Below are 113,915 nucleotides of genomic sequence, written 5' to 3' on the forward strand. Positions count from 1 at the left end.
TCAGGTAACTGATGCAAGCAGTAGAATCAGATTTGGTAAAAATACACCTGGAACAGTGGGGACTGTGTGAAGAGACACACATACACAAAGGTACAGACACATGCATACGCACACAAGCGCTAGCACACAAACTCTACACACACGTACATTGTAATATTGTTATATGGTGGTATTACAGTCCCTCCAGAATTTCTTTTTTTTGTGATTTCTGCGGCCAAAAATGCTTGATTGTGGTAGCTTTTCTGAAAATCTGCAATACATTTTGCGATTTTTTTTCTCACAAAGCAATGTCATATGTGCTTAGTTTTAAGATGATTTGAAACCTAATACAAAAACAAATAGAAACATCTAAAGTGCTCAATTTTGTTTATTTTCCTGAACAAACAGGTCTGTCATAATCCACACACACACACCTCTCCATCAGACTTGGGGCTTGCTATCAACATGAGATGCACCTCCCATTCCTATTCACTCTCTTTCTCACTCCCTCTCTAAAAAACAACAAATAGATTCAAAGCTGATCAATCGCTTTCAATTTGAGGATCGATATTTCTTTCTAATAAGTTGTCTTCAAAATACTTGATTGTGATTTATTTTCTGAAAAGGTCGTAAGGGAGATAAAGAACAGAAAACGTAAAAATAGAGTTGTGGTTGACATGTACTATTCCATTTCTAAAAAATCCTGAAAGATTGTGCTTTGAAATCAAATTTTATTTGTCACGTGCCGATTACAAAAGGTGTAGAGCTTACAGTGAATTGCTTACTTATGAGGCACTAACCAACAGTGCAGTTTCATAAAATACGAATAAGAGAAAAGTAACAAGTAATTAAAGAGCAGCAGTAAAAAATTATATATACAGGGGGGTGCCGGTTAGTTGAGGTAGTATGTACATGTAGGTAGAGTTATTAAAGTGACTATGCATAGATGACACCAGAGAGTGGCAGTAGTGGGTGGGTGGTGGGGCAATGCAAATAGTCTGGGTAGCCATTTGACTAGATGTTCAGGAGTCTTATGGCTTGGGGGTAGAAGCTGTTTAGAAGCCTCTTGGACCTAGACTTGGTGCTCCGGTACCGCTTGCCACGCGGTAGCAGAGAGAACAGTCTATGACTAGGGTGGCTGGAGTCTTTGACAATTTTTAAGTCCTTCCTCTGACACCGCCTGGTATAGAGGTCCTGGATGGCAGGAAGCTTGGCCCCAGTGATGTACTGGGCCGTTTGCACTACCCTCTGAAGTGCCTTGCCGTCAGAGCAGTTGCCATACCAGGCAGTGATGCAACCAGTCAGGATGCTCTCGATGGTGCAGCTGTAGAACCTTTTGAGGATCTGAGGACCATGCCATGCCAAATCTTTTCATTCTCCCGAGGGGGAATAGGCATTTTCGTGCCCTCTTCACAACTGTCTTGGTGTGCTTGGACCATGATAGTTTGTTGGTGATGTGGACACCAAGGAACTTGAAGCTCTCAACCTGTTCCACTGCTGCCCCGTCAATGAGAATGGGGGCGTGCTCAGTCCTCTCTTTCCTGTAGTTCACAATCATCTCCTTTGTCTTGATCACGTTGAGGGAGAGGTTGTTGTCCTGGCACCACACGGCCAGGTCTCTGACCTCCTCCCTATAGGCTGTCTCGTTGTTGTTGGTGACCAGGCCTACCACTGTTGTGTCATCGGCAAATGTAATGATGGCGTTGGAGTCATGCCTGGCCATGCAGTCATGAGTGAACAGGGAGTACAGGAGGGGGCTGAGCACACGCCCCTGTGTTGAGGATCAGCGTGACAGATGTGCTGTTACCTACCCTTAGCACCTGGGGGCAGCCCGTCAGGAAGTCCAGGATCCAGTTGCAGAGGGCAGTGTTCAGACCCAGGGCCCGAGCTTAAGGAGGTTGGAGGGTACTATGGTGTTGAATGCTGAGCTGTAGTCAATGAACAGCATTCTTACATAGGTATTCCTCTTGTCCACATGGGATAGGGCAGTGTGTATTGCGATGGCATGGTCTGTAGATCTATTGGGGCGGTGTGCAAATTGAGGTAGGTTTAGAGTGTCAGTTAAGGTGGAGGTGATTATGATCCTTAACTAGCCTCTCAAAGCACTTCATGATGACAGAAGTGAGTGCTACTGTGCGATAGTCATTTAGTTCAGTTACCTTTGCTTTCTTAAATACAGGAACAATGGTGGACATCTTGAAGGAAGTGGGGACAGCAGACTGGGATATGGAGAGATTGAAAATGTCCGTAAACACTCCAGCCAGCTGGTCTGTGCATGCTCTGAGGATGTGGCTAGTGATGCCGTCTGGGCCGGCAGCCTTGCGAGGGTTAACTCGCTTAAATGTCTTACTCACGTCAGCTACGGAGAACGAGAGCCCACAGTCCTCGGGAGCGGGCCGCGTCGGTGGCACAGTGTTATCCTCAAAGCGGGCAAAGAATGTGTTTCGCTTGTCCGCGAGCAAGACATTGGTGTCCGCGACGTGGCTGGTTTTCCCTTTGTAATCCGTGATTGTCTGGAGTCCCTGCCACATACGTCTCGTGTCTGAGCCGTTGAATTGCGACTCCACTTTGTCTCTGTACTGACATTTTGCCTGTTTGATTGCCTTACAATCAGTGCAGTTATGCCTTCCGTATTTGACCATTTTCTCAGTCACCTTGCTGTGGTTAAATGCCGTGGTTCGCACTTTCAATTTTGTGTGAATGCTGCCATCTATCCACGGTTTTTGGTTTGAGTAGGTTTTAATAGTCACAGCGGGAACAACATCCCCTATACACTTCCTGATGAACTCAGTCAGCGTGACAGTGTATACATTAATGTTATTCTCAGAGACAGCCCAGAACATATCCCAGTCCACGTGATCAAAACAATCTTGAATCTTGATCAAAACAATCTTGGTCAGACCAGCGTTGAATAGACCTTAGCACAGGTGCTTCCTGTTTGAGTTTGCCTATAGGAAGGGAGGAGCAGAATGACGTTGTTATCTGATTTGCCGGGGGAGGGCCTTGTAGCCATCCCGGAAGGGAGAGTAATAATGGTCGAGTTTTTAAAGCGCGAGTACTACAGGCAATGTTAGAACTTCAGTAGTGTTTTCCTCATTTGCTTTGTTAAAGTCCCCAGCGACAATAAATGCGGCCTCAGGATATGTGGCTTCCAGTTTGCACAAAGTCCAGTGTAGTTCCTTGAGGGCCGTTGTGGTATCGGCTTCAGAGGGAATATACACGGTTGTGACTATAACCGAAGAGAATTATCTTGGGAGGTAATACGGTCTGCATTTGATTGTGAGGCATTTTAGGTCGGGTGAACAAAAGTACTTGAGTTCCTGTATGTTCACAATCACACCATGAGTAGTTAATCATGAAACATACACCTCCACCTTTCTTCACGGGGAGGTCTTTATTCCTGTCTGCGTGATGTACTGAGAACCCTGCTGGCTGTATGGACGGGGACAGTATATCTGGAGAGAGCCATGATTCTATGAAACAGAGTATGTTACAGTCCCTGATGTCTCTCTGGAAGGAGATCCTTGTCCTGAGCTCATCTACTTTATTATCCCGGGACTGAACATTAGCGAGTAATATACTCGGAAGAGGTGGATGGTGTGCATGCCTCCTGAGTCGGGCTAGAAGTCCACTCCGAATACCTCTACTCCGCCGGCGGCATCTTAGAGCAGCTTCTGGGATAAGTTAAATTGCAGCCTCTGGGATTCAATTGCCATGGGGGTACGAACAAAGGATCAGATCCGGGGAAGAGGGAACAGTTCTTTCCGGCTGTATGTAGTAACATTCTGGGCAAATTTAAGAAATAATAAAAAATACTGCAATTTGCTTAGGAGATAGAAGCAGAGCTGCCATGTCTGTCGGCGCCATCATACTGATGGTTGTATAGTAATCTCAAATATAACTGTGAAGGACCTCGGTGTCACTCTGGACCCTGTTCTCTTTCTCTTGATTAACATATTATTAATATTTCAAGGGCAGCTTCTTTCCATCTTCGCAACATTGCAAAAATCTGAAACTTTTTGTCCAAACATTATGCAGAAAAGCTTATCTCTGATTTGATCCTGCCGTAAAAACCTACACGTATGCTACAGTCACAAGATGCAGGCCTCATTATTCTCCCTAGAATTTCTAAGCAAACTCCTGGAGACAGGGCTTTCTCCTATAGAGCGCCAAGTCTTTACTGAAGACTCATCTCTTCAGTAGGTCCTATGATTGAGTGTAGTCTGGCACGGGTGCGAAGGTGAACGGCAAGGCAATGGAGTGACGAACCATCCTTGCTGTCTCTGCCTCTGACCCTATTATGCGGGCTGAGTCACTGGCCTACTAGTGCATGCCGTCCCTAGGAGGGGTGCGTCACGTTGTGCCATGCTTTTTTCCCACTATATTTCACTTGAGTGGGTTGAGTCACAAACATGATATTCCTGTTTGGTTTTTCACCCCCTCTGGCTCGGGAGGTGGAGGATATCTTCGTGGGCTGTACTCATTCTTGTCTCAGGGTAGTAAGTTGGTGGTCTGATATCCCTCCAATGGTGTGGGGGCTGTGCTTTGGCAAAGTGGGTGTGGTTATATTGCCCCCCCTGTTCATCAGATGTGCTACCTTGTCCCGACCTGCTGTTTTTGACCCTCTCCCTCTCCATCGCACCTGCTGTCTCTACCTCTGAATGCTCGGCTATGAAAAGCCAACTGACATTTACTCCTGAGGTGCTGACCTGTTGCACCCTCTACAACCCCTGTGATTATTATTTGACCCTGCTGGACATCTAAGAACATTTGAACGATCTGGCCTTAATGGCCATGTACTCTTATCTCCACCCGGCACAGCCAGAATAGGACTGGCCTCCCCACAGAGCTTGGTCCCTTTCCAGGTCTCTTCCTAGGTTCCTGCCTTTCTAGGGAGTTTTTCCTAGCCACTGTGCTTCTACATCCGCATTGCTTGCTTTCAAAATACAGAAATCATCAGATGATATCTGTATTTTGAAAGTAACATATCTTGACAACTTGATTGCTGAAAAGCCAAACATTATTTTTTGTCAACAATAGACTAATAGTTTTTGGGTGGAGTTTTCCTTTAAGGGGGTGGCTCTCCCATAGGCACTAATGCTATAGCAGCTGGTCTGGTCTACTTATTGACTAACATTGAAACAGAAAAACGAGTGAGTGGGATGTTCCTCTTCTATGATCTAAATTCAAGTATCCCTTTTTTTTTTTTTGAGATGGTGGGACAACCGTGACGTCTGCGAAATTTCTACGCTTTCATTGTCAGGATTTGTTTACGCTTCAAGGATATCCATACAAGATGCGTCTTCGACTACCTCCGGAGGTGGTCAGGAAGAGCTAATCACAATCAGATCACAATGCTTCTTTCGATCATCCACACCTGTCGAAATGTGGGCACAACAGAATGTGTACCAGCTCAGGACAACGGATGCATGTTTGAACCAGGTATAAATGGGGCTAGTGATGCCACCTATCAATAACCCCATTTTATAAGCTACCTGGTGCTAACATGCAGCCTCCGGAGGTAGTCAGGTACCCATTTTGTGTCTGGATATCTTACAAGTGTAGACGGATCTGGATGGTCAAACCATTTTAAATCATTATAACGGCCTCTAAAATCATTGACAGGTAGCACCATTGACTTATGGCATTAATATTGTCTTTATATAAATAAATTAATAGATAGCGAATGGCTCATATTGAGCAAATCACGAAACCTACATGTTAGCGCAAGGTGTAAACGAGGCTAATGATTTTAGAGGGCGGGATCATGATTTAAATGTTTTACTGTCCAGATCGGTCTACGCTTGGAAGATATCCAGACTCAATGCATGCCTGACTACCTCCGAAGGTGGGCAGGATGCATCTTTTAATTGTCTGAAAATGTGGGCACCATTAGAATGTGGACAAGATCAGGACAAAGGAAGCAAGTTAGCACCAGGCATAGAGGGACTTTAGCCCTTTTCTAAACTTGGCAATAATGCGTCCCATGATTACATTGTGGTTCCAGCCAGTGACATTGGTCATGAAATTTGGCTTTGATTATGACCAGATAAGACTGTACTAGTCATCATCTAAAACAAATTGTGTCAGTGTTGTGCAGTCCAAATAAACTTGTTGAATACAAATATAAAAATCCACAATGTGGATGCATTTTAAGGAAACATCCCCCAAAATTTGTCACAGGACACATTTTTATACCAGGTGTGGACGCACTGATCGCTATTGGAGTACATGTGGATAATTAGTGATTGGATTTTAAATATTATTTTACCAGGTATGCATGGGATCTGACACTGTAGTGGTCTGACATTAAGGTATTGGGGAAGGGCAGAGCTATAAGACCACATAGCATGAAGACCGTGAGATCACTTCGAGCCAACCTAAGGAGTCACCCACCAAGCCCTCCTCCAGAACAATAGGTACACTCCCCAGACCAGAGCTTCCCCAGTGTCAGATGGCAGCAGGGGAGTGGATGACATGCGCGTCATGATCTCATTCACCAACTGGTAATGACGGAAGACAATTGCACACAAGAAGGCTTATTTTCACTTTCTTTTATTGACATGTCTGTGTTAATAGCGCATGGTGATATTGTTAAATAAAAGATTTTATCTAATCTGTTAAATAAAATGAGTTTTTTAAAATAAAGCTTCAATATCTTTAGACATTAACTAAACCTATTTCATTTAAGCATCTTATTGAAAATGGTAATCGATTTTGTGCAAATTCTAAGCTTTGAGAAAGACAAATACAAAATCTTAAAAAGCTTAGAGCTGTCTGTATATTTACATGAACTGATACACTACATGACCAAAAGTATGTGGACACCTGCTCATCAAACATCTCATTCCAAAATCATGGACATTAATATGGAGTTGGTCCCCCTTTTGCTGCTATAACAGCCTCCACTCTTCTGAGAAGGCTTTCCACTAGATGTTGGAACATTGCTGCGGGAACTTGCTTCCATTCAGCCACGAGCATTAGTGAGGTCGGGTACTGCTGTTGGGATTAGGCCTGGCTCACAGTCAGCGTTCCAATTCATCCCAAAGGTGTTTTATCGGGTTAAGGATAGGCTCTGTGCAGGCCAGTCAAGTTCTTCCACACCAATCTCGACAAACCATTTCTGTATGGAACTCGTTAGTGAGTGTTGCAACTGAGGACAAACTATTTTTACACGCTTCAGCACTCGACGGCACCTTTCTGAGCTTGTGTGGCTTCCTATGACGGTGCCATGTTGAAAGTCACTGAGCTCTTCAGTAAGGCCATTCTACTGCCAGTGTTTGTCTATGGAGATTGCATGACGGTGTGCTCGATTTTATACCCGTCACCAACAGGTATGGCTGAAATAGCCGAATCCAATAATTTGAAGGGGTGTCCACATACTTGTGTGTATTTGATTGTAAATTACATAAGATTCCACCACAAAATATTGCAATTTACCAAGTTGTTTTAACAAATTAATTAATTGACAAAGTAATCAAAGCGTATGTACAGAAAATGTTATAAGAAACACCACTGAATTCATTTTCTCTTAAAGCTGTATCTGATAAAATCTCCCTTGATCAGTAGTATCCAAAGAATTTCAATGTCATAGTTTTAAACATCTGGACCTTTGATTTAACCTCATTATTATTTTATGAAAAAGAACATTAGAAACAAAAGGCAACAACAGGCAAGTGAAAGGCAACTCACTGTTGTCTAAAGCCACCAGCATCTCCTTAAATAACAGAGGCAAACTGAAGAGGACTCGTCGCCCCCCTAGAAGAGTAGAAACCGTTACAATGAATAAGAGAGAAAGAAAAGTGGAAAGGCATGGGGCACCTTAGAATAAAAATTGTCTTCATGTGTTCAATAAACAATTGAAAGTGAAGGTCATTATAATGAATCTCAAGTACCCCTACATCTTCTCAAACACAACCATGCCCGATACATATGTTGTGGTTTATTAGTACTCTTTTGGACATGTCAGATCGGATTTTACGTTTCAGTAAATATATATACATTACACAGTTTTGCCTTGACTACTCTGTAGGTACACTCAATCATTGTGATGAAATCAATGAACAAATTAAATTTACATTGGAACAATTGCATGTAACCTCCAATATGATATGTCCTTTTTGTAGCGTGAAGTATATGGTGAATGAGATTTATTTAGCTCCCCCTTCAGAATAGGATTTAACAACATGATAACCATGCAGATTGAAAATGGCTTTGCCTGGAAAATGTTCATCTAATGAACAATGCCTGGCTAATACCCTGTATCTTTCCCATTCATCTGCCATCATCTTTAGCTGAGATGTGAGTTGAGTAATACCAAGAACATGGTCTTATAAGATAAGCATGATGGTACTCATAGGTTTCCTACTCATATGAGCATGTTCCAAATACATTGAGTGGTTGTTTTAATGGGTTATTTTGTCAGAATCATATTTTTTGTAATCTGCATTAAATACTCAATCGTCAATTGATCCAGTAGCTATCAGTTAAGACGTTGGTATCAGATCCCGCCCATAACACCAGCTAATAAACCTTGTTTGGTTGGATACTTCACTCCATACAATGTTTGCCTATAAAGACATACAGGGCTTAAGTTAGAAGTTATGTTCTGACGGTGAGGGAGAAATTGAACATCACTATTTCGCTATTCCTTTTGTGGCTCTCTGTAGCCTGAAAATAGATGCATAAAGCCACTCCAAAAATATTCCCAAAAGTCTGCCCAATGAGTTTTCTAGAGATCGTGAAATGGAGTTATTAAAATATGGGCAAACACACTAAGTCTGCTCTGATTCAGTGCCATGTCTCTGCCACTCGCTAAACTGCTCAAAATGAAAACAGAAAATGACAGAATAAGAAAAGATAATAGAGCGAAGAAAATCCTTGAACGGAGTGCATTTTCGTAGTGTGAGAAATATTGGCGGAAAATACACCTTTGAAAACAAGTTATACAAAAAACATATAAATGTTAAGTCTGATGTTATCCTTGAAAGAAACCTTAGAGGTATATGTTCGTCAACTAAAAAAGCACATTAATTGAGCGTGCCACTGCAAAGTTTGACAAGGCACAACTTCCAGAAGTACCAGCAGAGGCTATTAAGGCAGACTCTGACACGGTCAGACATATACACTATTTCAGTTAAGATCTCATGGTGGAGATTATTTTGGAAGACCTAGAGCAGATTAGGGATGTAGAAATAAAGTAGGGTAGCCTACAGTAAATTACATATTTTCAAGTTGCAGATTTCTCACAAAACAAAAATATCTTTGCCTACTGGAGATTTTAAGTCCTCCAAGACGGAGCCAAAGACCAGACTGGAAGGGCTGTTGTGCATCTTAGTACATATTGCTCACACATTCAGTGCAACACAGAACTAGAGAGCTCTTGAATAGGAGCATAAAGGATACAGAGAGGGGGTCAATGGTGGCAGAGCTGAATAGATAGTATAGACCCATTCTCAGAGACCTTGGGGATGTTACACAAAAGCCACATAACTGATGCTTTTGTTCAGCTGATGGTTTTGCTGATGAATGATTGGGAATGGGATATGCTTTGAAATGGATGATGGAAGGAGAGAAAGTGATTTGGCACTTTGTCAACGCAGCCATATCTGCAGTATATAAGCTCTCCCCAACTTAGTTACAAATAAAACCATATATGTAATTGCTTTGTTAGTAGTACTACATTATGACAAGGAGTGAGCAGTGTTATAGAAGTAACATCAGTGTGCACATCTGAGATAAAAAAATGTGGATAATGAGAAAATATTTGTAAAATCTATGCAGTTACTTTCAATGTCATTTCATAGTACATGATATCAGAATTCTGATAAGGATTCCAGTGGCTGCGAAAACCCATAAGGCAAACATGTAAAAACAAAAGAGAAAGTAATCTTCCAGAAAACTGTCAGATTTTCAAATTTTCACCATAATAAGTCCACTTCAGATAGCTTTATACAAAACATCAGGCCATTTAACTATTCAACTCCACTTATCAACAATAATTGTGTAATATCCAAATGTTTACATGGCGTTTGAGTCTCTCTCTGTGTGTGTGTGTGAGAGACGGGGAGAGAGGGACACAAAACTGAGAAGAATCTCGCAGGAGTTACCATGACGTAGCAACATCGCAGATAAACTAAGAAAAGTACTTCATAGGCATGAAAAAAAAACATGTAAAATTATTAGGAAAAGGAGGGCCTCCCGGTCGCGGCTGGCTACGACAGAGCCTGGGCGCGAACCCAGAGTCTCTGGTGGCGCAGCTAGCGCTGCGATGCAGTGCCCTAGACCACTGCGCCACCAGATACTCTGGGTTCGCGCCCAGGCTCTGTCGCAGCCGGCCGCGACCGGGAGGTCCGTGGGGCGACGCACAATTGGCCTAGCGTCGTCCGGGTTAGGGAGGGTTTGGCCGGTAGGGATATCCTTGTCTCATCGCGCACCAGCGACTCCAGTGGCGGGCCGGGCGCAGTACGCGCTAACCAAGGGAGCCAGGTGCACGGTGTTTCCTCCGACACATTGGTGCGGCTGGCTTCCGGGTTGGAGGCGTGCTGTGTTAAGAAGCAGTGCGGCTTGGTTGGGTTGTGTTTCGGAGGACGCATGGCTTTCGACCTTCGTCTCTCCCGAGCCCGTACGGGAGTTGTAGCGATGAGACAAGATAGTAATTACTAGCAATTGGATACCACGAAAATTGGGGATAAAAGGGGGTAAAAATTTAAATAAAATAAAAATGTAAAAAAATATTAAGAAAAGAACATTAACAGCTTAAATATACTATACTTAAGATTGTAACAACACTTTGCCAGTGATTATCACACTATAAAGACCCATTAGAAGTGGAAGTCCCACTCTGGTTGCAGGTAGCCTAGCAGTTAGAGAGGCGAGCCAGCAACAGGAGGGTTGACATTTGGAATCTTGGGTCCGATGGAAAAAATCTGTTGTGAAGTGTGCAGGGAACCGGAGGGTTGCTGGTATCAAATCCTAGATGCCATTGGCTCATGTCCTTATGCAAGGCACTTAATCCCTCACAACAACAGCTCCCTGGGCCCCCAGTGTGGCAGCCCCACCGCACCTCTCCAAAACCTTTATGTGTGTCTTTTGGTTGGGTTGGGGTAAGTCAAATTCTGGTTGGACATTGTGTGCAATTGACCAATAAAGTGATCTTAATCTCTTAATAAGATATCTTAATCTTGTAGCCTGTCAAGGTATCCCATTCTACAGCCCATATGTTTTTTGCATTTGCAAATATAAGGAATACTGTATGTTAAAAGGAAAGTCTAGATTTGGTCATTTTGTCATTGCCATACGTTATCAAGTACACTGAACAAAAATACAAATGCAACATGTAAAGTGTTGGTCCCTTGTTTCATGAGCTGAAATAAAAGCGCACAGACATTTTCCATACTCACAAATAGCTTATTTCTCTCATTGTGTGCACAAATTTGTTTACATCCATATTAGTGAGCATTTCTTCTTTGCCAAGATAATCCATCCACCTGACAGGTGTGGCATATCAAGAAGCCGATTAATGCATGATCATTACACAGGTGCACCTTGTGCCGGTGACAAATGGCCACTCTAAAATGCAATTGTCACACAACACAATGCCACATATGTCTCAAGTTTTGAGGGAGTGTGCAATTGGCATGCTGACTGCAGGAATGTCCACCAGAGCTGTTGCCAGAGAATTGAATGTGCTTCTCTATTATAAGCCTGTAGAGAAATGTTTTAGAGAATTTGGCAGTATGTCCAACCAGCCTCACAACCGCAGACCACGTGTATGGCGTTGTGTGGACGAGCGGTTTGCTGATATCAATGTTGTGAACAGAATGGTGGGGCTATGGTATTGTGGTAAAAAAGGGGGCCGAGTGATAAATGGCGGATATTTGAGGGTAGAACTAATAAACGGGCTCTGCCCTCTCACTAATGGGTGGCCAGATGGTGAACTACAAAGCACAAAATGGACGACCGCAGAAGCAAGGGGAAGGCTCGCAAGGTTGGGCCGACCAACATATATAAGGGGTAAAGCCACGCCAGGAAGAGGGGATGAGCAAGGAGCTGTGAACCATTGAAAAGAGAGAGTGATAATATATCGGCTGGATTTACCGTGTATGATCTGGACTGTTTGGACTTACCTGTTGGCTGTTTGGACCCTAATCTACTGAGAAGCCAATTTCTGTACCGAACCCTGCTATCCTCGATCATGCCTGCGGCCTGGTCGGTCCAGGCCGGAGAAACAAACATTGATTTTGTGTCGGTCTCACGCTTAATTTGTGTACAAACACTCCTAACCTTGAAGAGGATTGTCACAGTATGGGCAGGCATAAGTTACGGACAACAAACACATTAAAAAAAATTCTATGGCAATTTGAACGCACAGAGATACCATGACGAGATCCTGAGGCCCATTGTGGTGTCATTCATCCGCTGCCATCACCTCATGTTTCAGCATGATAATGCATGGCCCCATGTCGCAAGGATCTGTACACAATTCCTGGAAACTGAAAATGTCCCAGTTCTTCCATGGCCTGCCAATAACTTTGCACAGCTATTGAAGAGGAGTGGGACAACATTCCACAGGCCACAATCAACAGCCTGATCAACTCTATGCGAAGGACATGTGTCGCGATGCTTGAGGCAAATGGTGGTCACACCAAATACTTACTGGTTTTCTGATCCACGCCCCTATCTAGTGTATTCCCAGTCATATGACATCCATAGATTAGGGCCTAATTTGTTCATTTCAATTGACTGATTTCCTTATATGAACTGTAACTCAGTAAAATCTTTGAAATTGTTCCATGTTGCGTTTATCTTTTTGTTCAGTATAAATGAGACAAGTCACGTCATGTTTCATCATTTAAATAAGCAAAACCTTTTAACAACAGCGAACAATTTGACAGATTGTCAATGCAATGACAAAATGTCAAAATCAAGTCTCCTTTCAACAGATTCCTCATATTTGTGATTGCAAAAAATGTATATTCATTTTTAGGCTAGCTCGATAGGATACATACAACCAGAGTGGGATATTCGCTAATAATAATACATAATTTCAACAGCAAATAAAGCAAATAAAAAACTTTTAAAAGTCAATAAAAAATCTAAAGACTACATGTTTGATGTGTGGTACCAAACCCCATTGGGGTCAGAATTAAGTCAGAAAATACAGTATCAAGGACTACACAGATCTTAATCTTGGATCTTAATTTGAGACAGTTTGCTACAGCAGGAAAATAATCCTGCAGCAATGGGAAATATTAATTATGTGGATTATAATTAATGGATATTTTTGTAGATGTTTCTGGAAATTACAAACTTTAGAGGCCTTTTTAAAACCTCAAATAAACTAAGTTTGCATTTCCTACTGTACAGGAAAATTCTCTGCAACAAAAGATCAGATTAAGATCCTACAGCTGTATCTGGTTTCAGTCTTGGCAACTGCATTGACATTATTATCTGGGTGAGATGAATACATGATAATTCTCTACTGTAGCAAAAGCAGTGAATAGAAATACAGGGAAATTAATGGAACGTATGAAATAACTTTGCTTTTATCATGGGTCATCTGTGTATTTGTTTTTATCAGGGTAAGAAACAGCTGAACTCAGGAAATCCTGCCCTGCCCTACAGAGATAGACAAAGTATGGTAATTACCCCAGTGTACCCAATGCACCCCAGTGCAGAAAGACTCTACCTGGATCTTTCTTTTAAACATCACTTTCCCATTGAACATCTTTCCTATTGAAAGCGAGGTTAAAAACAAAACTGTAAATTAGATCATGAGGACAGCATTTCAATGAAATGTAGGGTGTTAGATACAGTGCTCTCCGTAATGATTGGGACAGTGAAGCATTACATTTTTTTTTGTCTCTATACTCCAAAAGTTTGGATTTGAAATCAAACAATGACTATGAGGTTAAAGTGCAGACTGTCATCTTTAATTTGAGGGTATGAATCGTGAATAATGAAAAGTGAGAAAGTTACAGATATACAAATATCATACCCCCCAAGACATGCTAACCTCTCACCATTAGAATAACAGGGGGTTAGCATTTTTTTAGGGAGTGTATGATATTTGTGCGTTGTAACTTTCTAGAAACATATTCTATTCTTATTTACAATAAAACTAACTCCAAAATGACACAATAGAGTATTTACCATTTATTTCTATTGGGCACAAAATAATCTGAAACACAACCAAAAGAAACAGCAAATGCATCTAACAAATGTGTAGAGTCACAAGCCATTGCAGTGTTATGAATATGGGACCAAATACTTAACTTTTTACTACTTTAATACACATGAATTTGTCCCAATACTTTTGGTGCCCTAAAATGGGGGGAATACGTACAAAAAGTGCTGTAAGTTCTTAAGCGTTCACCTGATATGATTGAAAATACCCTCAAATTAAAGCGGTCAGTCTGCACTTTAACCTCAGTCATTGTTTGATTTCAAATCCAAACTTTTGGAGTATAGAGACAAAAATTTAAAAAATGCTTCACTGTCCCAATCATAACGGAGGGCACTGTATATAAAGAGAGAGCGACACAGTTGGAGGAAGAGAGAAAGTGAGAGCAGCACTGCAACAGCAGTTCATTGTGCCTAGTCAATGTTGGTCTGACGTGCTTAGCCTATTGAAACGGGCATAGGTTTGGGGCATGTAAAAAAGAAAAGAAAAACTAAGTATAATTCTAAGAAAGATAACTGTGACCAATGTCTTTAAATGCTAACTCGCTCTCCCCTACGCCCCTTGGTCCAGACAGAGGAGCAGGGAGTCTGTGCTGGGGGATGTTGGTATAGCGGTGGTCCTTCAACAGACATACTTGTAGTCTCAGTCCTCTAGCTTAGGTGAGTCCATCGCTAGAGGCAGAGGTCTGGGTATGAAGACATTTATCATTTGCGATGTACAAAGTTTCTTCTCTTGATAACTCAAAGCTCTCTAACAGAAAAGATTAAATGATCCACAGAAATCCTTGGTATTCTTTTCTATGGCCTTTCTAATACATTTTTTGTTCAAGTTTAAATTTTTTCTTTAAATATCTTGTTTGACTTGATAATACTTGAAGTTCATGTACAAGTTGATACTGGACTCAAACAGATTACTGGTACCTGGCTATGTGAGGGTAGGCTCCTCCTCTCTCTCCCCCTGAGGAAAAAGTGTATGGGAGTCCCATCGAGGTAAAGTATGTGTGACAACCCCCACTGAAACAGCCAGATAAGAATGGACAACAGATAGACGAGGCGCAAAAGGCAGAGCAATCGGATTTGCTGTGCTCTGTCCTTACCCTCAAAGCCTCCCGGCGTCCTATGCATCTCCTCATGCTAATATTCAACATACTCAATTTTGGCGATGTTCATCTAGAGGTCCTTGACAGGGGATGAAAGGGAGTAACTTAATCCCCCTCCTTCCCTTCTCGCAAAGGGTTTGTGCAAGACAGGCACTGGTCACATGGTGCTCAGAGTTTTTGTAGCCCTCTCAGCGCAGTTTCGTATCATAAGCGGCGGCGCGCTGCCTAAGCCTGTCATACCCACTCCTGGACAGGATGTTTGTAGTAGGTGACGTTCTGTTGCACCGCTTTGTTTTTGAACTGGAAGATGGTGTAGACCAGGACCAGGATGCACAGCGACAGGATGCAGGGAATCACCACAGCGATGGCGTTGACAGTGCTGTGCACGTCATTGATGGTCACCATGATGTCCACATCATCGTGGGGAAGCTGCCGGTCCTTGTTCTTCTCCATGTCTGATTGGTGGCAGCCCATCCAGTCATTGACAATAGACTTGGGGTAGCCGGGCTCAACGGTCAGCTTCTGGTTGTCAAACTTCCAGTAGTCCTTCCCTTTGTAGAAATAGGTATAAACTAAAGAGGGGAAAAGAGAGCAAAAGTACAAATTCATTTGTATCTAACAGATTGACTTGTACAGTTTGCAAATCTAACACCTCAAACATTTTGCCTGACAACTCATCCTGAATTTAACTCTGCTGCTCTATCACTCACGCCATACATTCTCCACACATTCCATTGTGGAGAAGAAACGCTAGTGGGCGTGGCGTTTGGCCAGGAGCGATGTGGATTGGTAATCAGGCTACTCAAACATTCCCCTGTCCAAATAAATACTGTACCTGATTATCTACCATTTGTCATATCATAACGGTATGCTATCAAAGCTCTACAACCGAAAATGCAGTCTCCAAACCAAAACTTTCTAAATGCCCTGTTTGTTTTGGAGGGGTAGTTCTCTGTACTATGCAATGTCTGGGAGAAAAGGCACACTGATTGAGAATGTGTGGCAATCAGAGGATGACAGAAACTCTGGAGGCTACTGATTGATGAAGTACTCCCTTCTGCTGCCGTCCAAAACAGCACCTCCAGATCCCTTAAGAAAATGGCTGAGCTACAGGCTAGTGGACGGACTAGCCAAATGGACCATGCCACCCCCTCTGATTTCCACCTCTCATGTTCTCAAGTCCTCTGTGGAATGTGTTTCAGGAGGTTGTGACATGACTCGCAAAAAGTGATGATAGTTCCTTCCAGAGGAAGTCTCCCGGGAGGTGCCGAGGCAGTGCAGCGTTTTTTCGCTAGAGCAGCACAAATGAGTGGCGGGGCTGAGGCCCCTGGCTGGGTTATCCCTCTGACCCTGACACCGCCAATTCCACTACACTCATGGCACAAACAGTCCTCGGACACAGACGGCCAACAGTTCAGCGACAGCCCTCTGGCCAGAAGGACCACTTATCTGATGTTGACATGGCTCTCACTGATGGGTTAATATTAGCCGACAGCATCTCAGAGAACGGTGAGCAATTCTGACTCACACAAGCTGCTGAGACTTCATAAATACACACTAAAAACAAATGGCTCTATAAAGTTCAAAATAAGGGTGCTTTGGCTTGAAACCATAGGGGAACCCTTTTCGGTGCTACAGTGGGGCAAAAAAGTATTTAGTCAGCCACCAATTGTGCAAGATCTCCCACTTAAAAAAATGAGAGAGGCCTGTAATTTTCATCATAGGTACACTTCAACTATGACAGACAAAATGAGAAAAAAAAATCCAGAAAATCACATTGTAGGATTTCTAATGAATTTATTTGCAAATTATGGTGGAAAATAAGTATTTGGTCAATAACAAAAGTTTATCTCAATACTTTGTTATATACCCTTTGTTGGCAATGACAAACGTTTTCTGTAAGTCTTCACAAGGTTTTCACACACTGTTGCTGGTATTTTGGCCCATTCCTCCATGCAGATCTCCTCTAGAGCAGTGATGTTTTGGGGCTGTTGCTGGGCAACACGGACTTTCAACTCCCTCCAAAGATGTTCTATGGGGTTGAGATCTGGAGACTGGCTAGGCCACTCCAGGACCATGAAATGCTTCTTACGAAGCCACTCCTTCGTTGCCCGGGCGGTGTGTTTGGGATCATTGTCATGCTGAAAGACCCAGCCACGTTTCATCTTCAATGCCCTTGCTGATGGAAGGAGGTTTTCACTCAAAATCTCACGATACATGGCCCCATTCATTCTTTCCTTTACACGGATCAGTCGTCCTGGTCCCTTTGCAGAAAATCAGCCCCAAAGCATGATGTTTCCACCCCCATGCTTCACTGTAGGTATGGTGTTCTTTGGATGCAACTCAGCATTCTTTGTCCTCCAAACACGACGAGTTGAGTTTTTACCAAAAAGTTCTATTTTGGTTTCATCTGACCATATGACATTCTCCCAATCTTCTTCTGGATCATCCAAATGCTCTCTAGCAAACTTCAGACGGGCCTGGAATGTACTGACTTAAGCAGGGGGACACGTCTGGCACTGCAGGATTTGAGTCCCTGGCGGCGTAGTGTGTTACTGATGGTAGGCTTTGTTACTTTGGTCCCAGCTCTCTGCAGGTCATTCACTAGGTCCCCCCGTGTGGTTCTGGGATTTTTGCTCACCGTTCTTGTGATCATTTTGACCCCACGGGGTGAGATCTTGCGTGGCGCCCCAGATCGAGGGAGATTATCAGTGGTCTTGTATGTCTTCCATTTCCTAATAATTGCTCCCACAGTTGATTTCTTCAAACCAAGTTGCTTACCTATTGCAGATTCAGTCTTCCCAGCCTGGTACAGGTCTACAATTTTGTTTCTGGTGTCCTTTGACAGCTCTTTGGTCTTTGCCATAGTGGAGTTTGGAGTGTGACTGTTTGAGGTTGTGGACAGGTGTCTTTTATACTGATAACAAGTTCAAACAGGTGCCATTAATACAGGTAACGAGTGGAGGACAGAGGAGCCTCTTAAAGAAAAAGTTACAGGTCTGTGAGAGCCAGAAATCTTGCTTGTTTGTAGGTGACCAAATACTTATTTTCCACCATAATTTGCAAATAAATTCATTAAAAATCCCACAATGTGATTTTCTGGATTTTCTTTTCTAATTTTGTATGTCATAGTTGAAGTGTACCTATGATGAAAATTACAGGCCTCTCTCATCTTTTTAAGTGGGAGAACTTGCACAATTGGTGGCTGACTAAATACTTTTTTGCCCCACTGTATATGGAGCCTTTTTTGAAGGTTCTATAAAGAACCATGCTCATAAGGTTCTAAATGGAACATGTATGTTGCTATAAAAGAACCCTTTCATTAATTTCTATAAAGCACCATTAAAAAAAGGTTCTATATAGCACCAAAAAAGGGTTCCGCTATGGTTACAACCCTTTTTGGGGCTATATAGAACCCTTTTGATGGTTCCTTATAAAACCTTTATGGAGAATGGTTCTATAACCTTTCTCAATCTCAAAGGTTCTTTGTAGAACCAAACATGTTTTTATTTTGGTTTAATAGCCAAATTATATTGTTAAAATACCATTGCTTTTATTATTGTGCTTATTAACAAGTTGAATCAGGTGTGCTAGCTCTGGAACAGCCAGGGATCCCCGAGGAGAGAATTGAAAACTACTGAGTCAACAGTTCTCAATTGACACAAGGACATACATGAGTCTTTCACAAGACACTGTCACTGGCCATAGTTATAACATGTACTAGCGTAACACAACAGATTAAATAAACTGTAATGACACTCACTCACGGTAGCACAAAAAGAGCTGTGAACAAACCATGCCCCAAAATATTCTAATGAGCTGCCACCCCTACATTTTAATTATCACTAAAAGAGGAAAGATTCCTTTGTTTCAGTAAGGTTCCACATAGAACCATCACCCTTCCCAAAGAGCCCTTGAGGAACTCTAATGTTTTAGTGTGTACATGATGAACTTCAGCTATTTTCTGCTGTGTTACGAATGTGTTGTCAACACATTTTAAGCTCGATCTCGTATAATATTTACCTCGTGCTTGATGAATATTCTGTATACATATTTAGTAGGCTGACTATACATTGGTACTTTACTCCAGAGGTAGTCAGGGACCCAGATCTCGATTGTCAAACCATTAAAATCATCATTATACCAGCCTCTAAAATCATTGACAGGCATCAATAATTGTCTTAAAATAAATGCATTCATATTATTTTGAAAACATATCTGTTAAATAATATGCATAAAGGGAGGCACCGGGATATCTGGTCAACAGGAAAACAATGTGGACAGATATTTTAATACCATGTGTAAACACGGAAACCTTTGATCACAAAACCCACATGTTCGCGCAAGTTGTAAATGGGGCCTTCTGATAAGACTAAAATAAAAGTGCAATGTTGGTATTGTAAGACTTCAGTTATTGTTTCAATGTGCAATTACAGTTTATGCACATCACTACGATAACAGTCCAAGTGCTTTGTTACTGTAATAGCAATTACAGTACCAAATGTAGTTAATTCATAAAGTAAACAGAAATTCCAATTCCCCAATGAAAATAATTGGAATTTCAAATTACTTCCCGAATTGACGTTATTGAGATGGAATTAACCCAAACCCCTGTCCCTCTGCATGCTTCCAGGCAGTAGCCACATGGTCTGTGGATAATTATACTCACAGCCCTCCCTGCTGACGAAGGCTCCCTGCGGCGCCTCGGGGATGCCCTTCCACACAGTGATGGGTTTGGGGTAGCCCGGGTCGGCCATGCGTTTCTCCTCGTTGTAGCGCCAGTACTGGTCCTCTTTGAAGAAGTAGGTTTTGCCCACGGGCTCCCAGCGCAGTGCTGTGTCAATGCCGTCCTTAGGGAGACAGTTACCCAGCTCCACCAGACTCTGGGGGTACCCGGGCTCAGCAGTCACCTCTTTGAATACCCAGTACTTGTCACCTGTGGGGTAAACAACAACAGGGTCATGTTCATTAGGCACTAAACAGAGGAAAACCGACTGAAACGGGGAGATTATCTCAAACTATTTTCATTTTCCACTGTAAAACCTTTTTTAACCTTTTATTGAAGTGAGCTAGATCAGGGTCTCAGTGTTTCTTGGTAGTTTTAAACAAATCTACTTTGAAACAAAAGTATACACCTCACACACATGGTTATGGGCTTAAAAATAAGAAGACACCTGTGCCATGTAAGATATAGGGCTCTATTTTCGCCTGGCGTTAAGTCGGCACAAGTGTCACGCATGTTAGTTTGCAATTTCAGCATGTAAAAACTGGCGCACTGGCATGTTCCAGCCTTAACACCAGGTTTAGCAATTTACCTGTCTAACATCAGCATGCTTGTGCTCAGATGGAAGGGGTGGAAATATTTGAGGCACGTCCTTAATGATCCAAAGTGCTAATTTCAGGCAGCGCTGGTAGGGATATTTAAGACCAACCAAATCTGGTTTTAGCGGTAACGCAGTTGGTTATGACATTAGTTGTGACAGCGGAAACGCAGCCTATCTAGCCCTGACACGCACAGCCCATATGCTCATGGAACAAGATGTGATTTGGTGCCTGTATACTTCATATTTATGTATACCCATTTTATTTTATTAAAAACAAAGCATAGCGCCCCCCCCTCTCAAATAAGTCTGTTTTCTTTTTGTCCTGCCCAATGTAGTCAAGTAGGCTAGTCAAAACCGTCAATAAAGTGTTTGGCTCGTGAGACTGCTTGGAAATAAATCTTAAATCACTAAAGAATTATTAAAATACAAAGTTTGAGAGGAGCAAAACAGTGAGCTGACGTTACATTATTTTAGCTATGCTTTGGATGTGCGTAAAATCCCCTCCATGATGTAGGCTAAATGTGTTCATGCTCATCATGAAAGGAGAGATGAGAACCTCAGTGAATACCGATGAACCTCATATTTAGAAGTTATTTTCCTGTAACAATTGTTTGTTTTTTGTTTCATATTTTTGAAACCCAAGCCCACCGTTGGCTACCCTTACCCTAGGCCTTCTATAACAAAGGCTGGTGCAAATGCAATGCATTGTCTTTTTTTTATGATGGCGATTTTCTGATATCATTACATTTTACATGTACTGTATTTATTGTAGTTGAAAAAATTAACAGATTACTTGTTTTTCATTGAATTTTATTCAACCCAAACCTATTAGAATTATTCACTGTCCTGGTTTTATGGTGGAATGTCCGTGGCACGCATGGAATGCAACTTCTGGAGAAGTGTGAATGCAATCTGTAAGAAGTTTTCAATTCGTACAGTACTAGTCAAAAGTTTGGACAAGTTATTTTTACTATTTTCTACATTGTATAAAAATAGTGAGACATCAACACTACGAAATAACACATGTAGTAACCAAAAAACAAATCAAAACATATTTTACATTTGAGATTCTTCAAATAGCCACCCTTTGCCTTGATGACAGCTTTGAACACTCTTGGCATTCTCTCAACCAGCTTCATGAGGTAGTCACCTGGAATGCATTTCAGTTAACAGGTGTGCCTTGTTAAAAGTTAATTTGTGTAATTTCTTTCGTTCTTAATGCGTTTGAGCCAATCAGCCAATCAATGTAGGGGTGGTATACAGAAGAAAGCCCGATTTGGTAAAATACCAAGTCCATATTATGGCAAGAACAGCTCAAATAAGCAAAGAGAAATGACAGTCCATGATTACTTTAAGACATGAAGGTCAGTCAAGACGAATAATTTCAAAAAATGTGAAAGTTTCTTCAAGTGCAGTCGCAAAAACCATCAAGTGCTATGATGAAACTGGCTCTCATGAGGACTGCCACAGGAAAGGAAGACCCAGAGGAAGACCCAGAGTTCACTGCACCTTAGATTGCAGCCCAAATAATCTTCACAGAGTTCAAGTAACAGACACATCTTAACATCAACTGTTCAGAGGAGACTGTGTAAATCAGGCCTTCATGGTCGAATTGCTACAAAGAAACCACTACCAAAGGACACCAATAATAAGAAGAGACTTGCTTGGGCCAAGAAATACGAGAAATGGACATTAGAACGGTGGAAATCTGTCCTTTAAAAAAAATGTTGGTTCCAACCGCTGTGTCTTTGTGAGACGCAGAGTGGGTGAACGGATGATCTCTGCATGTGTGGATCCCACCGTGAAGCATGGAGGAGGAGGTGTGATGTGTGGGGGTGCTTTGCTGGTCACACTGTTTGTGATTTATTTAGAATTCAAGGCACACTTAACCAGCATGGCTACCAGAGCATTCTGCAGCGATACGCCATCCCATCTGGTTTGGACTTAGTGGGACTATCATTTGTTTTTCAACAGGACAATGACCCAACATACCTCCAGGCTGTGTAAGAGCTATTTGACCAAGAAGGAGAGTGATGGAGTGCTGCATCAGATGACCTGGCCTCCACAATCACCCGACCTCAACCCAATTGAGATGGTTTGGGATGAGTCGGACCGCAGAGTGAAGGAAAAGCAACCAAAAAGTGCTCAGCATATGTGGGAAGTCCTTCAATACTGTTGGAAAAGCATTCCAGGTGAAGCTGGTTGAGAGAATGCCAAGAGTGTGCAAAGCTGTCATCAAGGCAAAGGGTGGCTACTTTGAAGAATCTCAAATATAAAATATGTTTTGATTTGTTTAACACTTTTTTGGTTACTATATCATTCCGTATGTGTTATTTCATAGTTTTGATGTCTTCACTATTATTCTACAATGTAGAAAATAGTAAAAATAAAGAAAAACCCTTGAATGAGTAGGTGTGTCCAAACTTTTGACTGGTACTGTATGTAAAACATCAGTATAACGGTGAGTGGACATTCTCTATTTCTCTTTATATTGGATCTTTGTCCAGCTACTGTGAAATGTTTGGATGTACGTAAAACCCTCTGTAGTCTGCATTATTTTAATATTGTATGCCCACAGGAAGCAATTATGTTGTCTGTAAGTGTATTTACATATAGCCTATTTAAAGCAAGTTGTTGTTTCATTTTGTTTAGAATTTGAATAGAATTATTCCCTCTTTTTAGGCCTTATCAATAATGAATTTAATCTTGCTTATTGACAGTATCAGTGTGAATGCAATGTATATATTTCCACATTGAAACCATGCAATTACTTAGAGCAATTTGGACTGCAAACAGGTTGAGGTGAACATATTTAGCAAAGATAGATCAACATTTTGTTATTTTGTTTCTGTAAGCTGTTAAACAAACTATAATGGACTATCATTGGTATTGGAGTTGATTCCAAGGCAATACATAAAACACTGTAAATACACAACTTGAAGCCATGGAGCACGTTCTGATTGGCCAGTGGGGGGCTAAGCCTAGACACACCCACAACTTGTTTATTCATCAAAACCCAGCCCTTTCGCACCAATGCCAGTAACTGCGCTGATAATTGTGGTTGTGAAAATAGCTACAATAGCTCGAACCTATAGCACTATTGCCAGAGCTTAGATTGACCATTGCGTTAGGTTTGTTAAAATAGAGTTTAAATGTTTTTGTTTGCACCCAAATATGACACTTTATATACATCCCAGAAGACTGAAATATAATTGTTTGACATAGAAACACCGGATTTTTGGCGTAATTTTTTAAATAATGCTTAGTAATTATGAAATTATGAGGAATAATAACATTCCACCCATGAGGGCACTAGGTCATTTGACTACAGGAAAGGGCTACATGTTTCCTGTCGCGTGCCCTAATGAACATGACCTAGGTCAAAGTGGTATTGTGAATGCTCAACTATTGGGCATCCGCATGTTCAGGGCTTGGAAATTTAACTAATGTACAAGGACAGTGTTAGAGATTGGGGTTTTATAGTTGGTACTGTATGTCTCTGTAATCCAAGTTTATTCACCTAAAGCGAACATGACTTAGCTAACAATAACACTGAGCAGTGCAAAAAGGGCTATATCACATTTGAAAAGGAGAAGGGAGTTAAAATACCCTTAAAGAATACAAATTTGCCGTCCGATCTCTCGTAGGCGGCGTCGATACGGGGCGGTAGACCTTTCCAGAACTGCTCAATCTGCATCGGGTAGCCCTCCTGCACCTCGTTGTTCCGCAGTCGCCAGAACCATCGGTCCTAAAGAGAATAAAAAGAGAGGAAAGAGCTCACATCAATCACAGCTCATTATCATTTGGCTCCAGTAAATCTAGGGCACGGCTGAGCAAACTCCCCACTGACTGCTACCCACATGCAAATACCCACACTTACCCCTCAAACAGCCACAAATGATTCGCATAGCAGAGGCCTTATTGCAGGGTAACTACAGTGCTTTCGGAAAGTATTCAGACCCCTTGACTTTTTCTACATTTTGTTACATTACAGCCTTATTCTAAAATGGATTTAAAAAAATACAAAAATCCTCAGCAATCTACACACAATACCCCATAATGACAAAGTGAAAACCCTTTTTTTAAACATTTTGGCAAATTTATTTACAGAAATGCCTTATTTGCATAAGTATTTAGATCTTTTGCTATGAGACCCGAAACTGAGGTCAGGTGCATCCTGTTTCCATTGATCATCCTTGAGATGTTTCTACAACTTGATTGGAGTCTACTTGTGTTAAATTAAATTGATTGGACATGATTTGGAAAAGCATTCACCTGTCTATATAAGGTCCCACAGTTGACAGTGCACGTCAGAGCAAAAACCAAGCCATGAGGTTGAAGGAATTGTCCGTAGAGCTCCGAGACAGGATTGTGTCGAGGCACAGATCTGGGGAAAGGTACTAAAACATTTCTGCACCATTGAAGATCCCCAAGAACATAGCGGCCTCCATCATTCTTAAATGGAAGAAGTTTGGAACCACCAAGACTCTTCCTATGGCAAGACATGAAAATGGTTGTCTAGCAAACATCAACAACCAATTTGACAGAGTTGGAAATAATAATGGGCAAATTTAAATGTTGCACAATCCAGACTCTTAGCGACTTACCCAGACAGACTCTGTAATCGCTGCCAAAGGTGATTCTGACATGTATTGACTCAGGGGGTTGAATTCTTATCTAATCAAAATATATTAGTGTTTTATTTTTCATATATATATATATATATATATATATATGAGTGGGCAAGACAAATGATTGAATTGATGAGTTTCAGAAGAAAGGTATTTGTTTCTGGCCATTTTGAGCCTGTAATCGAACCCACAAATGCTGATGCTCCAGATAATCAACTAGTCTAAAGAAGGCCAGTTGTATTGCTTTTTTAACCAGAAGAACAGTTTTCAGCTGTGCTCACATAATTGCAAAAGGTTTTTGTATTGATCAATTGCCCTTTTAAAATGATGAACTTGTATTAGCTAACACAAAGTGCCATTGGAACACAGGAGTGATGGTTGCTGATAATTCATCAGATAGCGGAGGAGTGACCTTTTAAGACATTTAGGCAAAGATCAAATACATCAAACAGGGTTTGTCTACTCTACGCACTGCTCAGTATGAAATAAAAAAAGACAAGTACCAATGCAAGTTTACCTTCATTAAAGCACATTATCTGGTGACTAACTTGGTGATGGAGAAAAGGCCAATTGAGTGCGACACCAGCTACAGATAAGCTTATTACTGTAAAAAGTGATCTGAAGAGGGATGTTCTACACCCGATCATGAGAGAAATACTAGAATACAAACTCATACTACTGTATATGTAATAACCAGAGAACCAATACTTTGGAACGTTGTTGGTGCCCTTACAAAACCTAAGAGCTCCCTACAGTGTGAGAAGCTCTTCAGCATTGCTGAAACCCTTAAGTCAAATATCAATATGGTTTTGATTCAATAAGGTGTTGTTGTCATCTTATGTGAGTCCGGTAAAAGAAAACACTATATTACCACTACCAACCAAGGCACGTGAACTGAAGAACAAATTGAATGTGCTGGAGATATTTAACCACTCTTGGAGGAAAATGGCACTGACACATTTTTGAGTTGGGAACAAGGCAAAAGGAAAGCAACTCCTATTGTGTTAAATTCAATACTCCAAAAGTGTTTATTGTGGGAAAGGGAAAACGTAGTCAGTTTCACAACGGAATGCATTCAAACGAAATGTGTCTTCTGCATTTAACCCAACCCCTCTGAATCCGAGATGCCTTAATCGACATCATCGGCGCCCAGGGAGCAGTTGTTGTTGGGGTTAACTGCCTTGCTCAAGGGAAGAACGGCAGATATTGCTACTTTGCCGGCTCAAACAATCAACCTTTGCTTACTATCCCAACGCTCTAACTGCTAGGCTACCTGCTGCCTCAAATTATAAAAGGATTGTCCTACACTACACAGACTTAATGTTACACTTTGTTACACTCTCACCCAATGATTTATATATACACTACATGACAGGGGGCGCTGTTTTGAAGTCACCGCGCCTCCATCTTAGCACTCCCCCGGCAGTGTAAAAAATATTTTTAAAGCTATAGAAATGCAGTTAAAAATGTCTACATTTGTTTTTGCCACGTTTATTTTATTACAGACACCTTAAAGCATACTTTTAAATGAGCTAAACATCAAAATGAAAAATGAAAAAATATATACACATTTTTGTCCTTGAAACATTTAAATGAAATACATTAATTTCTATGGATGACTGCTTTTATGAGGAGTGCCAATATGGCCGACCGGTGGATTCAAAGTCTCTCATTGGCCAACACATGGCATCATCAATCAAGGGTTTATATACATCGTTGGTCTCACCTTGAAGACAAACATCTCGCGTCTGAAGAAGGCCACGGTGTTGAAGTTGCCATCACAGATGTTGGGTTTGCCATTGGGGAAATAGGGCCTGTCACCGGAGGGCGGACGTGGCGGGCGGGACTGACGGTCGTGTTTCCTCTCTGAGGTGGGGTGGGTTCGGCGAGCGGGCAAGGTGGGCAGTGGCCGTGTAGGCTCCAGCATGGCTGTAGGGACACCTGCACACAGAGGCACACTCATAAGAACAGGCTTTCAAAAAGCTCTCGTCATTCCTAGATCTCTCTATCCTCTAATTTAGTCTAGTTCCTGCTGTAATAACAGTATATTAACACCAATTTGTATCCTCCACAATGAAATCGGAGGGGGGACTATAGATCTGTCTCAGTCTGTTTGTACGTACGTTAGTCACACACGATATTACATGTCGGCTCTCTTGCCATAGAAAGCCGGCATGTACAAAATTACATTGATTAGCCCAAGGGGGGACGCTATAGCAATCAACTGAAAATCCAGACTTTGAAAAAGCTTATCTCCTGTCCCGTTTGAGCTTGAATTTTTGTGCATCATTTGTGGGGGAAGTTTTTAATGTTGCGATGTTTTATGTTTACATGTAATTTATATCTAAATGACTTTGTTGTATTCATATTTTTTTTGTGTCCATGTTGTTCATGTGTTTCTAGTAAATAGACTTATGGTTTAGGAGAAAATAGCCCCAAATAGCCTATAATCGACAAGGACTCATAAAAACAAACATCTACACACAAAGGCGCCTTAGTACAGGTAGGCATAGTGGAGCTCTGTGGGGTGTGACTGAATGGACAGCGTCTCTGTCTAGTAGCCAGCTAGAATTAGGCTATTCAGTTTGTGGGAAGTGGGAAGTTAGCCATTTTCTGGGCACAGTTGAGTAGCCTACAATGCCTATATGAAATTCATAACTGGCACACAGATCTTTAGAAATTGTAGGATCAATTGTAAATTGTCACTCCTATGAAAGGAGGGACTGGTGCACTTCACAAAATAGATGGCATCATGAGGCAGGAAAATTTGGTGGATATATTGGAGTACCATCTCAAGACAACAGTCAGGAATTTAAAGCTTGGTTGCAAATGGGTCTTCCAAATGGACAATGACCCCAAAGCATACTTCCAAAGTTGTGGCAAAATGGCTAATTAAGGACAACAAAGCCAAGGTATTAGAGTGGCCATGACAAATCCCTGACCTCAGTCCTATAGAAAATGTGTGGGCAGAACTGAAAAAGTGTGTGCGAGCAAGGAGGCCTACAAACCTGACTCAGTTTCACCAGCTTTGTCAGGAGGAATGGGCCAAAATTCACTTTATTGTGGGAAGCTTGTAGAAGGCTACCCGAGACTTTTGACCCAAGTTAAACAATTTAAAGGCAATGCTACCAAATACTAATTGAGTGTATGCAAACTTCTGACCCACTGGGAATGTGATGAAAGAAATAAAAGCTGAAATAAATCATTCTCTCTCCTATTATTCTGACATTTCACATTCTTAAAATAAACTGACCTAAGACAGGGAATTTTTACTCTGATTAAATGTCAGGAATTGTGAATTTAAAAAAATGAGTTTAAATGTATTTGGCTAAGGTGTATGTAAACTTTCGACTTCAAATGTACTGTATATATTTTTTTATTCATATTTTTCAGGGGGTGCTGCAGCACCCTCAGCACCCCTACTTCCTGTGGCTATGGGCCTGGATATTTTCTTTTAACATTGAACGGTTTAACAATGTTCCAGTGACTGGTGGATGAGTAACCAGGCCAGCCCAGTACAGCTCGGCTTAGCTTGGCTAAGTAGTGTAAAAAATATATAAGTGACAAAGTACCGTATATTTTCTGGATACCCTGGAGGTCATCGAGGGGCAGTTTGAAGTTGTGTGTCTCCATGTACTGGTAGAAGGGAGCCATTATGGCACTGGGGTCATTCGAATGCTCCAGTCCCAGGGCGTGCCCAAGCTCATGTACCGCCACCAAGAAAAGGTCATTACCTGGAGAAAAAACATTGCATTGGACCATATGAACAAGTAAGGGGGATACTGTAGGCCCGTCATTCAAAATAACAGTGGTAAATGTATCAGTGAAGGGAAAGGGAAAGGAAAGGGGGATGCCTAGTCAGTTGTACAACTGAATGCCTTCAACTGAAATGTGTCTTCCGCATTTAACCCAACCCCTCTGAATCAGTGAAACCATGCTGCAAAAGTTTTACCACGTGAATTAGACTAAATGTGTTTTTTTTATTTATCTGTGAGAGTCTAAAAAGTGTGTAAGAAAATGTCAGCTTCACAGAGATACCGTGGTAATTTGTTCGTTAGACATCTCCCCTTGTAAATAGATCCGAATTATAATTTAAAACACTTAATAATATCTCAACTTCTGAGTGGGAGCTGGTATTAATTTTTTTCATCACCGTTATAATTGATTTGACTATTTGACATAAGTGTCCTTTATTTCATTGGGCAGTCCCGTTGAGATTGAAATGAAGATGAAAAGGTATTCAACATCTCTTGCACAACGGACATTTGCTTGAAATAAAGGATGCATTGGTTTAAAGAATAAAATACAGCTTTTTCAAGCAAACGTGCATTGGGCTACCAAGAGTTGCTGAAAGTCTTTTCATTTTCAGCTTCATGCACTGGATTCTGTCAGTGGGTGTAATCCTTCCATTCCCATGCCTTAATATTTTATATAGGCCTACTTGTTCATTCAATCATTGGGGGTCAATTCGTACTTCCTATGTATTTTTGCAGCATTGTTTCACTGATACATTTTGGACACTGCTATTTTGAATAATGAGCCTGGAGTATCCCCCTTACTTTTTCATATTGTCCAGTGCTATGTCACTCAGATGGCACACACACACACTTATCAAGAGCTCACTGGTATTCAACTATTGATCATTGATCATTGAATCATTCAGCAATGACCATCAGCCAATGAAAGAGGTTTCTTCATCCTGGTATGCACTATTCTTTGGCAGCTTTTGAGTAGGCCAACACTTGTTAACCAACAACCTGAACAAAAATATAAATGCAACATGCAACAATTTTACAGAGTTACAGTTCATATATGGAAATCAGTCAATTGAAATAAATGCATTAGACCCTAATCTATGGATTTCACATGACTGGGAACACAGATATGCATCTGTTGGTTACAGATACCTTAAAAAAGGTAGGGGGGTGAATCAGAAAACCAGTCAGTAGCTGTTGTGACCACCATTGGACGTACTGCCAAGTTCTCTAAAACGATGATGGAGGCAGCTTATGGTAGAGAAATTGACATTAAATTATCTGGCAACAGCTCTGGTGTACATTCCTGCAGTCATCATGCCAATTGCACTCTCTCTCAAAACATGAGACATCTATAGCATTGTGTTGTGTGACAAAACTGTACATTTTAGAGTGGACTTTAAGTGTCCCCAGCACAAGGTGCACCTGTGTAATCATCATGCTGTTTAATCAGTTTCTTCATATGCCACATCTGTAAGGTGGATGGATAATCTTGCAAAGGAGAAATGCTCACTAACAGGGCATTCATAAATTAATTTATGCACAACATTTGAGAGAAATAAGCTTTTTGAGCGTATGGAAAATGTCTGGGATCTTTTATTTTTGCTCATGAAACACGGGACCAACACTTTACATGTTGCATTTATATTTTCGTTCAGTGTATATAGAATCAGTAGCACTTTGAAAAAAAGAGTTACGGTGGCATAAACCAGTTTGTAAAACCCATTCTACATTTAATAATCCATTCAAATACAAGAGTTCAACACTACACCTGAACAAACTAAAGTAGTCAGTATTACTTACCATCATGATTAGCGTTGCCTAGTGTCCAGGGCTCGTCCGAATCAAAGTGAGTGTCCCCTCCGATCCCAGGGCCCGGGAAGTAGGCATGGGCCAGGAACCCCCCCTCCCCGTCAAAGGGAGAGCTATCACCATGGAAACCAGAGGCGAAAAAGATCATGATGTCGGCCTCCTTCCCCTCGTTCTTGATCTCGGAGTAGGCCACCTCCTGGAAAGTCAGTGGGGTCACCATCTGCCACACGTCAAAGGCCTGCCGTATGGCTCTCTGCGTGTCTTTCTCCCCCACTTTAGGGGTAAAGTTGTGTATGCTACAGTAAGGAAGAATGGGAAAAGGGGAAGCATGGTAATAAAGGAGTATAGAGTACTGTATACAGTATGATAGTAAGAAAGAAAGAAAAAGAGAAAGAAGACTAAGTGCACTCAAAAACATTATGGGTTAAAAACAACTCAAATTGGGTTATTTGGTAAGCCAGCACTGGGTAAAAATTGCTGGGTTATTTTGACACAGCCAGTTGGGTTGTGTGAATAATCCAACTTGTTGGGTTTACTCAAACGTGGGTTAATTTAACCATCAGTTGGGTCTTTATTCACTTTCATGCTGGATTGACCCAGCAGCTGAGAAGGCTGTAATTGCAGAACACAGTTAATTCTTATGGGCAGGTGGGACGGTAGAGTTCCACCTGGCCAACATCCGAGGAAATTGCAGTGCGCAAAATTCAAAATACAGAAATACTCATAATAAACATTCATAAAATATACAAGTGTTATACATCGGCTTAAAGATGAATTTCTTGTTAATCCAGCCGCTGTGTCAGATTTCAAAAAGCATACAAACATTTTACAACCAAGTAAGGAATTACAAAAGTCAGAAATAGCGATAGAATTAATCACTTACCTTTGATCTTCCTATGTTTGCAGTCACAAGAGTCCATGTTACACAATAAATGTTGATTTTGTTCGATAAAGTCCCTCTTTATGTCCCAAAAACTCTGTAATTGCAAACTAAGGTTTCTGTACCAAATATTCAGTTCTGCTTTTCTGATGTATCAAATACTTATGTCATGCAATAAAATGCAAATTAATTACTTAAAAATCATACAATGTGATTTTCTGGATTTTTGTTTTAGATTCCGTCTCTCACAGTTGAAGTGTACCTATGATAAAAATGACAGACCTCTACATGCTTTGTAAGTAGGAAAACCTGCAAAATCGGCAGTGTATCAAATACTTGTTCTCCCCACTGTATATATATATATATATATATATATATATATATATATATATAGATAGATAGATAGATAGATAGATAGATAGATAGATATAGTATAATGTGTTTATTTATGTTGTATATAAAGGGCACATTTGTAAAAGAGACCTAGGTCTCAATATGTCTTCCCTGTTAAAATAAAGGTAAAAAAATGAATACAAATTTGGAGTTTCCTGATATCAGGGAACACCCACATCAAGAATAGCCTCAAATTGCAGTCTGCAATTACACCATATTCCAGCAGCTGCTTATTTTTTTATGTAATCCTTAGGTTATTTTGAGGTGTGTCTTATTAGGGCAGTAGCTTTCAGATTAGTTATTTTTGGCCAACCGTGAGAGTAAATGTCATCTCTGTTCATCATCTTAAATTTGAACAATGCAACAACAAAATAATCTCACTTTAATATTTTTTTACATTATCTAATGTTCCTAACCATTATTATTTACATATTGTAACAAAGTGGTAACTACAAAGTGGTAACTATGCCAACTTTGGATTAGTACAGGCTTTTAAAAAACACTTGTGCAAGCCTCATTAAAGCTACACAATAGCCAGTGTTCAACCATACCATGTGATAACAATACAATAGAACAAATCAATTGGAATGATATTTACTCTCACGGGTAGCCAAAAATAACTATATGAAAGCCACACATCTGCTAAGCCACACCTCCAGTCATCTGATCTGACCCACTGGGTCATATCTCAATGAGCAAGCATCAACAACCCAACCTTGCCTTCTTTAAAGTAAGCAACCCAACTAAGTGACCCAATACCTGCAACCCAGCATTTGGGTCATCCAAACAACCCAACATTTTTTTGAGTATGGTATGCTGCCATACACAAAAATGCTGGATTGTTTGGTTGACCCAACGGCTGGGTTGCTGCCGTTGGGTCACTTATTTTGGGTTGTTTTCTTTAAAAACTGCGGGGTTACTGATTCTTGGTTATTCAGATATGAAGACTAGAGGCGTGGCTTAGTAGGGGCGTGGTTTTCAGATAGATATTTTTGGCCTCCCATGATAGTAAATGTAATTCTGGTTCATCTGATTTGTTGTAAATGTTAAATGCATTTCCCAATGTTGGGATTACTTAAAAAATACCCAGCTGCTGGGCCAACCAAAAAAACAACAACTGATGGTTAAATTAACCCATGTTTGCGTCCTCCAAACAACCCAACATATTGCGTTATTCAGGCAAATCAACTGGCTGGGTCATAATAAGCCAGCGTGTGTTCTGTCCAATACTTACCCAGAACTGGGTTACCAAATAAGCTAATTTGGGGTTCAGGAGTGAATGAATATCACAATATGAATATTTCAAAGAAGGATACTAGAGAGAATTTAAATGAGCATCAAGTTAGCAAACATACACAAATCACAAGCTTATTCCAGCAACTGTAACACAGCTGATTGTGTGCTCTGTAATGAACTAGTTAAGAGTGACAATTTGCTTCATTTTATAAAGTATAACCAAGTTTAAGATGATTGAGAGCAGATTGCTGGATCTGTAACCTAATGGAAGTTTATTTTACTGATGCTATTAAGACAAATGCAGTAACCAAATGACTTATTTTTGCATACAAAACACATACAATGAATAAAAAATATGCACATTATATGAACACATGATGCCTCATCTGCTGTGTAATAGTTTATCTTCATAAATGATCTGAAATATGTGAAGAATACAGATGCAGCCAATTTAGCTATGACAGTGGTAAGCAGATGGGCCCTTTTGTAATACATTGTGGTTAGCAACCAAGAGAATATCCGCTTCAAACTATGCAACATTGGATGACGTGAGTGATTCTAGTCTGTAATCTGTATTCATGAGAGCAATGGGAGGATATGACCAAAAAACTCATTAACACTAGAACCGGCAAGATGGTCAATCTGATAGTTTTAAATTTTGTAATTTTAATAACTTTATTCAAATAAAAACCTTGAACCCACCTGTCCCTGACTTCTTCTAAATACACTATATATACAAAAGTATGTGGACACACCTTCAAATTAGTGGATTTTACTATTTCAGCCACACCCATTGCTGACAGGTGTATAAAATCGAGCACACAGACATGCAATCTCCATAGACAAACATTAACAGTAGAATGGCCTTACTGAAGAGCTCAGTGACTTTCAACCGTCATACGATGCCACCTTTCCAACAAGTCAGTTTGTCAAATTTCTACCCTACTAGAGCTTCCCCGGTCAACTGTAAGTGCTGTTATTGTGAAGTGGAAACGTCTAGGAGCTACAACGGCTCAGCCGTGAAGTAGTAGGCCACACAAGCACACAAAACAGTGCACGTAAAAATAATCTGTCCTCGGCTGCAAAACTCACTACCAAGTTCCAAAGTGCCTCTGGAAGCAACGTCAGCACAATAACTGTTCGTCGGAACCTTCATGAAATGGGTTTCCATGGCCAAGCAGCCGCACACAAGCCTAAGATCACCATACGCAATGCCAAGCGTCTGCTGGATTGGCTTAAAGCTCGCCACCATTGCACTCTGGAGCAGTGGAAATCCATTCTCTGGAGTGATTTATCACGTCCGACGGACGATTCTAGGTTTGGCGGATGCCAGGAGAATGCTACCTGCCCTAATGCATAGTGCCAACTGTACATTTAGATCTGGGGCTGTTTTTCATGGTTCGGGCTTGGCCCCTTAGTTCCAGTGAAGGGAAATCTTAATGCTACAGCATACAATGACATTGTAGACAATTCTGTGCTTCCAACTTTGTGGCAACAGTTTGTGGAAGGCCCTTTCCTGTTTCAGGAGTAAAAAGCGAGGTCCATACACAAATGGTTTGTCGATATCGGTGTGGAACAACTTGACTGGCCTGCACAGAGCGCTGACCTCAACCCCATCAAACACTTTGGGATGAACTGGAACACTGACTAAGAGCCAGGCCTAATCACCCAACATCAGTCCCCAACCTCACTAATGCTCTTGTGGCTGAATGGAAGCAAGTCCCAGCAGCAATTTTCCAACATCTAGTGGAAAGCCTTCACAGAAGAGTGGAGGCTGTTATAGCAGCAAATGGGGGGACCAACTCCCTATTAAATATACATTATTGTGGAATGAGATGTTCAACGAGCAGGTGTCTACATACCAGTGGAGGCTCCTCAGAGGATGAAGGGGAGGACCATCCTTCTCAGCGAAATTTCATGAAATGAACATAGTGAAACATTAAACAAGTTATCCTTTTTAGATAAAACTCTATTTAATATATTCATGTCACCAAATAATTGATTATTTGGACGACAGCTAGCTTCCGTCCTCCACTGGCTACAATGACTTCAATACAAAACCTAGGATGCTTGTAGGCCTCACCCCTTTCATAGGCATACATGGTAATTATGACCACTTCTGGAAGACATCCTCCAACTAATCAAAACCTTTGCAGTATGAACTGACTTGTTGTCCATCCAATCATAGAATTAGGATAATAGAATGAAACTACTGTTTCATTTTGTTGAAGAACCCCTTTCATTCTCTGGGGTACACGGTGCTAATTAAGTGAGGGTTGACCTCTGCCTGAGATCAGTTTCATGAAGAAGAATGAAAAAGTGAGGGCGTTCAATACCAATTGGTATCAAAAGATAGCTGGATAACAAGGAGCCTTTCATCAAGCCGCCTGCATTGCTGGCCTTGCCTGCTTTTTGGAAAGTCTGAGCCTTGGGCGAAAGAGGGGTACAGTGACCTGAAGAACATTGATCGTTCAGCAGGCAGCATATAAATGCCCACATCAGATTCAAAATTCTGGGAAAAAGCTGCCTCATGACGAAGGTCTGAGTATTCAAACTACATGATACAACGAGAACGTTAGAAGAAACAGGGATGTTCTCAAGCGGTTTATCAACACCACTGCATTTTTGGGCATGCACAAATTGGCTTTTAGAGGACACAACGAAAGGGAAAGTTCCGCCTACAAGGGAAAGTACAATGAGCTTGCATAGGTAATTAAAGTAACAATGCTTTACTTGCTGAACATATCGAACTTCGACTGTCTTTTCTGGGATGTCGAAATCAATTCCGAATGATTTGATATCTTCCATCGCATCATCCATTAGATAAAAGAGAGAGCTTGACGCAGCACATTTTCTTTGCGTCTCCTCAAGTAGGCTTTCCACTTTCCTCAGGTATTTATTTAGCAAAGTTGAAAACACATAATCACTCCGGACAAATACAATAAAAAAATCATGATATACAGTTGAAGTCGGAAGTTTACATACATCTTAGCCAAATACATTTAAACTCAGTTATTCACAATTCCTGACATTAAATCCTAGTAAAAAGTCCCTGTTTTAGGTCAGTTAGGATCCCCACTTTATTTTAAGAATGTGGAATGTCAGAATAATAGTGGAGAGAAGGATTTATTTCAGCTTTAATGTTTTTCATCACATTCCCAGTGGGTCAGAAGTTTGCATACACTCAATTAGTATTTGGTAGCATTGCCTTTAAATTGTTTAACTTGGGTCAAACCTTTTGGGTAGCCTTCTACAAGCTTCCCACAATAAGTTGGGTGAATTTTGGCCCATTCCTCCTGACAGAGCTGGTGTAACTGAGTCAGGTTTGTAGGCCTCCTTGCTCGCACACGCTTTTTCAGTTCTGCTCACAAATTTTCTATAGGATTGAGGTCAGGGCTTTGTCATGGCCACTCCAATACCTTGACTTTGTTGTCCTTAAGCCATTTTGCCACAACTTTGGAAGTATGCTTGGGGTCATTGTCCATTTGGAAGACCCATTTGCGACCAAGCTTTAACTTCCTGACTGATTTATTGAGACGTCGCTTCAATATATCCACATAATTTTCCTTTCTCATGACGCCATCTATTTTGTGAAGTGCACCAGTCCCTCCTTCAGCAAAGCACCCCCACAACATGATGCTGCCACCCCCGTGCTTCACGGTTGGGATGGTGTTCTTCAAATTGCAAGCCTCCCCCTCCCCCTTTTTCCTCCAAACACAACGATGGTCATTATGGCCAAACAGTTCTATTTTTGTTTCATCAGACCAGAGGACATTTCTCAAAAAAGTACAATCTTTGTCCCCATGTGCAGTTACAAAATGTAGTCTGGCTTTTTTGTGGCAGATTTGGAGCAGTGGCTTCTGCCTTGCTGAGCAGCCTTTCAGGTTATGTCGATATAGGACTCGTTTTACTGTGGATATAGATACTTTTGTACCTGTTTCCTCCAGCATCTTCACAAGGTCCTTTGCTGTTGTGCTGAGATTGATTTGCACTTTTCACACCAAAGTACGTTAATCTCTAGGAGACAGAACGTGTCTCCTTCCTGAGCGGTATGACGGCTGTGTGGTCCCATGATGTTTATACTTGCGTACTATTGTTTGTACAGATGAACGTGGTACCTTCAGGTGTTTGGAAATTGCTCCCAAGGATGAACCAGACTTGTGGAGGTCTACTGATCTACTGATCTAGGTCTTGGCTGATTTATTTTGATTTTCCTATGATGTCAAGCAAAGAGCTACTGAGTTTGAAGGTAGGCCTTGAAATACATCCACAGGTACACCTCCAGTTGACTCAAATGTTGTCAATTAGCTTATCAGAAGCTTCTAAAGCCATGACATCATTTTCTGGAATTGTCCAAGCTGTTTAAAGGCACAGTGAAATTATCTGTCTGTGAACAATTGTTGGAAAAATTACTTGGTTCATGCACAAAGTAGATGTTCTAACCAACTTGCCATAACTATAGTTTGTTTAAGAAGAAATTTGTGGAGTGGTTGAATAACAAGTTTAAATGACTCCGACCTAAGTGTATGTAAACTTCCAACTTCAACTGTAAATGTTACAGCAGCCTAGGCTACACCTAAACATTAGAGATCTGACATGCTGTATGGGATGAAAACGAGACAATTTTTCAGTTTGATCAACTTTAGGCTACTAATAAGAGCAGCTGCATAGAGCCTATGTGCGCTGTACATTTAGTCAGGGTAAACTAATTGGTAACGTTATGTATTTATAGTCCATTTGTGTGTCAGGAGAAAATGTGATCAAATTTGGTTTATATTCAACATTGGGCTGGCTAGGCTAGCTTTATGTTTTCAATCCAAAATTATTAACATAATAGTGATGACAGATGTGAGTGAATTTCTTATAAGGCCTACAGTTGCATAGAACTGCATGATGCAAACCTGCATAAAGCAAGCTCAGCCCTGTGAGTTCTATTGTCTATCAGTTGTTGTCTCTGTGTCTGGGTAGAGGAAATGCCCTTCCTAATCTAGTCTAAATATAATTAATATGAACAAGTATAAGGTTGCTGCAGTTTGACAGGGTTTTCACCTCTGTCCGCTCATCCACTGGCACATTGAATGTTTCCTCTCCAAGCACTGAGTAGCTCTATCAATTTTCTCTCATTACTCTATGGAGAGTCAATCACATAGACAAACACAATTACATTATTACACATAAATGATTTTACTTGCTTGGACTAACTCATTCTTAGCTCTTTGGTCTAACTGTGCAGTGTGTTGTGTTATTGTTTTTTGTCTTCCCAGACAAATCCTGTCCTGCACTGAAATCAAGCCTCTGAACACCTCAACTCATGCCTCATTCCCTCATTCAGTCATTGCTGTGATCCCTTCCAAACACTGTGTAATTAGCCCTCTCATTCCCATTCCCCATAATAGTGTACTATACATTTCTTTATTAAATGCTTTAGGTAAAAATAATTACTCTTTGACGATTTTTGAAACACTTTGACATCTCTGTGTGTTCAGCGCCTATAACGTGGGTCTCACATTCTCCTCAATTTTCGAAACCCCAGCCTCCACTGCCACATACTATTGGTCATGTGGTGTATGTAACTATATGGTGACAACGATTAAGGCTGTGTGTAGCGGTTAGCAGTCATGATATGAAGGTTTGGCTTGGAAAGTTGTTTTTGCCTAGTCACAGACAGGTGATGTGTTGTGCACTTAAGTCCACAAGTGAAGGGAAAAGGTGACAGGATAGATAGTTCCGAGAAGGAATTATGCTGAACAGAAATATAAACACAACATGTAAAGTGTTGGTACCATTTTTCATGAGCTGAAATAAAATATCCAGAAATGTTCCATATGCACAAAATGCTTATTACTCTCAAATGTTGTGCACAAATTAGTTTACATCCCAGTTAGTGAATATTTCTCCTTCGCAAAGATAATCTATCCACCTGACAGGCGTGTCATATCAAGAAGCTGATTAAGCATCATGATCATAGGCTAGGGCTGATTTCAAGGTTTTACTGCTAACCTAGAATTTCTAAGCAAACAGCTGGAGGCAGGGCTTTCTCCTATAGAGATAATTACTTTTCATTGGCAAGATAAACAAACTTTGGGCATCCCGAGTGGTGCAGTGGTCTAAGTAGCTGTAGAGATTCTGGTGAGATTCCACTAGAGTCCAGGCTCTGTTGCAGCCGACTGGGAGACCCATGATGTGGTGCACAGTTGGCCCAGCGTTGTCCGGGTTAGGGGAGTATTTGGCCGGCAGGGATGTCCTTGTCCCATCGCGCACTAGCGACTCCTGTGGCGGGCCTGGCACAGTGCACGCTGACACGGTCGCCAGGTGTACGGCGTTTCCTCCGACACATTGGTGCATCTGGCTTCAGGGTTAAGTGGGCATTGTGTCAAGAAGCAGTGCGGCTTGGTTGGGTTGTGTTTCGGAGGATGCACGGCTCTCGACCGTCGCCTCTCTTGAATCCGTACGGGAGTTGCAGCGATGAGACAAGACTGTAACTACCGATTGGATACCACAAAATTGTGGAGAAAAAAACAAAAACGTAGGGATGACCTGCCAGCATTAAACGCTGACACTACACATCCAAATATATCTGACCAAATTATGAAAGACAATAATTTTTGAATTCCGTAAAGTCAGTGTGGAAGAAGTGAAAAATTATTGTTGTCTGTCAACAATGACAAGTCTTCGGGTTCCGACAATATGAATGGAAAATTACTGAGGATAATTGCGGACAATATTGCCACTCTTATTTGCCACATCTTCAATTTAAGCCTAGAAAGTGTGTGCCCTCAGGCCTGGAGGGAAGCTAAAGTCATTCCGCTACCCAAGGATAGTAAAAACCCCTATACTGGCTCAAAAAGCCGACCAATCAGTCTGTCTTAGTAAACTACCGGGGAAAATGGTGTTTGACCAGATACAATGCTATTTCACGGTAAACAAATTGACAACAGACTTTCAGCACGCATATCGGGAAGGACACTCAACAAGCACGGCACTTACACAAGTTACTGATGATTGGTTGAGAGAAATTGATGATACAATTATTGTGGGGGCTGTCTTGTTAGACTTCAATGCAGCTTTTGACATTATCGATCATAGTCTGCTGCTGGAAAAATATATGTGTTATGACTTTGTCTAACAGAACAAAGAGGGTGTTCTGTAATGGAAGCCTCTCCAACATAATCCAGTTAGAAGCTGGAATTCCCCAGGGTAGCTGTTTAGGCCCCTTGCTTTTTTCAATCTTTACTAATGACATGCCACTTTGAATAAGGCCAGTGTGTCTATGTATGCAGATGACTCAACACTATATATGTCAGCTACTTCAGCAACTGAAATGACTGAAACACTTAACAAAGAGCTGCAGTTAGTTTCAGAATGGGTAGCAAGGAATAAGTTAGTCCTAAATATTTCCAAAACTAATAGCATTGTATTTGGGACAAATCATTCACTAAACCCTAAATCTCAACTACATGTCATAATGAATAATGTGGAACTAAATTGTGGACTAAACTGCTTGGAGTAACCCTGGATTGGAAACTGTCATGGTCAAAACATATTGATATAACAGTAGCTAAGATGGGGAGAAGTCTGTCCATAATAAAGCACTGCTCTGCCTTCTTAACAACACTATCAACAAGGCAGGTCCTACAGGCCCTGGCTTTGTCGCACCTGGACTACTGTTCAGTCATGTGGTCAGGTGCCACAAAGAGGGACTTGGGAAAATTGCAGTTGGCTCAGAACAGGGCAGCACGGCTGGCCCATAAAAGTACACGGAGAGCTAACATTAATGACATGCATGTCAATCTCTCATGACTCAAAGTGGAAGAGAGATTGACCTCCTCATTACTTGTTTTTGTAAGAGGTGTTAACACGTTGAATGTACCAAGCTGTCTGTTTAAAATACTAGCACACAGCTCGGACACCCATGCATACCCCACAAGACATGTCACCAGAGGTCTCTTCACAGTCCCCAAGTACAGAACAGACTATGGGAGGCGCGCATTACTACATAGAGCCATGACTACATGGAACTCTATTCCACATCAGGTAACTGATGCAAGCAGTAGAATCAGATTTAAAAAGCAGGTAGAAATACACCTTACTTCACAGCGGGGACTGTGAAGTAACACACATAGGCATAGACACATGCAGACAAACATTGTCTGCATGTGCATTATACACACACGCATTATACACACAAGTACACATGGATTTTGCATTGTAGATATGGTGTAGTGGAGTATGGGCCTGAGGGCACACACTTAGTGTGTTGTGAATTCTGTAGTGAATGTATTGTAATGTTTTTCAAATTGTTTAATTTTGCCGGACCCCAGGAAGAGTAGCTACTACCTTGGCAGCAGCTAATGGGGATCCATAATAAATACACATTACACAGGTGCACCTTGTGCTGGGGACAATAAAAGGCCACTCTAAAATGTGCAGTTTTGTCACACAACACAAAACCACAAATGTGTCAAGTTGAGGGAGTGTGCAATTGGCATGCTGACTGCAGGAATGTTCAACAGAGCCGTTGCCAGAGAATTGAATGTTCATTTCTCTACCCTCAGCCGCCTCCAACATCATTTTAGAGAATTTGGCAGTAGATCTAACCGGCCTCACATTTCGTACATTATTAGCCCAGAACGTTATTTGTGTTATTACATAATGACGGAAAGAACTTTTGGATATCAGAGCGGCCGTAACTCACCAGCATTCCAACCAGATATACATCTTTCCCGAATTGTATCCTTTGTTCGTTCCCCCCAAGGCAATTTAACTTATCCCAGAAGCTGCTCTAAGATGCCGCCGGCGGAGTAGAGGTATTCGGAGTGGACTTCTAACCCGACTCAGGAGGCATGCACACCATCCACCGCTTCCCAGTATATTACTCGCTAATGTTCAGTCCCTGGACAATAAAGTAGACAAGCTCAGGGCGAGGATCTCCTTCCAGAGAGACATCAGGGACTGTAACATACTCTGTTTCATAGAATCATGGCTCTCTCCGGATATACTGTCCCCGTCCATACAGCCAGCTGGAATAATGAATTCTCCGGGAAGAAGAAAGACAGTGGTGTATGTTTTACGATTAACTACTCATGGTGTGATTGTGATAGCGTACAGGAATTCAAGTACTTTTGTTCACCCAACCTAAAATACCTCACATTCAAATGTCGACCGTATTACCTCCCAAGAGAATTCTCTTCGGTTATAGTCACAGCCCTGTATATTCCCCCTCAAGCTGATACCACGCCTGCCCTCAAGGAACTACACTGGACCTTTTGCAAACTGGAAACCACATATCCCGAGACGGCATTTATTGTAGCTGGGGACTTTAACAAAGCAAATATGAGGAAAACTCTACCGAAGTTCTAACAACACACTTCAAAAAGTGCCATTGCTATCCCTTACGGACCCCCTCTCTTCGGCAAATCAGATCACGACTCCATTCTGCTCTTCCGTGTCGAAGTAACAAAAGTTTATTCCTAGAAAAGGGGGCAGGCAAAACGACAGGGCAGGGCAGGCAGAGGTCAATAATCCAGTGTGGTGAGGCAAGGTACAGGACGGCAGGCAGGCTCAGGGTCAGGGCAGGTAGAATGGTCAAAACCGGGAAAACTAGAAAACAGGAACTATAGACAATACAGGAAAACGGGGGAAATGCTGGTAGGCTTGACGAACAAAACGAAGGAGCAAGGGGAAAAACGCTGGTAGGCTTGACGAACAAAACGAACTGGCAACAGACAAACAGAGAACACAGGTATAAATACACTGGGGATAATGAGGGGAGATGAGAGACACCTGGTGGGGAGTGGAGACAAGTATATAGACTGGTGAAACAGATCAGGGTGTGACAGGGATGCTGAACCACATCAGGGACTGCACCGTGGCTGAGGCACACAGAGTAAAGGAGGACAGTTCGTGGGACATGTCTGTTGTCGAACTAAAAGCCTTCATTTCGATTTTGTATATCTGTGGTGCACAAGGCGCAAAGAGTTTGGCATTGGAGAGCTTCTGGTCGGCTGACTATGGCTATGCATTCTTCAAAGGACCATATCCCAGAATCGATTCAGGGAGATCATGAGATTCCTGCATTTTGACAAGAGAGAAACTCGAGGCAGATGTCTCCAAGAAGACAAATTTGCACGGGTTTCAGAGGTGTGGGTGAAATTTGTTCAGAACAGCTACAAGCACGGTACTGACATCACTGTGGATGAGCAACTGTTCCCCACAAAAGCACGCCGTCGCTTTACTCAATACAATGGAAACAAACCAGAAAAGTTTGGTATAAAGTTTTGGCTGGCTGCAGATGTGAAGAGCAAGTACATGTTGAACGGCGCGTCATACCTGAGAAAGCATGAGACGCGGAGACCTGGTCAAAGATGGTGCTGAAGATGGTTGATCCTTACCTGGGGAAGGGAAGAAACATCACTACGGACAACTTCTTCACCTTACTTGACCTCGCCAAAGCACTGCTCCAAAAAAAAAAACTGCCTGGTGCGCACAGTAAACAAGGCAAGACAGGACCTGCCCCCCTCTGCTCAGAAGCAGATGGAGCTGTTCAGCACACAGGTGCTGAAATGTGAGAATGCCACATTGACCATTTACCAGGGTAAACAATGAAAGAACGTCTGCCTCATCAGCACGATGCACCCAACTGTTGCCAAAAGGAGAAGCATGAGACGGTTACCCACTACAATGCAATGAAGGTATATCTTTTTTTCTTGCTGTGTTTACATTGATTCTTTGTGTTTACACTGGCACTGTTTTGTGTAGCCTATAGAATTTGCAAGTAAGAATTTGATTGTAGCATATGGTGTACTGTATTGTATTCCAGTGCATACCACTAATAAACTTGTATTTCATTTGAAGGTGGGCGTGGATGTGCTGGACCAAATGGCGTGTGTCCAAGGCAGTACTCGAAGATGGCCAGTGGCAGTGTTCTACAACATCTTTGACCTGGCTGGCATAAACGGCTGCAGCATCAGGAGGATACGCGACCAGAGCAGAAGCGGAGGCAGTTCTAAGTGCGCAGGCACTGCAAAAAGAACAAAACTTGTAACACTTGCCAGAGAGTAGTGTGTGAGAAATGCATATGAATGCAGTGAAGAATACTTGTGTTAACTGTGAGTAGGTTATAGAGACTAAACGGTATGAGCCAGGGCACAAAGTTTGGCCAATAATTATTTTTATTTTTTTTACATTTAACTTTTTTATGATAGGGGGCAGCATGTTCACTTTTGGATGAATTGCGTGCCCATAGTGAACTGCCTCCTACTCTGTCCCAGATGCTAATATATGCATATTATTATTACTATTGGATATAAAACACTCTGACGTTTCTAAAACTGTGTGAATGATGTCTGTGAGTATAACAGAACTCATATGGCAGGCAAAAACCTGAGAAACAATCCAAACAGGAAGTGAGAATTCTGAGACTGGTCAATGTTCAATTCATCGCCTATTCAATTCCCTGTAAGATATGGATATGTTTGCACTTCCTACGCCTTCCACTAGATATCAACAGTCTGTAGAACGTGGAATGAAGCCTCTAGTGTGATGTGGGGCCAGATGGGAGGTGTTTCAGTCATTGGTCTGGCAGAATGCCAGTTCCTGGTCACGCGTGTTCCAAACGATATCGTCTTGCTTTCCATAACTTCTAGAGACACAAAGGAATTCTCCGGTTGGAACGTTATTGGATAGTTATGATAACAACATCCTGAAGATTGATTCTCTACTTAGTTTGACCAGTTTATTCGACCTGTTAAATAACTTTTTGAAGAGTTCGCCTGCATCTGCGCGAGCGTTTGGACATGTGCACTAAACATGCTAGAAAAAGTAGCTACTTAGACATAAGTAATGGACATTATCGAACAAAACAACGATTTATTGTGGAACTAGGATTCCTGGGAGTGCATTCTGATGAAGATGATCAAAGGTAAGGGAATATTTATGATGTAATTTCGTATTTCTGTTGACTCCAACATGGCGGAGAAATGTTGTTATTTTTGAGCGCCGTCTCAGATTATTGCATGGTGTGCTTTTTACGTAAAGTTTTTTTGAAATCTGACACAGCGGTGTATCTTTAATTCTATGTAAAACATGTATCTTTCATCAAAGTTTATGATGAGTATTTCTGTTATTTGACGTGGCTCTCTGCAATTTCTCCGGATATTTTGGAGGCATTTCTGAACATGGCGCCAATGTAAACCGAGATTTGTGGATATAAATATGCACATTATCGAACAAAACATAAATGTATTGTGTAACATGATGTCCTATGAGTGTCATCTGATGAAGATCATCAAAGGTTAGTGATTCATTTTATCTCTATTTCTGCTTTTTGTGACTACTATCTTTTGCTGGGAAAATGGCTGTGTTTTTCTGTGGCTATGTACTGAGCTAACATAATCGTTTGGTGTGCTTTCGCCGTAAATCCTTTTTGAAACAGACATGTTGGCTGGATTCACAACATGTGTAGCTTTAATTTGGTGTCTTTCATGTGTGATTTCATGAAAGATTGATTTTTATAGTAATATATTTGAATTTGGCGCGCTACATTCTTTCTGGCTTTTGGCCAAGTGGGACGCTACCGTCCCACATATCCCAGAGAAGTTAACCAAGTTAAATTCTTATTTACAATGACGGCCTAGCGGGGGACAGTGGGCTAACTGCCTTGTTCAGGAGCAGAACGACAGATTTTTACCTTGTAAGCTCGGGGATTTGATCCAGCAACTTTTTGGTTAATGGCGCAACACTCTAACCACTAGGCTACCGGCTATTAGCCATCCAGTTCAAATGTTTATGAGCCCAACATATGATTAAAAAATATATATATATATAAATAAAAAAGGATGTTAATTTTGTTCTACTGAGTTGTATTGCTATGATTGCTTCATATATCAGCTAATTTGTAGCATTTTAATGAATTATATTCTTGTCCCTGGTGACGGTCAGATTGACCGCTATGTAAATTATCCATGTATATTACACCTGTTGTTACAATGACATGAAACCATTTTTTCCATGTTTCATCTTTGTATTTTTAAAGCTTTAAAACAACATAACAAAATAACATGAATTTTGAATCAAATTTTGTCGTACAGTCAGAAAATACAGTATTGTCTTATTTGAGTATTTACAGTATATGTGCATCTGGATCAATCAATAGATTGTCTGACTCATTACAATTTACATTTGGTTTCCTAAGGTTTCTTATGACATATTTTAACATTACAAATGCATGAATTCATTAATTTTAAGTGCCATGTACAGTATATAAAATGTGTGTAGAATGTACATGTAACAACAAAAGAAAAAGCAGAAAAAAAAGACTAATAACAGTGAAATAACAGTGGAGACGCTGGAAGAATGGCAGTGAGCCTGGCCTTCTTACTATCCCTCACTCTGATGCTGGGTGACAGTCCTCAAAGATCCAATCAGATTCACTTGCCCAGACAGACTAAATATAGAGCGCAGCCAGTCAAGAAAACACATTTAAAGGTGCAGTAAAAATGTCTTTCCCCTCTCTCCTGTTCTACTTCACAAGACAATATTTGTTTATATCCCTGCCTTGAGGAAGAATTTCAGAAAGTGTTGCTGGATTGCATAAGTTGCACTGAAAACATAGCAAAAAAAATGTGTCGGTCGGAATGTTGATATGGAAAAACAACAGAAGATAGATGAATAAATAGATGAGTATAAATGTACAGTAATGGTGGGTCCGCTAAATGGGATGTCTGGGTGTCTCAGCGGCAGCATCTTCCTTATGGAGCAGATATGTTTAATATTCTTGACAGATTTAATCAGAAACACAGGAGCAGGTCCTGTCTAGGATGAAAAATAAGGTAGCATAGGCTTATAGTAAAAAATACATGTATTCCATAAACTAACCATAAACTTGTCAAGACAGGAGGCCAGCAAACCCAGATCTCAGTCTTAGAGCCCATCACCCAGGGACAACAAATGGATCACGGGCATGAAAGCTACCTTTGGTCCAAAAACTGACCATGACCCTTACCATATGTACAGTATATATATACAGTGGGGCAAAAAAGTATTTAGTCAGCCACCAATTGTGCAAGTTCTCCCACTTAAAAAGATGAGAGAGGCCTGTAATTTTCATCATAGGTACACTTCAACTATGACAGACAAAATGAGAAAAAAAATCCAGAAAATCACATTGTAGGATTTTTAATGAATTTATTAGCAAATTATGGTGGAAAATAAGTATTTGGTCAATAACAAAAGTTTATCTCAATACTTTGTTATATACCCTTTGTTGGCAATGACAGAGGTCAAACGTTTTCTGTAAGTCTTCACAAGGTTTTCACACACTATTGATGGTATTTTGGCCCATTCCTCCACGCAGATCTCCTCTAGAGCAGTGATGTTTTGGGGCTGTTGCTGGGCAACACGGACTTTCAACTCCCTCCAAAGATTTTCTATTGGGTTCAGGTCTGGAGACTGGCTAGGCCACTCCAGGACCTTGAGATGCTTCTTACGGAGCCACTCCTTAGTTGCCCTGGCTGTGTGTTTCGGGTCGTTGTCATGCTGGAAGACCCAGCCACGACCCATCTTCAATGCTCTTACTGAGGGAAGGAGGTTGTTGGCCAAGATCTCGCGATACATGGCCCCATCCATCCTTCCCTCAATCCGGTGCAGTCGTCCTGTCCCCTTTGCAGAAAAGCATCCCCAAAGAATGATGTTTCCACCTCCATGCTTCACGGTTGGGATGGTGTTCTTGGGGTTGTACTCATCCTTCTTCTTCCTCCAAACACGGCGAGTGGAGTTTAGACCAAAAAGCTCTATTTTTGTCTCAACAGACCACATGACCTTCTCCCATTCCTCCTCTGGATCATCCATATGGTCATTGGCAAACTTCAGACGGGCCTGGACATGCGCTGGCTTGAGCAGGGGGACCTTGCGTGCGCTGCAGGATTTTAATCCATGACGGCGTAGTGTGTTACTAATGGTTTTCTTTGAGACTGTGGTCCCAGCTCTCTTCAGGTCATTGACCAGGTCCTGCCGTGTAGTTCTGGGCTGATCCCTCACCTTCCTCATGATCATTGATGCCCCACGAGGTGATATCTTGCATGGAGCCCCAGACCGAGGGTGATTGACCGTCATCTTGAACTTCTTCCATTTTCTAATAATTGCGCCAACAGTTGTTGCCTTCTCACCAAGCTGCTTGCCTATTGTCCCGTAGCCCATCCCAGCCTTGTGCAGGTCTACAATTTTATCCCTGATGTCCTTACACAGCTCTCTGGTCTTGGCCATTGTGGAGAGGTTGGAGTCTGTTTGATTGAGCGTGTGGACAGGTGTCTTTTATACAGGTAACGAGTTCAAACAGGTGCAGTTAATACAGGTAATGAGTGGAGAACAGGAGGGCTTCTTAAAGAAAAACTAACAGGTCTGTGAGAGCCGGAATTCTTACTGGTTGGTAGGTGATCAAATACTTATGTCATGCAATAAAATGCAAATTAATTACTTAAAAATCATACAATGTGATTTTCTGGATTTTTGTTTTAGATTCCGTCTCTCACAGTTGAAGTGTACCTATGATAAAAATTACAGACCTCTACATGCTTTGTAAGTAGGAAAACCTGCAAAATCGGCAGTGTATCAAATACTTGTTCTCCCCACTGTATATACAAAAGTATGTGAACACCACCTCAAATTAGTGGATTGTCACAACCTGATCTGTTTCACCTGTCTTTGTGCTTGTCTCCTCCCCCCTCCAGGTGTTGCCTATCTTCCCCATTATCCCCAGTGTACTTATACCTCTGTTCTCTGTTTGTCTGTTGCCAGTTCGTTTTGTTTCGTCAAGTCTACCAGCGGTTTCCCCGTGCACCTGTCTTTCTCTAGTTCCTGTTTTCTAGCTTTCCCAGTTTTGACCATCCTGCCTGCCCTGACCCTGAGCCTTCCTGCCGTTCTGTACCTTTCGGACTCTGCTCTGGACTACTGACCTCTGCCTGCCCTTGACCTGTCGTTTGCCTGTCCTCTGTTTCTGTAATAAACTTTTCTTACTTCGAAACTGTCTGCATCTGAGTCTTCTCCTGAGCCTTGATATAGTCGGGCATTTTAGCCACACCCGTTTCTGACAAGTGTATAAAAATCGAGCATACAACCATGCAATCTCCATAGACAAACATTGGCAGTACTGAAGAGCTCAGTGACTTTCAACGTGGCACCGTCATGGGATGCCTCATAGGATGTCAGTTTGTCATATTCCTGGCCTGCTAGAGCTTCCCCGGTCAACTGTAAGTGCCGTTATTGTGAAGTGGAAACGTCTAGGAGCAACATCGGATCAGCCGCAAAGTGGTAGGCCACACAAGCTCACAGAACAGGTGCTGAAGCGCGTAGTGTGTAAAAATGGTCAGTCCTCGGTTGCAACACTCATTAACATCAGCAACATCAGCACAACAACTGTTAGTCGAGAGCTTCATGAAATGGGTTTCCATGGCTGAGCAGCAGCGGAAAAGCGTTCTCTGGAGTGATGAATCACGCTTCACCATCTGGAAGTCCGACGGACAAATCTGGGTTTGGCAGATGCCAGGAGAATGCTACCTGCCCCAATGCATCGTGCCAAGTGTAAAGTTTGGTGGAAGAGGAATAATGGTCTGTGGCTGTTTTTCATGGTTTCGGGCTATTCCCCTTAGTTCTAGTAAATGGAAATCTTAACGCTACAGCATACAATGACATTCTAGACGATTCTGCACTTCCAACTTTATGGCAACAGTTTGGGCAAGGTCCATTCCTGCTTCAGTATGACAATGCCCCTGTGCACAAAGCGAGGTCCATAAAAAAATGGTTTGTTGAGATCGGTGTGGAACAACTTGACTGGCCTGCAGAGAGCCCTGGCCTTTACCCCGTCGAACACCTTTGGGATGAATTGGAATGCCGACTGCGAGCCAGGCCTAATCTCCCAACATCAGTCACCGACCTCACTAATGCTCTTGTGGCTGAATGGAAGAAAGTCCCCACAACAATGTTCCAACATCTAGTGTAAAGCCTTCCCAGAAGAGTGGAGGCTGTTATAGCAGCAAATGGTGCACCAACTCCACATTAACGCCCATGATTTTGGAATGAGATGTTCGACGAGCAGGTGTCCACATACTTTTGGTCATTTAGTGTATGTTGACTATGAGGTGACAACGATGTAGGCTTTGTGTAGCTGTTAGCAGTTATGATAGTATATATATATATACTGAACAAAAATACAAACGCAACATGAAAAGTGTTGGTTCCATGTTTCATGAGTTGAAATAAAAGATCCCCGAAATGTTCCATACGCACAAAAAGCTTATTTCTCTAAAATGTTGTGCACAAATTTGTTAACATCCCTGTTAGTGAGCATTTCTCCTTTATCAAGATAATCCATCCACCTGACAGGTGTGGCATATCAAGAAGCTGATTAAACAGCATTATCATTACACAGGTGCATCTTGTGCTGGGGACAATAAAAGGCCACTCTGAAATGTTCAGTTTTGTCACACAACAAAATGCAACAGATGTCTCAAGTTTTGAAGGAGCGTTGAAATTGTTGAAATTGTTGCGTTTATATTTTCGTTCACTATAACAGAACCCCCCCTCATAAAAATAATTCCTAATTAGTAGCACATTGTTGAGGTCAGAACTGCAATTTACAGATACTCCACATGTGTAGTATCTCTTTAAAGTAATACTGTATGTCTTTGGTAGGTTTTTATCTATGAATACCTCTGCGGAAACACAGCTGTTCTTAGAGTGAATCACCTCTCAGGGGGAGTTAAACCCTTAATTTGACTTGTCAAGAAAACAACAGAGCAGTAACTGCACAGACAAAAGAAGAACCATGGAAAGGTTTGAACACAATCAACCCAAGCCTTTTCAAAGCCATTCACACTGAAATGTCCCGAAGCAAAGATCTAAAAATGAACTGTACCTGTAAGAGATCTTTCTGTCTCTCCATTTCTGTCCCGTCAGGGCGTAGCGTTTATTCCGCCTCCGTCGGCTGATGTGGGGGTGGTCAGGAACGCCACATCGAGGTTTCCTCATCCATCTTTAGAGAATGGGACACAACCCCAAATACATAATTACAGATGGAACCACACCTAAAGTATAACGTGCCTTCGGAAAGTATTCAGACCCCTTGACCTTTACCACATTTTGTTAAGTTACAGCCTTATTCAAAATTGATTAAATATTTGTTTTCCCTCAGCAACCTACACACAATACCCCATAATGACAAAACAAAAACAGGTTTTTTTAAATGTTGGCAAATGTATCAAAAATAAAAAACAGAAATACCTTATTTACATAAGTATTCAGACCCTTTGCTATGAGACTCGAAATTGAGCTCCGGTGCATCCTGTTTCCATTGATGATCCTTGAGATGTTTCTGCAACTTGATTGGAGTCCACCTGTGGTAAATTCAATTGATTGTACATGATTTGGAAAGGCACACACCTGTCAATATAAGGTCCCACAGTTGACAGTGCATGTCAGAGCAAAAACCAACCGAAGAGGTTGAAGGAATTGTCCGTAGAGCTCCGAGACAGGATTGTGTCGAGGCACAGATCTGGGGAAGGGTTACAAAAAATGTCTGCAGCATTGCAGCTCCCCCATGAACACAGTGGCCTCCATCATTCTTAAATGGAGAAGTTTGGAACCACCAAGACTCTTCCTAGAGCTGGCCGCCAGGCCAAACTGAGCCATCGAGGTGAAGGATCTTGGTCAGGGAGGTCACCAAGAACCCGATGGTCACTGACAGAGCTCTAGGTGCCTGTGGAGATGGGAGAACCTTCCAGAAGGACAACCATCTCTGCAGCACTCCACCAATCAAGCCTTTATGGTAGAGTGGCCAGACGTAAACCACTCCTCAGTAAAAGGCTCATGACAGCCTGCTTTGAAATTGCCAAAAGGCACCTAAAGGACTCTCAGACCATGAGAAACAAGATTCTCTGGTCTGATGAAACCAAGATTGAACTCCTTGGCCTAAATGCTAAGCATCACATCTGGAGGAAATCTGGCACCATCCCTATGGTGAAGCGTGGTGGTGGCTGCATCATGCTGTGGGGATGTTTTTCAGCGTCAGGGACTGGTAGATTAGTCAGGATCGAGGCAACGATGAACAGTGCAAAGTACAGAGAGATCCTTGATAAAATCCTGCTACAGAATACTCAGGACCTCAGACTGGAGTGAAGGTTCATCTTCCAACAGGACAACGACCCTAAGCACACAGCCAAGACAACGCAGGAGTGGATTTGGGACAAGTCTCTGAATGTCGTTGAGTGGCCCAGCCAGAGCCTGGACTTGAACCCAATCTAACATCTCTGAAGAGAAGCTCCCCATCCAACCTGACAGAGCTTGAGAGGGTTTACAGAGAAGAATGGGAGGAACTCCCCAAATACAGGTATGTCAGGCTTGTAGTGTCATACCCAAGAAGACTCAAGGCTGTAATCGCTGCCAAAGGTGCTTCAACAAAGTACTGAGTAAAGGGTCTGAATACTCTTGTAAATGTGATATTTAAGTTCTTTATTTTTAATACATTCGCCAAAATTTAACAACCTGTTTTTGCTTTGTCATTATGAGGTATTGTGCGTAGATTAATGAGGAAAAAATACAATTTAATCAATTTTAGAATAAGGCTGTAACGTAACAATTTTTTATTTTATTTAACTAGGCAAGTCAGAACAAATTCTCTACAATTACGGCCTACCCCAGCCAAACCCTAACCCGGACGACGCTGGGCCAATTGTGCGCCGCCCTATGGGACTCCTAATTACGGCCGGTTATGATACCGCCTGGAATCGAACCAGGGTCTGTAGTGACGCCTCTAGCACTGAGGTGCTGTGCCTTGGACCGCTACACCACTCGGGAGCCCCTCCGAATACACTGTAGGGAACATGTTATTTAAAGCCTGCAGATGTAATGCTTTATAAGTTGTTATAAGCATTTATGAGCTTTGTAACATCTTAAAATAATGTTATGTGTCTCTATGCATCAATATTTCAACTGACTCAAAATGGCTAGTATTTAATCAGAATCATTATGAGATGATTATAAGACATAAGGGGGTCATACTAACTGGATGACTCACACTAAACTGCAGTGTTGGATCTAGGAACACAAGCATTTCGCTACACCCGCAATAACATCTGCTAAATATGTGTATGTGACCAATAAAATTTTATTTGAAATTATTCCAATGCTCTGTCGTTCGCAAAATACTTTAGTCTGAGACTTCCATCACTGAAGTCGTTTGTGGTGTTGTACAAAACAAAGTCATCAGCGATTGGATTGTCTCTAACCAATCAGAGTATCAATGCCAATGACACATTTTCAAACCGCCACTTTACCCATGTGTATTCTGGCTCTGGCCCAACCCATCGGTTTCTGGACCAATCAGACGGCCCTGAATGTGTTTGCGTTCGGTGAAAAGTCGGGGAGGTACTCAGATCCAGACTCGTTACAGAGGAGAAACTAACGTCCGTGGGCTGACGTAGCGTTTGTCAGAGCGAGGAGTCTGGGTAGCCATGCAAGGGTCCTACATATTTAGTACGAATTTCCTAATATTTGAGTCATAAAATGAAGCCAGCATCTATATTAGATCTCGTTCTCATTACACACTTGTATTATTAACCTTTATTTAACTAGGCAAGTCAGTTAAGAACAAATTCTTATTTACAATGACGGCCTACCGGGGAACAACTGCCTTGTTCAGAACAACAGATCTTTACCTTGTCAGCTCGGGGATTCAATCCAGCAACCTTTCGGTTTCTGGCCCAACGCTCTAACCACTAGGCTACCTGCCGCCCCACTTTATTGATCCAAACCGTGAAATTGGTTTATCGCCATGGTCCTGTACTGAATAGGTCCAAAATACAGACAGCATGGCAAGTCAGTAAGTATTTCAAAAAGTGTAGTAGGACAATGCATAATAGTCAATGCAAACAAAAACATCACGTCTCGTTTGTATAGGAGGATCTGATTTTTATGTAAATTACCCCTTTAAAGCCAATGAGAAAGTGACAACGACACTCACTCTATGGTGGTCTGATCCAGGATTCCAGTCACTGGGATGCCATAGAATCGCTGCATGGCAGCGACTGCCGATTGCATGGCTTTCTCTGACCGCAGGTCCGACGTTCGGATGTCATGGGGGAGCAGGTAGCCATAGTTCTTCAGCCATGTCTGTGGAGGAGAAAGAACAAGAGAGACAGGTGACTGCGTAACCTTCCACAAAATCACTGCACTTAAACTGACAGCCCTCTCGGGTCTCCCTCTTTAATCTCTTTCATGGCGGTTGGGGAGAGCAGATGCGGAAGTAGGGTCCCCTTTAACTGCGTGCCACAGTATAAAAGGCCCTTTAAAAGGCCCTCCTCAATTGAGCTCATTTTGGTCATGACTATTTTAACGGAGGGGGGTTTCACAGGCTGTCTGTCCTTTCTGTAGGGGATCCAGCACCAATAATAACACTACAAGGTAGCTGATATATAGAAGACAACACAAGGGAGTCAAGCCTTCGAGGCTAAACATTAACTAGGCTTAGCACCCCTATGATTTGTAATTCATTTGCATTTACATACGCTGAATTTAGTTTGTTATCAAATTGTTTTGTTTGCATCCAGCTCCATTCATTTAAATGGGGTCCCCTTTTGACCTTTGCACCCTTGACAGCTATCAATCTTTGGTAAATATCCGGTCAAGTGAGAAGAAAGGTGCTGGGTGTCTAGATTTTGAGGGTGTTTTTCTTTTTTTAAGACACTTTATTAGTGATTTATACACAATCCTATCTGTTTACTGTAAATTATAAAACTGAAGGTATTGTCTGGTAACACACAAGATCAATTACATCATCAACAATGAAAAACTTAATAGGATTTCATTTGAATTGGTATGTATTGCACTGAGGAACAAAACCTTGCTTTTATCTTGGGTTTCATTCAGCCAGTCCAGAGCAAATGTACTACAACCTCCCTCTGATAATGGAGTCTCAAAGCCTCCGAATACTCTGTGTGTGTGTGTGTGTGTGTGTGTGTGTGTGTGTGTGTGTGTGTGTGTGTGTGTGTGTGTGTGTGTGTGTGTGTGTGTGTGTGTGTGTGTGTGTGTGTGTGTGTGTGTGTGTGTGTGTGTGTGTGTGTGAGATGCATGCGTGCGTGCCTGTGTATATGTGCATGTAGAACACTTTCAACTGAAGCTCAGGGGAAATGACTCAAATTAAATAATTCACCAGTACTATTATACAACAATTACTACAGCATCATTAAAGCTCAACACACAGGCAATGTCAGTAGCATGAAGCCACCACAAACCAAGACAATGGGTTCCTTATCCCCCATACCAGGCAAAACAGACAGCAAGTAATTTGGACAGGCTTCAGTGGGCTTATTGTTTCCACAGTAAAAAATAAAAATAGCCACATGCTTCACTCGCTTAACAATTTAAAAATGTTGGCTGAATATGAGCAGGTAGTAAGACAGGCCACTTCATACTGTATTTCTGCAATATCGTGTGAAAAATAGAGGAAAATATGGGATAGTAGGTGTAGTAGCGGATTAATGAATAACATTATTGAATATTTGCTCAAGAGGGTTGTCATTTTATTTGTATTGAAAATGAAAGAGTTGGCATACCGGTATGCAGTATTTGCTCATTCTTTGCAGAAAGAATTCCCTTATCAACAATTAATGCAAATGTAGATTTGTACATTAGATTGAGGGTAATGACATTGCAGTCTTTGAAACATAACTACAATTCCTTCTCAATTTGATTATAAGTAGCCCTGAAGAAAATAAACAATAACTCAAGAAACAGCCACTGATGTGATCAAATTATAGGCCATGAACTAGGATTTAACTCCCTCACAATCCTTATCCAGAGTTGCTACACCCCAGTTGACATTTCCTGCTCCCCAAAGTCAACAGCTAGGTTACTTCCCCAGGAACACTATAGCCCATCCTTCCTTCCTTCCTTCCTCCCTCCTTTTCAGTGATAATAGATCTGAATTGGTTTGATTGGTGAAAGTAATAGGTTGTTAACCACTGATCTGTGATTATCTCAAGGAAATAATTATGCATTTCTGAGGTATTCGAAAAAGGCCAGTAACAACACAAAGAAAGTAAAGACTATTCTCTCCAACATGGTGGTCGTTTTTGGGCTGTTTGATCCCTGACCCAGTAGAATAGGCTGTGACTCTTTGCCTTCCTCTCGTCTAATTACGTTCACAGCAGATCCTCTCTCCTCCACATTTCTACTCAGCTTCATTCAGACTACAAAAAACGACCAATCATTTCAGGTCCAGTATCATGTGATTCAGCAGACTGCTGGCATTACACATCTGGCTAAAAGACTACTGTAGCGATGCTGGAGTCACTTTTATTGATAACTTTGACAACTTCTGGAAACAGAAGATACTCTACAAGAATGACGGAGTCCATCCAAATCATCTTGGCTCTTGGAATCTGTCCATGCATTTCAAGGCTGCGTTGAAACAATGACTGGTAAATGATCCAAGTTAATCTCAGTTAATCCCTACCATTGTGACAATGAGTCGTCATAATGCTGCATCAAATGTACATGATCTTAGGGGCATTGGCAAACACAATGTAAGTAATTAAATTTATGTACCCCTAATTGCACCGAATACATCTGTTTATCCTACAGCTATTGTAAGCAGTAATCATGAGCATATAAACCAGAGTTACACTGTCAGCACTGAGGCGGTGTGCAATGGTAGGAAGACCACTTTATGCAGCTCACCCTGCACTATCAGCTCCAATGTAAATAACATGAGTAAGTCTACGTCTGATAAGCTTCACAATATAATAGCCATATTTAGGAAAACCAAAGTTCCAAAGGCTGGGCCTAATATAGTGTAGAAGTATTGTAGTGATTCATATGATAATGATGTAAAGAATATTTGCTGGTCTGTGGTGTGTAATGAGGAGCAACCAGACGCTGCACTTGACGCACTTATGAAACTACTTATTCCAGTTACTAATAAGCACGCACCCATTAAGAGAATGACTGTAAAAACTGTTAAATCCCCTTGGATTGATGAGGAATTGAAAAATTGTATGGTTGAGAGGGATGAGACAAAAGTATGGCAAATAAGTCTGGCAGCCCAACTGATGGCCAAACGTACTGCAAATTAAGAAATCATGTGACTAAACTAAAGAAAAAGAAACTACACTATGAAACAAAGATAAATTATATAAAGAATGATAGTAAAAAGCTTTGGGGCACCTTAAATGAAATTTTGGGAAAAAAAGCCAACTCGGCTCCTTTATTTATTGAATCAAATGTCTCATTCATCACAAAGCCCACTGATATTGCAAACTACTTTAATGACTTTTTCATTGGAAAGATAAGCAAACCTAGGGATGACATGCCAGCAACAAACACTGACACTACACATCCAAGTATATCCGACCAAATTATGAAAGACAAGAATTGTACTTTTGAATTCCATAAAGTCAGTGTGGAAGAGGTTAAAGAATTATTGTTGTCTATCAACAATGACAAGCCGCCAGTGTCTGACAATCTAGATGGAAAATTACTGAGGCTAATAGCAAACGATATTGACACCTCAATTTAAGCCTACTAGAGAGCGTGTGCCCTCAGGCCTGAAGTCATTCCGCTACCCAAGAATAGTAAAGCCCCCTTTACTGGCTCAAATTGCCGACCAATCAGCCTGTTACCAACCCTAAGTAAACTTCTGGAAAAAGATTGACCAGATACAATGCTATTTTACAGTAAATAAATTGACAACAGAATTTCAGCATGCTTCTAGGGAAGGACATTCAACAAGCACGGCACTTACACAAATGACTGATGATTGGCTGATAAAATGATTGTGGGGCTGTCTTGTTAGACTTCAGTGCAGCTTTTGATATTATCGATCATAGTCTGCTGCTGGAAAAACGTATGTGTTATGGCTTTACACCCCCTGCTATAATGTGGATAAAGAGTTACCTGTCTAACAGAACACAGAGGGTGTCCTTTAATGGAAGCCTATCAAATATAATCCAGTTAGAATCAGGAATTCCCCAGGGTAGCTGTTTAGGCCCCTTGCTTTTTAAAGTTTTTACTAGCGACATGCCACTGACTTTGAGTAAAGCCAGAGTTTCTATGTATGCAGATGACTCAACACTATACACGTCAGCTACTACAGCAACTGAAATGACTGCAACACTCAACAAAGAGCTGCAGTTAGAGTGGGTGGCAAGGAGTAAGTTAGCCCTAAATATTTCTAAAACTGGAACAAAACACTCACTAAACCCTAAACCTCAACTAAATCTTGTAATAAATAATGTGGAAATTGAACAAATTGAGATGACTAAACTGCTTGGAGTAACACTAGATTGTAAACTGTCATGGTCAAAGCATATTGATGAAGTAGTAGCTAAGATGGGGAGAAGTCTGTCTATAATAAAGTGATGCTCTGCCTTCTTAACAACACTATCAACAATGCAGGTCCTAAAGGCCCTAGTTTTGTCGCACCTTGACTACTGTTCAGTCGTGTGGTCAGGGGCCACAAAAAAGGACTTAGGAAAATTGCAATTGGCTCAGAACAGCTGGTCCTTGGATGTACACAGAGAGCTAATATTAATAATATGCATGTCCATCTCTCCTGGCTGAAAGTGGAGGAGAGATTGAATTCCTCACTACTTTTATTTATGAGAGGTTGAATGCACCGAGCTGTCTGTCTAAACTACTGGCACACAGCTCAGACACCCATGCATACCCCACAAGACATGCCACAAGTAGTCTCTTCACATTCACCAAGTCCAGAACAGACTATGGGAGGCACACAGTAGTACATAGAGGCATGACTACATGGAACTCTATTCCACATCAAGGAATTGACGCAGTAAAATTAGATTTAAAAAACAGATAAGAAAACACCTTATGGAACAGCGGGGACTGTGAAGCAACACAAACATTGGCACAGACACATGCATACACACACAGACATATGATAACATATTTACTATACATACACATGGATTTAGTACTGTAGATATGTGGTAGTGGTGGAGTCGTGGCCTGAGGGCACACAGTGTGTTGTGAAATCTGTGAATGTATTGTAATGTTTTAAAATGGTATAAAATGCCTTAATGTTGCTGGACCCCAGGAAGAGTAGCTGCTGCTTTGGCAGCAGCTAATGGGGATCCATAATAAATACAAAATACCGGGGTCACCGTAATAACAGTTCGACAGCATTTTTTTTTAATAAAGACACATTTTCTCCTCTACAACGCTCCTGACTGCATGTGCTGCGATATAAATAGAATGAATAGAATAGGTGTCCCCATTCATGTCAATGATGGCATAATAGGTGGACTGGTGGCCAGTGCAAGGAACAAAGCAGGAAGTGAAAGAAGGAAGTGTACCCACCAATATGTGCTGTGTTGATTGTTGATTCAACTCAACTGACATTTCAAAAAACACATTCCATTGCATGATCCACATCAGTTAACATCATTCGAATGAACATTCTACATTACTATAGAAATTATTGCATCACAATACCAGGCAGCCTTTGCAAGTGTTAAAACGGTCAGCTGATTCTAGCCGTCCTTTATGGTTAGCTCTAGTCGGGCAGTTTAGTCTCCTATTCAGAGGACCATTACTTTTGTTAGTGTGTTATTGATCAAAGTCCCGCCAAATACTTATCATCACATCTCGTTCAGCCTATCAGCAGCCTTAATTCCCGGGACTTCAGTTTCAGTTGGTCTATGACCCCAGCACGCTGTGTGGTCAGAAACGTGCTTTCCCCATCCTGATGAGCACTTCCACAGTTTTCCCTCCTGTTGAACTTTTCCTCCTGTGGACTAAATCCCTGTATGTCTGATGTTTAATTAACCACAGTTAATGTCAGTTCTCAAAGGACATGATTCTCGGTTATCTGAACCATGAGTGATCAGATGTGTGTGTGATGTGTGAATGTGGACATCTTCTTCCATTAGACTCCCCCGAACCTGGACATCCGCTTCATCCTTGTTCTGACCGGACATTTTGTAGTGGTTGCTACAGGCCTTAAGCCAGCACCTAAGATTTTTTATTACATTCATGGTCCTTCGATTCTCTACAACCCTACCCCTATTTTACAGCAAGTGTACCCATGAGTTTACCTGTCAAATTGCCAGGGTTAGAGGTTCCAAGCCTGTGCTATTCATTCTGTTTGTTATATGCATGTGTGCTGCTGCTGCTGCAGGGAGGGGGGCGCAACGAAGGCAACCGTCAGCAAGGAGAAACAAAGTCTCATCACGTTAAAAGTCAATGTTACCGTAGAAATGGACTCAACCGCATGAATGCCCGGCCGTCCCGTCTTAAGTCAGCTGTTCGTCCCCCCAAAAAATATATATCATAATAATATACACACTGAAAAAAAATACAAACGCAACATGGAAAGTGTTGGTCCCATGTTTCATGAGCTGAAATAAAAGTTCCTGAAATGTTCCATATGCACAAAAAAAGCTTATTTCTCAAAAATGTTGTGCACAAATTAGTTTCCAACCCTGTTAGTGAGCATTTCTCCTCCTCCAATTAAAGGCCACTTTAAACAGTTCTGTCACACAACGCAATGCCACAGATGCCTCAAGTTGAGAGAGTGTGCAATTGGCATGCTGACTACAGGGATGTCCACCAGAGCTGTTGCCAGATAATTTAATGTTAATTTCTCTACCATAAGCCGCCTTCAATGTCATTTTAGGGAATTTGGTAGTACGTCCAACCGGCCTCACAACAGCAGACCACGTGTAACCACGCCAACCCAGGACCTCCACATCCGACTTCTTCAACTGCAGGATCGTCTGTGACAAGCCACCTGGACAGCTGATGAAACTATTGGTTCTCACAACCGAAGATTTTCTGCACAAACTGTCAGAAACCATCTCAGGGAAGCTCATCTGTGTGCTTGTCGTCCTCAGCAGGGTCTTGACCTCGTGGCTGACTTCAGGGGCATCGTGGCTGACTTCAGGGGGCAAATGTTCACCTTCGATAGCCACTGGCACGCTGGAGACGTGTGCTCTTTACGGATGAATCCCGTTTTTAACGGTACTGGGCAGATGGTGACCGGTTTGCTGATGTTAACATTGTTAACAGAGTACCCCATGTTCCCCATAATCCCGGTGAGGTTATGGTATGGGCAGGCAGGCATAAGCTACGAACACAACTGCATTTTATCAATGGCAATTTGAATAAACAGTGATACTGTGACGAGATCCTGAGGCCCATTGTTGTGCAATACATCAACCGCCGTCACCTCATGTTTCAGCATGATAATGCACAGCCCCATGTCTCAAAGATCTGTACAACATTCCTGGAAGCTGAAAAAGGCCCGGTTCTTCCATGGCCTGCATACTCACCAGAGATGTCACTGATTGAGCATGTTTGGATGCTCTGGATCAATGTGTACAACAGCGTGTTCGAGTTCCCGCTAATATCCAGCAACAACCCACATTACACACACCTGGCAACCATCATTACGCACACTCAATCAATCACATTTATTTATACAGCCTTTTTTACATCAACCGATGTCACAAAGTGCTATACAGAAACCCAGCCTAAAACCCCAAACAGCAAGCAATACAGATGTAGAAGCACGGTGGCTAGGAAAAACTCCCTAGAAAGGAAGGAACCCAGAAATAAACCTAGAGAGGAACCAGGCTCTGAGGGGTGGCCAGCCCTCTTCTGGCTGTGTCGGGTTGAGGTTAGTACATAGCCAAGATGTTCAAACTAGAGGTCGACCGATTAATCGGAATGGCCGATTAATTAGGGCCGATTTCAAGTTTTCATAACAATCGGAAATCTGTATTTTTGGACACCGATTTGGCACCGATTTTTTTTTTTACACCTTTATTTAACTAGGCAAGTCAGTTAACTTCTCTAGGATAGAGGGCAGCATTTTCCCGTTTGGATAAAAAGCATACCCATATTCAACTGCCAGCTACTCATCATCAGAAGATAAGATATGCATATTGTTAGTAGATTTGGATAGAAAACACTCTGAAGTTTCTAAAACTGTTTGAATCATGTCTGTGAGTATAACAGAACTTATTTAGCAGGCGAAACCCCGAGGACAAACCATTCAGATTTTCTTTTTGGAGGTCACTCTCTTTTCAATGGATTTTCATTGGGAATACAGATTTCTAATTGACCTTCTTGCAGTTCCTACCGCTTCCACTGGATGTCAACAGTCTTCAGAAATGAGTTGAGGGTTTTTCCTTTGTGTAATGAAGAAGTACTGTTAGATAGAGGCGCATGACCAGAAAGCATGCTACAGATTGTTTTAATCCTGTATTGAACACAGATCATCCCGTCTTCAATTTTATCGATTATTTACGTAAAAAAATACCTAAAGTTATATTACAAAAGTAGTTTGAAATGTTTTGGCAAAGTTTACAGGTAACTTTTGAGATATTTTGTAGTCATATTTCACGAGTTGGAACCGGTGTTTTTCTGGATCAAACGTGCCAAATAAATTGACATTTTGGATATATATCGACGGAATTAATCGAACAAAGGGACCATTTGTGATGTTTATGGGACATATTGGAGTGCCAACAACAGAAGCTCATCAAAGGTAAGGCATGAATTATATTTTTATTTCTGCTTTTTGTGTCGCGCCTGCAGGGTTGAAATATGCTTATCTCTCTTTGTTTACAATGGTGCTAACTCAGATAATAGCATCGTTTGCTTTCGCCGAAAAGCCTATTTGAATTCTGACATGTTGGCTGGATTCACAACCAGTGTAGCTTTAATTTGGTGTCTTTCATGTGTGATTTAATGAAAGTTAGATTTTTATAGTAATTTTTATAGTAATTAATTTGAATTTGGCGCTCTGCATTTTCTCTGGCTTTTTGCCAAGTGAGACAGTAGCGTCCCGCCTAAACTCAGATTTTTGGATATAAATATGAACTTTACAGAACAAAACATACATGTATTGTGTAACATGAAGTCCTATGAGTGTCATCTGATGAAGATCATCAAAGGTTAGTGATTAATTTTATCTCTATTTCTGCTTTTTTTTACTCCTCTCTTTGGCTGGAAAAATGGCTGTGTTTTTCTGTGGCTATGTACTGACCTAACATAATCGTTTGGTGTGCTTTCGCCGTAAATCCTTTTTGAAATCAGACATGTTGGCTGGATTCACAACAAGTGTAGCTTTAATTTGGTGTCTTTCATGTGTGATTTAATGAAAGTTAGATTTTTATAGTAATTTTTATAGTAATATATTTGAATTTGGAGCTCTGCATTTTTACTGGCTTTTGGCCAAGTGGGACTTTAGCGTCCCACATATCCTAGAGAAGTTAAGAACACATTCTTATTTTCAATGACGGCCTAGGAACGGTGGATTAACTGCCTTGTTCAGGGGCAGAACGACAGATTTTTACCTTGTCAGCTCGGGGATTCAATCTTGCAACCTTACGGTTATCTAGTCCAACGTTCTAACCACCTGCCTCTCATTGCACTCCACGAGGAGCCTGCCTGTTACGCAAATGCAGTAAGAAGCCAAGGTAAGTTGCTAGCTAGCATTAAACTTATCTTATAAAAAATAATCAATCAATCATAATCACTAGTTAACTGCACATGGTTGATGTTATTACTAGTTTATCTAGCGTGTCCTGCGTTGCATATAATCGATGCGGTGCGCATTCGCGAAAAAGGTACCTAACCATAAACATCAATGCCTTTCTTAAAATCAATACACAGAAGTATATATTTTTAAACCTGCATATTTAGCTAAAAGAAATCCAGGTTAGCAGGCAATATTAACCAGGTGAAATTCTGTCACTTCTCTTGCGTTTTTTGGGGTATATGCAACAGTTTGTGCCGCCTGGCTCGTTGCGAACTCATTTGCCAGATTTTTACGTAATTATGACATAACATTGAAGGTTATGCAATGTAACAGGAATATTTAGACTTATGGTTGCCACCCATTAGATGAAATACGGAACGGTTCCGTATTTCACTAAAAGAATAAACGTTTTGTTTTCGAGATGATAGTTTCCGGATTCGACCAAATTAATGACCTAAGGCTCGTATTTATGTGTGTTATTATGTTATAATTAAGTCTATGATTTGATAGAGCAGTCTGACTGAGCGATGGTAGGCACCAGCAGGCTCGTAAGCATTCATTCAAACAGCACTTTCGTGCGTTTTGTCAGCAGCTCTGCTGTTTATGACTTCAAGCCTATCAACTCCCGAGATTAGGCTGGTGTAACCAATGTGAAATGGTTAGCGGGGTGCGCGCTAATAGCGTTTCAAATGTCACTCGCTCTGAGACTTGGAGTAGTTGTTCCCCTTGCTCTGCATGGGTAACGCTGCTTCGAGGGTGGCTGTTGTCGATGTGTTCCTCGTTCGAGCCCAGGTAGGAGCGAGGAGAGGGATGGAAGCTATACTGTTACTCTGGCATCCTATAGTGCCTATAAGAACATCCAATAGTCAAAGGTATATGAAATACAAATGGTAGAGAGAAATAGTCCTATAATTCCTATAATAACTACAACCTAAAACTTCTTACCTGGGAATATTGAAGACTCATGTTAAAAGGAACCACCAGCATTCATATGTTCTCATGTTCTGAGCAAGGAACTTAAACGTTAGCTTTCTTACATGGCACATATTGCACTTTTACTTTCTTCTCCAACACTTTGTTTTTGCATTATTTAAACCAAATTGAACATGTTTCATTATTTATTTGAGGTTAAATTGATTTTATTGATGTATTATATTAAGTTAAAATAAGTGTTCATTCAGTATTGTTGTAATTGTCATTATTACAAATACATTTTAAAAAATCGATTAATCGGTATTGGCTTTTTTTGGTCCTCCAATAATCGGTATCGGTATTGAAAAATCATAATAGGTCGACCTCTAGTTCAAACGTTCTTAGATGACCAGCAGGGTCAAATAATAATAATCACAGTGATTTTAGAGGATGCAACAGGTCAGCACCTCAAGAGTAAATGTCAGTTGACTTTTCATAGCCGATCATTAAGAGTATCTCTACCGCTCCTGCTGTCTCTAGAGAGTTGAAAACAGCAGGTCTGGGACAGGTAGCACGTCCGGTGAACAGGTCAGGGTTCCATAGCCGCAGGCAGAACAGTTGAAACTGGAGCAGCAGCACGGCCAGGTGGATTGGGGACAGCAAGGAATCATCAGGCCCAGGTAATCCTGAGCCATGGTCCTAGGGCTCAGGTCCTCCGAGAGAGAGAAAGAAAGAGAGAAAGAGAGAATTAGAGAGAGAGTTAGAGGGAGCATACTTAAATTCACACAGGACACCAGATAAGACCGGAGAAATACCCCAGATATAACAGACTGACCCTAGTCCCCCGACACATAAACTATTGCAGCCTAAATACTGGAGGCTAAGACAGGAGGGGTCGGGAGACACTGTGGCCCCGTCCGACGATACCCCCGGACAGGGTCAACCAAGCAGGATATAACCCCACCCACTTTGCCAAAGTACAGCCCCCACACTACTAGAGGGATATAGTCAACCACCAACTTACTACTCTGAGACAAGGCCGAGTATAGCCCACAAAGATCTCCCCCACGGCACGAACCCAAGGGGAGCGCCAACCCGGACAGGAAGATCACGTCAGTGACTCAACCCACTCAAGTGACGCACCGCTCCTAGGGACGGCATGGAAGAGCACCAGTAAATCAGTGACTCAACCCCCGTAGTAGGATTAGAGGCAGAGAATCCCAGTGGAGAGAGGGGAACCGGCCAGGCAGAGACAGCAAGGGCGGTTCGTCGCTCCAGTGCCTTTCCATTCACCTTCACACCCCTGGGTCAGACTACACTCAACCATAGGATCTACTGAAGAGATGAGTCTTCAATATAGACTTAAAGGTCGAGACCGTGTCTGCGTCTCTCACATGGATAGGCAGACCATTCCATAAAAATGGAGCTCTATAGGAGAAAGCCTTGCCTCCAGCTGTTTGCTTAGAAATTCTAGGGAGAATAAGGAGGCCTGCGTCTTGTGACCGTAGCGTACGTGTAGGTATGTACGGCAGGACCAAATCGGAAAGATAGGTAGGAGCAAGCCCATGTAATGCTTTGTAGGTTAGCAGTAAAACCTTGAAATCAGCCTTAGCCTTAAAAGGAAGCCAGTGTAGAGAGGCTAGCACTGGAGTAATATGATTAAATGTTTTGGTTCTAGTCAAGATTCTAGCAGCCGTGTTTAGCACTAACTGAAGTTTATTTAGTGCTTTATCCAGGTAGCCGGAAAGTAGAGCATTGCAGTAGTCTAATCTAGAAGTGACAAAAGCATGGATTCATGTTTCTGCATTATTCTTGGACATAAAGTTTCAGATTTTTGCAATGTTACGGAGATGGAAAAAAGCTGTCCTTGAAACAGCCTTGATATGTTTGTTAAAAGAGAGATCAGGGTCTATAGAGTTACGCCGAGGTCCTTCACAGTTTTATTTGAGACAACTGTACAACCATCAAGATTAATTGTCAGATCCAACAGAAGATCTCTTTGTTCCTTGGGACCTAGAACTAGCATCTCTGTTTTGTTCGAGTTTAAAAGTAAAAAATATTCCGCCATCCACTTCCTTATGTCTGAAACACAGGCTTCCAGTGAGGGAAATTTTGGGGCTTCACCATGTTTCATCGAAATGTACAGCTGTGTACCATCCGCATAGCAGTGAAAGTTAACATTATGTTTCCGAATGACATCACCAAGAGGTAAGATATATAGTGAAAACAATAGTGGTCCTAAAACGGAACCTCGAGGAACACCGGAATTTACAGTTGAGAGGAAAAACCTTCCACAGAGATAAACTGATATCTTTCCGACAGATAAGATCTAAACCAGGCCAGAACTTGTTCGTGTAGACCAATTTGGGTTTCTAATCTCTCCGAAAGAATGTGGTGATCGATGGTATCAAAAGTATCACTAAGGTCTAGGATCACGAGGACAGATGCCGAGCCTTGATCTGACGCATTTAAAAGGTAATTTACCACCCTCACGAGTGCAGTCTCAGTGCTATGATGGGATCTAAAACCAGACTGAAGAGTTTCATATACATTGTCTGTCTTCAGGAAGGCAGTGAGTTGCTGTGCAACAGCTTTTTAAAAATGTTTTGGGGAGGAATGGGAGATTCGATATAGGCCGATCGTTTTTTATATTTTCTGGGTCAAGGTTTGGCTTTTTCAAGAGAGGCTTTATTACTGCCACTTTTAGTGAGATTGGTACACATACGGTGGATAGGGAGCCGTTTATTATGTTCAACATAGGAGGGCCAAGCACAGGAAGCAGCTCTTTCAGTTGTTTAGTTGGAATAGGGTCCAGTATGCAGCTTGAAGGTTTAGACCATGACTATTTTCATCAATGTGTCAAGAGATATAGTATTAAAAAACTTGAGTGTTCCCCTTGATCCTAGGTCCTGGCAGGGTTGTGCAGACTCAGGGCACGCACCTGCTCCACATCGTAATCCACACCTGGACTTCATCATGACCTTGATTACTTCACCTTTATTTAGCCCTCAGTAGCCTCAGTCTTCAGGCTGTATTGGTTTGTCTTAATGTTTCTTATTATTGAATGCATTCTGTCGGGCTATATCAACGCCTGGTATGGCAACTGCACTGCCCGCAACCGCAAGGCTCTCCAGAGGGTGGTGTGGTCAGCCCAGCGCATCACCGGGGGCAAACTACCCGCCCTCCAGGAAACCTAGAGCACCCGATGTCACAGGAAGGCCAAAAAGATCATCAAGGACATCAACCACCCGAGCCACTGCCTGGCGAGGTCAGTACAGGTGCATAAAAGCTGAGACCGAGAGACTGAAAAACAGCTTCTATCTCAAGGCCATTACACTGTTAAACAGCCATCACTAGCACATTTAAGGCTGCTGCATATAGGCATAGACTAGAAATCAGTGGCCACTTTAACCTCTTGAAGCTAGGGGGCAGAATTTTTATGTTTGGAAAAATAACGTTCCCATTGTAAGCTGCCTATTTCTCAGGTCCAGATGCTAGAATATGCATATAATTGACAGAGTAGGATAGAAAACACTCTAAAGTTTCCAAAACTGTCAAAATATTGTCTGTGAGTATAACATAATTAATTTTTCAGGAATCCAACCAGGAAATCCAACCAGGAAGTGACTCTTATTTTGAAAAATCACTATTCCATTGCCTGCCTTTCGTCCATTTTAAAGGGATATCAACCAGATTCCTTTTCCTGTGGCTTCCTCAGGGTGTGAACAGTCTTTAGACTTTCCCTCCAGTATTGAATAGTTTACAGTCTGGTTGAAATATTATCGATTATTGATGTTAAAAACAACCTGAGGATTGATTATTAGAAACGTTTGACATGTTTCTACGAACTTTACGGATACTATTCGTCAAGCCTTGATGACCTGCCTAAGGCTGTGGAATACTGAACATAGCGCGCCAAACAAATTTAGTTTTTTTTATATAAAAATAATCTGTATCGAACAAAAGGAACATTTATTGTGTAACTGGGAGTCTCGTGAGTGCAAACATCTGAAGATCATCAAAGGTAAGCGATTCATTTTATTGCTTTTCTGGCTTTCGTGACCAATCTACATGGCTGCTAGGTGTTCTTAATGTTTTGTCTAGTGATTGATAAACCCACACAAACGCTTGGATTGCTTTCGCTGTAAAGCATATTTTCAAAATCTGACACGACAGGTGGATTAACAACAAGCTAAGCTGTGTTTTTCTATATTGCACTTGTGATTTCATGATTATAAATATTTTGTGCAATTTTTTTAGTATTTGGCGCTCTACAATTCAACGGTTGTTGGTGAAAATGATCCCGCTAAAGGGATCTGTGCGTCAAGAATGGAATGGAACACTAGTCACTTTAATAATGGTTACATATCTGGCATTGCTCTTCTCATATGTATATACTGTTTCTATACTATTCTACTGTATCTCATTCACTTAATAATGTTTACATATCTTGCATTACTCATCTCATATATATGTACTGTATTCTATACTATTCTACTGTATCTTAGTCCATTCCGCTCTGACATCGCTCGTCCATATGCATATAGTCTTAATTCATTCCTACATAGATTTGTGTGTATTGGGTATGTGTTGTGTAATTTGTTAGATACTACTTGTTAGATATTACTGCACTGACTGAGCTAGAAGCACAAGCATTTCGCTACACCCGCAATAACATCTGCTAATCACGTGTATGTGATCAATAACATTTGATTTGATTTTAATTCCCTGTTTAACGCACGCACGCACGCACGCACGCACGCACGCACGCACGCACACACACACACACACACACACACACACACACACACACACACACACACACACACACACACACACACACACACACACACACACACACACACACACACAAGCAGCAGAGCAGTGATGAGGGATGGAAAACGAGAGCAAACCATCCAAGAGGGAGCGGGAGAGTAAGAGTGAGAGAGAGATGAGATGAGAGGGAAGGAGAGTGAAGATGATGGGGGAGGGGAGTGCAGTCTGCCAGAGCTGAAGGAGAAAAATCACATGGTACAGCAAACAAAGGAAGCCAGCTACAGTTAAGGGGCGAGACCAATGCTCAACAGCAGCAACAATAACAACATCACTAACTCATCATTAGTGGGTAGAGGGTTAGAGGAGATGAGAAATAAGTACGACTCTCACTCACAATTAAAAGCTGATACGTTATCCAAACCTGACCTGACCATATGAAGTGATGAAAGTAATTTCAATTGTTCTTCATTATCATTATGTCATAGATAAAATAATAATAATAATTGATACAATAAAGTAGTAACAGTAGTATCTTTGAAGCCCATGTGGTGCTGTGGAGGTTCAATTTGGGATTATGAAATTAGGTAACACTTCATATTAAGTTGCCCTTATTATTATGGAACTAACACAGTAATAACTGTGTTAACAACATAATAGTTACATAAGTTTTACTATGCCATTTACATGGTAATAGGGTTGTTGCGGAAACAGGTATTACACAATTGGAACAAGAAATGTGTAACCACACATTCACTTGCTGAAGGTTACTCCACATGTGTACAGTGACTACCAGGGCCATGCACAGACCTTTCAGGTTTTTCAGAAAACCAGTCAGTATCTGGTGTGACCACCATTTGCCTTGTGCAGCGTGACACATCAATGGCTGAGCGAAGTTGCTGGATATTGGCGGGAACTGGAACACTTTGTCGTACAAGTCGATCCAGAGCATCCCAAACATGCTCAATGGGTGACAAGTCTGGTGAGTATGCAGGCCATGGAAGAACAGGGCCATTTTCACCTTCCAGGAATTTTGTACAAATCCTTGCGAAATGGGGCCGTGCATTATCATGCTAAAAATGAGGTGATGGCAGCAGATTAATGACACGACATTCGTGTTCGTTGTCCGTAGCTTATGCCTGCCCATACCATAACCCCACTGCCACCATGGGGCACTCTGTTCACAACATTGACATCAGCAAACCGTTCGCCCACACAACGCCAATACACGCTGTCTGCCATCTGACTGGTACAGTTCACCGGACGTGCTACCTGTCCCAGACCTGCTGTTTTCAACTCTCTAGAGACAGCAGGAGCGGTAGAGATACTCTTAATGATCGGCTATGAAAAGCCCACTGACATTTACTCCTGAGGTGCTGACTTGTTGCACCCTCGACAACTACTGTGATTATTATTATTTGACCATGCTGGTCATTTATGAACATTTGAACATCTTGGCCATGTTCTGTTATAATCTCCACCCGGCACAGCTAGAAGAGGACTGGCCACCCCTCATAGCCTGGTTCCTCTCTAGGTTTCTTCCTAGGTTTTGGCCTTTCTAGGGAGTTTTTCCTAGCCACCGTGCTTCTACACCTGCATTGCTTGCTGTTTGGGGTTTTAGGCTGGGTTTCTGTACAGCACTTTGAGATATCAGCTGATGTAAGAAGGGCTATATGAATACATTTGATTTGATTTGGATGATAGCGGGGTGAACAGGCAGTGGCTCGGTTGGTTGTTGTCCTTGATGATCTTTATGGCCTTCCTGTGACATCGGGTGGTGTAGGTGTCCTGGGGAGCAGGTAGTTTGCCCCCGGTGATACGTTGTGCAGACCTCACTACCCTCTGGAGAGCCTTACGGTTGTGGGCGGAGCAGTTGCCGTACCAGGCGATGATACAGCCCGACAGGATGCTCTCGATTGTGCATCTGTCAAAGTTTGTGAGTGCTTTTGGTGACAAGCCAAATTTCTTCAGCCTCCTGAGGTTGAAGAGGCGCTGCTGCGCCTTCTTCACCACGCTGTCTGTGTGGGTGGACCAATTCAGTTTGTCCGTGATGTGTACGCCGAGGAACTTAAAACTTACTACCCTCTCCACTACTGTCCCGTCGATGTGGATAGGGGGGTGCTCCCTCTGCTGTTTCCTGAAGTCCACGATCATCTGCTTTGCTTTGTTGACGTTGAGTGTGAGGTTATTTTCCTGACACCACACTCCGAGGGCCCTCACCTCCTCCCTGTAGGCCGTCTCGTCGTTGTTGGTAATCAAGCCTACCACTGTAGTGTCGTCTGCAAACTTGATGATTGAGTTGGAGGCGTACATGGCCACGCAGTCGTGGGTGAACAGGGAGTACAGGAGAGAGCTCAGAACTCACCCTTTTGGGGCCCCAGTGTTGAGGATCAGCGGGGTGGAGAAGTTTTTACCTACCCTCACCACCTGGGGGCGGCCCGTCAGGAAGTCCAGTACCCAGTTGCACAGGGCGGGGTCGAGACCCAGGGTCTCGAGCTTGATGACGAGTTTGGAGGGTACTATGGTATTAAATGCTGAGCTGTAGTCGATGAACAGCATTCTCACATGAGTATTCCTCTTGTCCAGATGGGTTAGGGCAGTGTGCAGTGCTGCAGTGAAGGAGACTCCACAGGTTTTGGTAGCGGGCCGTGTCAGTGGCACTGTATTGTCCTCAAAGCGAGCAAAGAAGTTGTTTAGTCTGTCTGGGATCAAGACATCCTGGTCTGTGTCGGGGCTGGTCCGTGATTGACTGTAGACCCTGCCACATACCTCTCGTGTCTGAGCCTTTGAATTGCGACTCCACTTTGTATCTGTACTGACGCTTAGCTTGTTTGATTGCCTTGCGGAGGGAATAGCTACACTGTTTGTATTCGGGCATGTTTCCGGTCACCTTGCCCTGATTAAAAGCAGTCGTTCGCGCTTTCAGTTTTGCGCGAATGCTGCCATCAATCCACGGTTTCTGGTTTGGGAATGTTTTAATAGTTGCTGTGGGTACGACATCGCCGATGCACTTGCTAATAAACTCGCTCACCGAATCAGCGTATTCGGCAATGTTGTTGTTTGATGCAATGCGGAACATATCCCAGTCCACGTGATCGAAGCAATCTTGAAGCATGGAATCAGATTGGTCGGACCAGCGTTGAACAGACCTAAGCGCGGGACCTTCCTGTTTTAGTCTCTGTCTATAGGCTGGGAGCAACAAAATAGAGTCGTGGTCAGCTTTTCCGAAAGGAGTGCGGGGGAGGGCCTTATATGCGTCGCGGAAGTTAGAATAACAATGATCCAGGGTTTTCCCCAGCCCTGGTTGCAAAATCGATATGCTGATAGAATTTAGGGAGTCTTGTTTTCAGATTAGCCTTGTTAAAATCCCCAGCTACAATGAATGCAGCCTCAGGATATGTGGTTTCCAGTTTACATAGAGTCAAATGAAGTTTGTTCAGGGCCATCGATGTGTGGGGGGGAATATACACGACTATGATTATAATCGAAGAGAATTCTCTTAGATAATGCGGTCGACATTTGATTGTGAGGAATTCTAAGTCAGGTGAACAGAAGGACTTGAGTTCCTGTATGTTGTTATGATCACACCACGTCCCGTTAATCATAAGGCATACCCCCGTGCCCTTCTTCTTTTTTTTTTTATAATATGTTTATTATTTTCCAATAAAAATAAAGTAAAAAAGACAGCAATACAAACAATGACATTCATTGTACTGTTGAATGGGATGGCCAGTTTAGAGGACAAAACAAAAGTTAACTCACACATACACAAAATAAAACAAAATCCTATTAGGTGGTACATGTATAAGAAGACAGCATATAGTCATTACAAGCAGTGTAGTTCAGCCAAAAATAAATATTGAGTGGAGTACAGCACAGAGTAGCAGCAGATCGTCAGCCCAGTTATGAAGCGGGGCTAGACCATTTATCCAGTATCGGCTGCCATATTTTGTAAAACAATGGACTTCTATTGGAGGTGTTGTATCGAATCTTTTCCATATGTATTACATTCCCTAAATCCCGTAACCACATTTCAAAGGTAGGTACAGTCTCCAATTTCCAAAATTGCAATATGAGCCTTTTGGCTAATAGAGTACACAGAGAGACAGCTTTCCCTTCCTGGTTATTCCCATCAACTGTACCAAACAGAGCGATCAATGGGTCTGGGGCTAGAACTCTATCAAACGTGCCCTTCTTCTTACCAGAAAGATGCTTGTTTCTGTCGGCGCGATGCGTGAAGAAACCAGCTGGCTGTACCGACTCCGATAGCGTGTCTCGAGTGAGCCATGTTTCCGTGAAGCAAAGAACGTTACAGTCTCTTATGTCTCTCTGGAATGCTACCCTTGCTCGGATTTCATCTACCTTGTTGTCAAGAGACTGGACATTGGCGAGTAGTATGCTTGGGAGCGGTGAGCGATGTGCCCGTCTCCGGAGCCTGACCAGAAGACCGCTTCGTCTGCCCCTTTTACGGCGTCGTTGTTTTGGTTCGCCGGCTGGGATCCGATCCATTGTCCTGGGTGGAAAAACAGAGGATCCGCTTCGGGAAAGTCATATTCCTGGTCGAAATGATGGTGAGTTGACGTTGCTCTTATATCCAATAGCTTCTCCCGACTGTATGTAATAAAACCTAAGATTACCTGGGGTACCAATGTAAGAAATAACACGTAAAAAACCAAAATACTGCATAGTTTCCTAGGAACGCGAAGTGAGGCGGCCATCTCTGTCGGCACCGGAAGTAGTGCAGCATGCCAATTGCACGCTCCCTCAAAACTTGAGACATCTCTGGCATTTTTTTGTGTGACAAAACTGCACATTTTAGATTGGCCTTTTATTGTCCACAGCACAAGGTGCACCTGTGCAATGATCTTGCTGTTTAATCAGTGTAACGATGTGCTCTGAGAGTCGGGATCAAGTTCAGGGAGTGAGTGTTTTAATAAATAAACGTAACATAATACAAAACAAGAAAACACAAACAGACATGACACAGAAACAGAAACAATGACACATGGGGAAGGAACCAAAGGGAGTGACATATATAGGGAAGGTAATCAGGAAAGTGATAGAGTCCAGGTGAGCGTAATGATGGTGACAGGTGTGCGTCATAACGAGCAGCCTGGTGACCTAGAGGCCGGAGAGGGAGCACACGTGACAATCAGCTTCTTGATATGCCACATCTGTCAGGTGGAAGGATTATCTTGGCAAAGGAGAAATGCTCACTAACAGGGATGTAAACAAATGTGTGCACAATATTGGAGAGAAATAAGCTTTTTGTGCGTATGGAACATTTCTGTGATCTTTTATTTCAGCTCATAAAACATGGGACCAACACTTTACATGTTGTGTTTATATTTTTTATCAGTGTACATATTGCAGCTTTAAAGTGCCTCCTAAAGACATGATTGTCATTGGGAAAAGAGGGTAGGCTATCAACTATCAATTTTTTAATGATGTGATTTATCTTAATATAGCCTAATATTCATAATCTTCTAACTCATGATATATGGCTAGCTGGCTAGTGGCTTGTGTGGATATTTTAGTATATGGTGGTTAGCTAGGGTCTATACCTCTGTTCAGTGCTTAATTTGTAAATCAGGAGGTGCCGGAACAAAAAGTGAGTGCGATTGGGGGGTGACCTGGGGAGCTCTGAGGTACCAGAACGCGTGAAAAAAAAACTTCCACCTTTATTAAAAAATATTACATGCAAATCATCGCATTTGCTTAGTGGTATAAAGCAGTAGAGTAATGTTAGAGTGGTTTACAGAAGTTACACACAAGGGGATTTTTTTGTTGTAGCCTAGGGTCTGGTAAAAATGTAGTGGGAATACAGTATACCCCTTATACTGTAAACATATTTTATACAATTCTATGTCATTTTACATTGAATAGAGACTTTGGCTGAATCTTTTTAATACTGCACAATTTTTATTTCACCTTTATTTTAAATTATCAAAATGACAGGCTGATTAACAAACTGAGATCAATAAAAACAACCTTGTCTTGAATCCATCAATAGCCTAGGCCTAGGTGTGTGGAAACACCCATATGGTTCAAAATGAGGAAATTATAGTCCTTAAAAAACTTTCCCGTTTCTCTGGAATAAAAATCCTATCTCTCTTGTTTTACTTTATAAAACAACGTTCGCTCAATATACCTATTTGGAAGTTCAATATTCTGAAAGGCCGGTTTTGTCTTCATGCTATTCTGTGACAGATTTGCCGTGTGTTCCCGACTGTAGTCTATGCCTTGTTATTGGGCTACACACAATCCACTGCTAAGCTATTTAAAAAAAGAAGAAGCTATTGATCCTCTGTGGCGAAATTATAGGCCAACTCGTGGTGTAGTAGGCTATTCTAAGTTATTACATTTCTTTCTGAACAGACAGCAGTAACTCTATAACTTTGGTACATTTATTTCAATGTATCAGGGATACTGTACTCTAGCACCTTCCTGCGGCTATGATTATACAAGGAAATAAATGAAGTGCTGCTGCATGCAGAGAAACACTCTTTTCATGCCACTTCTTAACAGCTACAACCAGAAGTGACTTTTTGTATCAGGTTAGGAGAACTTATGCAGGAGTTTAGGAGAATGAACGTAGCAGGTTAGGGTAATTAGGTTAAGGTTGGGAAAGGGTTAAATGCACTCCTAACCTGCTATGAAAATCACTTCCGGTAGTAGCTGTATCGAAGTGGCATGAAAAGAGTTTGCAGGTAGGCTATCAGCCAACCAGACCGAATATTGATGATGATGTAAATCAAGTGTTATCAACTTTTAATCAAATGGTATGCTGCTGTGGCAGTACTGTTGAAATTTAAACTAGGTAACTTGCTACACACACTCGACCGGTGAACGCATCTCGCCATGCATGTTTGGATACCGGGCGCAAACAGGGCAGACTGGAAAAAAGGCACAACCTGGTGCATATGAGGAGGAGACATGTTTTCAGTTTGAACTTTCTTTAATACGTTTGACTAAGAGTCATATTCAAACCATTCAAATTCAATTTCCCATATCAGACTCTACGCAATAATTATTTTAGTTAGTAAAACGTACTAACACAGGGTGGTGGTAAAGCTAGCTAGCTAGCGTTTTTCCATCACTCACTAATGTAAGCTAGCTAAGTGCTGGCCCAATGTAGGATGTCCAATAAAACAACACATATTTTGACCAATGGGTAGAAATTGTGTAGGAAAAAAATGGTCCAAATCTCATGTCTCTATCATAATCCGTTCAAAAGATATTGAAGTTTTTACCCTGGTAGGATGGTCAAAATTAAGGCGACTAAATCAATGGAGGCCAGAGAGAAAAATCTGGAAATAGCATCGCATCAGCTAGGCTGGGTGCTGTGCAAGAATTAAGGATACCTAACAGACTTACGATTGAACTCGTCATTTTTCTTCTCAAATCCGATGGATATAACACAATATAGTGGTAGTATAGATATCGATTTTGAGATATGACATGTAGTATTTTCATATTAATGCGAAGTTCCTGTTGTTTTTCGAAAACTTTCACAAACACACGTGTATCTCTGTGAAATTTCAATGGAGCGTACCACAAGCCTTCTATAGTCAAAGGCTTTTACATTTAATTCAGCTTGGATCATGCTAATTTTGCGACCCGCGGAAACAATTTGGAAGACGATGACCACAAAATCTTAAACTTAAATCTCAAAAGTTTAGGTGAGAAAGCTGCAGAGCTCTGTCAACAGAGCTCGGTCCTTATTATTGTATTAGGTATTAGTGTCACGACTTCCGCCGAAGTCGGTCCCTCTACTTGTTCGGGCGGTGTTCGGCGGTCGACGTCACCGACCTTCTAACCATCGCTGCTCCATTTTCCATTGGTTTTGTCTTGTCTTCCATCACACCAGGTTCCAATCCCATCAATTACATGTTGTGTATTTAACCCTCTGTTTCCCCTCACGTCCTTGTCGGTGATTGTTTGTTGTATGTATTGGTGTAAGTTATGTTCTGGTGTGCGACGGGTTTTGCACCCTCTTATTTTATTTTGTATATTTTGGTTTTCTGAGTTTTTGTATATTCATTAAACTGCTCCGTTTATACCAAGTTCACTCTCCTGTGTCTGAATTCACTGCCACCAGCACGCACCCATTACAATTAGGTTACGAAATCAGACTTCTTGCTTATCATGTTAATGATATGTTAGAGAAAGACCCCACTGATCGATTCAGAATATAAAGAATCATATTTGTCTTGGTAAAATGTATTTTATAACATAAGGAAGTGAAATTGCATCACGAAAGCACATTTTCATCCACTCTGGGCAGAGTGGGTGGACAGCCTATACCCCTCAAACTCAAATCTGGACGTCGAAGCCAGTTCCACTGCTTTATATCATTGTTCCCCTCTAATCAGGCACTGATTTAGATCTGGGACACCAGGTGGGTGTAATTAATTATCAGGTAAAACAGAAAACCAGCAGGCTCCGGACCTCGTATGGGTAGGAGTTGAATACCCCTGCCCTATACCATGTCAACATGTTATCCAACATTATAAAATCATCATAAAACTTGTGAAACATTTAGTTAACAATACTATTTCACTATTTTGAGATTTACATTGTACTTTTACACATTACAAACCTTTATAATAGTGATGGGGAAACTTCCTGAGGTTTTGTCTGCAGAGTGTAAGAGATTAGTGTGACAACTCTTCCTGTTGAACTCTCATTTATAAAAATCATTAAAAAACCTCACAAAACATTTAGTTTGCTTTTATGTTTACTATCTAGTGATTGAAATTGTACGTTTGCACTTTCAAAATAAAAATATATAAATTTAGAATCCAGAAGAATGCTGGGCTGTCACCAGGAGGTGACAAATGTATGTATTTGTGTAAAAAATAGGGACCACAATGGAAATAAGTCCCTAACTTTACTGTGCAATCTGTTTCTTTTTAAAATCTTTATGTATATAGGTATTTTTTTAACTTATGTCATGCCCTGATCCGGTTCCTCCGGCAATGATCTACGGTCCGGAGCCTCCGGCGACAATCCACGGTCCGGTTCCACGGAAGCGGAGGGATCAGCAAGCGGAGCGGGGTCTACGCCCCGAACCGGAGCCGCCACCGAGGCTAGATGCCCACCCGGACCTTCCCTCATAGAGTCAGGTTTTGCGGCCGGCGTCCGCACCTTTGGGGGGGTTCCGCAACTAACTGATTCCGCAACAACCCTATTACCAAAGTAAAACCTATGTAACTACTATGTTGTTAACACAGTTATTACCACTGAATGTAGCGATTGATTATGATGTTCATGATAGAGCAGCATTTGGGCTAGTTGTAAAATTGTGTATTTGTTGCCAAGATCAGTGGCATTTTTTAAATAGCCTTTTGGCACATAAACTATGGGAGAATGATTAACAGACAAATGGTTGTGGTGGTATCTTGATTCCAATAAACTGTGCAAAACTGCGTTGTAGATGACAGCAATACATGGTAATGAGCTAGCTGAGTGAATTCGCATGGATTTGACATCTTGAAACAACCTTCTTTATACTATTTGGGGAGGAACATTCTCCAAAGATGTGCCATCTTTCCAAAACTGGCAGCAGCCTATGGTTTGTGCACATGCAAAGAATTTGATCAAAGTGTAACACAAAGCAGACAAAATATCAAACATACTAACATGGCCCTCTAAAAAACAGAGGTAGAGACTACTTTGAAGACAAAGACTAGTAACATACTGCAGTTTTAGACTGTATTAATATAGGGGGAAAAACTGTATATCTAGCTGAAATTTATTTTATAGTGTTCAGCTCTTGAGATTTCCAGTTTGTTTGATGGGGAAATAAACTGTACATCTAGCTTACATTTATTTTAAGGTATTCAGCTCTTGAGATTTCCAGTTTGGTTGGTGAGCACATCATCCTCAAATAGACAGCGGGAAATAAACATCTTACAGTTACTGTACTGTGGCTATATAGGCCAAGTGTTTAAATATTACACAACTCATTGCAGTATCACTGGATTCCCAACAACCCAGTTTTCAGTCTAATCTTACCAAACTACCATGAAACCCTTGCTATATCATAACCTAACTGGCTGATTTCCAAACTGCCTGACATGCATTCAAGAAGTCAACATATTAGATCCAATCCAGAGCAGCTATCAAGCTACAGTACCACATAATTCTACTGACCAGAAAGTGTTAAAATGATATTGCAAGCATAAAAGCTTCTGTCATCATCAGTGGATATTACATCACATGACTGAAATGATTGAGTCAAGCGCTATGCCCTTAATGCAGGTTACATAACTCCCAGGTCGACTTTATTCTTGTCTTTTATTCGATGTGTGCACTCAGGGCATCAGTGACATTCACTGATCAATTACTGCAAGTACAGTACCAGGGAGAACCAAAAAATCTGCATGACTGGAGCTGTACAAGATTGTGTGAATTTAGTGTGAATGTGAGTGAAGTGAATTTAGCTTGCTGAACTTAGTAACCATCCAAGTCCTATCCTTTCCCTCAGCTATTTTGTCTCCCTCTTGATTTGATTTGGCCAGGTGGCAGGTTTCAGGTTAATGTCAGTAAAAGCCCCCTCTGAATCTTGACAGTGTCAAGTCATCTCTCATCAAACAGCCAATGGCAATTTATAATTAAGCAAACACTGGTCAATCAATTATCTTTACTTGGAACGAGATGGCGGTGTCATCTAGGCATACAGCTGAACAAATAGGCTTATTGTTAGCAGTACAGTATCCTCAAGATAAACACTGAAATATATAAATATGATTAAGAATACATGCATACTCTGAGCATACAATTTAAATAATGATGTGTGTGTGTGTGTGTGTGGGGGGGGGGGGGGGGGGGGGGTCAGAGAGAGAGAGGAAGCATACTAGAGAGTCCATTGTAGGCTATCAATGGTGATTGACAACATATCCGTAAATTGTTTATTTGCATTCATAATTACCTATAGTCTGGCCAATGGACATGAATTCTATAATCAATCGTGACATTTCTATAGCCTTCTAAGGGAGCCTAATGAGAGGGCTTAATGTTTGTTTTAAAAGGGTCCTGCATGATTATCAGTCTGCTAAATTCACTTGGCTATAACAGCAGCTTTATCCAGCCTGGTAGCCAGATGTGTTTCTGCTTTAGCCAACTCCTTTGTCGTTGTCATGCCTAACAAAGGAGAAACAGATTTAACCACCAGGCTAAAGTTCAGCCATGACACAATAATCTCAGGTACGCATGTGATGTCACAGAAAAGGATCGGGTGAGGATTATGCTAAATGATGGACTCTGACAATAGAAATGGTCTATTCATTCATACATAATAAAAATAATATCAATGAGGATTAATTCAATTGATTTAAAGGCAGCAGGACTGACATAAATAATCAAAAGCCCATCTATTCAGTTACTCTTTGTTTTGATTTCCCATTTTTTTTATTTGTTGTACTCATCATACTGTCCACACTCACCAGCCATGCTTTGTCAAACACCTATAAAGAACTATCTTTGTGGGTATGTATCATCCTGAGATCGTTACATTACAAGAAATTGGAAAGGCTTACACTGCAAACAGCTTATTCAAAACACAGCACAAACTCATACAACTCTATATGCCACCAGTGCCCTCTCTACTAGCATACAACTCCCTGCTATTACAATAAATTATGGAGGAAGCTATATTTGGAATCATGTAACAATTCTGGATTCTTTGTTCTGTCCAAATGAAAACAAAGCACAGGAGGTTTTTTTCTGTGTGGAAGGACCTATTTTATTTGCATATTGTTGATATGCTGTTATTAACAAAATACCTTATGACAATAATAGTGTTTTAGATAACTGGGAACACTATGAAAGGTCTAATGTTTTTGTAGCCTGTGCTTCAACTCATTGTGCATATCATATATGAATTTTGACTGTTGTGTTTAGCATTGACCCACGTAACCTTGATTTTAATACTAGTCATGTTTAAATCAGCTCCAAATATGGGAAACCATTTGTTTGCTAGGTTACATTAAATTAAACAGTAATACCGAATTGGAATTTGCTACATGTGCTGTGGCGCAAGGATTCTCCTCTCCAATGCAAGCAAAACATACAATCAGTCTCTTTGTATGTCATTTGTCATTGCAACCCATATACTAGGCTACCACTAGTGGATGAATATGCGACTAGAAAGGTTATAAAATTCTCATTGCGAAATTAACCTTAATGATCGTGAAGGCAGCTGTGTTCATAAACAATAAATTCGACGGACAACAGCGTTCAATGTTTTCTTCAACATGCATTCAAGTGAATATGTGTAGATGAGTTAAACATGTAGATCTAGGTCAATCTATAGATGTTTTGAGATGAGGTGATACATAGGCTAATGCCACTAAAATCTCAATAAATAAAATGGTAGAGCTGCCTGACATCTTGTTTATGTGGTTTATTTATTTGGATAATTTAATTGTTATAGAACTGTTAACAGTTCGGATAAGCTATTCATAAACGATACCCAGAAAAACATTCAAACGCACGATTCTATTTTATTTCCACCTGCGCTATAAAGAAGCCCAATACAGTGCTGTGCGATTTTGCCCAGTCCGTTTCGGTAAGGATGCTGTATAGAATAAATCAATTGCATCCCTGTTCGTGCATCTGACCTACCTCAACGATGAACGTCTTCTCTTCACCACAGACCGAGACAACCCAGAATAAAATATGAAAGTAGCAGGTTTTCCAGCAAAAACCAGGGAGCCCCGCTTTCTTCCTCTTCACTCCAAGCCCCGCCATGACTGTCCCCAAATTCCCCCTCAGTCCGCGTTTGAGTTCCAGTCTTATGTCCTGTGTCCGTGCTTTATTCCCAGGAAGAATGATTACCTATATTTCTCTGGTTGAATTTCAACGCATACCAACCACTATTCTCGGGCTCTCATTGCGCAGACTCTGTTCTTAAAGCGTCACGCAAAACGGAAGGTATTTATGCCTGCACTCCAATGCTTAAACTGTAAACCGGGAGGTGCCAGAGCGCGAGAGGGGGGTGACCTGGGGGACTCTGAGGTACCGAAACGGATTTAAAAAATAAAATAATACAGCTGTGCATGCATATCATCGCATTTGCTTGGGGGCATAGAGCATTGGAGTAGAGGTGCTTCCAGAAGTTGCACAAACGGGAGATAAAAAAAAAAAAAACTTGGGTCCAGGAAGAATCTGGCCTTTTATAAACACATTTCAAACAATTCTACATCATTTTATATGACTGGCTGAGGGAAAGAATTCACAGAATATTTTTTTAAACCGCACAAATGATCGAAATGACAGTCTACATTGACACTGACAAACTGAGAATCCGAGATCAATAAAAACGACCTTGTCTTGAATCCAACAATAGCCCAGGCTTACGTGTGTGGAGATACATATTGTACAGTGTGAGGAGGAAATTATAGTCCTAGAAAAGCTTTCCACTTTCACTGACTCACCCATTGCAGCAGGAAGCAGGGGTTCTGCAGCACCCCCTGAAAAATCTAAATTAAAAAAAGGATCTTAAGCGCAATAATTGTTTCCCAAAAGTAGTAGTACATTGTACACGCCATTACAGACCTTTCTTATTGCTCAGAACATGCTATATACTTACACTCATAAGTATATCGCTTTGTGCAGGATGTTAATATGTATGGTGTTGAGTCTCTGCCACTTTGTACCTGCAGTAATCACGTCTGCCTCCAGCTCTGACAGCAGGTTCTCGGCATGAATATCCTTGCGGGCCTGACGCAGTATCTTCTCAGTGAAAACTATTTTCGGTCAGCTTTGTTGAACATCCAAAGTTGAGTAAATCAAAATCTGGAGCAATCTGGAGAACAGGTAGACACAGACAAATCTATTCATTTATTTATCATTTCAATTAGAAGGGTACATTGAAAGGTAGCACTTTCAATAGCAAAATCTAAGCTGTAATGCATATAATTTTGCACATCAATGAAACTGGCACAAGAATAATGAAATCATGCATTGAATTCTGCCTACTGACAAGTATGAGTATCAAGGTTGGAGCACACTAACATTCAAATTCTCTTTAATGCTTTACAATGAGGACAATATAGAATTAGGTGTCATTTCTGAATTGACTGGAACTGAAACGGAACTGACCCAAACCCTGATGAGTATACTTTAAATCATGTATGGAAATGAATTTGACTTTAACCCTGTTGCTGAGGTGCTTAGTATGACCCACCATGCCTGGAGTATCCGGCAACTGTGATTGAGATTTCCTCCATGGTCTTGGACCCGTTTTCATGTATCCACGTTGCCCTCTGGATGGCTGTCTCCTTTAGGGGACAAATCTGACTCTCTTATGGGCAAAAAAGTACACTATACATACAAAAGTATGTGGACACCCCTTCAAATGAGTGGATTCGGCCATTTCATCTACACCCGTTGCTGAAAGGTGTACAAAGTCGATCACACAGCCATGCATTATCCATAAACAAACATTGGCAATAGAATTGCCTTATTGAAGAGCTCAGTGACTTTCAACATGGCACTGTCATAGGATGCCAACTTTCCAACAAGTCAGTTTGTCAAATTTATGCCCTGCTAGAGCTGCCCCAGTCAACTGTAAGTGCTGTTATTGTGAAGTGTAAACGTCTAGGCTCAACAATGGCTCAGCCGCAAAGTGGTAGGCCACACAAGCTCAGAGAAAGGGACGAGCGCTGAAGCCTTTAGTGCGTAAACATTGTCTGTCCTCGGATGCAACATTCACTACCGAGTTCCCAACTGCCTGTGGAAGTAACGTCAGCAGAATAACTGTTTGTCGGGAGCTTCATGAAATGGGTTTCCATGGCCAAGCAGCTGCACACAAGCCTAAGACCACCATGTGCAATGCCAAGCGTCGGCTGATGTGGTGTAAAGTTTGCCGCCATTGGACTCTGGAGCAGTGGAAACGCATTCTCTGGAGTGATGAATCCCACTTCACCATCTGGCAGTCCGACGGATGAATCTGGGTTTGGCGGATTCCAGGAGAACGCTACCTGCCCGAATGCATAGTGCCAACTCTAAAGTTTGGTGGATGAGGTCTGGGGCTGTTTTTCACGGTTCGGCCTAGGCCCCTTAGTTCCAGTGAAGGGAAATCCTAATGCTACAGCATTCAATGACATTCTAGACGGTTCTGTGATTCCAACTTTGTGGGAAGGCCCTTACCTGTTTCCTGTGCACAAAGCAAGATCCATACAAAATGGTTTGTTGAGATCGGTTGTGGAAGAACTTCAATGGCCTGCACAGAGCCCTGACCTCAACCCCACCGACACCTTTGGGATGTATTGGAACACCGACTGCAAGCCAGGCCTAATCGCCAAACGTCAGTGCCCGACCTCACTAATGCTCTTTTGGCTGAATGGAAGCAACGTGAAAGTGTCCGACACCAGTCAAATGTCAGACTTAGCTAGCTTCTACAGGCACTGACATAGCTACCTAACGATGTTAACGTTAGCTAACCAGACGTCGACAAAACCTATTCAGTGACACATGTAAAACATCAATGTTAACAATAAGCTCCAATAAGCTAGCGAGGCTAACATTATCTAGCTAACATAGCTAGCTACCACAACAGAAGAAAATAGTTTGTTAGCTATCACTCGAGCTAACGTTAGCAGGCAAGATGTTGATTTGAGGTAGCTAGCTAACTTACATAGCTAGTTAACGTTAGCTATATAACTGAAAAAAAGAAATTGACAGATAAATGTATTTGTGATAGGACATAACCTGAATTACATAACATGTATAATTAGTAACGTTACTTAAGTTTTGCAGTCAGACAAAACACATTTTCCAAAATGTCTGTTGAAATGGGAGTTTGTTAACTTGTGTAACACAGCATTTGTGTACTGGTGGACTTCACTTCAAGCGCTGGTGGCGGGAGAATTAACTACGTCCTCTTCGGTCTTCACTAGTTACCACAGCCACAAAGTCCTAAACCCCGGCTATTTCTACAATTATTTTCTTAAAATGTGATTTAAAAATGAACCGTTGCCTTAACCACACTGCTAACCTTATGCCTAACATTAACCTTAAATTCATATATTTCAAAATGGCCACTGATTATTGTTACAATTCAGAAGGACTATTTTAAGAGAAAGCTCCAAATTCAGCACAGAGCTAGATTTATGAGCCCTGAAAATACATAGATTTGGGGCCACCACAGATTAGGCCCCTGAGGGCCATGGCATTTTACACAATGGCCACTGTTGGTAATATAATGTTACAGTTGTCTTTTTTGTTGTTGTTGATAAACACAATAAATGTGGCACAGAGGTAGATTCATGTACTCCGAAAAGACCCCAATTAGGCTAGATTATATACTGTACGTTATGTACATCTCCTAACATGCCTGCCATTGGTTGATCTACACCATACACTTGAATACAGGGTGTCAGGTCAGATCCAAGCCACTAGGAAATTAGCTGGTTAGATCCAGGGCTTTTAATGCTGTACATTTTCTTATGATAAAAACACACTTCCTAAAAGGGTGTATATTGTCTGTTGCTATACTGAACCAATAATTATGATTTTGAATGATGATGTTGGAAGTCCCTTAGAGTGCAGGAAGTACACCTTAACCCAATGCTGCCGCGGATCAACAGTCATACTAAACTGTGTAAGTAAGTAGCCTTGCACGAACGAGCGTGATGGAACAACTCGTAGGAGCTTAACTGCTGTAGTGGACAGCTTTATTCTCCAAGTGGACACTAGTGTATTTAGTCTGAATTTGCTCCTGATATTTTTTTATTTTTTTATTTAACCTTTATTTAACTAGGCAAGTCAGTTAAGAACACATTCTTATTTACAATGATGGCCTAGGAGCAGTGGGATAACTGCCCTGTTCAGGGGCAGAACAACAGATTTCTACCTTGTCAGCTCAGGGATTTTATCTAGCAACCCCTCGGTTACTGGCCCAAAGCTCCAACCACTAGGCTACCTGGACATTGCAAAGTTATTTTAGCCATTTTTTTACATGCCCATGTTACTGGTAGGATGTGAGCCACCAGTCTCCCGCTCCAGAAACAAACATCTTAACCATTAGACCCCAAAAATATGTATTTTTCCAAGGGTGGTATTAAGTCACAGGCAGGGCTAGTTCACCACTAGAGCTTTTTAACTCACCTCTGCTACACTTATCCTAGAAATGTTTTTCTAAAATTTGCCCTAAAGGACTGCTGTGTTTCCCTCTGTTCTCAGTGTAATATCCTGTGTGTTACTGTCAAACCTTTTGGTTTTCAGGAGATCCAGGGCCAGAAGTTTAGGCAAGAAATATAATATACTTTGTGTAGATTAAAGGTTTGTAAAATAGTGGTACAGTCTGTAGCCTTTTAGTAAAATGGCTGACACGGTCCCCATGGGCCAAATCTGTGGTGGTTCCACATCTAAATCTTTTCAGGGTACCTAAATGTACCTCTGTGCCAAGTTTGGTGTGGTCATCTCAAAATAGGACTTCTGAACTGTAAATTGTATTATTGTCTGTGGCCATTTCACAAGATGACTGCCAGGCCCCCAGGGGCCAAATATGGGGTGGCTCCATATCTACATCTTCTCAGGGTCCATAAACCTACCTCTGCTCCAAATTGTACCTCTCTTCTGAATTTTTAAATAATAGTAGGCCAACCGTTGGTGGGCATTTTGAAAATGGCTGCCATGCCCTCCATGGTCCAAATCTGGGGTTGCTCTATATCTGAATCTTTTCAGGTGGGAAGCTAGCCTAGTGGTTAGGAGCTTGTTGAGGCATAATTATTCTTTTTTTAAAGAGGAAATCAGCACAATCTTACAATCTGATGAGTAAAGTGTTTTGTAAAACTATTTTGAAATTGAATAAATTCTGCAACAAACACAATTCCAGTCAAAATAGAAGATTGTAAGAAATACTGTACTATTATATATCCAGCCCAACTCCAAATAAAATAAACTGTGAAATAAACTGTGTTTTACACCTGCATTTGGAGCTGAAAGTAATTTATGTTAGTAGCTAATATCAAGTAGGTATACATCACATCACATCCTGGAGTCCAGAGCAAGCTAAATCATACAACCATATGGCCTACTTGTAGTAGAGATTGCAGGATCGGATGGAAAGCATGTTCTGTCTGCACTGCACCATCACGTTGGAGGGCAGCCTGCCTGCCAAGTGATCGTTGCCAGCTCAGAACCACTTGTGTTTCAAACATGGTCCTGTTTTATCAATTGGTGTGCTGATCAATGGACATATATATTGCACACTAACAATAGGCTTTGGTCTAAAAATACATAGGGCCAAATTATATAAACACTGAACAGCCAAATTATATATACACGCAACATGTAAAGTGTTGGCCCCCATATTTCCTGAGCTGAAATAAAAGATCCCAGACATTTACAATACACACAAAAAGCAAATTTCACTTTTTGTGAGCATTTCATCTTTGCCAAGATAATCCATCCACCTGACAGGTGTGGCATATCAAGAAGCTGATTAAACAGCATGGTCATTACACAGGTCCACCTTGTGCTGGGGACAATAAAAGGCCTCTCTAAAATGTGCACTTTTGTCACACAACACAATGTCACAAATGTCTCAAGTTTTGAGGGAGTGTGCAATTGGCATGCTGACTGCAGGAATGTCCACCAGAGCTGTTGCTAGGCGTATGTCGCAAGTCACGACTTCACAGGAGAGCTGTTTGAATGTAAAAAATATGTTTTTATCAAAATGCATGTGAACTTTCATGTGCTTTAATAACAAACTTGTACGCCATCTGTAAATACAAATAAAATTGTTAAATTACGAGCCTTGTTGGTTAAGCCACAGAAAAAGATAGCCATGATTGACTGAGATAATGAGTGGGCTGGACATGCCGAGAGAGACGTTTGCATTGGTCTGCCATTTAGAAGACTTCTGTCTAACGCGGCTTAAAAAAATATATATATTGTGTAGTGGAGCTGCATAAGTGTTGCTCTCCAGTTTCTGGAGGATCAAGTTTTGAAATCAGTGGAATTAGAGTATGATAGCTCTGGATTACATCTTCAAACTAAGGGCAACCGTGGTATGTCATTCCTGACAGGGAGTCCATCATGCATGATGATGTATACAGGTAAGATAGTCTAGCGTTAGCTAGCTACATTTTCAGATATTAAACATTTCTAATTCTAACAGAAAGTAGTTTCATTTCAAGCTAAAGTTTACTGTTAGCTAGCTAGCTAACGTTTGCTGGCTGGCTTGTCAGCTTATGCTACGTGACGTGTGTGATCTTTTTTTTTTTTTTTTTTTATTTTTTTTTTTATTTTTTTTTTAATTTTTATCCCCTTTTCTCCCCAATTTTCGTGGTATCCAATCGCTAGTAATTACTATCTTGTCTCATCGCTACAACTCCCGTACGGGCTCGGGAGAGACGAAGGTCGAAAGTCATGCGTCCTCCGAAGCACAACCCAACCTAGCCGCACTGCTTCTTAACACAGCGCGCCTCCAACCCGGAAGCCAGTCGCACCAATGTGTCGGAGGAAACACCGTGCACCCGCCCCCTCGGTTAGCGCGCACTGCGCCCGGCCCGCCACAGGAGTCGCTGGAGCGCGATGAGACAAGGATATCCCTACCGGCCAAACCCTCCCTAACCCGGACGACGCTAAGCCAATTGTGCGTCGCCCCACGGACCTCCCGGTCGCGGCCGGCTGCGACAGAGCCTGGGCGCGAACCCAGACTCTGGTGGCGCAGCATAGCACTGCGATGCAGTGCTCTAGACCACTGCGCCACCCGGGAGGCTTGACGTGTGTGATCTTAAACGTTGTTTACCTAGCTAGCTAACTAGCTATATGTCTTTAGCTAAAGTGTACTGTTAGCTAGCTAGCTAATGTTTGCTTGCTGGCTCCCTAGCTGACGTTATTATTTGTTTCCCAGAGTTTGCTTTTCTAGTTAGAGCCTAATGTTAGCGAGCTAACATTGAACCTGTTTGGTTAGCTCCCAGCACATGTGGCATTGTTGGCAATTTGTTCATTGTTGTTTAACTAGCCAACGTTTGCTGGCTGGCTCGTTAGCTAACGTTACATGACGTGTGTACAACACCCGTTGAATAAGGCCACTGTCAGTAAACGTCTGCAAAAAAGTGCAATGAAATTGTTGCCAGCAGAGCTGGTTAGGCTGTTTTCATGTTATCCAGAGGTAAACAAATCGTCGGCCAGAGCATCAAGTGTGCGCTCCGAGAGCGAAAAGAGATGGGTGGAGCTTAAGAGGGTGTGAACGATGCTGAATGAGTGTAGACAAATAAGAGCTCTTTACTAGATACCAAAACATTCAAAGGCGATTTTCTCAAGTTGATCAACTTTCAAAGCAGAATTACTTTCCCATTGTTCCTCAAATGTAGTGTATGATATACAGTGGGAAGAACAAGTATTTGAAACACTGCCGATTTTGCAGGTTTTCCTACTTACAAAGCATGTAGAGGTCTGTAATTTTTATCATACGGAGCCACTCCTTAGTTGCCCTGGCTGTGTGTTTCGGGTCGTTGTCATGCTGGAAGACCCAGCCACGACCCATCTTCAATGCTCTTATTGAGGGAAGGAGGTTGTTGGCCAAGATCTCGCGATACATGGCCCCATCCATCCTCCCCTCAATACGGTGCAGTCGTCCTGTCCCCTTTGCAGAAAAGCATCCCCAAAGAATGATGTTTCCACCTCCATGCTTCACGGTTGGGATGGTGTTCTTGGGGTTGTACTCATCCTTCTTCTTCCTCCCAACAAGGCGAGTGGAGTTTAGACCAAAAAGCTCTATTTTTGTCTCATCAGACCACTTGACCTTCTCCCATTCCTCCTCTGGATCATCCAGATGGTCATTGGCAAACTTCAGACGGACCTGGACATGCGCTGGCTTGAGCAGGGGGACCTTGCGTGCGCTGCAGGATTTTAATCCATGACAGGGTAGTGTGTTACTAATGGTTTTCTTTGAGACTGTGGTCCCAGCTCTCTTCAGGTCATTGACCAGGTCCTGCCGTGTAGTTCTGGGCTGATCCCTCACCTTCCTCATGATCATTGATGCCCCACGAGGTGAGATCTTGCATGGAGCCCCAGACAGAGGGTGATTGGCCGTCATCTTGAACTTCTTCCATTTTCTAATAATTGTGCCAACAGTTGTTGCCTTCTCACCAAGCTGCTTGCCTATTGTCCTGTAGCCCATCCCAGCCTTGTGCAGGTCTACAATTTTATCCCTGATGTCCTTACACAGCTCTCTGGTCTTGGCCATTGTGGAGAGGTTGGAGTCTGTTTGATTGAGTGTGTGGACAGGTGTCTTTTATACAGGTAACAAGTTCAAACAGGTGCAGTTAATACAGGTAATGAGTGGAGAACAGGAGGGCTTCTTAAAGAAAAACTAACAGGTCTGTGAGAGCCGGAATTCTTACTGGTTGGTAGGTGATCAAATACTTATGTCATGCAATAAAATGCAAATTAATTACTTAAAAATCATACAATGTGATTTTCTGGATTTTTGTTTTAGATTCCGTCTCTCACAGTTGAAGTGTACATATGATAAAAATGAAAGACCTCTACATGCTTTGTAAGTAGGAAAACTGGCAAAATCGGCAGTGTATCAAATACTTTATATCCAATATAGAAAACACAATTTCAAATTTTGCTACATAAGATCCGAATCCAGCTGGTAAGTCACAGTTACCTACCATAAGCTGCCTCCAATGTTGTTTTAGAGAATTTTGCAGGCTCACAACCGCAGACCACATGTAACCACGGCAGCCCAGGACCTCCACATCCGGCTTCTTCACCTGCGGTATCGTCTGAGATGCAGCCACCCAGACAGCTGATGAACACATTCCAAGATGGCGTAGCAGTCAGACATCTTTGTCCTCGTCTTTGTCGTGTCTCATGTATATATCTCTTATATCTTTTTTTCTTCGCAAATCTTTTTATATCTTTTTTCTAAACCTCAAATTCAAAATACTCTCCCGCAACCAGCCTCACCCAATGTGGTGTGGATCTACTTTTTTCTAAAGTATTTACTTTACTCCTGAATCAGAACCCCAACTGAAGCTAGCCAGCTGACTAGCTACTAGCTAGTAGTCAGTTAACCACTGCTAGCGGTCATCAGCTAACCTTTAGGTCGGAAAACTCTCGCCAGTTTGCACAACGCAATTCAAACCAGAGCATACCGGACCTATTTTCTCTCCATATCCCCAGACTCCCACTGCAAGCTCTGAAACGTTTCACCTGGATCATCGCAGCTAGCTAGCTGCAATCCAAGTGTCTCCTCCTGGCTACTATACATATTTTGCCAATTAGCCTGGACCCATTTTACTAGCGGGGCTCCTTCACAACTGGACTACCGACGTAATCTGCCCGAGGGGGTTATTCAACTGGCCCTTCAGTCGAGACGTCCCCTGAATGTCCATCTGCTAGCCTGCTTGCCGCGGCCCGCTAGCTGTCTAGAGTTTGAGTTTGAGTTTATTTTTATTTTTACAGGGACAGTGCACATTAATCAACGTTTCAGTAAAAGTGCCGGTTTTAGCCAGCCGGCTAATTTTCAACCGCAGTCCCTGGGCAGGTTATTAAAAACAATTACAATATAGACAATAGCAACATAGAACAAGCAAGACATAGCAACATAGGACAAGAAAGACGTAGCATACAGACAGAGCAACATAGAACAAAAAGCAGCAAGACAAAATTCATAAAAGCAACAAAGTGTTTCCACACCTCACAAGTTACAGACAACAGACATGGAAAGCGGCAACACACAGCTAGGGACCATGTTCACAAATCTGATTGACCTTTAGCCATGTCTTCAAGCATTTTGTGAAAGTGTGATATGTGGTGCAGTTATGTGTGTCTGATGGCAGTGTATTCCAGACATGGGAAGCTCTTACAGAGAAAGCGAATTTACTAAATGTGCTTTTCCTTAGGGGAACTATACAGTCACCTCTCATGGCAGACCTTGTGGATCTGCTGCCATATGTTTGGGTTTTCTGTTTAACAAAAATACTGAGTGGAGGGGGAGCCAAGCCATTTAGGATCTTGAATACAAGACATGCATCGGTGTATTGCACAAGATTTTCCCAACTCAGGAGCTTATGCTTTCTGAGGATGTGACAGTGATGATGGCTATTGGGCTTCGGCTGTTAGCTGAATAGAGCATATCGGAGCATATCGGCTGTTAGCTGAATAGGTCCATCGGACAATTTCTTGGGCCACTATACATATTCTGCCAATTGGACTGGTCCCCTTTACCAAACTGAACCCTACTAATCCATCACACCTGGTCTACCGACGTAAACGCACGAGGAGGCTCCGCGCGAGGAGGCTATAAACAGACTTCCCCCGTCGCGACGTCCCTCTGAGGCCCTTCTGTTAGCTTGCTAGCCCCGGCCCGCTAGCTGTCTGAATCGCCGTGTCTCCAACCAGCTTCACTACTCACTGGACCTTTATGATCACTCGGCTACGCATGCCTCTCCTTAATGTCAATATGCCTTGCTGTTCTGGTTAGTGATTATTGTCTTATTTCACTGTAGAGCCTCTAGCCCTGCTCAATATGCCTTAGCTAACCCTTCAGTTCCACCTCCCACACATGCGATAACATCACCTGGTTTAAATGATGTTTCAAGAGACAATATCTCTCTCATCATCACTCAATGCCTAGGCCTACCTCCATTGTATTCACATCCTACCATACCTTTGTCTGTACATTATGCCATGAATCTATTATATCGCGCCCAGAAACCTGCTCCTTTTACTTTCTGTTCCGGACATACTAGACGACCAGTTCTTATAGCCTTTAGCCGTACCCTTATCCTACTCCTCCTCTGTTCCTCTGGTGATGTAGAGGTTAGTCCAGGCCCTGCAGTGCCTAGCTCCACTCCTATTCCCCAGGTGCTCTCATTTGTTGACTTCTGTAACCGTAAAAGCCTTGGTTTCATGCATGTTAACATTAGAAGCCTCCTCCCTAAGTTTGTTTTATTCACTGCTTTAGCACATTCTGCCAACCAAGATGTCCTAGCCGTGTCTGAATCCTGGCTTAGGAAGACCACCAAAACCCCTGAAATTTCCATCCCTAACTATAACATTTCCCGACAAGATAGAACTGCCAAAGGGGGGCGGTGTTGCAATCTACTGCAGAGATAGCCTGCAGAGTTCTGTCTTACTATCCAAGTCTGTACTCAAACAATTCGAGCTTCTACTTAAAAAAATCAACCTTTCCAGAAACAAGTCTCTCACTGTTGCGGCTTGCTATAAACCACCCTCTGCCCCCAGCTGTGCTCTGGAAACCAGCTCGTGCTGCTAGGTGACCTAAACTGGAACATGCTTAACACCCCGGCCATCCTACAATCTAAGCTTGATGCCTTCAATCTCACACAAATTATCAATGAACCTACCAGGTACAACCCCAAAGCTGTAAACACGGGCACCCTCATAGATACAATCCTAACCAATTTGCCCTCCAAATACACCTCTGCTGTTTTCAACCAAGATCTCAGCGATCACTGCCTCATTGCCTGCATCCGTAATGGGTCTGCGGTCAAACGACCACCCCTCATCACTGTCAAATGCTCCCTAAAACACTTCAGTGAGCAGGCCTTTCTAATCGACCTGGCCCGGGTATCCTGGAAGGATACCTCATTCCATCAGTAGAGGATGCCTGGTTATTCTTCAAAAGTGCCTTCCTCAACATCTTAAATAAGCATGCCCCAATCTAAAAAAAATGGAACCAGGAACAGATATAGCCCTTGGTTCTCTCCAGACCTGACTGCCCTTGACCAGCACAAAAACATCCTGTGGCATTCTGCATTAGCATCGAATAGCCCCCGTGATATGCAACTTTTCAGGGAAGTTAGGAACAAATATACACAGGCAGTTAGGAAAGCTAAGGCTAGCTTTTTCAAGCAGAAAATTGTTGCAACCCCTATTACTAGCCTGTTCAACCTCTCTTTCGTATCGTCTGAGATTCCCAAAGATTGGAAAGCAGCCACGGTCATCCCCCTCTTCAAAGGGGGAGACACTCTAGACCCAAACTGCTACAGACCTATATCTATCCTACCCTGCCTTTCTAAGATCTTCAAAAGCCAAGTTAACAAACATATTACCGACCATTTCGAATCCCACCGTACCTTCTCCGCTATGCAATCTGGTTTCAGTGTGTCAAATCGGAGCGCCTGTTGTCCGGACCTCTGACAGTCTCTATGGGGGTGCCACAGGGTTCAATTCCCCTCTTCTCTGTATACATCAATGATGTCGCTCTTAGTGCTGGTGATTCTCTGATCCACTTCTACGCAGACGACACCATTCTGTGTACTTTTGGCCCTTCTTTGGACACTGTGTTAACTAACCTCCAGACGAACTTCAATGCCATACAACTCTCCTTCCGTGGCCTCCAACTGCTTTTAAATGCAAGTAAAATTAAATGCATGCTCTTCAACCGATCGCTGGGTGTCTGGTTAGACTGTAAACTCTCCTTCCAGACTCACATTAAGCATCTCCAATCCAAAGTTAAATCTAGAATCGGCTTCCTATTTCGCAACAAAGCATCCTTCACTCATGCTGCCAAACATACCCTCGTAAAACTGACCATCCTACCGATCCTCGACTTCGGCGATGTTATTTACAAAATAGCCTCCAACACTCTACTCAACAAATTGGATGCAATCACAGTGCCATCCATTTTGTCACCAAAGCCCCATATACTACCTACCACTGCGACCTGTACGCTCTTGTTGGCTGGCCCTCGCTTCATACTCGTTGCCAAACCCACTGGCTCCAGGTCATCTACAAGTCTTTGCTAGGTAAAGCCCCGCCTTATCTCAGCTCACTGGTCACCATAGCAGCACCCACCCGTAGCACGCACTCCAGCAGGTATATCTCACTGGTCACCCCAAAGCCAATTCCTCCTTTGGCCGCCTTTTCTTCCAGTTCTCTGCTGCTAATGATTGGAACGAACTGAAAAAATCACTGAAGCTGGAGACTCATATCTCCCTCACTAGCTTAAAGCACCAGCTGTCAGAGCAGCTCACAGATCACTGCACCTCTACATAGCCCATCTGTAAATAGCCCATCCAACTACCTCATCCCCATACTGTATTTATTTATTTATTTATCTTGCTCCTTTGCACCCCATTATCTCTACTTGCACATTCATCTTCTGCACATCTACCATTCCAGTGTTTAATTGCTATATTGTAATTACTTCGCCCCCATGGCCTATTTATTGCCTTACCTCCCTTATCTTACCTCATATGCACACACTGTACTGAATATATACTTTTTCTACTGTATTATTGATTGTATGTTTGTTTATTCCATGTGTAACTCTGTGTTGTTGTATGTGTCGAACTGCTTTGCTTTATCTTGGCCAGGTCGCAGTTGTAAATGAGAACTTGTTCTCAGCTAGCCTACCTGGTTAAATAAAGGATAAATAAAAATAAATAAAAAATGAAACTGTGAAACTTTGCACAACCAAATAATTTTTGCACTAACTGTCAGAAACCGTCTCAAGGAAGCACATCTCTGTGCTCGTCATCATCACCAGGGTTCTGACCTAACTGCAGTTCGGCGTCGTAGCCGACTTTAGTGGGAAAATGCTCAGCTTTAATGGCTGCTGGAATGTTTTGCATGGATGTATCCCGGTTTCAACTGTACCGGGCAAATGGTAGACAGAGTGTACGGCATTGTGTGGGTGAGAGGTTTGCTGATGTCAACAACATCAATGGTGGTGGTGGGGTTATGGTATGGGCAGGCATAAGCTACGGATAACCAGATGCTGACTGGTTTTCAAATAAAATTAAATAAAATTGTGTTAGTCACATACACATGGTTAGCAGATGTTAATGCAAGTGTCGTGAAATGCTTGTGCTTCTAGTTCAGTGCAGTAATATCTAAAAAAGTAATCTAACAATTCCCCAACAACTACCTAGTACACAAAAATCTAAAGAGATGGAATAAGAATATGTACATATAAATATATGGATGAGTGATGACTGAGCGTCATAGGCAAGGTGCAATAGATGGTACAAGGTACAGTATATACATATGAGATGAGTAATGTAAGATATGTTAACATTATTAAAGTGGCATTGTTTAAAGTGGCTAGTGATCCATTTATTAAAGTGGCCAGGGATTTGAGTCTCTATGTAGGCAGCAGCCTCTCTGAGTTAATGATTGCCGTTTAGCAGTCTGATTGCCTTGAGATAGAAAATGAAATTGTTTTCCGATCAACGCCCCTACTTTTTCTTTTAACCTCGGATCGGATCGGTGGGTCCCACACGGGACGGTTGAGCTAACGTAGGCTATTGCGATTAGCATGAGGTTGTAAGTAACAAGAACATTTCCCAGGACATAGACATATCTGATATTGGCAGAAAGCTTAAATTCTTGCTAGTTTTTCCTAGCCACCATGCTTCTACACCTGCATTGCTTGCTGTTTGGGGTTTTAGGCTGGGTTTCTGTACAGCACTTTGTGACATCAGCTGATGTAAGAAGGGCATTATAAATAAATTTGATTGATAACTGCACTGTCCAATTTACAGTAGCTTTTACAGTGAACAAATACCATGCTATTGTTTGAGGAGAGTGCACAGTTATGAACTTGAAAAGTTATTAATAAACCAATTAGGCACATTTAGGCAGTCTTAATACAACATTTTGAACAGAAATGCAATGGTTCATTGGATCAGTCTACAACTTTGCACATACACTGCTGCCATCTAGTGGCCAAAATCTAAATTGTGCATGGGCTGGAATAATACATTATGGCCTTTCTCTTGCATTTCAAAGATGCAAAAAACACATGTTTTTTTCTTTGAATTATCTTTTATTAGATCTAATGTGTTATATTCTCCTACATTAATTTCACATTTCCACAAACTTCAAAGTGTTTTCTTTCAAATGGTTTCAAGAATATGCATATCCTTGCTTCAGGTCCTGAGCTACAGGCAGTTAGATTTGGGTATGTAATTTTAGACGAAAATTGGAAATACAGATGCATATTTGTATTCTCAGTCATGTGAAATCCATAGATTAGGGCCTAATGCATTTATTTCAATTGACTTATTTCCATATATGAACTGTAACTCAGTAAAATCTTTGAAAATGTTGCATGTTGCGTTACTATTTTTGTTCAGTGTATATACTGGTATACATAATTTTAATAGCAGGACACTGTAATGGTTAAACTAAGAGTGGTTAAACTGGTTAAACTGGTTACCAACGTAATTAGGACCGTAAAAATAAATATTTTGTCATACCCGTGGTATATGGTCTGATTTACCACGGCTTTCAGCCAATCAGCATTCAGGGCTTGAACCACCCCGTTAACAAATAAATAAAAGTATTTACAGCTGATTTTCTAGATGGAAGCGAACAACGAGAAACCCATTTAAGACAATATGGAGTAAATTGGAAAAAATTCCCCTGGTCTCTCTTAAGACAATCGAGAAAGTTCCTGGAAAATACACAAATAATCAACATGTACCCATTAACTACTTATATGAAAATGTACCTTAAAGTTTACTGAAGAAAGGCCTAGTACTACATTACCTGTAAACAAAGGTGAGTTATCACTAAATATAAAATTCACAACCAAATGTACATTCATCAGATATAGTAAACTTTGTAAATACAATTCAGGGATGGCCGCAATTTTCAGCCCGCAGGCGTGGGCTGAAAATCACATTATGTTTTTTTAGAGGGCAGGAGAATTAATGAGGAGGCAACTCGAATCACTTTTATTATAATTTTTACATTGCAAACAGTGATTTTTTTTCCCCATGTAGAGGTACTGGATCCGGCCAAATAGGTTCCGGAACTAAACAGTCCAAAACGGAGAGGTGCCGGATCCTGTTCTCAGGTCCTGTTGGTTGATCCAACTGCTGGGTTGCAGGCATTGGGCCAATTAGTTGGGTTGCTTTCTTTAACCAGTGGTGGCCCGCCCTTTAGGGCGTTGGGGCGCCCCCCCATACTTGTGATTAGCCCCCCCAATTTAAAAAAAAATATTATTACAAAAATTATATATAATTAATGGATTATGTATTAAATGCTCATAAAAGTCAGGTAAAGGTGTACATTTTCCTGTTAAAAAAAATATATGGTTCAAAACAAGATGTTTCGTGTCTTCCTACTCTGCTAGTCAGTAACTGTGCTAGCAGCAGCAACGTCGCGGGCGCATATTCCGTGCGAACATTGCTTGGATTGTTTTGCCATTTATTTACTATGAGGGGGAACTGCTGCTTGCTCGTCACGCTACATTGTTCTTTGGTGAGCAAATGATCCTGCTACCTGTCTCTCCTTAATGTGTTGACTGGTCTTTTGGCTCACTGCCACGCAATTTACTGCTTGTTCCTACAGCACCTACTTGCAAGTCGGTCATCTCACCTCTTCATTAATTCTCTTACCCCTAAAAAAAAGTAATTTGAAAAACATTGTTTTTCAGCCCATGCCTGTAGCTTGTCAATTGTGGCCACACCTGAATTGTATTTACAAAGTTTTGGCAAAGTGGTTATATCCTGCCTGGTTGGCCCTGTCTGGGGTATTGACGAACGGGGCCACAGTGTCTCCGGAACCCCCCCTGTCTCAGCCTCCAGTATCTATGCTGCAATAGTCTATGTGCCGGGGGGCTAGGGTCAGTCTGTTATATCTGGTGTAATTCTCCTGTCTTATCCGGTGTCCTATGTGAATTTAAGTATGCTCCCTCTAATTCTCTCCCTCCCCTTCCGGAGGACCTGAGCCCTAGGACCATGCCTCAGGACTACCTGGCCTGATGATTCCTTGCTGTCCCCAGTCCATCTGGTTGTGCTGCTGCTCCAGTTTCAACTGTTCTGCCTGCGGCTATGGAACCCTGACCTGTACACCGGACATGCTTCCTGGACCCAGACCTGCTGTTTTCTACTCTGCACCTGCTGTTTCGACCTCTAATTGCCCAGCTTTGAAAAGCCAAGTGACATTTACTCCTGATGTACTGACCTGTTGCACCCTCTACAACCACTGTGATTATTGTTTCACCTTGCTGGTCATCTATGAACATTTGAACATCTTGGAGAACAATCTGGCCTTAATGGCCATGCACTGTTATAATCTCCACCCGGCACAGCCAGAAGAGAACTGGCCATCCCTCAGAGCCTGGTTCCTCTCTAGGTTTCTTCCTAGGTTTCTGCTTTCTAGGCAGTTGTTCCTAGACACCGTGCTTCTACATCTGCATTGCTTGTGTTGTTTGGAATTTTAGGCTGTGTTTCTGTATAGCACTTAGTGACATTTGCTTATGTAAAAAGGGCTTTATAAATACATTTGATAGATTGAATAGTGTATGTGCAGCCAGGATCCATACAGAGAGCAAGTCCTCTGCTTTCTTTCTGTTTGCTGTAACTGGCGTGTGACTCAGGTGTGTTTCTTGTGTGTTTGCCATTTCACGGGCTGTGCTTGTTTCAGGAGGCAGGGTACGGGCTGTATTTGCGAACCCACTGTAGCTTATAGCAAACGTTCAGTAAATTCCTGCTAAGAAGAGCGACGCTAGCCTGTAGTTTCATATGGAGGTCGGTAAAGAACGGTTTTCATGCTGCAGAAGCTGTGTTTATTTTGTTCTATTCCGGGACAATGTGGACCATCTGGACTTTCAATGTAAAAATGGTTTGCTTGCAAAGGTCTACTTAGGCGAAGTGGCTACCCTTAGCAAACAAGTACCGAACTTACACAAGCTTCTAAGGAATCCACTAAGCCTACTTTCTCTTTTACTTCAGTAGCTGAACGCTGCTTTGACCTGATGGGAGTGTCACTGCTGTGTCGTCTCTCCATCACCAACTGGCTAATGCTCTGCAAGGGATCCCTCCCTGAAGGGTTAGTAGGATGCTTCTGGATGAAAAAGTGGATGTTCCTATGACCCTGCCAACCAGCCATGGAGGTATGTCACATGCCGTGGAAGTAAAAGCAGCCGCCTTTGGCAATAGTGGCCTCCTTGGCAGTGGGAAGCCCTGACCAGATACAGACTTCAAACAGCTTTTCTGGCCCTGTGCCCTCGCTGGGTCGAGATACAGGGGAGTGTGCACTATTTAATGCTAATTCAAGAGAACTGGGTATTCAACAAGAATGTTATATGGTAAAAGTACCATACAAAAAAAGTTATGAACAGTGTAGTTTAATGTGTCCGAGTGTGTCTCTAGTGTAGACACACAAGTGCAGAGAACAGTAGCTACAGATTGTTACACCAGATAATGTGATTTACTGAAAGCTTTTTTCTGACATTGTGTCTATTTCCAGTCTTCTCTCATTGATTGAGCCAGTTGGGTGTCCACCACAAAGTGCTGCATGTCATGATGACAGAAACCTGTCTCGATCAATGAGTGAGAAGACTTGCAATAGACACGATGGCGGCACACATATTGTTGGATTACTTTATGGAGCAAAAAGAGTATATATTTTAATAACGGAGCATTTTCAAAATTCAAACTGACACCTGCAACTGGACACGGACATTTTATGAGACTCCTGTTTTCCCGAATCGAGGCCAAAGACGACATCGCCAAGGTTGATAGAAAATTCTCTGTGCTAACTCAAACAGTACCGATCCTGTAAGTCCAAGTAATGGATACCAAAACTCTTTGGTTAAATCACATTATCTGGTGTAACAATCTGTGTTTAAGAGAACTGGTGATCAGCCGATGATGGGAGACGTTGTTATGATGAAATTTCCATTCCAAAGAAACATACAGTAAGTTCAGAGATTACTTGTTAAACTGTGGGAGGAGTGTTGTTAAAATCAAACTGCCATTCAGCTCCTCATGAGTTATCTGCTTGAAATACAGCATATTGTTTAATCCCTCGAGAGGGAAACAGTTCATGGGATACAGTTCTCCTACAATGAAAAACAGTTGAACCGTGCCAGCATAACATCGACATTAGGGTAGACTAGTTGAACATGCATACATGTGCACAGGCACAGAGATTACGTTTACAACAATATCTAGCTAGCCTAATAGAAAGAAATATAGCATAACCCTCAAACTTGACACTCGACCGTACAAATGAGCCTAGGTAGGCAGACATGGCTGTAGGTAGATACTGTCTGTCATGCATGCTTGAGCAAATATGCTTTATAGTAAAACCTGTTTTAGAGATTTACAACTGTAAATGTTTTTATTATTGTTTCTCCTCACTGTTTGCTAGTAAACTTAGCTAGCTGGCTTGCTGGATATGCAATACTTGTTATTTACATCTGTTTGGAATCCTATCTTGGGTAATGCCTAGAATTTTTGCATTCTCGGTCATAATCATAACCAATGTCAACCCTCGTTGATTATGTTACATAGCTAGCCAGTAGAATTATTTACAGTTGCTGATGTTACACGTTTGCAAACAAGTGCCAAAATTCACCAAACTTATTATGGGAAGCTTGTGGAAGACTACCCGAAACGTTTGACCCTGTAACGGTCGTCTTGTGGTGAGTGATTTGACCAAGGCGCAGCGTTGTGATAGGACATAGTAATTTATTTAACAAAACCGAAAACACAAAGAACACTTAAATTGATACAAAACAACAAACGACGTAGACTGACCTGAACATAAGAACTTACATAAAACCGAAGAACGCATGAAACAGGAACAGACTACAACAAACGAACGAAACCACGAAACAGTCCCGTGTGGTGCATACAGACACAGACACAGGAAACAACCACCCACAACAAACAATGTGAAACCACCTACCTTAATATGGTTCTCAATCAGAGGAGATGAAAACCACCTGCCTCTAATTGAGAACCATATCAGGTCACCCATTAACCAACATAGAAACACATAACATAGAATGCCCACCCACACTCACGCCCTGACCGACTAACACATACAAAAACAACAGAAAACAGGTCAGGAACGTGACATAACCCCCCCCTCAAGGTGTGTACTCCGGACGCACCACCAAGGGTCTGGGTGGGCATCTGACCACGGTGGTGGCTCAGGCTCTGGGCGAGGTCCCCACCCCACCATAGTCAATCCCAGCTTCCGTATCCCCCTCCGAATGACCACCCTCCTATTCAACCCACCTAAATTAAGGGGCAACACCGAGATAAGGGGCAGAACCGGGATAAGGGGCAGCTCCGGACTGAAGGACTGCAGCTCCGGACTGAAGGACGGCAGCTCCGGACTGAAGGACGGCAGCTCCGGACTGAGGGGCAGCACCGGGACAAGGGGCAGCACCGGGACAAGGGGCAGCACCGGGACAAGGGGCAGCACCGGGATAAGGGGCAGCACCGGAATAAGGGGCAGCTCCGGACTGAGGGACGGCAGCTCCGGACTGAGGGGCAGCTCCGGACTGAAGGACGGCAGCTCCGGACTGGCTGATGGCTCTGGCTGCTCATGGCTCGCTGACAGCTCTGGCTGCTCATGGCTCGCTGACGGCTCTGGCTGCTCATGGCTCGCTGACGGCTCTGGCTGCTCATGGCTCGCTGACGGCTCTGGCTGCTCATGGCTCGCTGACGGCTCTGGCTGCTCATGGCTCGCTGACGGCTCTGGCTGCTCATGGCTCGCTGACGGCTCTGGCTGCTCATGGCTCGCTGACGGCTCTGGCTGCTCATGACTCGCTGACGGCTCTGGCTGCTCATGACTCGCTGACGGCTCTGGCTGCTCATGACTCGCTGACGGCTCTGGCTGCTCATGGCTCACTGGCGGCTCTGGCAGATCCTGGCTGACTGGCGGCTCTGGCAGATCCTGGCTGACTGGCGGCTCTGGCAGATCCTGGCTGACTGGCGGCTCTGGCAGATCCTGGCTGACTGGCGGCTCTGGCAGATCCTGTCTGGTTGGCGGCTCTGGCAGATCCTGTCTGGTTGGCGGCTCTGGCAGATCCTGTCTGGTTGGCGGCTCTGGCAGATCCTGTCTGGTTGGCGGCTCTGGCAGATCCTGTCTGGTTGGCGGCTCTGGCAGATCCTGTCTGGTTGGCGGCTCTGGCAGATCCTGACTGACGAATGGCTCTAGCGGCTCCTGACTGACGAACGGCTCTGACGGCTCGGGACAGACGGGCGGCTCTAATGGCTCGGGGCAGACGGATGGCGCTGGGTAGACGGATGGCTCAGATGGCGCTGGGTAGACGGATGGCTCAGATGGCACTGGGCAGACGGATGGCTCAGATGGCACTGGGCAGACGGATGGCTCAGATGGCGCTGGGTAGACGGATGGCTCAGACGGATGGCTCAGATGGCGCTTGGCAGACGGGCAGCTCTGGCCGGATGAGGCGCACTGTAGGCCTGGTGCGTGGTGCCGGAACTGGAGGCACTGGGCTGGAGACACGCACCACAGGGAGAGTGCGTGGAGGAGGAACAGGGCTCTGGAAACGCACTGGAAGCCTGGTGCGTGGTGTCGGCACTGATGGTACTGGGCTGGGGTGGGAAGGTGGCGCCGGATATACCGGACCGTGAAGGAGGACACGCGCTCTTGAGCACCGAGCCTCCCCAACCTTACCAGGTTGAATGGTCCCCGTAGCCCTGCCAGTGCGGCGAGGTGGAATAGCCCGCACTGGGCTATGCTGGCGAACCGGGGACACCATCTGTAAGGCTGGTGCCATGTACGCCGGCCCGAGGAGACGTACTGGAGGCCAGATATGTTGGGCCGGCTTCATGGCACCCGGCTCGATGCCCAACCTAGCCCTACCAGTGCGGCGAGGTGGAATAGCCCGCACTGGGCTAAGCACGCGTACTGGGGACACCGTGCGCTTTACCGCATAACACGGTGTCTGACCAGTACGACGCCCTCTCACTCCACGGTAAGGTCGGGGAGTTGGCTCAGGTATCCTACCCGGCTTCGCCACACTCCCCTTTAGCCCCCCCCCCCAATACATTTTTGGGGTTTCTTCACGGGCTTCCGTGCTAGCCGCGTACCTTCATACCTCCGGTTCCTCTCACCGGTTGCCTCTGCTCTCTTCGCTGCCTCCAGCTGTTCCCATGAGAGGCGATCCTTTCCAGCCAGGATCTCCTCCCATGTGTAACAACCCTTGCCGTTCAAGACCTCCTCCCATGTCCATTCCTGTGTATTGGGCCACTGCTCGAACTCACGCTGCTTGGTCCGTATTTGGTGGGTGGTTCTGTAACGGTCGTCTTGTGGTGAGAGATTTGACCAAGGCGCAGCGTTGTGATAGGACATAGTAATTTATTTAACAAAACCGAAAACACGAAGAACACTTGAATTGATACAAAACAACAAACGACGTAGACTGACCTGAACATAAGAACTTACATAAAACCGAAGAACGCATGAAACAGGAACAGACTACAACAAACGAACGAAACCACGAAACAGTCCCGTGTGGTGCATACAGACACAGTCACAGGAAACAACCACCCACAACAAACAATGTGAAACCACCTACCTTAATATGGTTCTCAATCAGAGGAGATGAAAACCACCTGCCTCTAATTGAGAACCATATCAGGTCACCCATTAACCAACATAGAAACACATAACATAGAATGCCCACCCACACTCACGCCCTGACCGACTAACACATACAAAAACAACAGAAAACAGGTCAGGAACGTGACATAACCCCCCCCTCAAGGTGTGTACTCCGGACGCACCACCAAGGGTCTGGGTGGGCATCTGACCACGGTGGTGGCTCAGGCTCTGGGCGAGGTCCCCACCCCACCATAGTCAATCCCAGCTTCCGTATCCCCCTCCGAATGACCACCCTCCTATTCAACCCACCTAAATTAAGGGGCAACACCGAGATAAGGGGCAGAACCGGGATAAGGGGCAGCTCCGGACTGAAGGACTGCAGCTCCGGACTGAAGGACGGCAGCTCCGGACTGAAGGACGGCAGCTCCGGACTGAGGGGCAGCACCGGGACAAGGGGCAGCACCGGGACAAGGGGCAGCACCGGGACAAGGGGCAGCACCGGGATAAGGGGCAGCACCGGAATAAGGGGCAGCTCCGGACTGAGGGACGGCAGCTCCGGACTGAGGGGCAGCTCCGGACTGAAGGACGGCAGCTCCGGACTGGCTGATGGCTCTGGCTGCTCATGGCTCGCTGACAGCTCTGGCTGCTCATGGCTCGCTGACGGCTCTGGCTGCTCATGGCTCGCTGACGGCTCTGGCTGCTCATGGCTCGCTGACGGCTCTGGCTGCTCATGGCTCGCTGACGGCTCTGGCTGCTCATGGCTCGCTGACGGCTCTGGCTGCTCATGACTCGCTGACGGCTCTGGCTGCTCATGACTCGCTGACGGCTCTGGCTGCTCATGACTCGCTGACGGCTCTGGCTGCTCATGACTCGCTGACGGCTCTGGCTGCTCATGGCTCACTGGCGGCTCTGGCAGATCCTGGCTGACTGGCGGCTCTGGCAGATCCTGGCTGACTGGCGGCTCTGGCAGATCCTGGCTGACTGGCGGCTCTGGCAGATCCTGGCTGACTGGCGGCTCTGGCAGATCCTGTCTGGTTGGCGGCTCTGGCAGATCCTGTCTGGTTGGCGGCTCTGGCAGATCCTGTCTGGTTGGCGGCTCTGGCAGATCCTGTCTGGTTGGCGGCTCTGGCAGATCCTGTCTGGTTGGCGGCTCTGGCAGATCCTGTCTGGTTGGCGGCTCTGGCAGATCCTGTCTGGTTGGCGGCTCTGGCAGATCCTGACTGACGAATGGCTCTAGCGGCTCCTGACTGACGAACGGCTCTGACGGCTCGGGACAGACGGGCGGCTCTAATGGCTCGGGGCAGACGGATGGCGCTGGGTAGACGGATGGCTCAGATGGCGCTGGGTAGACGGATGGCTCAGATGGCACTGGGCAGACGGATGGCTCAGATGGCACTGGGCAGACGGATGGCTCAGATGGCGCTGGGTAGACGGATGGCTCAGACGGATGGCTCAGATGGCGCTTGGCAGACGGGCAGCTCTGGCCGGATGAGGCGCACTGTAGGCCTGGTGCGTGGTGCCGGAACTGGAGGCACTGGGCTGGAGACACGCACCACAGGGAGAGTGCGTGGAGGAGGAACAGGGCTCTGGAAACGCACTGGAAGCCTGGTGCGTGGTGTCGGCACTGATGGTACTGGGCTGGGGTGGGAAGGTGGCGCCGGATATACCGGACCGTGAAGGAGGACACGCGCTCTTGAGCACCGAGCCTCCCCAACCTTACCAGGTTGAATGGTCCCCGTAGCCCTGCCAGTGCGGCGAGGTGGAATAGCCCGCACTGGGCTATGCTGGCGAACCGGGGACACCATCTGTAAGGCTGGTGCCATGTACGCCGGCCCGAGGAGACGTACTGGAGGCCAGATATGTTGGGCCGGCTTCATGGCACCCGGCTCGATGCCCAACCTAGCCCTACCAGTGCGGCGAGGTGGAATAGCCCGCGCTGGGCTAAGCACGCGTACTGGGGACACCGTGCGCTTTACCGCATAACACGGTGTCTGACCAGTACGACGCCCTCTCACTCCACGGTAAGGTCGGGGAGTTGGCTCAGGTATCCTACCCGGCTTCGCCACACTCCCCTTTAGCCCCCCCCCCCCCCCAATACATTTTTGGGGTTTCTTCACGGGCTTCCGTGCTAGCCGCGTACCTTCATACCTCCGGTTCCTCTCACCGGTTGCCTCTGCTCTCCTCGCTGCCTCCAGCTGTTCCCATGAGAGGCGATCCTTTCCAGCCAGGATCTCCTCCCATGTGTAACAACCCTTGCCGTTCAAGACCTCCTCCCATGTCCATTCCTGTGTATTGGGCCACTGCTCGAACTCACGCTGCTTGGTCCGTATTTGGTGGGTGGTTCTGTAACGGTCGTCTTGTGGTGAGAGATTTGACCAAGGCGCAGCGTTGTGATAGGACATAGTAATTTATTTAACAAAACCGAAAACACGAAGAACACTTGAATTGATACAAAACAACAAACGACGTAGACTGACCTGAACATAAGAACTTACATAAAACCGAAGAACGCATGAAACAGGAACAGACTACAACAAACGAACGAAACCACGAAACAGTCCCGTGTGGTGCATACAGACACAGTCACAGGAAACAACCACCCACAACAAACAATGTGAAACCACCTACCTTAATATGGTTCTCAATCAGAGGAGATGAAAACCACCTGCCTCTAATTGAGAACCATATCAGGTCACCCATTAACCAACATAGAAACACATAACATAGAATGCCCACCCACACTCACGCCCTGACCGACTAACACATACAAAAACAACAGAAAACAGGTCAGGAACGTGACAGACCCAAGTTAAACAATTTAAAGGCAGTGCTACTAAATACTAATTGAGTGTATGTAAATGTCTGACTCACTGGGAATGTGATGAAAGAAATAAAAGCTGAAATAAAGCATTCTCTCTACTGTTATTCTGACATTTCACATTCTTAAAATAAAGTGGTGATCCTAACTGACCTAAGACAGGGAATTTTTACTAGGATTAAATGTCAGGATTTGTTAAAAACTGAGTTGAAATGTATTTGGCTAAGGTGTATGTAAACTTCCGACTTCAACTGTAAATGTGATATTTCAGTTTTTGGGGGGTTATAAAATAGCAAACATTTCTAAAAACCTGTTTTTGCTTTGTCATTATGGTGAAATGTGTGTAGATTGATGAGAAAAAAAACAAATTAAATACATTTTAGAATAAGTCTTTAATGTAACAAAATGTGAAAAAAGTCAAAGGTTCTGAATACTTTCCAACACACTGTTGGGCTTCCGAGTGGCGCAGCGGTCTAAGGCAATGCATCTCAGTGCTAGAGGTGTCACTACAGACCCTGGTTCAGTTCCAGGCTGTTTCACAACCGGTGCACAATTGGCCCAGCGTTGTTAGTGTTTGGCCGGGGTAGGCCGACATTGTAAATAAAAACTGTTTCTTAACTGACTTGCCTAGTTAAATTAATACTGAAGGGAGGGCCATCCTTTTTCTCCATGTAACCCTTATTATAAATAATGTTCACTCCCTAAAGTAAAACTGCAAGAATTTTGGCATAGAATTGTACTTCGTGTCCTGAATAAAAAGCGTTATGTTTGGGGCAAATCCTACGCAACACATCAGTGAGTATCACTCTTCATATTTTCAAGCATGATGGTGGCTGCATCATGTTATGGGTATTCTTGTCATTGGCAAGGACAATTAAGTTTTTTAGGGTAAAGGGAAACGGAAGAGAGCTAAGCACAGGCTAAATCCTAAAGGAAAACCTGGTTCAGTCTGCTTTCCAACAGACACTGGGAGACAAATATACCTTTCAGCAGGACAATATCCTAAAAGGCCAAACTGGAGTTTCTTACCGAGATGACATTTGTATTTGTTTTTGTATTTATTATGGATCCCCGTTACCTGGGGTCCCGCAAAGTTAAGGCAGTTTTAAAAACATTACAATACATTCACAACAGATTTCACAACATATTAAGTGTGTGCCCTCAGGCCCCTATTCTACTACCACATACCAACAATACAAATCCTAGTGTACGTGTGTGTATAGTGCATATGTTTTCGGGTGTTTGCCTATGTTTTAATCAGTTATTCAGTTATTCAGTTTATCAGTTATCATCTAATTTTACTGCTTGCATGAGATACTTGATGTGGAATAGAGTTCCATGTAGTCATGGCTCTATGTAGTACTGTGCACCTGCCATAGTCTGTTTTGGACTTTGGGACTGTGAAGAGGCATCTGGTGGCATGTCTTGTAGGCTATGCATGGGTGTCTGAGCTGTGTGTCAGTAATTCAAGCAGACAGCTTGGTGCATTCAACATGTCAAAACCTCTCACAAATACAAGTAGTGATGAAGTCAATCTCTCCTCCTCTTTGAGCCAGGAGAGCTTGATGTGCATATTATTAATGTTAGCTCTCTGTGTACATCCAAGGGCCAGCCTGTTCTGAGTCAATTGCAATTTTCTTAAACTTCTTAGGGCTAGGCCCCTTTTTTCTCCATTTCCGCCTGAATGACGTGCCCAAAATAAACTGCCTGTTGCTCAGGCACTGAAGCCAGGATATGCATATTATGGGTACCATTGGAAAGAACACTTTGAAGTTTGTAGATATGCTAATAAAATGTAGGAGAATATAACACAATAGATATGGTAGGAGAAACTCCAATTTTGCGAGACCATCCTCTTAGAAAGGCAAGTAAAAGGTCATATTGAAAATTAGCTCCCTAGATGCAATTCCTATGGCTTCCACAGGGTGTCAGCAGTCTATGTTCAAGGTTTCAGGCTTGTAACTTCAAAAACGAATAAGAAATATCAGTTTTAGTACAGGGACACAGTCTTAGAAATGTGTGTTTGCGTGCGCCTTGAAGACAGGACGCACCTGCTAAAATCGGTTTCCTATTGAACATACTTCTTTCCGTAAGAAATACTATAGTTTGATTACTTTTTAGGGTATCTGAGGAGTAAATAGAAATGTATTTTGACTTGTTGAAACAAAGTTTAGGGGTAGATTTTCGGATTCCTTTCTCTGCATGTTGAACGAGTGGATTACTCAAATCAATGGTGCCAACTAAACTGACTTTTTGGGATATAAAGAAGGATTTTATCTAACAAAACGACACTACATGTTATAGCTGGGACCCTTTGGATGACAAATCAGAGGAAGATTTTCAAAAAGTAAGTGAATAATTAATTGTTATTTGTGAATGTATGAAACCTGTGCCGCTGGAAAAATATTTTGATGTGGGGCGCCGTCCTCAAACAATCGCATGGCATTTTCCCGCTGTAATAGCTACTGTAAATCGGACAGTACAGTTAGATTAACAAGAATTTAAGCTTTCAGCCGATATAATTCACTTATTTGTACCTAAATGTTTAATATCCATAATTTGTATGATTATTTATTTGAATTGTGCACCCTCCAGCTTCACTGGAAGTTGTCCCGCTAGCGGGACGCCTAGCCCAAACAGGTTTTCTTAAGTCCCTCTTTGTGGCACCTGACCACATGACTAAACAGTAGTCCAGGTGTGACAAAACCTGATGGAGGGGTTCTGATCTCTGGTGGAACGCCATGACCAGCGGTTCAAGGTGTTAACGGTGCAATTCCATAGATTAGCTCACAGACAGCACGCCACATCTGAGACTTCCCAGCCACTCAGTAACTTCCCTACTAGTGGTGGGTTTGTTCTGCCTACCCCGGCTCCCTGAGAACCCCGCTTACCTTCTCTGGAGCGATATGTTGGTGATCCTGGAACCTGCCGGGTATTTCTTTCCCAGTGCTCCCCCAGTTTTGATCGTCAGCCATCTTCATTCCCTTCGGATCGATCGAAGATAGCATATCTAATTACGCTAATGTGCAGAAGGGTGCCCTCTGGGGCGACGGCTGTTTGGGAGCAACAATCTGCCGTTTGCCATAACCTGAAAGATTTCATGGCGGAGGTGAGGAAGGTATTCGATTCTCCGGTGCCCGGGAGAGAGGCGGCCCGAAAATTAGAGCTCCCATAGTGTGGCAGACCACGCATAGATTTTCGCACACTGGCTGCCGAGAGTGCCTGGAATGCGGAGGCTCTGTTCAATACCTTCCTTCACGGACTGTCAGAGGAAATAAAGGATGACCTCGCAAGTTGGGGAGTTACCATTGGATCTCGATTCCCTCATCGCCCTTAAGATCAGAATTGATGTATGTCTACGAGAACACCGGAGTGAGAGGAGGTCAGGTCTCGGGAACATTCGTCCATCTGCTGCTGCTTGCTCACCTCAGAAGGAATCCGGAAATCCCCAAAGTGGGCATTTCCGAGAAGAGCCGAAGCCACCAGAGTTCCCTTGAATCATCGGCGAAGGGTGAGTCAGTTACTCCTGAGCCTATGCAACTGGGCAGAGCTAGATTGTTGCCTAGGGAACGTTCACGTAGGGTGAGCTTTAACTGTTGTCTGTACTGTGAGGCTGCGGGACATTATACAGCCACCTGCCCTGTTAAGATACCTATTTCTTTAGTAGGTATACGTACTCAGATGAGCCAGACTGGGAATTCTCTAATTCCCATCACCTGCACTCCTTTTTGTGATACTGCTGTGGGGAGACCAGTCTAAGACTCTCCATGTGCTATTTGACTCAGATGAGAGTTTTATGGATGTTTCTGAATTAGGTATGCCCACTCAGCTCCTCTCTGTTCCCATTTATGCTAGAGCACTGGATGGCCGCTCCATTGGAAGAGTTACCCACAGCACTGTTCCCGTTAATCTGCAGGTTTCAGGAAATCAGTCAATACAGCTTCTCCTTATTGATTTTTCCCCACATGTTCCGGTTTTGGGATTTTTTGGGCTCCAAAAACACAACCCCATTATTGACTGGACCACAAGTTCAATCCTGGGTTGGAGTCCGTTCTGTTTGCCTTAAAGCGGCGTAGTCTTCCTCAGGGCTTAAGTAAAGCCTCGGATTTCTCATGCCGTTCCCGCAGAGTACCATGACCTCCTGGAGGTCTTCAGCAAGGCACGGGCTACTTCTCTTCCCCTGCATTGTCCCTATGATTGTGCCATTGACCTTCTTCCAGGCACCACACCGCCTCGTGGTCGGCTACATTCTCTATCCGGCCTGGAGACCATGGCCATGGAGGAGTATATTGAGGACTCTCTGGCTGCTGGAAGCATCGGTTCTTCTGCCTCCACTGCTGGCACAGGTCTTTTCTTTGTGGAAAAGGACAAGACCCTGCGTCTGTGCATTGACTACCGGGGTCTACCATCTTTTCCAAGCTGGACCTTCGGAATGCCTACCACCTGGTTTGAATACGCGAAGGAGATGAGTGGAAAACAGCTTTCAACAGCTTTCAACTGCCAGTGGACATTATGAGTACCTAGTCATGCAGATTGATCTCACCAACGCCCCCCGCTGTCTTCCAGGCCCTGGTAAAGGATGTTAAATCATTTTGTGTTCGTTTACCTCGACGATATCCTGTTTCTTTCCCCTGTTCTGCCCAAGAACATGTCCTCCATGTTCGACAAGTCCTTCAGCGCCTCCTGGAGAACCAGATATTTGTAAAAGCGGAGAAGTGAGTTCCACCATTCTACAATCTCCTTTCTGGGATATCGCTGAAGGAAATGTCCAGATGGACCCTGAAAAGGTGAAAGCAGTTGTGAATTGGCCCCAATCTACGTCCAGGGTGCAGCTACAACGTTTCCTGGGTTTGCCAGTTTCTACCGCCGTTTCATTCGAGGCTACAGCACCCTGGCGGCCCCCCTCTCTGCACTCACCTCTCCCAAGGTACCGTTCACATGGTCCCCAGCTGTTGACAGAGCCTTTGTGGACCTGGAAGCACCGGTTTACTACACCCCCCATCCTCGTCCATCCGGACCCGTCCCGTCAGTTTGTGGTTGAGGTCGATGCTTCTGACATTGGAGTGGGGCTATCCTGTCCCAGTGGTCTGCCCAGAACCAAATGCTCCATCCCTGTGCCTTCCTGTCTCAATTAGGCAGAAAGAAACTACGACGTAGGTATCCGAGAACTCCTGGTGGTCAAGATGACACTGGAGGAGTGGAGGCACTGGCTGGAAGGAGCAGAACATCCATTGTTGGTTTGGACCGACCATAAGAATTTGGAATACAGCCAAGCGCCTTAACTCCAGGCAGGCCCGGTGGGCTCAGTTATTCACCAGATTCAACTTCACCATTTCCTACCGCCCAGGGTCCAAGAATGTGAAACCTGACACCCTCTGTTGCCTATACAGTTCCGCTGCCATACCCTCTGACCCCGAGACCATCCTCCCTACCTCATACCTTGCAGCCTCAATGGGCTGGGGTATTGAGACCCTGTTCCACAAGAAGGCACAACATTCACAAGGCACCACTGCCCCTCGAGGGGGTCCGGCTAATCGGTTGCTCATCCCTAATTTATTCCGGTTCCGGGTCCTGGAATGGGCTCATTTCTCCAGGCTTACCTGTTATTCAGGTTCCCGTCGAACCCTGGCCTGCCTCCGACAACGTTTCTGGTGGCCCACAATGGTTCCAAACTCCTCTGCCTTTGTCGCCGCATGCACTGTTTGTGCTCAGAATAAGACTCTGTGGCAAGCTCCGTCTGGCCTCCTTCAGCCACTATCTGTCCCTCATCGTCGCTGGTCCCATATTTCCCTGGACTTTGTCACTGGGCTCCCTCCGTCTAATGGCAACATTAATTATTGAGGGATGGCCAATTAGATTTTTGTTTTTTGCAAGGCCGCCCATTTCATTCCTCTCCCCAAACTATCCTCTGCCAAAGAGAACGGCCCAGCTCATGGTGCAGCATGTCCTCCGGATTCATGGACTCCCGGTGGACATGCTCTTCGACCGGGGTCCTCAGTTCTCGTCTCAGTTCTGGAAGGCGTTCTGCACCCTTATTGGGTCATCGGGCCAGCCTGTCTTCCGGATTCCATCCCAAATCCAATGGCCAGTCAGCGCGAGTGAACCAAGACCTGGAAACAACCTTAAGATGCCTCGTCTCGACCAACCCCACTACTTGGAGATGACGACTGGTCTGGGTGGAGTATGCCCAGAACACTCTTCCCTGTTCGGTCAAGGTACTCACCCCATGGA

General features: G+C 42.9%; 1 protein-coding gene across 2 annotated transcripts; it reads right to left on the bottom strand.

Moving 5' to 3' along the window:
- Positions 1–12,818: 12,818 nt before the first annotated feature.
- Positions 12,819–82,480, bottom strand: mmp24 (matrix metallopeptidase 24). 2 transcript variants are annotated; one of them, XM_071387260.1, is made up of 9 exons: positions 82,166–82,480; positions 54,305–54,453; positions 51,203–51,319; positions 30,777–31,081; positions 28,791–28,952; positions 26,945–27,147; positions 24,197–24,335; positions 19,933–20,199; positions 12,819–15,835 (listed from the first exon to the last, which is right to left on the bottom strand). In XM_071387260.1, exons 1-9 carry the CDS (start codon positions 82,289–82,291, stop codon positions 15,498–15,500), a joined length of 1,806 nt encoding a protein of 601 aa, XP_071243361.1. In that variant the 5' UTR covers positions 82,292–82,480; the 3' UTR covers positions 12,819–15,497. The 2 variants fall into 2 exon arrangements, with proteins under 2 accessions (XP_071243361.1, XP_071243354.1); XM_071387253.1 differs by having other exon boundaries at positions 26,945–27,159; positions 82,166–82,479.
- Positions 82,481–113,915: the final 31,435 nt, after the last annotated feature.

The sequence above is a fragment of the Salvelinus alpinus genome, chromosome 2 (genome assembly GCF_045679555.1).
Source record: "Salvelinus alpinus chromosome 2, SLU_Salpinus.1, whole genome shotgun sequence".
NCBI classification, from domain to species: domain Eukaryota; kingdom Metazoa; phylum Chordata; class Actinopteri; order Salmoniformes; family Salmonidae; genus Salvelinus; species Salvelinus alpinus.

Excerpts from the sequence above, each read along its gene's own strand:
- mmp24 (XM_071387253.1), bottom strand. The coding sequence starts at position 82,291 with ATGGCGGGGCTTGGAGTGAAGAGGAAGAAAGCGGGGCTCCCTGGTTTT. Across the intron at positions 31,082-51,202 it reads GACAGAAAGATCTCTTACAG|CATACACAACTTTACCCCTA; the intron begins GTACAGTTCATT and ends TCCTTACTGTAG. Across the intron at positions 20,200-24,196 it reads CAAATTTGTATTCTTTAAGG|GTGACAAGTACTGGGTATTC; the intron begins GTATTTTAACTC and ends TTTACCCCACAG.